Source organism: Pholis gunnellus (genome assembly GCF_910591455.1).
Source record: "Pholis gunnellus genome assembly, chromosome: 8".
NCBI lineage: Eukaryota > Metazoa > Chordata > Actinopteri > Perciformes > Pholidae > Pholis > Pholis gunnellus.
This window is the reverse complement of record NC_136534.1, coordinates 10,800,628-10,915,426: the sequence shown is the minus strand read 5'-3', so window position 1 is coordinate 10,915,426 and position 114,799 is coordinate 10,800,628. Positions and strand designations below refer to the sequence as shown.

At 40.7% G+C, this 114,799-nt stretch overlaps 6 protein-coding genes across 7 annotated transcripts; 4 read left to right on the top strand and 2 right to left on the bottom strand.

Annotated features, from left to right (window-relative positions):
- Positions 1–2,330: 2,330 nt before the first annotated feature.
- Positions 2,331–5,197, top strand: LOC306699521 (tumor necrosis factor receptor superfamily member 5-like). The gene is made up of 5 exons (XM_079164155.1): positions 2,331–2,352; positions 3,304–3,673; positions 4,018–4,197; positions 4,310–4,391; positions 4,502–5,197. The coding sequence occupies exons 1-5, from the start codon at positions 2,335–2,337 to the stop codon at positions 4,722–4,724; spliced, it is 873 nt and encodes a 290-aa protein (XP_079020281.1). The 5' UTR covers positions 2,331–2,334; the 3' UTR covers positions 4,725–5,197.
- Positions 5,198–6,282: 1,085 nt separating this feature from the next.
- LOC306700329 (F-actin-uncapping protein LRRC16A-like) lies at positions 6,283–67,224 on the top strand (the record flags this gene model as incomplete). The annotated part of the gene is made up of 40 exons (XM_079165321.1): positions 6,283–6,322; positions 10,678–10,775; positions 29,963–30,013; positions 36,406–36,465; positions 37,673–37,794; positions 38,539–38,636; positions 38,884–38,954; positions 39,340–39,413; positions 39,670–39,745; positions 43,152–43,240; positions 44,052–44,146; positions 44,711–44,797; positions 46,272–46,375; positions 47,169–47,246; positions 47,795–47,871; positions 48,963–49,067; positions 49,492–49,561; positions 50,676–50,687; positions 51,296–51,377; positions 51,520–51,619; positions 52,267–52,321; positions 55,771–55,943; positions 56,740–56,808; positions 58,439–58,532; positions 58,668–58,766; positions 59,278–59,406; positions 59,578–59,709; positions 60,187–60,362; positions 60,480–60,567; positions 60,815–60,955; positions 61,713–61,730; positions 62,417–62,483; positions 62,714–62,940; positions 63,024–63,133; positions 63,293–63,589; positions 63,693–63,903; positions 65,631–65,667; positions 65,852–66,133; positions 66,267–66,416; positions 67,046–67,224. The coding sequence occupies 40 exons, from the start codon at positions 6,283–6,285 to the stop codon at positions 67,222–67,224; spliced, it is 4,323 nt and encodes a 1,440-aa protein (XP_079021447.1).
- A 15,402-nt stretch (positions 67,225–82,626) lies between these two features.
- Positions 82,627–86,180, top strand: LOC306699986 (B-cell receptor CD22-like). Of its 2 annotated transcripts, none has more exons than XM_079164838.1 (6): positions 82,627–82,732; positions 83,143–83,484; positions 84,605–84,892; positions 85,186–85,267; positions 85,380–85,413; positions 85,495–86,180. In XM_079164838.1, exons 1-6 carry the CDS (start codon positions 82,630–82,632, stop codon positions 85,531–85,533), a joined length of 888 nt encoding a protein of 295 aa, XP_079020964.1. In that variant the 5' UTR covers positions 82,627–82,629; the 3' UTR covers positions 85,534–86,180. The 2 variants fall into 2 exon arrangements, with proteins under 2 accessions (XP_079020964.1, XP_079020965.1); XM_079164839.1 differs by having other exon boundaries at positions 85,476–86,180.
- Positions 86,181–87,302: 1,122 nt separating this feature from the next.
- Positions 87,303–93,145, bottom strand: LOC306700550 (igLON family member 5-like). The gene is made up of 8 exons (XM_079165589.1): positions 92,962–93,145; positions 92,215–92,357; positions 91,911–91,993; positions 91,610–91,815; positions 90,013–90,276; positions 89,585–89,887; positions 88,723–88,816; positions 87,303–88,365 (listed from the first exon to the last, which is right to left on the bottom strand). The coding sequence occupies exons 1-8, from the start codon at positions 93,020–93,022 to the stop codon at positions 88,302–88,304; spliced, it is 1,218 nt and encodes a 405-aa protein (XP_079021715.1). The 5' UTR covers positions 93,023–93,145; the 3' UTR covers positions 87,303–88,301.
- A 2,072-nt stretch (positions 93,146–95,217) lies between these two features.
- hpn (hepsin) lies at positions 95,218–105,083 on the top strand (the record flags this gene model as incomplete). Its single annotated transcript, XM_079164139.1, has 12 exons — positions 95,218–95,254; positions 100,670–100,777; positions 100,919–100,960; positions 101,405–101,534; positions 101,618–101,737; positions 101,842–101,882; positions 102,155–102,320; positions 102,417–102,607; positions 103,777–103,872; positions 104,161–104,303; positions 104,462–104,626; positions 105,039–105,083. The coding sequence occupies 12 exons, from the start codon at positions 95,218–95,220 to the stop codon at positions 105,081–105,083; spliced, it is 1,284 nt and encodes a 427-aa protein (XP_079020265.1).
- Positions 105,084–106,934: 1,851 nt separating this feature from the next.
- LOC306700320 (B-cell receptor CD22-like) lies at positions 106,935–112,207 on the bottom strand. Its single transcript, XM_079165312.1, has 9 exons — positions 112,102–112,207; positions 111,555–111,893; positions 111,238–111,462; positions 110,669–110,941; positions 109,191–109,478; positions 109,009–109,078; positions 108,403–108,433; positions 107,900–107,991; positions 106,935–107,348 (listed from the first exon to the last, which is right to left on the bottom strand). The coding sequence occupies exons 1-9, from the start codon at positions 112,139–112,141 to the stop codon at positions 107,288–107,290; spliced, it is 1,419 nt and encodes a 472-aa protein (XP_079021438.1). The 5' UTR covers positions 112,142–112,207; the 3' UTR covers positions 106,935–107,287.
- Between the last annotated feature and the right edge of the window lie 2,592 nt (positions 112,208–114,799).

Here is a 114,799-nt window from a genome sequence, read left to right as displayed (position 1 = left end):
ATCAACATTGTCTTCTGGCTCTGAAACATCTTCTTGCACAGCACATATTTTCCCAAAAGTGTCAGCCGGGAGTGTTTTGATGGGAATTTGACCTGAGTTTGACTTACCACACATGCTACACTCATCAGTAACATCTTTACTTCTAACTACCAACCAAACACTGATGAAGTCGAAGAGCTAAGCTTTTTGTTCCAGATAGGAAAAGCAGTTTTGTAAAACCTTAATGTGAGGTATTGTTTAAGCATATTTCAAACAATTCTCTACCCGTTATAGTGTTGTTTCCAAGCTAAGCATTGTTGACCATTGAAGTTCCTTATTGACCTTTGGGAGCAGATAGAACATAATCATCGAAGATCAAAGGTCCACTTACTATCTTTTCCGAGCATAAAACACATCTTGATCTGAAAGGTAGGAAGTAGATCATTGTATCCCAGTTTTACATATGAAATCTCTGGCATCATAATGGGTGCCAGGACCTTCTCCTGTGCTGCACCTGATTTTAAAACTAATTTGGGAGTATTGGGAGTATTTTGATTGCCTCCCGACAGATCTCAACATGGTGACGCCTGAGCAGGTGGTTCACTAACAGCCCTAACAGTGCAAACTATAACAAATGTGCTGACAGTGTTCACCTGAGGGGAAACCGGAGGGTTGGTCGGGGCACCGCTGTCAGCTGTAACAAGCCGTGAGCTATAGCCAGTGGAGGACACTCACATGCACTACTAAGCACTAAAGCACACACAGGCAGCCGTGTCAACAAAGCAAGGAGCAGCTCTGATTACAACACACACAGAAGGACAGAGACTTCATTCTCTGGTCAGATCGACATTATCTTTACATGGATAATAGTTGTTTGCTCCAACATGATTGCCCTGAATGCCGCGTGTTGCCCCATTAAAACTGAACTTTCAGCATTTTCACGTCATGGTTGTGTTATATTCTCATATTCTGTGGAAACCGGTGATGAGAGATAAATACTTGTTTGACTCATCACAGTATCTTAAAATGAATCTCCATTTCCTTAATCTGCACATTGTCATACTGTACTCATATTTAGTGACTCATTGATTTACTGAAATTTTTCACAGAAAAAATGTGATTTATTGGCATGTTGACATATTTGAGCAACCAACTGGGGGGAAATTCTAAAAATATATATATATATTTTAGGTTGAACTCAAATATCAAATAGAATTTCCATGGAGATTTTAGAATTATGTCTTTTTTAAAGCAGCATTTCACTAAAACTTGAACAGTTTCAAAATATCTGAGTGGGCGGCACGGTGGTGTAGAGGTTAGCACTGTATCCTGACAGTGGCCGACCCTTCAGTGCGTTGTTTGCATGCTCTCCCGGTGCCAGAGTGGGTTTTCTCCGGCCTCCTCCCACATGCAGGTTAGGTTAATTGAGGACTCTAAATCGCTGGAGGTGTGAACATGAGTGTGAATGGTTGTCTGTCTATATTGGTCAGCCCTGCAATAATCTGGCGAGCTGTCCAGGGTGTAACCTGCCTTCGCCCAATGTCAGCTGGGATCGGCTCTAGTCCCCCTGCGACCCTTGTCCTGGTCTTTGTTCTGCTCCCTCCACAGTTGCAGATACAGATGATGGATGAATGGATGGGAAACCTCTGAGTCATGAGCTCTAACTTACCACAGTAAAATTGTTGAATTATTTTTATTATTAGATAAATCATTACCTCAAATCATGCCAAGATCATGCCACAGTATTTGTGGAAACATCTTTTCTCACCTAATACCCTAAAGTTCAACCATATATTTTATTGAGATGGACCTTAAAAGAAAACGCATGAAGGGAAATGTAAACAAAATGATCACAGACCTTATACCATGGTGATGATTTCAGGTCTCATATTTGTTTTACAAATCTTTGTGGGGGCATTTTCCCTTCACTGGACAGCACTCAGTCGAGCAAGACAATAAATATCAGGAGAGAGAGAGCAAGGGGAAGACGTGTGTTGTAATCACACAGATGATTATCAGAAGCCTATAGGCCAGCAGGACATTTGGGTGTCAAATTTGATGACCTTTGAATAAATTCCAGCAAATGAGAAGTTGGTCATGATGAACGTAGATAACAATTTCTTCTCACAGACAAGAGAAAACCAGAAACAAAAACCAGAAATACCGGCATTGGATCTAAGGTCAATCATGAACTGAAAAGCTTTGGTTTAATACTTCCTAAACTGCACGTGGAGTTTGACCTTTTTAAATTACGACGCATTATCCGTAACCTCAAACGCCCACACATGGTTCCTTATATGAACACTATATAAATGACACTTAGTCTTCTGTCAAACCCTCTTCAACAGAAGTAACATGCACATCATCAGCATGGTGAGTACTCTGCGTAACGCAACACCTTTAAGATGATACAAACTACAGAGACAGACACATACATGGTGTTTAGTGATGCTTTAGATTATGTTTGATGAAAATAACTATTTTTTAAAGGTTTTATGTAAATTCTCAAACTGTAAATTGACATAGGATAAATACCTACTTTTCTCTCTTTCCTTATCGAAATGAGTGACTAGAGAAATGTTTGTGGCTTTTTTTTATTTTATAGGAAATTGCTTTCTTGATGTAATGTTATCACTCTAATCAGGGCCTTGTAGTTGTCATAGTGTATATTTTTTCTTACGACTGATGCCAGCACTCTTTATATGTTTAGGTCAGTATCTCGACAGAAACAAGACATTTCAATCTAATTGTATCTCTGGCAGTCACACTGATTGAAAACAATCTGGCAGACGTATTGTATGTTGTAAAGAGTTGTATGGCAAATGCTGCTGCTGTCAACTGTTGTCTTTTGCAAAAATCTATAGGCAGTATAAAATAATCCAATTTTTTTTTTTTATTATTCACCTTACATTGTTGCACAAAGAAGGTGGAAAAAACTAATTGAAATGTAGTTACAGTAACAATGGACAATCCATTCAGTCATAAAGTATGACCCAGATATGTAGGCCTATCAGATTACAACTGATGATGATGATGACGAGGCTATAAGAAACTCATCTGATGTGATCTAACTATAATACTATAACCTCACTCTTTGTCTCCAGTATCATTATAATATCACTGTGATAATCCTGGTTTTTATCATTGTGTTTTGTGTCCTTCAAGGAAAAAGGAATAGTGGTGGTTGCAAAGTTATTGCTTGCCAATAAGATGTGTAGTAAATGCACTCGTAGTAGTGATGGGCCCGATACAAGGCAGTATAGTTGTATTCAAACACAGAGGCTGCAGTAGCAGTAGGCTGACTAATCACGTGCCTCTCCTCAGCTTCTCTTGCCCGTGCTGCTCCTGCTCTCTGGTGTGGAATCCACTCCCACCTTTGCGCACCGAGACTCTTCCACCGGGGAAGCCCTCATCTGTGACATGTGTTCACCCGGCACGCACATGACCAAGTACTGCACCGCCACCACGCCCACCGTGTGCGCGCCGTGCAGAAGCAACCTCTACACGGAGTTGTGGAACTACCTGCCCAAGTGTCTCTACTGCAGCAACTTATGCACAGTGAACCAGGAGGTGGAGACTGAGTGCACGGCGATCAGCAACCGGGTCTGTCGGTGCAAAGACGGCTTCTTTGGCTTCTTTGACTCCTGCATGAGACACAAAGAGTGCGGACCCGGACACGGTGTTCAAACAAAAGGTATGTCACAGAGAAAAGATAGTTTATTGTGGAACTTTGTCATCGATTTGCTCTATCTGAGAGATATATTAAAATACACATGTGGGTCAATTTTGCAGTGCATGTGCATCCTGAGGCTGCATCAATGAAAACATGTCCTTGTGTACATTTCTGAATGTTTAGAAATAACGGAAAAAAAACGATCCATTAATCAACCAATGTTGTACAGGAGTAGCAGCCCCGAGACAAATGTAAGGTTAAAGTAAAAACTCTGTTGAAACACGCGCGATCACGTGGGCTCTCCGGAGCCGCAACGGTATTTTACAACATTGTAATGACCCCAAATGCATTGTTGTTTTCTTTAGGTACGTCACAAGCGAACACTGTTTGTGAAAGGTGTTCCGATGGCTACTTCTCTACCTCATCGTCTGCGCTGGAATCGTGCGTAAAACACCAGGAATGCGCAAGCGGACAGATTGCCCTTCTCCCCGGCTCAATCAACCAGGATAAAATGTGTGGCTACTGCGAGGATCTTACAAATGGCAGTGCGTACTTGTACTCTGTACAGTTGATTTTAACCGTTATGACAGCATTCTTTGGTAGGGCAAATGAAAAAGTTTGCATTTAAAACTCATGCGCTATAACTTTCTTTTTCAGGTGAGACGCTCAGAACATTCTTCTCAGGATTCTTCAGTATGCACAGGTTACGTGTAATGAAAATGAAGAGATTTGTTGCCAGGTGAGTCTATAGCCGTCTAAACCGTCGTTTTACCTCTGTACAACTAATCCCTTCACCTGTAAATTCACTTCATACATAGACGCTGATAAGCCATCATCTCCCTCCAACAGGTACATTCATAAGTCAGAGGAGGGGACTCTCCCCAAACAGAGGGGTCCTCTCATGGATCAGATCAGAGCGTGGCTGGCCCAGGCCCCCGAGGAGCAGCTGAAAGCACTGCCAAAGATGCTGAAGGCTTCACAGTTCTGCTCCTTGACAGAAAAACTTGAGACAATATTCAAAGAGATTAAGCAGCAGAGTCCAAACTGTACCTTACCACTCTTAGATGTTTAGATAACAGAGTCCATGGTACATACAGCATGGCATTACCAATATACCTCTGGCTCTTATTTCGGCATTTGTGTCCATTTGATAACAGGTATTTCAACATATTTTTCATGTTAATTAGGAGTGCATGCATTGCCTGCATGCGGATACTTAATGAAGGCTGCCAAGATGTTGAAAAATACTCAAGTGTTGCTTTATAAACTTAGGTCAGAGTATTTACTTCAGGGTTATAAGGAGTAAGACATTATTAACTGTCGAGTGTAAACTTGAGAGAAACTCCACAAGTAAAATATGCAAATATTATAGTGAACATCACATTGTTGCAAATGTTACATTAGTACATCATAGAAACTCGTATTGATATGAAAGTGAGCTATAACTGAAATTTCTTTCATGAAAATGTATGAAGTTCTGTCAAATTGTGCGATATCAAACTGAAAACGTTTACATGTCACTTGCAGCAGCTAAATAAAGTATATTGGTATGTTGAAATCTGTGCTTGACTGTAATTTAACCAAATCACCACACGGTGTCGCCATCTTCCATCTCTACCTCGTTGTATCATAAATACTAAATAATTCACTTTTACAAACCCTATAAGATACAGTAAAGTTAGTTATTTAACTATTGTTCATTCATTTATGTACCTGTTTACTTTTATTGTTATTATTATTAGTAGTAGTAGTAGTATTTTAATAATAAAAGAGCATTTTGCAGGGACAATTCTATTGGCCAACATTCCCAAAATATTCCCACGGGTTTAGAGTGTATTTAAACTCGTAGTCGTGATATCATCGTGACGTTATTATAGGCTAGTCATAGGAGGGCTGTATTTATCTCCAATTATATGTCTATATTAAGATGTATCCACTGGGAGTAGCCTCGTGTTTGTAATGTAGCCTATTTAGCTTCATCCTCTGCTGCAACACAGGCATGGGACCAGGACCCCCATCAGCCCCCGTTAGGGACCGCTAGAGGTCCCTGGTTCCCAGCTTTGGAACCACTACCTATTGTAGCCCGCTCAATGATATCGGGCTGATACCACCACCACCACCACCGCCCCCCCCCCCCCCCCCCCCCCCCCCCCCCGTGCCACGCCACGGCGCTCCGGCATCGCATCGGTTCCCTGACTGTCGCATCACCGAACGGGGAGGGGCCCCGGTTTCCACTATTGGCTGATGGGCTACTGTATCACCGACAGCTTTACGGTAGGGCCACGGCACGGAGGATGTGTGTGAGCGGTGGTCTTTTCATCTCCCCGAGGCGCAGAATCGGCTGCTTTTCAACATGATTTTGAGAGGACTTTAGCGGGTGCTTTTTCCTTACTCTTTCTTCGGCATACAACACTGCACACAGATTCACGCGGGCACATTGTCCGGACACCGCGAGCGGAGGAGAGGAGCATGTAACCGGGACAAACCCACCGGCGGCGGCGGCGGCAGCACCACCTGACACTTCTGTCTCTCTCTTTCTCTCTCTCGCTCCCTGTTTCCTCGTAAACCGAGGCTTCCCGATGTGTTGACTGAACTCGTTTCGTCGTTTTTTGGATATTACCTTCAGCAAAATGAGCGAAGAAGTGTCAGAGGTCCCCAAAGAGCTTCTGGGTAAGCGCAGATCATTTGTAGCCATGTGTCCAGCCTGGAACAATTACTGATACCGCCTCTATCATACCCCTGACTCACCGCGTGCATGTGCTCCTTAGTGTCTGTCTGAGTGTCTTCTATACGTATGGTGGCTGAGACACAATAGTAATGCTATTATCTCCCACAGTGTTGATACAACCCCCCCCCCCCCCCCCCCCCCCCACACACACACACACACACTTTAATTGTAATATTCTTATTGTGATGATTACTATATCTCTCTTCAAAATATACAGTGGGATTACTAAAACGCACTTCCAAAGGGTGAACCATGCCACATCCAGACGTTACTTTGCACAGTATTAACAGGCTGTTCATAACATAACAACCCTAGCCTGTAAATGCTTCAGCTGCAGTAAAGCTTGAAGCTGTGTATACATGGAGCACTGCTGTTGTTGATCACGGCGCTTGTACTGTTGATGTAAGGTGGACTGCAGCCTATATTTGGAAGAAAAGATAGATAGTTCAGATGTCACCTCACATAACTTTGCAGGGTAATTTATCCCGCAGTAACCTTGGTCCGCTCTCACATAACTAACCTGGAGGTCTGCCCTCTTGGCTTCAGCCTGCCATGTTTCTTTTGCTTTATTTGTACTGACTTGAGTGTGGACGTACCTAAGAGTCCTGCAGCCTGTTTGGCTCAAGCTCTGAGTTTTCTTTGTTTTTGCAAAGTAGCTCAGTTTTTAACAGCTCAGTGCAATGTTGAACAAGCACAAGCTCTCTCACTCACACACACTCGAGCCCACAATGCTCTTTTGGCTGCATTTATTTCTGAAGGAGACAAAAATAGCAGAACGTAGATGAGGCTTAAAGGAAAATGCTTGGTCATGTAGTCACTTGGTCAGGCATGCGTTCATTCACAGAATGTTTCAGCCAGTCAGTCGATTATTCTACTCAGTCATCCGGATCCTCACACAACTATCATACATTTTGTTTCTGTGTTATCGGGCCTGTTGTTTGAGCTCTTGCAATATAAGAATTAGCAGACACTAGAAGACAAAAGTGTGTACAGTGTACATGACATAGTGTCTCCTATTCTCTTAACCTGTTAAACATCAAGTTAAAACCTTCAGTTCCCCCTTAAGTAACCTTAAGGTTGTTAAAATCGCCTCTGTCTGACGGTATCACAGGCTGTATGTTCTGCATCAGCTTGTTCCAGCTCTTCTCTGAAGCCACACAATTTTTACAATGAGGAAAATATTCAAACTCAAGACTAATTTCTTGTACATCAATTAAAAAAATCTGTGTCACACATTTGTTGGACACTTTGGGATCTAAGCTAGAATTTAAAATGACCAGGCAGTGGGTCAATGCGGTTAATCTGAGTCCTCTGATCTCTGTAAAGTATTTTGGATGTGCACATTTAGTCTTTTTTCTAGCTGTCCAGGTAATCACGAGGTCCACCTCATTAACAATGCCTCCGGAGTCTTTCATTTACAGTCAGCAGGTTCTCTATCTTCACCCCCTCTCTCAAAGAATTGCCCTGATTCTGACTGACTACTTTTCCCAACACGGCACACTTAACGGCAGGAATTTGGTTTGTCATGATGCTACTGCCATGGGGTGTGTTGACTGGAGGAGTATATAACCAGTCATTGTTTGCTGGCGATTCAGCGTCATACAACTTCACTCTTGGCATCCGGCACGTACGAGGAATGTCAGCATGATGCTGCAGATGGAAACACCACAAAAACTGAGTTAAAAGAACCAACACGGAGCAGTGAGGTGTTTGTGTGCCAACTAAGAAGACATTTCACTGACATGCACTCAAACACTTCATGGCAGGAGAAACAGACTCACACAAATATTTTTGAATGAAATAAGATATTTTTTCTTTTAAGTGACATAAGGCAAAGAAATGACTCATGTTACCAATCAGAGCTCAACAGGCAGCTGAAGCTGTAATCTCAGAGCAGCTAGTGGCGGCATGCTGCGTCACAACAGAGACTGTGTGTTGGACTGTCTGAACACTGAAGAGTTCTCGGTATGCTAAGGATGCTTACAGGCCTTTCACCTGAGGCGCTGTGTGCGTTTGCTACTGCTCGTAAACTGGTTTCTGTTTGTTGCAGAGCAAAGCTCAGCTGATACTAGTGAACAGTTTGGGCTTCGTCTCTCTCGGCGGTCCTGTCGGTGCTCGTCATTGAACTTGGTCAGAACAACAAGCAGATAGTGGCTGGCGTTAAATGCAATAATCTAGACTGTTTTTTTCTGTCAACGTTTCCTAATTCTTTCTCGGTTTCTTTGCATACACAGAGAGGAAGGTTGATAGATAATGACCAAATTAATTCTTTGGGCTCATAGTCACCTCTATTCCAAAGTGTTTGCCATGAGCCACTCTCTGGAGTGAAAGATATAAACCACAGATCTCATCTGTGACACAATCAACACACAAGTTTGGATTGTCCGAGGATCGATAAATGGGCGACCGACTTAATGGGCTTGTGAATTGTTTGTTGGAGCCCTTTTACGAGGCCAAAGGTCCCCCGTTTCGCCACCTTTCACACGAGTCTCTCTTGAAATGCATTCGAGCGTGACCAAGTGCACATGCCTTAACTGACAAATTTGAACCACAGGGCAGCTGGCTAGTAAAACGTCCACTCCTGTCACAGTTTTAATAAATGAGCAGAACAATTGAATTAGGAGCAAAATGATATACGAGAGTCTGTCGGGGGCTTTTCTTTCTTTTTTTTGTCTGGGACCAAACACTGCCCAGTCTCATTAAAACAGACGAACTAGATTTCATGTTGTGAAGAGGAATCTCTGTGGATGCTGGCTGTCTGCGGCTGTAGTTTTGCAGAAATGCTGCAGTAGGAAATGGTGCACATTTTCCATAGAGTTTATTGAGAAAAGGCTGGCAGATGAACCTAATTATTAGTTTCACTTTGATCTGATGATGGTTTGTGGAAGCCTGTAGGCAAAGAGGATGCACACATGCCAGCTCCGATGCACACACACACACACACACACACACATAACCCATCTCTGTCTCAGACACGTGTGCGCAGACTATATCAGCCGCTGTGTGGTGGGTGAGTGACCCAGATCTGCTCTCTACACCAGTTCCCTGACAGTGGAGGCTTCCACTGGGTGTGAACAATCAAACCAAACAGCAGAACACACACTCAGCATATTGCTCTGTGTGTCGGTATTGATATGTTCATAGATGGTCCAAATATTATTTTGATCCAATTACTAAGTTTGTTAAGAAATACCTGCAAAACTAATGACATCAGCCTCAGTTGCACTTTTTTTGTGTGTTTTGTGCTAATTTGGCACATTTTAACATGCTAAGCAACACACTAAACGTAGACTTAAAACATTATCATGTTAGCATTGTTGTTTTGAGCATGTTAGCATGCTAGCATTTAGCTCAAAGCACTCTCTAGAGACTTTAAAATGCTGTCAGATTTCACCAGGCGAAATTGACTTCTTGTAGTGTGGCTACAGCAATATGTTGTTGTATTTGTATTATTTTGCTGTGCTATTTCTACAGACAAAGATAATAAATAAATCTTCTACGTGAATGAGAGGTCCGTCCTACCCCGTCCCTCAAACTTGCTGGACATCGGAGAGCCCTAATACTTTGAAACCATTGTTCAATCTGACCAAATCGAAGAAGGCGGGTCAATGTGAAGATAAATGGGAAGCCGATGCGGTCTGACTGCACAATTAGTCTGGTTGCTTGATAAATGTCCTGGCGTGATGAAGTGATCATCAAAATTGTTGTTTCATTCATTTTCTGTTCGCCTTCCTCATTTGTTCAGTACTATTATCATAATAGTATGGTAGTTCTAATTATTAAAGATAAGTATGTATGTGAGGAGATGCACACAGTTTGTTCAGCTCACTAGATTGTATGTGTGTGTATTTGATGTCAGAATTACTGGTGGCTGTTTCACATCTCACCACAGATGTGTTGACATCTGACACAAAGGAATCGGTCTTCAGAAGAGGGATTCATGATGCGCAAATTAAATGACAACTAGAAGAAAGATCATTCCTCTGGCGGTGTGTTAAAATTGGAACACTAATCAGTGGATATGGAGAATCATCCCCTGTGGCAGAAATACACGGATCTGTGCTCTGCCGTAGAGGTCAAAGTGTTGAAACTCTGACTCAACGTGAGGTCATGATTCAGATCGGGCCTGTGTTAAGACTGTGGAAAGAGCCTACAAAGTAACGAGATTGCAATGCATGATTAACCACTTGGCAGCTATTCTCTTCTTCCAATTCAATGCACATCAGTGCGAAACTTTCCAAGTGTCGAGACTGAATCTCACCTTATTTGTATCTCCTCTCTCATTTCCTCTGTGTAGAGAGCGTGAGGGATGCAGTGGGGAGGAAGGTGAAGCTGTCACTGAGGAGGAGAGTCAAACTGGAGATCAAAGGAGACAAGACGGAGAACAGAGTCTTGGTGAGTCAACTCCTTCTGCTTTCATGCTACTTCTGCATTAAGGGGAGTTAAATCTTCGCCTGTCTTCTTCTTCTCCCACGTATCTCTGCTCTTAAAATGTACAGATTTCATCTCGGAACATCAAAAGCTCTCCGTTTTCATCTCTCTCTCTCTTCAGCACTTGAAAGAGATTCGTCTTTTCAACCACTTAATCACTTCACTGCATTGTCACTTATTTTCAAGTTCAGTTTCACTTTGATTTTGGGGTAATCTCGTGCATATCAAAGTTGGAGAGATTGTGGGGAAACAATGCTGACATCACCCTGCAGGTCTTGTTTGGTTTGAGGACTGGTCATCGTGTTGTAATGGGAGAATTCCAAAACAGTTTGCCAAAAGCAGTAATATCTTTCAAGCCCGCTGGTCACATTCACTTCAAGTGGAACCAGCGTCATTAGATGCAGAGAGGTTTCTTCCAACACAGAAGGGTTTGTAGCTGATTGCCAGTATGCTTCCCAGTATCTGGGTTGTGGGATTTTCTCTGTGGGCTTTATGTGTGCCAAAGTTTAAGAGTCCTTTGCAAATTGAACAAGAAAGTGTTGCACGAGATCTGAATAACTAATGATCTATCGCAGTTTGATGAATCAGACTCAAATGTGGAAAAGATTCATGGCTTCAGTAAGTTAAACAAGGCAACACCTTTAGCCACATATTTCCTTTCACTATATTGTTTTACATTCTGCAAATTAGCAACATTAAAAGTGTGCCCAATAAGCATGCTGTTCTTGTTTGCAGTGTACGCATTGGTGTGCAGACAACTGCGACTGGATTAGTTTGATACTCAAGAAAACATGAAAATGTGGTGTTTCCCAGGCAAGTTCTAGAGTTATAAAGTGCGTCTTTTTTCTGTTCTGTCTTTATTGATTCTGGGGTTTTTTTTTCCAACCGACATCAGAGGTAATGATATCCTTGGAAAGTGTAAGCCACTGCTGCTGCTACGGCTGATTGTGTTAGACAGTGGGCCAAACTACATTAAACTAACTTCCTGTTTTCTTTCAGAACTGTCTCTTTTACTTCACACTGTATCTGTCTGAAGTCTCTCCCTGCACGCCTCCCCTTGAAGTCTCTCTTTATTCTTAATGAAAAGTCATGCTGAAACAATAAAAGCAGCAGCTAAAGTTAAACACACTGGCCCAATACCGAGGTAACTCTTTCATCCCACCTCTGACTATGTGTCCATGTTGGCCCGGACTATGTGTCTATTGGCCAGGGTAAGATAGCAGCTCGGGCCATTAACTACGGAGCAGTTCATACACTGAATGCTAAATAATTAATACCTGGTAGATCATTAAAAATGCATATTGGCTCTTTCTGGGCTTGAAGCGGATTAAAAGCGGAAGACAGCTCAGACGGAAAATTTCCCTCAGTAAATCAGTATGCGAGCAGGGTCCATAAAGTTTGATGGTTCAATCAGAAAGCTTTCCTTTGCTGTGAATGAATCTGCACAATGTTTAATATGTGCGGCTCTGGGTGGAAATGGCAGGAGCCTTTTAGCTATACGACTCTCAGTGGAATGAGAAGCTTTTAGTTATACAGCTCTGTGTGGAAAAGACAAAGAAATGAGTTTGAAGAGAAACGTTTTAAAGCGCTGTGAACAGGCCTGCACAGCCAGGTTGTCTGCTTTAGGATTTGATGCCGTACGACACTAACAGAACTACAGAACTACCCGTAGGCCTGATAACCTCTAACTTAAATATCCAGGCATTTGTAGTTACTGCAGCGAATTAAATATGTCATCAAGGGACATTAGCAGAGAGAGAGAGAGGTGAGAGACAGAAATGATGAACTTCACATTCACCTCTCTTGTACTCGCTCAATGATCTGGGAGCACGCTGAGGTGGGAAGCAGCAGGAGAGAGCGAGTTCCTATGCAAGAACATTGCACTTGTCAATTCATTCAAGCTAATCATTGTGGAGACACACTATTAATGCTGGAATCTGGAGCCATCGCAGTGATAGCAGCACATGAGAGATTCATATAAAGCGCTGTGTGAGGATATTTTCAGAGTGAAATATCAACTTCACCATGTTCTAATTTACATTACTAGTAAATAGGACTGTCACAAAATTGTTACTTATTCTTAATAACCTTTTAAACCCTAGGCCTATTTTGAGACCTCTGCTCGAAAATGTCATACCCACACTCTAAGGGGCTTATCTCACTAACTACAAGGTCTATTTGAATAATTTCAATGGAATTATAACACTAACACTTGTGATAGTTTTTTTTATATATGTACATATCAGTGTAGATGTTACTAATTAATGCTGAATGAATATAACACACAGCTCAAATAAAAGAATTTCAGGTTCACCTGAAAGAAAAATCACTTTTATTGATTTGAAATGATGCTGTCCTAGGCTTAAACTCTCTCAAATCATATCACAACATGTCATTAGTCATTTTAAAAAAACAATTGGCTTTGATAGAGTGAAGTATGCCTGAGAAATCAATGCCGGTGTACAGGTCAGCTGAGTCAATTCTGATTTTGGAAGCAGCCGATATCGCTCTTGTATTGTACTTTTAAATACTATATAACTATTTTTTTCACTTCTTTTATCACTAATAGTGTTCAATCTATCTATTACAGCAGTTTGGCATCATTTTGAGAGCCTGTGCTATATAAAAACCTCTGTTTAAGACATCGGGGAAACGCGGCAAAACAACCTATATCAGTGGAAGCAGCATGAGCCTCCTAAAGCCTTCTAAATAAACTTGAATTTTACACAAATCTTTTCAAACTCTTGTTTCAAAATCTAATCTAAAGTCAACAGAAAGTAGCCCCAGGATTAGCTATTGTAGTGAACTGCATAGGGATGCACCTCTAGGCAACTCGTCAGTATGTATGCCTTGCATGTATACCCATCACGAGAACGACCACAGTTATGCAAATAAGTTAAGCTTCCCTCTAAGGACTCTGAGAGTTGCTCATACTGATTTGTGGTGTTCTTGATCATACACTAATGCTTAAGAAATGCACAAGAATTTATGCCTTTTTTGGTTGTTTGTTGAACAATGTTTTTAACTTTTCAGCATGTGTTTCTGGCCGTCTGCTAACGCGAGACAACACAACAAAACTGCATATTCTTTATAATCTAGTCCAGTCAAGTGCTTGGTTTCGGGCTAACTCTCTTGACGTGGTTATGACAACAATGTCATCATGTGGGAGTTGGAAACAGAGGCTATAGTGGTACACACACACACACACACACACACACAGACACAAAACAATGCAAAGAAGTGGGAGTCAGTACTGAGAAGTGAGGAATTCCAGTGGAGTGGTTCTGGTATTTCATCCAGACGCAGAGCATGAGAATGACTCGGAGAGTTTGCATCAACGCACTGCTTGACCGGACTGAACAAATAAACCAGTGTTTGTTGGTCTGCAGAAAAACACAGTTTGAGAGGCCAATTATACAGGAAGTGGCTCAGAGTGAAAACAAACATGTGATGGACTTTTAGCCTGTGAGTGTTATCGTATCTAATGTCAGACATGATCATGAAAGAACAATATATTGACAGATTAATTTGGGATCAGATGTTGTAATGTTGGCTGTAAAGTGAAACACAGTCTCAAGTGTTTATAAGAAGTGTACAAGCACGACGCAGCAACATTTGGTGTTTTTTAAGACCACTTTACTCGTCACATGGGTCACTCCTCAGCCTGTGAAAACTACAATCTTGTCTCTCACAAGTCCATCAACTTCATGGAAGTGCATTTGTAAAACACAGGAGTTCTCCTTTAAGAGTTTAGATTTACTTTCTGACTTGATAACTTCAGAAATGCAGTTTCAGCTCCACTTTATTTTATCTTACTCTATTTTCTACTGTGATCACAGATGTAATAAAATCAGAGAAATATTAAGTAACAGGACCCCAAAAACCTATTTAATTGTTTTTTGGATTATTTAGTAGTGACGGTGCCCATTAATCACCATTAATGTAAATGTGCCAAAGGCTGTTTTTATTAATCCGTAGTCACTGAACGGATCATACTGATAGCACCGCTGTCTATTGGAGAGTAATCACGTAATCTGTGTGACTAATAGAGAAAAAAAAGTGAGTCATTTCATTGACTAATTCTACTGCCTGCTTCCTGTGGCTGAGAGTGGAACACACGCCTATCGTTGTGACATTTAATCTGCTAACCTCAGACAATATTACTGTATTAACACAACAGAGTTGTCTGTTTAAACCACTTTGACATGATGTTAAACTCCATGTAATGCATTTTAGAGATTTTAAATCTAGCTGCCTGATACATAAATTGTACCCATTGTGATTATTGAACTTCCTTTGTCCGCATACAGTAGAGAGTTTGATTTACTTCAGACAATGCAGGGCATCTATTTACAGTATAAACTACACCCATAATGAAGGGATGAATATGGTTATTTTCTCTATCAATTTGTAAAATACACACAAGGCTCTCCCCCCTTTTCCCGCGGAGCTTTGCTCAGACTGGGAGTGGAGCACTACAGTGCCCAGGGCGTCTCTTAAGCACACTAAAGCTTGATAGATACAGTCATCTCCCTCCTTTGAAGACGGAGGGATGAAGGAGGTACAGATAATAACATCAGTCCATCAAACACACCCCCGGGGAAGAGGCGAGGGGAGAGGAGGGAGGATGGGAGACGGAGGGAGAGGAAAACGGGCAATGAGACGTACTGTAAAGGGCAGAGGGGATGCGGAATCATAAAGCTGTGTACTGTAAAACTCTTGCAGTGTGACAGACAGAAATCATCAGTGACAGAGTGTAAAGCTGGAAGAAATAGAGACGACTCAGCACAAAGTCATGTCATTTAAAAGATTGGAACACAACGTAGTGTCACAAGGCAATTAAAGTTCATACAGAGGTATAGGATTGCTAAACAGCTTGACTCCAAACATTTGGTCAGACCTAGAGATCATAATGCTTTGTGTTGTCCTGCCATTACTCACGTAGCAGTGTTACTCATTCACAGATCCCTGGCTCCCATTTAGAACTACAACACTGGAGGGTTGGTGTGGTGTCAAAACTTCCTCTTGATCTCCTGGTGTGAATAAAGGAAAGTGTGTGTGTGTGTGTGTGTGTGTGTGTGTCCTAGCCAGAGACTGTCACCAATAGTTAACTGCTTTATTGCATCTCATTGTTTGCTTTGTATGTGGGAGGGGCACTAACACAGCACAAACCTGCTACACATCAGCACAATTAGATCTGGAGTAGCTCTGATTTTAATCTTATTTTTACTTTACTTTGGAGACGATGAAGAGCGGGTAGAGCCGATGTCTGAAACTAGGATGTTTTGTTTCAGAATGGGTCCCTCTGTTATATTACACTGCAGAGAATAATCCGTCGTGCAACCGTCCTGTGTCACACAAAATTAGGGCTCTAGGTTGTTGTTTTTGTGTCACTGATACAACATGATAAAACATGGTCCCAGTTCTAATCCTGTTAAGTGGCCTGTTAACACAAAAACAGGGTGTAGCTATCTAACCAGAGAAATGGTGCATCACAGCATCACAACAGCGCTCTATATTTATATGTTTCTTTGTGCTGAAGTGTGGTTTCCACTTTTAAACCGCAGGAAGTTAGTCTTTTTTTTAGTCCCTCTGACTTTCCTGCACTCTTCTGGACTTGATTGTGACCTTGATCGTCCTGACCACATATTTTCACACACACATTTGTCTCTGTGAAAACTAATGTGTGCACACTGTAGCGGACCTTCTGTATTTTTCCCTGTTAGATTCCTCAAACGTGCAGCTTCTCCTCACATGACTCTGCTGTAGGATAATTCAATAGAAGGCCAACAGAAAGTTTGGCCATTTTCCAGTCTAACAAAGTCATGGGAACCACACTGTTAGCAAAGAGCAATTGATCCTTAATAATTGTATTTCATTGCAAATATTGTGCGTATGTTAAGAACACTAATATGTCTGAGACAGTCTAAGAGTGCTGTAATGTAGTCCGAAGGTGGAAAATGTTTAAGTTGCCATGCTTACATCTGAGAACCCACCAAATCCTAACATCTCGTCCAACTCGTCTTTCCTGCCGTCCCTCGCTCCTTGTCATTAACCTCGAGGTCTATCATTAGGGGCAGTGTCCCAGTTCTGTACTCCCTGATGATCACCTGTAATGTCCTCTCATGGGAGCCTGCACTGGTTTCTTTTGTTGTGGTGCTAAAACTCCTTCCTTAAAGGCTGCAGAGCAAGTATCCTCCACATTTTGAATTCCCTTTGATAACAGACTTTGGTATTAAGTCTTTGCTGTAGGCTGTTGAAGTTATATATAGTGTGGCTACTTTCTTTACAGAAAAAGTTTTAGCCGTGACTTTATTGCAACTTTGTGTTTTAAGTACTGTTAGCTGTGGCTGGTTGCTCGCTCTCTATCATTTCCTGTGATCACAGAATGATGATCTAAGAGTGAAGACCTGGAAAATAATTATTAAAGAGGGAGATGTATTTGTATTTTTATTCATATGATGGTTAATGGTGGAACATATTGTAATGTCTATGTTGTGTATATATAGAATATAATAGGTTTTGATATACTGCTAATTGGCATTGTGTTCTGTCACAGATGACATCTTTAAACATGCAACATGTATGTTGTTTGTCTACGCTGTGAGAGTCCATCACTCTCCAGTGGAGGGTTTGAACACCCTAAAGTTTACAATTCTGTGGAGAGCATTTCTTTTCTCTGTTCTGTGCCTTTAAAGTGTCTTCATGGTTAATCTTTCTTTCCCTCTTTTCTTTTTATCCTCAAAGTCATTCAGTGGGTTTTTGTATTTTGGGGTTTGTGGTTGGAGCAGAGTGACAACAACCATATATACAGTGTGCATTTAAAGCTTTGCTTGGTTGAGAGGACACAACATCTTTGTCCTTTAATCGAGGTTCGGCCCGAGTTCAAACTGTTATAACGCTGTTTGGCACATAATCATTGTTTCTATTAAACAGTTAACTCTGCTTGAAGGTTCTCTGTGTGTCTGACCATATATGCTGTGGAGCTGACTATTGTCATAATTTGGGGGCATTCAGAGCTAACCAGGCAGAACAAAAGTGTCAAACAGGTCACCATTTCCTGTGTACCTCGGTGACTGTATAGCCCGCTATAGTGTGGTCTTTGATGATTTGTGTTTTGTTAAATGGACCATATTAGACTCTGGCAATTACATTTACTATTGCAATTTTAATGTGAGGTTTAATTTAAAATATTGAAGAGGATTCAGTTTAAACAGAAAATGAATTAATGTGTTATTTGACTTTTAAATGTAACAATTCAAGTTTGCACAATACTGTTATGTCTACTAAATAACAGAAGACAAAATATACTCAAAAAGAAGGATACGTGTGACGGTGACGGTGGCATCATGAGAACATTATTCAGCTGGTTTTCTCTTAACATCTAAATGATTTAAAAAAGGTGTTCGTTTCTGTTTGTCAGAAAAATGTATTATGATAGAAAACAGAGAATAACCGCACATCTTCAGAAGCTGGAATCAGCAAATGTTTGAGAAATATATATTTAAATATTTAGTGTCCTCAGTCTGAAATAATCTCGTTAGGTGCACTTCTTTAATCAAACAGTGCAATGTGTTGTGTGATTGCATTCAAATAGGATGAAAGATCCTAAAAAACACCTCACAGTGATTCTTCTCAACTTGAGGCTCATTTGCTGTGTCATTCTGTGACCAGTTCAACTAGAGCTGTCTTTCAGAGGTTGAATGCAGATGCTAGTTTAGGTTAGTCGGGGAGTCTAATCTTAGCGCACCGAGCATCCACAACATGCTATCAGACAGCTATTTTCAGCCTCCTTCTGAGTGGTTTGGTTTCTGAAAATGTTTGGGACGGACTTAGCTGATTGAGCCGGTTAAGGACCACAGTTCCCAGTCTTTCAGCTAGGAGTGGGCGATATTACAAAAATGTTACAATGCTTTTTTTGTTGTTTGTTGGTTTTGTTTCATTTAGCAAGTTACTGAATAGTAAAACCACACTCATTTCCTTATTTAAAAAAATACAGCCCTACAAGGTAAGAAAACAAAACACCACACCAAATTCCTTTCTCAAATTCAACACGTTAAAGTTTCTTTAAATATTTATCTGTTACTTTTTTAAATCCACATGAACCACTCTTCATATTTGTGTAAATTAGATTCACAGCACTTATTTATATGATACGTCAGTTTTAAAGCTGGTCCGCCTGCAACTCCCGTCATTTCTTTCCAAAATACAGAGTTTTATTTAAAACAAAATGATGACTGCTGTGTTAACTGCATTCCACATTAATCAAAGCGTCCTAAGTTATCATATGATTGGTTGCTGACAAACAATGTCGAATTTTAAGCTCACACCACTTAGAACGCTCATCACTTCCAGCAAACTTCACGGAGGACAAGGTGGGCAAAGAAGCATCACTGATCTGTTTTAACATATATATTCTCTGGTCTAACACAGATAAAAACACGTTAATCAGCACGTTGGCATGTCGTTCACTATTGAGCCTGTTTGTAACCAGTACCGACATCGTCATCTTCACTTCACCTGTCGCTCCTCCGCTCCGCGTGTGCAGAGCCTAAACGGTGGAAATGTCTTGGAGTGTTCGACCTATAATCCTAGCTCGTCCCTGACATATGGCTGCTTAAGAGATGGTGAGTTCTTTGCTTTTGGGGAGAATTTAATTTAGCAGCGGCGCCAATCATTTAGCAGTGGCGCTGCACCACTGTTTAGAGGGAAAACACTGAAGCCACTGCAACTGAATGTGCACTGTAGCACGATGCTAACGATATCTCTGTAAAGGCAGATTATCATTGACCACTACTAAGCACTTTATTGCACAGCAGCAGACATGGCAGCAGCACGACCTCCCTGCAGTTGTAGAGCAACAAACCATTTACAGTGTGTCTCTTTCATTAGTGCTCTCTTTGCCTTCCTGGAGAAAGTGAAGAACCAAAAGAGAGCACAAAGCACAGCCATGCATAAAAAGCTCCACACCGGTGAACATGGTCTCCACAGTGCTCTCCATTGCTACTAGCTACATGGAAGGCTAGTCACACACATGCCTCAAATAAACCTCTATTATAATTAGATTTATGCATGAAATTTATATTAATATAAATGAATCAATATCAATACATTCACTAAACGCTAAACAAACCTTCCCAGTGAAAGTCCAGAATGAAAAGATTATTTCCACAACAATATTTTAACAACGCTTGAAGAAACGCCTCTGTTGTATACATTTACTTGAAATGACCACAGCTTACAGCGGTGTGTGTGTGCATCATGTAACTTCTTGTCAATAATGTGTGTGAGAGGAAGAACACTCCCAGTGTGGCCCTCCTCCTCAGAAGAAGGTTGAACATGCTCATTATGTCCTATAGTCTGCTCACGCACTGTCACATTTTAGAGGCTGAGTATCTATCAGTCTCACTCTGTGTTGTATTGCTCTCCGCCAAGCTAGATGGGGATTTTTTTTTTATAGCAAGGCTTAGCATGTTTCCAGTCCACAACGCCCTACAAAAGCCTCCCTGGAGAGATATTAACCAGCCGCATAGCCTGGCTCCATGCAAGCACCGCCCACAGTCATTCATCTTCATTACCTCATAGGTCAGGGTCATTGTCACTCAGACAGTCTTAGTGATATAATTGACCCTGCCTCAGGTCGTTGGCTTGATAGGTTTGGTTTTATAATATAGTACTGGCTTCCAATATGTTTGGATTCAACTGCTGGATGAAATGTGTAAAATAAGGTCTCTTGTTACTTCATGGCGCTCTTTTTGAACAATGGATGTCTTAGTTTGAGGTTTGCTCTAAATCTGCACGTTTTCTACATGTGACCATGCTGAACTGGTCTGACTGGTCCTGTCCCTGGTGAGCACCGTTTGGTCATACTGTGGGAAAGGTTGCTGCTGGGTGTTATAGTGCAATGCCCTGGTTGGTACAGTGTCAGTCTGCTCTTGTCGGATGTAATTGAATGAGGTTTGTAGGTCACAGACAACAGTCAGCATTGATTGGATGATAATAACATTTGTGCACTATGTCATAGCAAACAGCGACAAGCACAATCGGGCCTAATCAATGCGATGTTTTCTGTCAAGACACTCAAGCCAGAGTGATAGAAAATGAATCTCCTACAGAGGAGCTTGTTTGTCATTTTGGTTGCCTGTATGAGACTTTAAACCCATGTTTTCAAGACCGTGAGTTTCAAACCTGATCGATACAGATCAGAGGATTGTGGCGTTATGTGTATGATAATGGACAGTTTGTCTCTGCCTTCAAGGACTCTGTGGCAGACATTTTTCAGCAGAACTGCACTGACTTCTCAACCTGCGCTCTCATATGTTTTTTGCCGCACGGTTGGTTTTTATGGCATCCTTGCAGTTGATGTTGCATTACTGTTTTTGTCGTTGCCTTCCGCAAACTGCTAACCTTCTACCCTTTTCCTCCATTCATTTTATTGCATATGATTGTTTTATATTATTTTTGTCCTCACAGTATAGTGGGTTCAAATCCCATATAACAGAGTACATTGTAAAGGATATGCCCTCCCTGTAGTGTTCATTGTGTTCTGGGTCTTTGTGCTCATCGTGAGTGTGGATTTTGACGGATCAGCAATATGTTGAACTGGCTATTGATGTTTTATGACCCTGGCTCCATGAAATATAACACATTTCCTCAACACTGTTTTGCTGAAATGGGGGAAAACGGTGCCTTCCTCTTCATATTTCTTCCTCAAAACCTTTAAATGTATTATTCTACCTAGTGCTTCTACTAAAGCAAGATCCACTCAATTTCAGGTACTTTACCCATTCTCAGGTTTTCTGTTTTTCTGATTCCTCTAAAATGCATAGCGTCCTTTTGAGTTCTGACAGGAAACACAGTGTTAGTTTTACATAATACGTCTCCTTTTGGTCATTTTTACTTTGATTATATAACTCTAATCATGCGAGGATATTTGTCTCACTCATGGGGGGGATTATCGTTCATGATCTAAACCACACTAATTGTCTTTTTATCATTAAAATCAGTGTCCAGCATTGAGTGTGTTTGTGTGTGCGTTATTAGTGCTGACTGATGTTATCTACCCGCTCCAGAGGGAAGCCATGGGTAATGCCAACACAAGCCCAAAACGAAATCCCCCTCCCTCCCCCTCCCTCCTCCTCTCTCCCTGCTCTGCCTTTGTCTCAGCCATTGCGTTCTTCTTCTTCGTCTCTCTCTCTTTTACTTTCCACTTTGGTTTTCTTTGTTGTTGGACTTGTAAAAATAATAACCTGTCCACCCCTGCTCTGTTTTTAGTTTTTTTCTGTCTCACTTTTTCATCCCTGTGGTCTACAGCGATCCTATTTACCCAGAAACCTTGGCTCACCATCACATAGCTACACACACACACACACACACACACACACACACACACACACACACACACACACACACACACACACACACACACACACACCTTCTCCCCATTGTGTCTGGCTGCCGTGCTGATGAATGAATGGACCCTTGTGAATATCTCTTATCTCTGGAAGCTAAACACACACACAGGGCTCTTAGAGGACGCCCTGCAGGCTGACACTGTTAAAGGAGGTACCACGCCCTATCACTCCCACCAGAGTCTAGTTTCTAAAAACCCAGATATCTATCCAGTGTTGGAGGGCATACTGCCAACCTGGACTATAATCCTAATCTGAAAGCACAATCGGTTAATCCCTCTGCCCGGCCCTTTGAACACTTGGTCAGCCTCAGCTGTGTTGTGTGAAGCGTGTTAGTGAGGCACTGATTTACAGGCAGCATTTAGAGATTATGCATATAAGGTAAAACATATTGAATTACTGTGATTGATTGTACCCAAATCTGTGAAAAAGAAGGATTTTATTTTCACTCAGAAGACAAATTATCAGCAGCTGAATGCGAATTTTATAGCATCCAAAGTGTTACCATATATTTTAATCATCAAACGTACATTATATATGTCATTCATTATTCAACACATTGTGCATATCCGGACACTTTGTGTTCTGACCGAAAACAAAACAAACAAGAGGCAATACAAATAAAAAAAAAAGGAAGTAAAACATGAAATTTAACATAATCAGACACCACATTTATTCACGCCTCAGCTCGCTGCAGCTGTGGTCTGATGAGACCAGCCAATCAAATCAGTTCAGGAAGTACCACTGTCAGCCGCCTTTGTTCCCCGCCACGCTCATCCCCTGAGCAGTAGAACACATAACGATGAGCAGGGCAGTGATAAAAGAAGATTGATGCCCCTCTTAATTCTCTCCATGGCTGCTGGTGCACTGTGGTGCAATATTTGTACTACTGAGAATGGTTTGCTCCAAAATGGGAGATCCATAATTTGAAGGAAAAAAAAAGGTGGAACGTAAAAATGATTAGCAGCTTATCTATCTGACTCCCTAAGCAGTGAGTGCTATTTACTTTCTTGTTTCTGCAGGGTTTGGTAACGATTATACTTTATACTTGCCGTCTAAGGATTTTGTCTTGTCTGAGACTGCAGAAAGAGGACCAGACTGTACACCGTGTTAGCTGTTCTATCCCTGAGCCGTGCTGTACTATGAAAAAGTACAACATACTCACATTGCGCTGTGGTTTTGGCACAGCGCGAGTTTACAGGACTAGACCTCAGCTGCACTGTCAGCAGCTTGTCTTGCCCGGGAGAATCAATGTATTGTAAAACAAATGAATTCTCTGCCTGAGTTTAGAGAGGTGAGGAGGCTTTTTTTCTGGACCAGATTAAGTTCAAGCTGGCCTCAGAGCTGTTCTCACCGTCGTGATCTTTCCTGTCTCAGCCCGATTGAGGTTTTATCTCAGCTTTCTCTCGTTATCATCTCAGAAAAGCCAATCTGGCTTCGGAGCCAATTCCCACTGCAGGCGTATGGCAGGAAAACAGAAGAGTGGGCTCCCTCTGCAGCTGAGGGGATTAACAGTTTAAATTGTGCTCAGGGTCATTCTCGGGATGTTTGGACAGATTTGATGGCCATGTGTATGGTACAGTCTTGAGACTGGCAGAGGTTAGTTAAAAGTTAATACAAGATGCTGCTGATGTTCAACTTACCTGTGTCGGCAGTTCTGACTAACTTACACACAGTACTGTACTGTATACATAAACTGTGATAGCTAAATACATGGCATCTGAAGAACTGGCCCTAGTTTTATCCTTGCCTTGCAGTAGAGGTCATCATGAAATGGACCCGGGCAAAAAGTAGAGAAAGGTGATCCGAAGGAGACGTGAGGATAGTTAGACCTGATCCAAAATGTGGCAAACCCAAACAGAGCTTAATGGAGAGAGAACAGCAACACCTGCAGCAGCATGGTGTGCTAACAATTACCAAGCAGCCCAGGTCGAAAAGTACTGCAATTTAATTAATAATATAAAGAGCAAATGCCGTGCGCTGCTCTTTAACGAGGTGGGCCGGTTAACCAGACGTACATTTGTCAAAACCAACCAGTTAATCCTCCTTAAAGTTACTGTGGCAAAACCAAGAAATACAGTTCGAAAACATGTCTGATCAGCATAAATCTCACCTCAACTGCATTTTTGCTGCTGTATGTTAGCCTGTTGAGCAGCAACATCGAGATCCTTTGTCTTCTGTTACACTGAGTTACACCATCCCTGATTACTCAAAGATAAAAGCGGGACTGTATGTGTGTGTGTGTGTGTGTTTGTTTCTTCTGCTCCATTGGCTCCAGATATACACAAGCCTCATCTTTTGAATACATTCACCCACACACCACACATACAAGCCCATGCAACATATGCATACATCCATACAGTATGTACTGTATATACTAGAAGAGAACAGAAAGACGGTACGGAAGGAAACACTACAAGAATGAAATTATAGAAAGAAATATTTCAGGTTAGACTTTACAATCTGTTAGTACGTTGTGTGATGACTGTACCTCATGTACAGAATGCATTTCTTCATGGTGCAGTCCACCTGGCATCCAATCTGAGATAAGGAAGACGGAGAGAGCAAGAATGGAGGGGAAGAAAAACAACAACCACTGAGCATTTGTCTTCTTTCACAGAATGGATTTTTCTGTGCACTGATGGTTCGATTATCCTATATTGGTCATACAATCTTCAACATACTGTCACATACAGACATTAAAATAGAGCATCATGGTCCTTTTTTAGCATTTGGAACCTTCTGTCAACATGTAGTGTAAGTATGCTTTTAGGCAATTGTTAAAAATACAGCATTAGAGCACGGGCCAAGAAGGATGAGGACATTAAGAGATTAAGCAGTGGGGGGGGGGGGGAAGCAGAGATATGCAGGGTAAGAGGAGGAGAGAAATGCCCTGCATTGGACAAATGTTGCGCTAATTGATTTCAGTGCATTAAAAGCTAAGATGGGGTCATCCGAGCAGCATTAGTTTTATCAGAGATGAACCAGCTTTTAAACACTTCCCTTCATTAAACATCTTCCCCTCTGATTTGATTCAAATATTGGCTCCTTATCAGCAAAACAGCACTTACAATCTATTTAGTCATTTCACTTTGCCCTTCAACCGCCTCTCCTTCTCCCACCGACTCATGCTCCGTCTCTCTGGTGTCCACTTGTCTTGTCTCAATGGCTGATCTCTCTCTCTCTCTCTCTCTCTCTCTCTCTCTCTCTCTCTCTCTCTCTCTCTCTCTCTCTTTCTATCTGTCTCTTTTTCTGCATATCCCTAAAACTACACTCACACTACAATGCTGCGTTGACATTTTCAGTTTGCAGCCAGCATATCATGACTCATTAATGTTGCACACACACACACACACACACACACATGCAGGACATACTGGGATTAGTTATGCAATAAATAGTCTGTGTCAGCAGCGGTGTGGGGATGAATGTAATTGTGGCTGGGTTGCTTTTTCCACTTTGCTATTTGTGTTCATGAGTCAACAGATGATTAAGTTCCGAAACAATAAATCTATTATTCATTTTTGGGTTTTGAAATGTCCACCAAGATCCAAGTGATTAATCAATAACTCACCAATTGTATAATTAACTAATCTTATCATTTTTGTACTTATTCAAGCTGCAACCTTTTTGATTTTAAAGGAATAGGTGGTCATTTTGGGAACACTGCTTATCAGCTCTCTTGCCAATAATTAGACGAGAAGATGTATCTCACTCCCATGTCTGTCTTTTCCGTCAGCTCCATAAAAGTGCAATTTGTCATGCACAGTTTAGTTGTTGTACTGGTTAAACAGATGATGTGTTAATCAGTGAGCTTTAGAGGTGCTCATTGGTGGATTGGTTTACCTGTGGACAGAGCCAGGCTAGCTGTTTCTCTCTGTTTACATTCTTTAGCTGCTGCTGCTTCACATTTGACTGACAGATATGAGGGTGATGTTATTCTTCCTGTCTATCTATCAGTTAGAACATTTTATTTTTCATAATGTCAAACCAACCACAGAGGTTGCAAGTACACAAGAAGAATGAAGGCGAATACCTGATTCATCTTGTTTAAGATGAAACAAGCGTACCTCAGGGATGGTCAAACATTTGAATCATTTGTATCTCGCATTTCTGATGATGTTTGTTGGAGTTTTTAAAGACATTGCTCGCTCTCACCCAAACAAATACATGTGAGACAGTGTCATGGATAGACATAATGAAGTGCGAATGCACCCCAAGACATGATGGATGAATAACAGCAGCTTTGGTGGGGGTAGGCTTCCTGTGGCTGAGTGCTGCCACAGCTGAATGACTGCAGATGAAACACTTCTCTGTGTTCCTCCGGTTCCTACAGAGATTCAGCAGAACTGTAAACCAGCGTGAATGTTGTTTAGGGCAGTGAAAACTCATTGACATTCTCAAGCAAGGCTTGGCACTGTAGCGCGCTTCTTTCATGTGTGAGTGAGTGTCGATCAGTGTGTGTGTGTGTGTGTGTGTGTGTGTGCGTGCAGTACGGGCTAGCTGTTGCCATAGTAACGCAATGTGTGAGTGCGCACATGTGAGTTGGGTCAATTGGAGGGAGGCAGGTGGGGTTTACAGTTTGACAGGAAAAAAGATAATCTGCGAATGGTACTATAATACCATGAATGAACTGCACAGTGGTGTGTGTGTGTGTGTGTGAGAAGAAGATTACATTAGTGTGTGTTGTATATTCTGTTAAATAGATGATATTATTTACTAATATAAAATAATGAAAATGTAGCAGAGAAGTATGAGTCAAATTCTCATGATTAAATGATTTTAGGTCTGAAATAACAGAGCTGTGTGTGTGTGTGTGTGTGTGTGTGTGTGTGTGTGTGTGTGTGTGTGTGTGTGTGTGTGTGTGTGTGTGTGTGTGTGTGTGTGTGTGTGTGTGTGTGTGTGTGTGTGTGTGTGTGTGTGTGTGTGTGATACAGAGAGAGAGAGAGAGTATAGCAGATGCTCTCTCTGGTCTTGTAGACATGCTCCAATGCTGCTGCCATCTGGTTGGCTGAGTGGAGCTGAAGCGGGTTGGTGGTCGCTGTGAAATCATTGGCTAATGGGATGGCTCAAGGCTTTAAGTTCACTTAAGACACAGAGAGAGAGAGAGAGAGAGAGAGAGAGAGAGAGAGAGAGAGAGAGAGAGAGAGAGAGAGAGAGAGAGAGAGAGAGAGAGAGAGAGAGAGAGAGAGAGAGAGAGAGAGAGAGAGAGAGAGAGAGAGAGAGAGAGAGAGAGAGAGAGAGAGAGAGAGAGAGAGAGAGAGAGGGCAGTGACAGAGAGGAGGGGGGTCATGACACAGGGGGGTGTTTTAGGCTTTGTCCACTCACAGAGTGCAGAGGGGGGGGGGGGCAGTCATGCATTGACAGCAGGAGGATGGGAGGATGAAAAACTGCTTGAACAAATGCAACAAATTAGTTTAGCCAGTGATACAAGTGTCCTTTAATGCATTGGTTGATTATCTAAGTATTACTTGATTTACTTCCCTCTCTAGGCCGTACAGAAACGATGAAGCTCAGTTGCTCAGTTGGTACCTCCCCCTCCCCTCAGAGTCAGCAGGTTCTTGGCCATTACTGGTTTGGACTGCAGCTGAAGCTATTCAGCTACTTGAAACCAACTAATGTGGTGTTTTTTACCAAACATATTGTTAAGAACTAACACCATGACTTTATGCTGTCAGACACACACACACACAGGCAAGGCTTCCCTCAATGGCAAATAAAAAGGAGAAAGGTTTATCGGGTCACACAGCCGAAGACCTTTTTATGTCACCCAACTTCAAAGTTATGCAGCCAAACTCTTATTCCCACAACTTCTGAGGTCATTCAGACTGCAGAACTCCATCCTACATGCGTACTGACCACTGTTCTCGATACAATACTAGAGTATAAACTATGAGTGCTGGATGATTCTTGTTTATTACACCTTTGAACTTACTTTCAAAGGTTTGACAATAGTTTCTATGATAACGTTGTTTTCACCAAAGTGATTGTTGAGGGCTGGTAACAGAGCAACATTGCTAAAAAGACATCTGACAAATTAGTGGGGAGTCGGATTATAATACTGCTTTAAAGGGCCACTCCAGCGATGTGTTATTGCACCTACATTAAGACAACTCAAATGGTCAAAATCTGTGCACCAGGGGTCGAGATATCCTGACTTTTAAGTCTCTAGCATAGGTCCAAAATAACTGATGTCCAATCCTATCAGAATTAGACCTTCGTCGTGTAGTTATCTTTGAAACTAGGCGATTCCATCACCAGCATATCTGCACGCACATAGTACGTAAACGGTACAGAATAGGGAGTTGATTGTAGCGGTGGTGACTGGTGCTCTTTAGGAGAGGTTATCTTTGGTCACACCGTCCTGCCTGTCCGCCTCCATCACATCAAACCGCACAGACTCTGCCTGTGGAGCTGAGCCGCAGAGGGCTAGGACACACTGTCATCCTTTTTCATTTTTCACGTTGTTTCAAAAAGATTGTGGCAGTTTAAAGACTTTCCTTCATCTTGTTTTCTCTCTTCACCTCTTTTTCTTCTTTTATACCAGTCATTGTTTATCAAGGACTTGTTTGTAATGCCCGGCTCCCCTCTGCACTTCTTATATTTTCTCTCCTGCTTTTTAAACCTTCGCTCGCTCGTGTCTCTCTGCTGCCGTTTCTCGTTTCCTTTCTTGCCCTTTCAAGCTTCTTTTTGCATTTTTCATCTACTCTAAACCAGCATTTTTTCTTTCTCCATTATATCCTTGGGTATTTTATCTTCCTTTGAGGCCGTTACCCTTAATTGTTAAGTTGTAGCATTGAAAACCAAAAGGCCTAAGTTTCTTATCTTCAGAGCCGTACGGTGATGGTCAGTTTGTGTCATTGCAGTTTTATTCCAGCATGCATGTTAGTGCAGAGTTAAAAGGAAAGCGAAGGAGATGACTTGCTTCGAGAGTCGAGAGGTTTCAGCTATGATGATGAAGGCACATGGTATTTACTTACCAACTAGGTTTTATTTTTATTTTTTAATAGACATGGCACATAAAGGTAAAGGCAGCCTTCTGTAGAGCTGCTATCATTACAACTAAAATAAAAAAAAGCCTTGGCTAACAGTCCTGCACATGAATTAGTTTTAAAGGGCCAATGTGTAGCTTTTCAGGGGATCTACTTGCAGACATAAAATATATTATTCATATCTATGTTTTCACAAGTGTATAATCACCTGAAACTAAGAGTCGTTATGTTTTCATGAGCTTAGAGTGAGCCCTTCATGTCTACATAGGGATCACAGTCAATGGCATAATCTCATTAAACCAGAATAATGAGACTGCTTGTCTGGATAGGAATGTCAAGTTCATGCATTCCAGTTATGCCTCTTCAAGCCTTGACTTTTCCTTCACAGAGCAGCAACATGTGCTCTGGTTAAGAGTAGCAAGTTGGTGTCCAGGCTGCTCAGCAGGCAGAAAGGACACAAATAAGAAAAACACACCGACCTACAATGGTCTCACTCAGCAGTCTGTAAATGTCGTTATATGTTTATGTGTTTGTTTTCGAGTAGAGAGGAATCTTTCTCCTCATTGTCAGGTTTTTTTCTTTCTTTCCACACTGACTGAGATGTTTTAGAGTCACGAGCCTTTTCATCTGAATGAGTCAACAGGCGAGCTCTCTGTGCTCTTCGTCATTTCCTTGTTCTTGTTGGTCAAAGTGTATATTTACAGCTACATACTCATTATTCTCTCTCTGTTCTTTCTCTCTCTTTCAGGCCCTAGCGGCTCACCGAGTTTACCTCTTGACGGCACGCATTCCCACCAAGGTAAGAGCAGCAACTCTATGGAACGCTTTTTTCAGGAACGACAAAGAAAACCAGTGTACCTCACCAAACAATTGTACATTGTATTAGCAAATACTGTAAAATATTTATTTTCTTTTAATTAAGTCAACTGCCTGAGTATAAATTCATCCCAAATTACAACGTTGGAAAATAACCATCAAATAACTCTTTGATTGAAACCACAGTTGTTTTGAAGACGTGTCATCTCCTCATTCCGTCAGTTTCAATTGAAAGTAGTTAAATTGAAAAATGTATGTGATTGACATATTACTGGCTTAGTTTAGTGGTTAAATTCTCCTCTGGAGTCTGGTTTTATTCTTTTACCGTAATTCTTTAAAACTCCATTAGATTCACCCAATAAGGTGTAGTTCACACACTAAAAACATGGAAGAATGTGTTGCATCCTCATATTGTTGAGGACATTTTGGACATTTCCCCAACTCAGCACTTTTTTTATCCAAGTTAGTTTGTGTGTGCTGTAGAGTGGATTAGGTGGATTGGTTATAGTGCAGTTGTACTGCTGATTGACACCCCTGTTTTTTTATTTGACTTAACTTGGAACTACTGTGCCATAATGCATCACAGATGCAGCGCCATCACCAGCAATGAAATTGATCTGTCATCATCTTTACCAGCATCATTGTCACCTCTGCCACATGGAAACCAGCAGTGCAGTAATACAATGCAGATGTTTGCTAAAACTTCCAGCAGCATCTCAACTGCCAATATTAAACATCTCACCAGACTTCAGACCCACTGAGTCTGGCCTGCTAGCTTTTGTAAACAGGCCCATGGTGCTGGAAGCACCCTGCAACCCTGAGCTTGGATAAGTGGAATTAGAAATGGGCTTGTCGTGTCCAGTTGTTATGGTAATGCAGATGTTCAAATTACATTTTTCTGAACATTTTAAGGACTTAAAAGTTGAGTTTCAAAGTTTTGACCTTGGAAACCAAAGTAGGCAAAACAATCTCACCTCAAGGTGATTTCAAGCCAAATTCACACCACACAACTTTAAAAGTCTTCAGATTGACATTTGACTTGCTGTCTTGTAATCGGGGTTTTTAAACCGGTGACACTACAGGATCTTTAACCAGAAGGAATCCCTGTAGTATATCTGGTCTCCAAACTATGTTATGTCATGATTTTTTGTTCAAAGAATCTGCGGAACCTTGTGGTCATGCTTGTTAAAGTTGTCATGTGCACAAGAGTTCACAAAATAGCCCGTTTCCTCATATATGTACTATTCATAGCCTGTTTCCTCTAAGTGCATCAACAATTTTGGACCGTGTTACAAATAAAACACAAACAATATAGTTGCTATTGTTAGAGACAACCCCTCCCCCAGGTTTTCCCTCAACCCATGTCTTGCTCTCTCATCGGCTGTGTAGCTCCCCAACATAATCCCGACAGGTCCAGATATTTAGCCTGTTAGATATCAGGGGTGCGTCTGCGGAGAAGAGTTCACACATAGCGCTCCAGTGCTGATTTGGGAGCGCTGAGCCAATGCAGATCTGCCTCAGATCTGAGGATTTTGTTCCACCGACTCAACAGTTTGTGAGTGGAAAATCAGGGGCAAAGTTGTGTATTGGTTAACCGCTAATTAATTGTGTCTTCAGTATTAGTTATAATGTCACAAAACATCCCATCGTCAGACTACACACACAAAGCAAAGCACAGATTCACAAAACCAAACAGGGCTGTGATTGTACATAGAAACGGACTGCGAACCGCAGTATCTGGACTGACGATCCTTCTGGTAGGAAAGAGTAGCACTTCACAGATCAGTCACAAGATAACATAACATCATCTCTTGTACCAGGTCCAGGAAATACAGTTGCCCTACAAAAAGCTGTATGCTTTCCAGTCAATAAGATGCCTCCGGGGACAGTTTAGGTGATTGATTGGTTGCTTGAGAAGTGATTCATTGGTTTAGTGGGGGTACAGGAGGCCATAAAGAACAATCAAGCTGACCCTGTTTCACGTGGCGTCATATGTTTCCAGTGTTGTGAGCTGCAGGTTCAAGATCTGCTTATTTAGCTGGCTCTCCATCTGTTTTCTATTGGTCTCTTCTCATCTGGAGGGATTTCGTAGACACCTGCTTTCTGAAGCACTAACCCCCCTCATCTCTTCTACAGTATGTTTCAGTCTGTCAGCCTCTTTGTTTGTCTCTTTCTTGTTCTCCTTTTTTAAACCTCTTTACATCTCTTTAATGCACTTTGTTTCCCTACTTTGGATGTTACTCTTGTTGTTAAACTTCACTTGTTTTTATGAAGAAACAACATCTAGAGGAAACTTTCCAGAGAAGTTATGGAACTTTCTGAAGGTGCATCTTGTGAATTTAATTTTGTGGAAGCAAAACATTAGGTGATGCAGCATGAACACACGCGAAGCAGAATCCCTCCTGCTGGCTTTCAGAAAAACCTCTATCCCCTTCTCCGTTGGCTCTGCTCAGCCAGATTACAGCCACAGATCACCTCTACTCTCCTCTCCTTTTCTTCCTTTAAGCCATTCGTTCAGCTTTCTCACACTCATCGTCTCTTTCTTTTCCAACAATCCAGATTACCTCCTTCTCTCTTCATCCCTGTCTCGCTCCGTGCCTTTCCCATCTGGTTTTCTAACCCCCCACTCACCACTGTGCCAAAGGTCAGCAGGGATAACCTACAATGTCTTCAACACAATTGAATCTAATTTAATCTGTAAAGTACTCATTGTTTGGTTTTATGGAACCCTCTGCAACTACTGCATAACAACTAATAATTAGCATTTCATCTTTTAGTATTTTTAGTAGTGAAAGGTTCCCATCACCAAAGTGATGATTTAAATAGCATGTTTTCTGCATCCAAAAATCCCCAAACTTAAAGATATATAGTTTACAAAGGTATATTAAAAAACACAAAAACATTAAATCCTTTCATAAGAGAAGCTGAAACCAGATATTTCTTCCTTGATTAATGTTTAAAGGGATTAATCGGTTGTTACAATTGTTGTCAATAATCATCAACACATCATTTTGCCACTAAACCTCTTACTATTTTTTAAATCATGCAAAATAATTGCTGATCAGTCCAATCCTAGTTTAATATTGTCTTTTCCACATTTTCAAAAATGGGTGACAGCCCAATATATTGAAAACAAATTACTTAAGGATTTATTTTTTTGTTCAGTTCAAAGTCCGGTTTGTTCTTACTGCACACTGTCTTTTTTGAAAGATGAAGCATGCGAACATCCATAAAAAGCTGACTTTAACAGTATCTGTCCTTGTATTGATTTTTTAAATGTGAAATCTATATTACAGGGGAGAGGAGTCAAATGCAAATGGAGATTAGCCTCTGCTCACTGTTCCAGCACATGAGCTATTGACTGTATAAGTCGGCCGTAGATTCAGTTTCTAGTTTACGTTTTGGGTTGAATCAAAGCTGAGACAGTGTTGGGTGTTGGTTTGTGCTTCTGGCCATCTGAACGTATTGTAGACGCTGCGTTTGATCCATCATATGTTAGACGCATCTCGTCTCGAATCCCAAAGATGCATCGAAAACACACAAGACAACGATCAGTAAGAGGGGATTTTCGCAGCAATGCTCTTCTGGGCCCACAGCTTTGATATTAAAGTAAATATATTGCAGTAGTTAAACACATTACTGTGTATCTCTCGTCTCTCACTAGTAGTTGAAATCCCCCTGTAGCCCTCTCATGCACTTCTCAGCGGGGTTTTTTGTGTCTGTGCCTCCAACTGGCTCCTTTTGAGGAGCTTCAGGGTCTTACAGTCTGTCAGTATCTCATCCCAAACATGCACACACGCTCTCTCACACACATAAACACACGTTCATTCATTGTTTCTTCCCTTTTGCCTCTTTGCTTTTTCTGTAGCCTCTTGTTGCTGTTCATTTGACATACCTGTACACTCTGTCTTTATCTCTCTCTACTTTCTGCTTTATATTATAATTATGGTTTATGAAAGAAAAGATCACAGCGAGCATTTACGGCGTCTCACTTACAGACACGTTTGTAAATCCCAACATCTACAGTTTACTGTTGTTGCTCAATGCAACAGCATCCTAATGTCCACCATCTCTAATCCTAAACCCACTCTCTGCACACCAAACTAACCTCTGCATGAACACATTCAAAGTTGAGTTCTCCATGAAAATACAACAACAAAAAAAAAGTGGAGGAGGTTAAAGTGACAGACGGACACTGAACGATTGAGTGAACGCTATTTGGCATTTGGTTCCTCCCTACACCTCCCAGCATGAGGTCTTGCCTTTGGCTAGTACTCATACTTATCCACGCGCTCACTTATCATTGGCTGGCCCTCAATTTGGTTTGCTATTTTGCCATTTACTAGCTGAATAAAATGAACTGATTTGGACGCTGTTTATTGCATATTGTAACATCCAACAAATAGTTTGCAGTACACATATCAAAACAATATATACTGCTACTTGTACTTGTCTACTGTAGTACTGTACCAGTCTTTATGCTCGACCTAGGTGTTTACACATTAAATAAATGTGTGTGTGTAATAAGACACAAGTAATAAACTGTAATATAGTATGGAGCCTCCTATACTTGGTCATAAACAGCCTTTGTAGCTTTTGCTGAACAGCAGCCTCTGAGATAAAGGGGAATGCTAAAATATAGTGTAGCCCAAGTACAGAAGAGTCAAGTCAGCAAAATGATTTAGTAATGTCAGTTAAACAGTTGCATCTACCTAAGGTTTGCTTACATTAGCCACCATACTGTAAGCTATGGTCCAACCAGATAAAGTAAGGCTGTAACAGCTAATGCCTTTTGAATAATCAGTCCACATAATTGAATTATGGGATGGAAATGATGATATGTGTGCTTGTTTACATTGTACCAACAATTGTGGTACTTGTGGAATTCTTTCAGCTCGTAGACCGAACATGAGTGCTCAACCACAAGAAATAAACACACACGCACACACACACACACACACACACACACTGTCTGTCAGAAGACAGACAGTCTGCTTATCCTCTCCCTCCTTTCATCTGTGAGCCAAGCCTCAGGAACACTGAGTCCACCTGGAATAGTCTGGCCTTGCTCCCTGGCCTGCCTTCAGGCACTGTACTATATGTCTGTGTTTGACAAAAAGAAAGAGGAAAACTGTGAGCTCCGTGAGAGGTTCCACCCTCTCACATTAAAGCAGATCTTTCCCTTTCCTTTTTTGGTATGGAAAGGCAGGCTGCTGCTTTTCTCTGTCTTGAAATTCTCTCTTGAAAAAGAATTAGAAAGTACGGATGGCGGTCTGTAGCCCGTCTTGTCTTGAAAGGTACAGGTGTTTCTGGAGGTGAATAGAAAAAGGAAGCGGCGGCCTTTTTCTTACTCTCAATTCAGACAATTCAGGAAGAAAAATGTTCTATTGTGTCTTCTCCTTGTAAAACTACAAGCGATTCAGAACAAATGCTTTCTTGCAAATGAGCAAGGAAATGAGCAGTGCATCCCATAGTGGTTGCATCTTAAATGAATTCAGCCGGCAGAGATGAAATACTCATTAAAGAGCTGATTTAGCTCAACACTTAATTAAGGGACAGGATCTCATCCCCAAATCTCAGTTTTCATTTGAACCCACAAATGTGTCCAATGTTGCCCAGAAAAAACACACAAATGTGTTAGTCAGTGATAAAGAAGTCTGCGCAGGAGCAAAGAGAAATAAGAAAAAGGAAATGACTGCATCCCTACCTATTCATTATGGTACAGACATATTTTTACACAACATTCCTCAGACAGACAGTCACTGTACTAGACTGCTGTTATTATACACACAATTACTCTCACAGATACGGTATACATACTGCATCCTCTCACACAAGCACACGTAAACTGTTTATAAGAAGTGGACGTAGTCACCGTGACATCACTCGTTTGTTTGTGGACTGCCATTGTGAAGCCTCAAGTTTGGCATTTTGGCCGTCGCCATCTTGGTTTGGTTTGCAAACAGAAGTAACACGAGAGGGTGGAGCTAATTACAACCGAATGCTCAATAAGACATTTTTAGGCTACCAAAAAGATTACAACTAACTTTCATTAACTGAAAACACATTGTGAAAGAGCTAAAGTTGTACGACAAAAACACGAGCAAAGCCACAGACCGGATGTTGCCCGGGTAATGACCTGTCAATCACAAGGTAGCCTTCCCTCAAGCATTACCCAGCATTATGGTCTATTTTACTCTAAATGGGATCATAATTTACTAAATGAACATCATGCTGTAATGAAGAAGAATTGAAACTAGTGAACTTGAATATCTCTTTCATTGTCTCTCGTCTGACCTTTAGGATGTTAAGAGGCCATAACTATGCCTGACACAGTAAAAGTATTTTAATGGTGATTTCTGTGCTCTGTTTTAGGTGGAACACTCCTTTAATTATCTGGAGATCCAGGGGATTGCTTGTAACAAGCCTACACAGGTAAAGAACCCATCACTAAAACGGTGTCCAGCACACTCTGACAGCATTACACTCATTTGCTTTCTTGGCGAGAGTTGGATGAAAAGATTGATACCACTTTTGTGTTAAGTATGGAGCTAGAGCCAGGAGGGAACTTAGCTTAGCATAAATACTGGAAGCAGAGGGAAATTGCTAGCCTTGCATCCCTCTCTGCATGCAACTCTGCTTTAAAAAACTAATTACCATCTTTACATTAATGCACATTTTATTCATCCCTCTTCTCTGGTTGGGTCAATGGTCAGAGTCCTCTTCAGTGAAGGGCTGCTGCAGAAGCTTAGCCTTAAACGTCTTGCTCAGGGACACTTGAGCAGGATGACTGTTTGCTGATACGAGTACTTGAACCCAACTTATCCAGTTTAATTAAGGACGGCGCCTGTAATCACAACAGATATATACCACAGTGGTAGACAGTGAGTCCACTGAGTGGATGGAAAGAAAAATATGCAAGTATAATCTTTAAAACATGATTAATGTACGAGACACAACAAAAAAACAGATCTGGGTTCATAAATGATTCCATTTGGCTTTTTGACCGGAGCTGGCCAGCTGTCAGTCAGCAGGATCTACCGAGAAAATATAATAATCCGTCACTAGCCACACCATTCCTGCAGCTGAACCTCCCTCACACTCATCTCAAGAGATGTCAGTCCTCTTAATATCTTGACTGATGGTCTCCCATGTTTTGTAAGCAGCAAGGATTATGTTAATTTTGGCCCATAGATGACGCATGTATCGCCTAACATCAGCATTTGCATAATTGCAGTGAGCACTGAGGTGGTCAGCCAGTCTTAAATAAATGTTGTTAAATCTTCACTTTTACTTTAGACAAAGATGTGGCATGTAGATGTGTTTGAGTTGACAGATGGATGTGTTGGTTTTATTCTTGTGAATCATATTATTGCTGGGAAGATTCAGTGGAGTAGACAGGCAGAAAAGTGGAATATGAAAGTCACTTTAATATAGACGCATAATGAATTAATGTTAAGTCCTTTCACTGCCAACAAACTATTCCTACTTGGTAGATTTTATTTAGACACAGAAAGAAAGAAAGAAAGAAAGAAAGATGGATGATTAACTAGTCTGGAGAAGTAGAGCTGTGGTTGAAGCGGGTTTAGGTGAAACCATGCATGCTGGTGTGCATCACTAATTAATGATGTGTCCTTTTTAGCTGTTCATCGAGTACGAGCGTGCCTCCTTCTCCCTGAAGCTGCTCTCTACAGAGGAGGTCAATGAGGTGGTCGCTCACATAGGAAACTGTCTGCTCAGGATATGTCCCGGTCTACAACCAAGGTGAGTTACACCGACATGCGTGTTTGATTGTGTGCAACAAAACCATTCACGTGGTCATGTTTCAGTGATGTTAAGAACATTTGAATCGTTCCTAATAAAGATGTATTTAATTAATCCGACAGTATTTCCGTTATAAATCTCTGCGTGGGTGCTCTAAAAAATAACAGTAAATGTTTCTAACACCGAGAGTTTAACCAGCTGCAACAGTCAGATCTCTAGAAGGCGCTACGGTTGAGTCACAGCTACAGTATACTGTATTTTATGTCCAAAAAAACATGCATCTAACATGTTATCTCATAATGAGGATGTGGATCTCATTTAATATGTTTTGTTGAGAACAGGAAGCATGAATATGAATGCAGAAATGATCGCAGATGTAAAACCATAAACTTTTATAACCTCGTCTTGCAAACAGGACACAGACTGACTGGACAGAGAGGCTGGTGTTTTTATGTTTGAGCTGCAGTCGATTAACGCTGCATTGAATTCTACATGTTTGTTTTTTACATTAGAATTTAAATGTGTAGTTTATTTAAATGTAGTTCATATTGGAGCACTCAGCGACTTCCTGCTTTTAAAAATGACCACTAACAAGTAAGGCAGTATGGAAATAGCCTGGAGCTGCTTGTTTTAGAAGCTTTTAAAAAGATGATAGGCTTTTGAACATTTTCACCAGCGACAATATTTGGGAAATTGTAGAAATGGGATGACTAAATTATGTTTTAATCTGTATTCTCTTCTCAGTAAAGTGATGAAGAAGCTCTGCATGGAGCCTCCAGACAGGCTGATCTCTCTGCAGACTCTGTGGGAGAACAACAAGCCTGCTGAGCCTGGACCTTGTGGTAAGAATCTGTGACTCTACAGTGTGTGTGTGTGTGTTTTGGGGGGGCTACCGTCATTTATACAGTGAGTTTAGATCAACGATATAGTAGTTTTACATGGTGGATCAAAGCAATTGTCATTTGTGATCAAATTATTTGAAATTACATGCATGTTTGCCCAATCCACATCCCACAGTTCTTTGTTAAGCTGCCAACATTTTCTGTTATTTATATTTTTTCGTTGTGTTCTCTCTCTCTTTCTGCACAGGGGGGTTTTCTCAGATGTACAGATGTGTCTGTGACTGGTTGGGGCTGCCTTACAAGGAAGAGGTGCAGTGGGTCAGTATTGTTTGCATTCCTTTGTGCAGAGGCACAGCTTTGACAGATCCTGGTTCAACTGTGCGTCAGTGCTGTTGGCTGGCTGACATGAAACTGAATAAAGCCCTTTGATGAATAGGATAGCCACAACAGTATGAATACAGTGCCAGTCTCCTTCATATCTTTAGATCTTTAGATATTTTTGATGGTCTTGCTCCCAAATAAAAATGACTCTGTCCCAAATAAAATGACTCTTTCCGTACTGTATATGTTTCATCTGCTCTGTGCACTTGCTTGTTTCGATGTGTTTCTATACGTCTCATCAAGTAATTGCTAGGAGATGTGTTTTTTTTTGCTAACAGCCATGTTTGTTACCACTCGCTCTGTTTAATTGTTTCCCTTGCAGGATGTGGACACCATCTATTTGACACAAGACACCAGAGAACTCAACCTGCAGGACTTCAGCCATCTGGAGAACAGGTGAGTGTTGGCACAGAAAAATATAAAAACATATATATCAAATACAAGAATATAGCACATAATATGAAAAGCATTGCACACAGATGAGACCATGTCTTGGGATAAGAGAAACACTAAACTAAAAGATGAGAGAGCTATTGCAGGTCTGACATGATTTATTTTCAAGTAAAAATGTGCTGAAGTCAACACTAAATTAAGGTGGCATTGATGAAAAGCAATATATAGTTGCAGCTGTGGCCTTTTCTTTCCTCCTCAGGGATCTGGTGGCAATAATAGCAGTGCTGGAGTTTAACCAGTGGTTCACCAAGCTCTCCACCAAGGACTACAAACTGGTAAGTACCCCCTTTTCTGAAAATCCTCCTCTCGTCTGTTCACTAATCATGTCGGCTCAGTTTGTACATCACCGTACATTATGTTGAGTAAACATTATCACCGTGTTAGTCTGCTGCCACAATACGGCAAAATAATCCAGACATAATCCCATCTCAGAGTTGAATAGTGAGGAGCATCACCACTTAAGATAAACGGATAGATGTGTCTCTCCCTGGCTACCTGCTTGTCAGTTTGTTCTCTATTCCTCTAACGTTTGTAAAAGTCCTGCTTCTCACTTCCTTACTGCACTTATGTTTCCCATACAGTAAAACATGGGGTTAGAACTGAGGACGGGCCTGCGTCTCTTGGGCGTATCATTACTTTTGCTGGTATTTATTAAACCAAAGTGCAGGACAGATTCAAGTTTTGAGCCTGGACTAAAGTGGGGGACTGGGCTGGGCTGACAGACCGACCGACCAACCAACAGGCTGGCATTGAGACCCATAGAGCCACGCTGCAAGCATGGCTGACAATGAGTTTCGATAGTTAAATGAGAGGGTTACTGTTTAACACGAGAATTGGCATACTATACTCCCAATTCAGATGAAAAGCAGAAGTTTGAATTTTATTAGTGTTATGGTCGTTAAAAACTGGCCTGTAGTTAAAGGTCAGAGCTTCTAAATAAAGTACCACTTTACACGTCTCTCACTCGACCTTTGTCTAACTATTTACCTGTATGTATCTCCCTGTACAGAATATTTTCTCTTTGTTTCCTCCATCTTCCCCTCCTGTCTGTTGACTGAGGATCAGTCCAATGTTCTCGTGTGATAAGACTCTTAATCCTAACAAGACAACGGGGCTCAATGTCTCAGGCTGCTGCCCCCCTGCAGCACTCCATTACTAACTCCCCGTCTCAAGGCTTCGCTCAGTCTTACCAATTACCACACGCAGCTTCCTCAGTCCAAACAATTATCTCATGCCTCCGTCACAGACTATTGCTTTTGTATTGAATTTTTAAATCCTGCCCCTCGCCGTGCCATGTGCATATTTAGGCTCAAATACTCACACGGGCACATGTGCACCAACGTGTGTCTTTTCTGTCCCAGATTAGTGTGTATTATAATGGACCCTCAGGCTTCTGTGCTGGGAAGGTTTCAGCACATGTTTATTCGCAGTGTTTTATTCGGGTGGTTTCGGTGCTGTTAGCCAAACATGCCACTTGTGTTTCATGGTTGCTGTTTAATGCAACAGAAACTCTTTTGGGTGTTTTTAAGGAAACTTCAGTCTTATTTTCCTATTATTTTATGTGTGTGCATGTTTATATGGTGATAATAGAAAGTCAAGGGTTGCATGGATGTGCTCTGGAGCGTGATTTTGAGTTGTTTTGATCCTGTGCCAATGGAAACAGTTACAACTTAGAAAGAAGAATAAAAAGGAAACAGAGTGAAAGAGAGTAAGTGCTGACAGAACCATGAGGCCAGCGGAGAGGTCAGTGGACAGAATGAATGGGTGAGATGCCAGATGAATAAGGAAATGAGTCAGAAGGTATCAAGAAAGAGATCAGATCTGAATGAAGCCAAAGCAGGAGATGAACTGAGGAGGAACTAGACATTTCCAGCGGGGGAAACTAGTTTCCAAATTTTTTGGCATGTAAAAGTTCAACTCAAGGGCAACAATGAGCCTGAACAAGTGTATCTGTATAACTGTGTACAGTTGCATAGAGAAGAATCTAAAAGACAAATGTCATAAAGCAGCAAGAAAAAGAAAAGAAGAAGTGAGTGTGAGGGAGATGTGAAACATGAAATGCACAAGTCTCAGGCTTAAATTACAAGTCTAACCATCTCAGTGAAACAGATAAGGAATCTCTCAGTGCAGTGGACTGAATAATATAACACACACATGTCAGCACAAACACTCTCTCACACACACAAACCCAGCCGGCCATCACAGCGAGGGATTATGCTGCTCATCCTCAGTTCAATCAGGCTGTTTGTCTTGTGGTCTAATCAAGATGCTGAGCCGAAAATGAGAAAGGAGGAGAGGAAGAGGAAGGGACAGCAGTGATGAAAGAGCACTTGCCTCCTGATTACCTCATGATCGCACCGTATGTGTTGTCTTTCAGCAGGCTGAGGGTCAGAACAGCACAGCATGACAAGGCTCTTGTTAAATGGGTGTTAAATGTGCTGTACGCAACATTTGTATTGTGAAAATACAGGCTCCTTTGTATGTTCCCTCTCTATCTGCTACTCCACGACTGACTCCTCTCTCCTTTCTCTTTCTCCATTTCATCCCTCACTACCCTCATATCTGCTTTTTTCTGTATTATGTGTCATCCCTCATTTGCCCTCCATCATTTTTATTCCTTTTCTGTAATACTCACAGTTTCAGAGAGTAAACATGTGAACAACAGTCCTTTTCTTCTATCTCTCCTTCTCTTGTCCCTCCATTGCCCCTCTCTCCTTTTTCTCCTTTCTCTCCCCCTCACTGTAGATAACAGTGTGGGACAATGTCGGCAGTGTTTTGGCCAAACTGAGGCTGCTTGCTGGGAGAGACAGGCCCTTGTAGCATTAATGCCAATTACCAAGAATAACAACCAAACAATGGTCCAGTAAAGTGTGTATGACTAAAAATGTTTGTGTTATGAATCAGTGCATGTAATTAGCGTTACTGCAGCTGCTGAAGGATGTGTGTTTGTCTACATGTCTGAGTATGACGCAGCAAACAGTGAAGTGGGTCAGTGAACATCTAGGTAGGGCACGGACGTCCAACTGTTGAATTTTTAATTTTGTCTAAATATAAGTGCCTTTGCTCCCCCGACTGTCTATCCTGTAGTGTTGAGACCACAGAAGTGAGAGAACTTTTCTCCCTCTAAAGTGACTAAAGTCTGCTATCCCCAGTCTCTCCTTGTCACGCATGAATGGTCTTTAAAGAAAGAGACGGTATTCACTTGCATGCTGGGGATTTTCTAACGTTCTGCAGGGCTGCTTTAATTAGCGTACATGAACAACTTCCAAGAGCAGTTTAACAGAGTTTTTCACACGAACACTTGAGGGAATCATGTTCCCCAAAAGTGAATTTCTTTGTTATTTCTATGACCTTGAATGTTTCAATCCAAGCTTTGCTGTTCTAGATAAAAGTGCATTTTAATAAGCCTCGAAGCTGGTTCAGTTAATTAGTATATTTTTATGCTTTTGATTAAAAGCTGAGAGACTGCTGTGAGCGTGAGACTCATAATATGTAACATTATATCTCCATCTTTGCATACCACCCTTACTGTTTTATCAAGCACTAGCAAAAACCCTAAAGTCAATTTAGAGGTGTTTTTTGTCTAAATTATACCAGCTGCAAAATGATGTATAACAAATGTATTTCTGTTTTCTTCTGACATCTGTGTTGTGTTGTGTACATGTACGTGTGTGTCTTCAGTCTGCAGATGTGTGTGAGCAGATCCTTCGCGTAGTGTCTCGCTCCAGCCGACTGGAAGAGTTGGTTCTGGACAACGCAGGACTCAAAACGTGAGATAATGCAAACTATTAAACAATTTTCTAAGTTACATGTCAAGCTCAATTAACTCATAATGAAGAGTCCTGCTGGCAGAGCTTTGAGTGATTAAATTATTCCAGTGCAATCACTTGGAGACAACACGTTTTTAGCAGATAGCCCGTTCTACCAACTGCTGCTGTGGAGAAGTGTTGGCGTTTCCCCGACAGAAAGGGTCTAATCAAAGACGCTGCCTTGCATTATGGGAAATATAGGATCCATAGAAATAGAAAAAGGAGTTGAAGGGACAATCTCATTCAAATCAACAGCAGGATGGTAAGAGGAGTGGCCGTTTTACGACTTAAACGAGCAGCGGAGTAGGAACGTTACAAAGCAGCAGAGTAAGTTAGTAAAATGTAAGGCTTGATCCACACACTCTAGTCACAGCGTAGAAAAGCACATTGCATTAGAATACCAAAATTCTGACTTTGTGAATGTGAAATTGATTGACTTATCATCATAGTTTAAACACAGGTATTACTAACAACACTGCCGATGGCTGTGTTTTAAGTCTTCCAGTAAGCCATGGCAGTGTGGGCCAACATGCACAATACCAGCACACTCTAGCAGCTAAATGCAGCCACTGTTCATTTTATTATTTACAACTGTGCTTTTCCTACTGTGACATGTCAAAATGTGTTCTGTGAAAAAGGCCGATTCGCTTCTATTCTGCTCTGCTGTTCTGCTGTGGCCAAATTATATTATATATATGCTAAACCTTTTTGATAGGTTGTACTGTACATTGGTCATACACACATAACGGCTACACTCTTTCCCACACTTTAGTGATTTTGCCCAGAAGCTAGCTGCTGTCCTGGCCCACAACCCCAGCTCAGGACTCACCACCATTAATCTTGCCAACAACCCACTGGAGGACAGAGGTGAGATGTCTGCTCTAATGTCTGCGGTCTGTTATACTCTCAACTGTACTTTGTTCTAAACGGCTCTGTTCTACATCTGGTAAGAAAGGTAAATCTCCTACCAAAGCGAAATATTGAAGACATTGAACATTCAGATTTTGCTTGCCAACTCTTAAATGTGCATCATTCATGTATACTATTTACACCACAGCCTGTCACATGTGTAGAGTATATTGATGTTTCTATTCACTGGTTACAGTGCAGTGAGAGCAACAAGTTTAATATTTCATCAACTCTATTCTAATGAATTAAAGACACATTCCACCAAATATACGACAGATTTCTGGGGTTTACATCTCTGGCTTATTTTTTGTCATGTGAAAGTTACCACAATGATCTTTTGAATGTGCTCTTGTTTAAACAACATGATGCCATATTCTTTTAGACATTTCGGCACGGGGTAATTTTGCTTTGATAGACATTTAAACGTTTCTGTTTCTGTGTATAGAATTAATATTTTGCCTGTTCATGAGTCACTATGAGGAGAATCATCGTCCCTTTTCTGTTTCCTCTCCGTTGCTGCAGGTATCTCCTCCCTGGGTGCTCAGTTTGTCAAACTTCGTAAGGGGCTCAAGCATTTAAACTTCTCCAAAACCTCACTATCACCCAAAGGTATGTGCTGTATGTATGCAGTTCCTAATACATGATAAATTAAAACATATGCAGTTTTGAAATGGAGTTGGTTGAAATGATTCAATTACAAAAAATAGTACTAATATTGTGTTGTGATCAGCCTGCTCTCCTGTTTGAGTTTTAATTTACGTGAGCTCCTGTCATCAGGCACAATCCACATCTTCCACAAATCTAATATCAGCTACCGCTGGGATGCTAATGACACCTAATTATTGCACTATTAACAGAGAGAGTGAGAGAAAGAAACATGTGTTGTAGTGTTTGTAACGTGTGAGTGTGCAGAAGAGACAATCTGTAAACAGTATTCATGTTTTTCATTTCCATAAATACTGCTTACTAGACCACTTTCCTTCAATCTGTAGAGCTGTAACTTCTTAGCATGATGGAAAAATCCTTCTGCAGTAATGGCCTGAAATTCTATGAAAGGGCTGATTGCTTTTCTGCAACAAAAAAAATGCTGGGGATTTGTTGTCATTCTTGTTATAATTTCTAGATTAAATGTAGCAGCTGTCAACAACCACTTGGTACAATTTCTTCTTGGTTCTCACCCAAACTAAACGCATTGGGCACCGTCTTTAGGGACCCTCTGTAAACATGCTCTGCTCTCAGGCAATCAATGAAGAGCGATCATATTTCACAGTGCAGGGTTAGCGAGAGGGCTGCTCGTCTAGCTAAAGGCCCGGTCTATAATCCAAACCCCAAAAGCCCCCAATGCTTAGAGCAAAAGTAAAGCACGGAGGATATTTTCCTCTTTTTTTAGCACTGATTTTGATAAAGCTGAAGTAGATCCATCATTTGATCTTGTGAATTCCAGTTCAATGTAACTTGAAAATGTTGAAACGTTTGCATCCATTGCAGAAATCGTGTCTCTCTTGTTATCTCATCTTTATAATTTCTGTGTATTCTTTCAGTTTTTCCTTTTTTACTCCCCCTTTTTCCATCTGTTCTCAGCTTTCTATCTCTGTCGAGTCCGTCATTTGACAGTCACACCTTGATTCAGTGCTAGTTCAGTGTGTCAGCCATGTGATAGACTTGACACGGGTCAGAGGTTGTACACAGAGAATAACGACATCACACGCACTCACCATGCAATAGAAATCCATGCATGCAAAGACGTGCGTACAATCTCTGTCTCTCACGTCGTGAACATTTGAACGACAGCAGCACTTCATGAGGTTGTTGAGAGCTTGATGTTGGAGTTATTTTGATATAAAATTAAAAACGCCTCATCCTTAACATAGACTTACAGTGACAAAGGTGTAGCATTACATTTACACCACCATGAGAAGGCTTGCTCTTTTCCCTTTCCATGCAGTCACTCTACATTCTGATCCCGTTCTTTCCTGTTTTCACCCACTGATATTTCCTTCGTGCGCTGTCAAAACAGGAGGCTTGAGGGTTGGGATAATGCTGACATTGCATGTGTGTGTGTGTGTGCGTGTGTGTGTTGCAGGGGTGAACAGCCTTTGTCAGTCACTGAGTGCCAACCCGTCCATCCCCAGCAGCCTGGTCCATCTGGACCTCTCAGGGAATGTCCTCCGAGGAGACGACATGCAGGTACAAACACACAGTTTCTAATCCATTTTAGCACTAGTAGCAATAACACTCAATCGATTGAAACAGTTCAGTGCTGCGGATGTGTGGAGGCGTTTGCAGACCGTTATAAATCAGTTAGCCTGTCACTCTGTAGGAGAGCATCGACTTGGGAAATTCAACATCTGTCCAGAGCACAGATGCGAGGATAAGGAGAGAAACTTTCTATTGTGGGGTTACAAATCAGAATCTAGTCTAACTGACACAGTCGTACCAATGCCAGTGACATATTGTATTTATATCTATACAACAAATCGCGATACGTACACACACAGATGTTAGTGTCATCTGCTGCCTAAAATACTGCAGTGACTGAAGCTAAAATTGTTTTAGAGGAATAGGGAACAACACGTATTCCCTTTTTTGTCAAAGAGTTTCATGAGAAGACTGATGCCACTCTCATGTCTGTACACTAAATATGAAGCTAGCACCAGCAGCCGGTTAGCTTAGCTTAGCACATGGACTGGAAACAGCTAGCCTCTAAAGTATACAAATCAACAGGAGTAGAGGAAGTTCCCCAAACGCGGCCAAGAAATAGGGTTTGAAATCGGAAATTATGTAAAATTATGAAGGAGAGCAGGAAAGGGATATAGACAGTCAAAAGTAGCAGAATAAAAGAGAAAACATAAAAGAAAAACAACACATCAATCTGCTAACATATGTACTGTATTATCCAGAAGAGCGGTCACATTCCTTGTTGACAAGGCATCGTCTTCTCCTTTGTGACAATGTGTGTCGTGTTTTGCTTTACATTTAGCATTTCTACCACTTCCTGGGTCAACCCAACAGCCTGTCAACCCTTGACCTCTCCAACACTGACTGCTCATTGGACCAGGTGAGTTAGGAGGCAAACTGAAGTGATATCCTGCCTATTAAAAGAGAATCGGGTAAAAAGATATACGATAATGGATAACACATTTCTATCAAAACAATCCCAGCAGAAGAATGAGACAATTACTTTCTGTGAGCAAACAACGTGCAGTTCTAGTTGTCCCTCATTATGCCGTATTGTAAAATGAAGTACACGCCATTAATGTCTAAGTGTATACGCCCACTCAGACTGTGTTGCCATATACTGCTTGTGAAGTGATCTGAATACCGTATGTGATGTATTGATGTGGGTCTGAGAACCAAATACAGCTTATTGATTAGTCTGAGATGTAGCCAGCTGTCAGCCTGTCACTGAACATATTGACTAGCTCTTAAATCATATTCTGTTTCTCTCACGTACACAAACAGCCGGACATAAATACATTCACACACTTCTTAACACGTAACACAAGCGAACGCTTTCTTCACTTTTCTAAATAAAGCATAAGAACTCAAACGACACTTGTTTATACAGCTGGTGTGTTCTGTTAATACATTCAGTGTGCGTTCCAGGTTTGCTCGGCTCTGCTGCGTGGCTCCGTCGAACACCTCTCTGTTCTCAATGTGTCAAAGAGCGTCTTCCCTCACAGGTAAAAACCCATCCGTGTTGTCCTAAATTCATCTGTATCTTAAAACGGGTGATGGTCAAGAGTGCATTTGCAAGATTTCCAGAATACCATCACAGCTAAGATGGCTTCCATAGTTATCCACAACTACCACTTGCATCTTTTTTTAAATCAGGGCTTAAATGTAAAGTTGATATTGAGTTGTATCTCCTGTAAGTTGTCATCCACTATGCTCACTAGATAATGCATTTTAGCCCATTACACCACTGAAACGTCTCTGTAGAGACAGTACATGTACATGTAGTATGTGTCTACATCAAAGTGTCTTTTTGCCCTAAAAGGTTGAATATTCCTGAAATGAGAGACTTGTTACAGCAGTTCCTTTTAGCCAAAGTCTGTATGTTGGTGTGTGACACCTGCTGGTGACAAAGAGCCATTACAGACTAGATGAAACCGGTTGACACATCCTGTGTTTTGCTGGGTTTGTAAATGTGCAGTGCAGTGCTGTGTGTGTGTGCTGTGTGTGGCTGTGTGTGTGTGTGTGTGTGTGTGTGTGTGTGTGTGTGTGTTTTTGTGTGTGTGTGTGTGTGTGTGTAACAGATGGGTGGTGGGCGGAGTTTTCTTCCGATTATTATCTCTCTTTCCAGTGGGCCTCTAGGGAGTTGAGGACTTCATCAAGGGGAGAGAGGAGCAGAGGATGGGGGGGGGGGGGGGGGGGGGGGTTATTAGGTGAGAGAGGTGGAGGCATGGAGAGAGGAGTAGAGAACACGAGTATGGTAGAGGTGGAAGGAAAGAAGGGGAATTGAATGTGCGGACTCAGTGGCAGAAGTGGGTACGGGTTATCCAGTAAATGGGGCTTGAGTGATTATTCTTTGTGAGGACTTTGTTTTGTGGAGCTAAAACAGTTTCTTAAACAGCAGATACAAACTAAAATGGGTCACAGGCTTTTAGGACATGGGAAGAGTAATAAAAACGTATTGTTTGCCTGAATCTCCGGCCATCATCGAGCCTTTTCTGGTGTTGGATCAAAAGGGCTTAAATAGTTTGAAAAGTTGTTGACATGTTTTTTCGTTGGTCATTATTTTTATTTCCTGCTCTCTTTTTGTTTTCTGTAGGAAAGGCAAAGAGGTGCCTCCATCATTTAAGCACTTCTTCAGCAGCGCCATGTCTCTGAGCTCCATCAACGTGTCAGGAACCAAGCTGCCACCGGAGGCCCTCAAGTGAGAGAACGATTCATTCACATTTAATGCGTCTGTGGAGCTTCTGCCCCACATTCTCTGCGCCTGTACATTCTGTTCCTCACCTTCTTTTATCACCTGTATCCTCTTTGCATTTTTAGACTTTCAGGTACAGTAAGAATAAACTTGTCTTGTCAGCCTATTTCACAGTGAGGAGCTGCATTGGAGGACAGCAGCTGCAGCTTTATCTGAACTAACTGGGAGACTCCAGTTTAATGTTTATTTTACTACAAATGGTATAATCATTAGTATCTGGAGATATTGACAGTGGCAAAAAAAATGTATGCTCACGAATGGAAACAAATTGAACGTAATGGAACAAAAATATAAGCAATTAGGGAAACCTGGATTCACGTTTTTCAAATCTCTTAAAGTATTTTAACTGCTTACATTGATATTGTTGTAGAGCTCTCCTGCTTGGCCTGGCCAGTAACGTCAATCTGAAGGACGTGTCTCTAGATCTCAGCTGCTGTGAGGTAAGACCGACAGAGATGCGCTGAGCAGTCATTTTCCCTCATAAATCATTTCATTTGAAGTCAAGATATCATTGAGATCTTTCTGTGCATTTGTACCCGGCCCGTGAGTGATCATTCCCTCGTGGCTGCACTGAAATCAAATCTCAGTGTGACAGCTGAAGCCCCAAACGTTCAGTAGAGATGAAAGTGTTTTCAATTTATCACCAAATGCAGTGACAACAGTTTCCAGAGCAGTTGCAGAGAAGAAGAAGAGTAGACCCAGATCCCTCAGCTGCAGTAACATTAAACGATGATGCATCCGCTGACACAGTTAAAGCACAATGCTACAAAACACAGTGAAAGCCTTGAGTAATCAAAAGACGGCAACCAGTGGATCTTCCTGGGGCACTGCTTGTGTTTTCTGGATTGTATTCCTTTATTCTTTCTGTGTCTAGTATTAGCGGTATTTGTGTAAGTGCCTTTGTCAGCTAAAGTTTGGAGAGGGTGGTTTTTAATAGTTTGGAGGTGACACTCATCCAACGCAATCAGCCTTTTAGGATCCACTCCAAAACCGTTCCGACAGGCCAGTGACGCTGTTAAGAGGCTGTATAATGGAATACTTGGCCGACAGCAGGCGGGGGGGGTGGAGGGGGAAAGATGAGCAGAGGGGTGGGGGGGTGAAAGGGAGCTTAGTTTCCATCCCTAATTGTTTCATCACATCTCTCACCCACACACTCCAGCTCCTCGCCTTCATCTCCTCCCCTGCTCGAACAGAAAAAGACAGCTTGCTGCAGATTCAATGGGAATGCTAAAGATAACACATGAATACAAATTACACAGGAAATCCAATTCCAGATTCCCATAGAAATCTTCCCAAACTGAAGCTGCGGGGGAAATGATGCGTTCGGTTTCGAGGTCTTAATGAGCCGCTTGGTGAAAATGGCCCAAAACTGTGCTTTGAGTGGGCTGACAGCATGCGAGAGAAGCACTGTGTATATGATTTCTGTTACGTGTCTTCGTGCAAATGTGTGCGTCACTGGTGAGAACAGAAGTATTAAGCATCTGTGTGTTTTGTTGCTGGTAATTGTTGGCATGGCTCTGACGTGCCGTTCTCTCCCCCTAATGCTTCTGTAAGCTTGGCCATTGTGTAAGTACAAATGTGCTCAATCTTAATAATTAACATCTCATTCCTCCTCTTTTATTTTTTTGCATGTCTGTTTTAGCAGATGCTTTATTTTCTGCTGATCCTATTGTTCTCGGGGTCCATATTTTTATTCTGGATGATCTGTGTTGTTTTATGATAAAACCACAAGTTCCACTACATAAGTTATATCCTGCATGTCTCCATTATTAGTTGTCTGTTAGAAACCAAATGCACGTTTCACCTAAAAATCTTACACGCATGATTTTGTCATTTACACCACTTGCTTTGTTGTTTTCACAGCGGAACACAGGTTCATAATGTATATACAGTAGTTGAATCTCGTATTGTCGATTGCGTACAAACGTCTGCACAATATTGGTGCAGGATTCTCTAAAAGCTGTCTCATTCTAGTAGTCGTGCAGCAGGCAGTTAGGGAGTCGCATATTCAAAGTGTTTGGAGCTCTGGCTAGCTGTACCGTTATTAGGTGAACATGCCATACGTTACATTGTGCCACACGTACTATGTGTGTGTGTGTGTGTGTGTGTGTGTGTGTGTGTGTGTGTGTGTGTGTGTATGTGTGTGTTTAAAATTCACCCTCCTGTCTTCCCAGTTGCGGTCAGGAGGCTCTCAGATCCTTGAAGGTTGTATTGCCGAGATCCCGAACATCTCCAGCCTAGACATCTCTGACAACGGTGAGATGGCAGCTTTCATGCATGTTGTATCATATGTTTACTTTCAATTCCAGCATCATGCTCATAATAAGTCCTCAGCGTGCAGCTACCAAAATCAAAGACCAGTCAACCTTATCATCTCAACCTATTCCTCCACCTCCAGGCCTGGACTTGGACCTCTCCACCCTGCTGGTGTGGTTGGCCAAGAACCGATCCATCAGACACCTTTCTCTGGGGAAGAACTTCAACAACATCAAGTCCAAGTAAGAACAGATGAGGTGTACAGTACGGGGCTGTGAGAGAAACCTCAGTGGTTAGGCCTGGGTTGGGTTTGGTTATGGCTGTTGTGGATGACCAAAGACTGCTCTGTCAGATGCCGTCTACAAACCAACATCAAATAGTCAGCCGTGTTTGATCTTATAAATGCCACATGGCAAGGAAGTCTGAGGACTGTACATACTTAGAAGATGTACTGTACATAGTGAGGGGTCAAGATGACCAGAGATCTACAAAGTAGGGCTGTCCATGACCAAAGAATTTCTTAATGGACTAACACTCTTTGTCGACTAATCCAGTGTTGATTTAATTGACAGATCTGTATAAACAGAGTTTCTCGACAAAGAATCGCACAAAAGCACCTCTTTAAATCGGGTTTTTACCAGAAATGTGCACGTAAGGTTCTTGGAAGTAAGTCATTCAGCATGATAAAAGCATAAAAAACGACTCTCTACTACAAAATGTTGCATTCCTGATGGACTCGCACAGATTAATCTAGAAACAGTGTATTCTGTGGATTTTTCTATACTTGCAGTGTGCAGTTCTCAAAAGATTGTTCTCTCAGTGCGCTTATCATGTTCACGCTTCCTTTTTGCCTCATTTTTTCTTCCTGTCTTTCTTCTGCCTGACATAGAAACATTGCTCCAGTGTTGGACAGTCTGGTCCATATGATTCAGGAAGAAGAGTCGGTGAGTTTTTTTAATTTCCTTCTCTATCTGCCGTTTGTGAGGGACAGTAGATAAATGGTGACGGAGAACGTCCTCCAAACAGACGGCTCAGTTTCAAATCCAGCTGAAGCAAATTACTGAATCTCCACCAGCTGCTCGACAAATGACCCCTGACCTCTCTGTCGGAGGGTGGTGTGAATATAATCACCCTAGTGATGAATAAAGTATCACATTAAACTGAAACCATGTTGTTTATGAGAGCTGTACTCAAATATTCAAGTGCAGGAAGTTGGGAACACAACAGCACTACAAAGGCAAACCACCAAAATACAGAACATTAAATAAAGGGATCTTCTCCAGTTTTAGCTATCTCCCTTCATTTCTGTCCCTCAATCCATCTCTCTAGTTTTATCTCTGCCACCATCATGGGAGCTGTCACAGATTGTGTGTGTGTGTGTGTGTGTGTGTGTGTGTGTGTGTGTGTGTGTGTGTGTGTGTGTGTGTGTGTGTGTGTGTGTGTGTGTGTGTGTGTGTGTGTGTGTGTGTGTGTGTGTGTGTGTCTGTGTCATTATGCATGAGAAGATAGTGTTTCTGAAGGAGCTGGCTGTGCAGGAAGGATACAAAGAGAGGACAGGAGGGAAAAAGTGATATGCAGAGGTTAAAGGTGGAGGGTCAATGAATGTTCATTAGGTGGGATAGGATAGTAAGGAATAAAAGTAATAGTGGTAGGAAGTGTGACAGAGAGGGTCATTTTTTGTATTTTATCAGAACAGCCGATTGGTCTGGGGGTTGTTCTGAATGGGTGACGGAATAAGACCTTCGATGAAAGGAGGGTAACCACTGCCAAAACGGAAAAAAGAGAGCATTCAAAAACTAAAACAGAGACAAAAAATCACAAAATATTTGCCCCCCCTTTCAGGAAACTTTATTTACTCCTACCTCTCTCTTTTTTTCACACTTGCATACATACTCACAGAAACCCTACACAACTGACTGCCCTGCACAGTCGCTCATGCACAATACAATTAACACATACACACTTGCTTGACTTAGTTCCAGGCAGCACTTTTAACCCTGTTGTGTTTCTGAATCCAGACCTGAGATACGTTATGGCTGCCAGAATCTGAACAGATACACAAACCGTATTCTGTTTCAGAGAGTATTGATCTCACTTATGTGCAGAAAAAAATAAAGCTTCCGCTAGCAGCTGATTACAGTAACTTAGCTTAGCATAATGACTGGAAAACAGCTCTCTTGTTTCTGTCCAATGGTACCTTAATCTACAGCACCTGGACTATTTCTTGGCCGGCAGCAATGATTTCCTGAAGTCTGAGCTGGTTGCCTAGAAAGGAGAAGAGGAGACTCAAGGAATTTCCGTTGGCCAAGAAATAGTCTCCTAGAGAAAAAAAAACTGTGTATCTGCAAAATACAACATCTCCTTTATTGCTCTTTTTGCTTGTGTAATATATCTGTGGTAAGCAAACAACATATATTAGACACTAACTTAATCTGCATAACTGCCATCGCTAACCAGAAAATGTAATTCTTATATATATATTTATTCATCCCTTATACAAACTACAACACATGCAAAACCACAGACCAGACCTAGTAATTATAGTTTGTTATGGCAGCAAGAAATCAGTAAAAACCTAAATTTCACCAGCATGAAGTTAGAGAAGACGATACAGAGAAGATATGTGAAAGGGGAAAGTAGAATAACTGTACAACCCCAATTTCTCTAACATAATAATAATAATAACAATAATGTAATGGTTGAGAAAGAGTAACCAGTAAGACTGCAGACACACGGCAGGATAAATGAGTTTCATTAGAATAAACGCAGCTCATCAGTAAACGCACATTCATTAAATAGATTCATTTGTCTCTGGTATAAGGTCCCTTTTATTTGCGTGTCTTGGGCAACAATTTCTAATTTTCTTGGTTTTATTAAACAAGAAATGTATACATGCCCAGAGTAATGATCTCCCTATTTTTTACCCATTTGCTTCAGCGATAGAAAGGGACAGGACATGTACGTTTTGCAGGCAGCACAACATGCAGATGTTGCCATTGTATACTTCCCTACTTCCACATTTCCTGCTATGATCAGATGGTATTGGTGCACTGATTTTCTGTGCCACAGCAGGACATTTAGATTTTTGTTTAGCTGTTATAAACCCAGTGATTTCTACTTTGCATCACTGGAGTGAGGATTACCTCGGCTACAGGTCCATAAACATGTACATATTTAAATATGCATGTTCAATGTTTGCTCTGTGCCCCACAGAAGCACATGCAAACAGTAAATCATTCTCTCTGCATCCTCAAACATGTTGATACTCTTCCGCCACACATACATTCCGATCCAATCAGTTTATCACTCTCCTTCATAGACGGAAGCTTCAATAGAGAGTAACTCACACATCATTCAGACCTTTACTGGCAGGGCTTCTTGCAGCGCTGTGCGCTTTTGCATCTGTCATATTTACGAGATCAAACACTAAAATTAGGACTGACACAGCCCTTATTTTTAGGAGTTCCTTCTAACTCGGCCAGTTCGGACCTACTGATTTGCATTTGGTATGAATGCAGCCTAGCCTCAGCGCGTTTTGTGAAGATGGCCCTCAGGAGTCTCCAGCTGTGTAAATGACATGCATCATAGAGCAGCTCAGAGCTGGTGAACAGACGGGCGCTGTTGGACATTTGTAAGCCCTCATATCACTCTCACATCACAAAGAAATCCACTTGATCCAGTGCTGAATCTTTCATTTTGCCCTGTGGAGTGCCCTGTTTTGAATGATAATACCTCTGACATTTTAGAAAAGTCTCTTGCAGGTCCTCTTGATCCTCTGATAAATGTTTAACTAGGGTTTGCCCTTTTGAGTATACCACCCTCTGCAGGAACAGAGCTTTATAACTACTGTTACATTTGCACAAGATGAAGTTGCTTTTTAATGTTTTTTAATTGATTTTAAAAAGCTTCAGACACTTGTAATGATGAAAAAGTGGCTTTGAGCTCTGACGGCCGTGCTCAACTGCATGCTCATACTTTCTCATAGGAAGTGTGAGAATAAAGCCAAATGAAAAGAAGACACAGGGATATCAAGCACCCATTGACAGTGAATACATTTAAGGACGCTTTGGCAGGAAAACGTGCTGGCACTGCTTAAAGGAATAATAATGCTCTCAACGTTCTACATTATAATAACGTTTGTTAAAGTTGGCGGTAATGTACAACAAGGGCCAAGAAAGCTCTTTTTATATGTTCGCCTAATGCAAAAGGTAAATAAGAATTGGAAAACTGTCCTGCGTCCTTTTAACCGTCACAAACACATCATACATAACAGTCATAAGGTAGTATTAAATGCCTCGTTCTCGTAATATTAACCCTCTCTCAAAACCTTTTCTTTTCTCTTCCTCCCACCCCACATATACACTTCCTTCTCCCTTATGTCTTCCCTCCCCAGCCCCTCACATCTCTGTCTCTAGCAGACTCCAGACTGAAGAGTGATCTGACCATCGTTCTGAACGCTCTCGGCAGCAACTCCTCGCTCACCAGGTTAGACATCAGCGGGAACGCCATGGGGGACATGGGAGCCAAGATGTTGGCCAAAGCGCTACAGATCAACTCCAAACTCAGGTCAGTATACATTCAGGGCTCTAAGGCTGTGTCACATGACTGCCAGTCATACATAACAATAAGTAACTAGAGAACATGTTGGGATGGGATCACACCAGCCGCTACATCTTTTAAGGACAGGGGCACTTCTTGCGCCTCTACTTCCGGGCACCCTTGCTCGGACCACACCTATCTTTAGAATTCGGCTTTCATTTTGATCTCAGCTACAGACATATTAAGGTTTGTTACTGCATCTTGCACAGTTGTGCTACTGTCATGGTGGCAAAATCTGTCCACACGCAGAAAGAAATATCAAAACCTGGCAAAGAACTCAAGACCGTTTCTGTGGTCGTGATTAATGTACAATCATAACTTGTCCCATGAAGACAGATTTTATATTATTACAACTGCATTTTACTGTGTTGTCATTATGTGTTTATACACTGGCCCCCACTTACGGTTGCCCACCAAGTTATTGACTTTGTTGCACTCACAAATGCTCTACTTAAAACATCCGTAGTGATAAACCATTTATTAAATGATCTATATATTGTCTATAAATGCAAAATAAGAGGGGTTAAAGTAAGGTGTTGACTGATGAAATGATATTAAAGACAAATAGACAAAAACAATAAAAGACCACATAAATTCCCTTATATTTGACCCTGTATGCACTCAAACACATTCAAATATTTATTCCAATATTGGAAGTAAAAAAACATTTACAAGTAGATATTACTTGTCATTTGATGGCAGTTAAGATGTTGTAGATGGTCTCTCTGTGTGACCCTGTGTCACAGTGTGTTTGTCTGTGCAGGACTGTGATCTGGGACAAGAACAACACCAGCCCTCAGGGTCTTCAGGATGTAGCAGCCGCTCTGGAGAAGTAAGTAGCTCTGTCTGTATCTGTGTATACTGAGTCCATGTGCATGTACATGACTGTGTGCTGATGACTGTCTGCTTGTGTGTTACAGTTATTAAGGCCATGTTGACAACCTATGAATGTTACACAGCACTGTTACACCTTCATTCTAACAGTTTACATACACCGGTGCCCTGCAGTCCGTCACATCTGTGCTGAGCAGGGGGACACCTTGAGATGTGTTAAGACAGGAAGAGTAGGAGAGAGGATGAGAGGAAGGAAACCGGAAAATGAATAAAACAACAAAGAAGCAATGACTGATTAAATCAGATTTGTGTCTACTGTCTGAATGTTCAATATTCTCTATGTGTGAAATGACACTAAATTTGCTTCTGGGACACATCAGTACATCTATCCCTCTCTCTCCCTCTCTCTGTTTATCATATTCTCCCAGCAGCACATCCACCTACTTCCCCATTGTGTCTCTTTATTGCATTATTGAAATAACAATTTCCTTTCTTTCTTGCCCCTGTTCTATATTCTGCTCAGCAGTGCAGTGGTTTGTGCATGTGTGCATTTTGCCACCTTTAGTCAATTTCCTTACGTCTCTTGTTCTTTTTTGTCAGATTTTCTTTCACAATGCTCAACGTTAAATTCCTCTGAGGTTTCCCCAGACTTTCAATGCTGCTTAATAAGACGGGCGTATTTTGTGGGAATTTAAAAGTGACCATAGAAAGCATGCAACGTTTCCTATATTCACTGATATTAAAAGTTACTGTATGAATACTTTTCAACCATTATATCCATAAAAACGGCATTTTTGTTATTGTTGTAAAATTAAAGAAATGCTATTTAAGGCCGGTTGATGGAGGCAGTATGTAGGCCATGTTAATAATCATTATTCAGTTCAAATCTTCAGTAGTTTGCGGACCACGTTGCCTGGCGTGGTGCTTCGCTGTGTGTGTGTGTGTGTGTGTGTGTGTGTGTGTGTGTGTGTGTGTGTGTGTGTGTGTGTGTGTGTGTGTGTGTGTGTGTGTGTGTGTGTGTGTGTGTGTGTGTGTGTGTGTGTGTGTGTGTGTGTGTGTGTGTGTGTTTATTGTGAAGCAGGCATATCTGATCAAAGATGAATCCGTTCACCTTCGAAGTTAAAAACAATCAACATCTGACTCAGCCTTTACCTCCAAACACCCTCATTTTAATCTCTCTGTGCCTTCTGCTTTCCATTTGACTGTGTCTTCATTTCTTCCTCCTGCCATTCATTCATCTCCTCCATCATAATATGAATATTATTACTGTGTGGTGAGCTGGTGACCTCTATTTCCAGATCAGTAACCTCTCTAATAACTTCATTGCTTGGTAATAGACCAATGTGGGAGGAGCCGAGTGGCTGTGCCACATGTAACGCTGTCTCCACCATATGCACACTCAACATGCTGATTGAACCATGGCATATAGTCACTGTATAAGTCATGGTTAAAAAAACTGTAGGTTAACCTGAATGAAAATGTGCAGATTGTCTTTCCTTCATGTTTATTTAAATACCATGTTAAACCTTCTGTCTGAACATCCCTAGTCACGCCTCTGCCTCTTTCCCTTCATCTACAATGTGAACCATCTGTGGAATAATCATGTCCTCTGGCTGTGTGTACATCAGGAACTTCACCATTCGTTTCATGCCCATCCCCATCATCGATGCCTCCCAGGCTCTGAAGGCCGGCCCTGAGAAAACAGAGGACGCCTTGCTAAGGGTATGTTAAGAATTCTCTCTGGTTCCCTCAGCTGTCCTGTCATAGTGTGAGAGGATTTGTATAGTGTAGAAAAAAAAAAATGTCATTATCACTTTGGTTTATTATCATGACAGTGGCTTTGTGTTTTCCCCCCAGATCGAGAATTATCTGTACAGGAACCATGAAACGAGGAAATACCTACAGGAACAGGCCTATCGGCTGCAGCAGGGCATCGTAACCACAACCACACAACAGGTGTGTAACAAAACTGATAAAACACACACACACAGTAATTATTGAATTAATATGCACTGTAATCTGTATGTTTTTGATAATTGTTTATAAAGTAGATAGGACTGTACCAAATACAATAAGTAGGACATTTAATACAGAATTGTACTAACTTAACTTTCTTGAGTCTTGAGAAAAGTAGAACATTTTTTCACTGGCAAAAGAGATTTAGTTTTTTCGGGACTAAGAATTTTGTCCTGATTTCACTTCTCCTTGTTGGTATATCACATTTATATCCTGTGAAGACAAAGCTGTGTTTCATTGACCGGTGTGTCTAGCCACTGTAGATATTACTGTTTAGGGTAATCAGCATCACACAGATAGAGGTGAATTGCCACATAACTCAAGGAAATATCCATTTTATATTTATATTAGGTACTGAAATAATATAACATTTAACCCTAGAGTAGGTATTTATCCATTAACCTAATGACATTTCAAACACAAACATTCATGTCTCGTTTGTGTCTTCCAGATGATTGACAGGATTTGTGTGAAGGTGCAGGACCACCTGAACTCTCTGAAGAACTCTGAGACAGACGCCATCTTGGAGGACGTCAGGTCAGCAGAGAACCTCATCAAAGATGCCAGAAACTCTAAAACGGTGAGGAGACGCACATTATACACACGGGCCTCACTGCTGTGTGTGTGTGTGTGTGCGTGTGTGTGTGTGAATTAAGAGGTTCTATCTATAGGCTAATTGGGAGATCAGTTTCCTGCATCCTTTCTTTGATTCCTTTGTTCATCCTATGTCCTCCTCTCTGTGTCTCCCCAGCTGCTCCCGAACCTCTACCACCTTGGGTCAGCCGCCAGAGAGGAGGTGAACAGTTCGTCAGTGGGACCCATCCAGGAGAAACTGGAGTCTATGGCTGGGGAGGTGACTACTGTCATGGACCAACAGCTACAGGTGGGGTTAAAAACTATGAATTATAGCCACCAAAACAAAGTTCACTTTCAAATAATTGTTAAGTAATATTTTATTTTATACTTAAATCGAATTCTGGCAAGGGTTCAAAGTATATTGTGTACAGCATTTGTGGTTTTTAAGGTCTGAATACAGTGAAAACTAGAAAATAGGCGCCACCTACAGGTAGAGAACAGAACACTTTAAATCAAAGGATATTATTTCATTTGATTTATTATAATTATTTTTATTTATAGAGCACAAGTTGTAATATGCTTCACTCAAGGCACCAAAATATAACATTTTTATATACATTTTACAGTTCAACAGGTAATGCCAATTTCAGATCAAATAAAAATAAAAAATGACTTATAAGTTCAAGTTTCTCTCAGCAAGTAGTTGCTGTAATCAAATCCCTCATCATAAACACACACACACACACGTTCATATCCATCCATTCGTTGTCTTCACTCCTTCCAGACTCTGTTGGAGTCGATGGTGGACGCAGCAGAGTCTCTGTGTCCCCATGTGATGAAGAGGAGTACTCTTCGTCCAGAGCTAATGAAGGCCAGCTCAGCCAAGATGGTCGTACCCAAAAGCTTTGTCACTAAAACCCTCCTGGAGCAGTCTGGGGTGGATATCATCAACAAGATCAGGTGAGAGTGTGTTGAATAGTATCATTTATATTTACACGTAACGATGGATTACGCGGGCGAATCACTGAGATCTTTCTGTGGTTGTTTGCTTCTGCTGTCTTTCTCCCTCTGTGTCAGTGAGGTGAAGCTGAGTCTAGCGTCTTTCCTGTCTGATCGCATTGTTGATGAGATTCTGGAGGCTCTTTCCACTTCGCAACATACTCTGGTAAGATTAAAGTCAACAAAGCTCTCAACTGGCTCATTGATTCATTAACAATGGCTGTTAATTTTCCCTCTAAATTGCTGTAACATGTGTAAATCTCTCTGAAACTCATTTATATCTGTTTTTTTATCCTCCATTTCTGTCAATTCCTCACATTCCATCTTATCTCTCCTCTTCTCTCCGTCACCATTCTTTTGCCCTTTGCTCCCATATCTTCACCTCTGCTCCCGGTTCCCTCTCCTCCTCACAGGCAGACCACCTGGTGCGGCGAGGTCGCCCCTTGGTGCAGCAGGAGTCTGTGGATCTGGACGTCCCGGAGGAAAAGATTCCTAAAAGAGCATCGACCGAGATACTGGAGGCTGAGAGGCTGGAGGATCTAGAGACATGCATGGTAGGTGTGGGTGGAACCGTGTGTTTTAACTGTCCGTGATTTATTTCATGTATTATAATCTAGGCACCTCGTGTTTTTCATGCGACTCAAATCACATTTATTAATTCAAATGCAACCTGTTCGATTTAGTTGTATGACACAAACTACAACCTAATACCACCCTCTACTGGAAAAAATAGACCTTGGCTACTCTACATTTGCCAAAGACAATTGAGGATTGAATGTAGTATTAATTTAAAGAATTGTCTCGATGTTCAGTAAATATCAGAACAGAACTTTTTGCAAAATGCTAAAACCTGTTTTGCTTTTATAGTTGGCTTTTCAGGTTGGTTCATTTGTACTCTATGAGGGCAGATATGTGTGTGGAGACGTACCTGAGTCTTATTGTTTCCTCATCACCTACCACTGTTTCAAAATGTAGTCAACCCTTGGAATGGTTGCTTTTTACCACGTTTCTTTTGTTGATTTTTATGTAGAAAAAGAGTGTTGATGTAATAATGTGTGTGAGTTGAGATGTACAGTAAATGCAGGCTGCAATCAACAGGAAGCTGCATGTTCTTCGGTCTCTGGTCCTGTCTGTTTCTCTGGTGTCTTGCCCCTCTTTTCATCTTATATCCCTCTCTGTCCTATTCACCTCTACTTTTACAAGAACACCAGCTGTCTTTCTTTTGTCTTCACCAGACTATGTGTTGTCTTTCTTCCTCTTCAATCTCCTTTTCTCTGTTCTTCCTTCTCTTTCCACCTTTGCTCCATGGAGATTTTGTGCTGCACCAGTGTAAGTAATTCTCGACTGTCCCTCTATACTCTCTTTTCTATTCACTTTCTTTTCGTGCTGCTCTTTTCTTTTTCTGTCTGTCGTTGCTGCGCCGGCTTGCTTCACAGTTCTCTGTGCTACAACACAACGAGCCTCACGTTTTTAAATATTTTATCCCGACGATGTATTTTAAAGATGGTGTAGAAAAGCTACACTACGAGTATCGCAGGACGCATTTATCTATTACTTCCTCACTCACTCTCCGAATTATTTAACATAGTTGAATACTGATATTTGAAAATGTACTTTTTTGTTATGCATCCAGCCACATTTCACTGCTTCTCTCCACTCAATGCACTATGTGCGTCATCACCACCTTGTAAATGTGGATCACAGCACAATATAATATGCAACATGTGTTTCATCATAATAAGTACCGTCTAAAAAGCATAATAAGTACCTCTACAATTTGTTAATAATTACATTTAGACGGTTTTGATTAAATAGGATGATGTCTGGTCTTAGTACAAACTATGAAATCTAGTGTAATTAAAATAAGATGTGGACAGAATCCCACAGAGTTAGCTGATCAATTTCATGATTTTTGACGGTACTAATAGCTCTACTGGTCTTGAGTGATAGAAATGACTTGGATATTTTGTTAACAATTACCAGAAATTGTATTTGATTGTGTGCGCCTCTTTCAGATGACTCCTAAATCCAAGAGGAAGAGCATCCACAGCAGAATGCTTCGGCCAGTGTCTCGTGCCTTCGGTGAGCAGTATATTCAATATTTGTTGTTTATATTTCGTGACATTGAGCTGTATTAGAATCAAGTAGTACATTATCTTTCTGATTGATAGTATAAAAAGCTGATGTATCATTCTGTATTTGGTCTTTCAAATAATTCCTCAATCTTGATGCCACCTGATGACACGTGGAAGTACTCTTGAACATTCAATGTGTATCTACAATGAACCTTCTAATGGCCGTCTAATGCACAGAGATGGAGTTTGACCTGGACAAGGCCCTGGAAGACGTCCCTATCCATGTGGAGGACGCATCAACTTCGTCTCAAACTCCACCTACTCCATCTCAGGTCCTGCCAAAACTGGAGCACCGACCGCCAGGAGGGATGGTGGAGCTGCCGTCCGAGGAGGAAAAAAAGCTGCAGCACTTCACCAAACTGCGACCACGACGGAACAAGAAAAAGCATTCCAGCAAAATACCTGTGAGTAAAGCTCAGCAGCTTTGTATGGATTTTGAAAGTTCATTTCCAGACATGGTACCAGATCCTTCAACTTCCTCTTTCAGCAAATCAACAGTGCGCCATCTCAGGATGGGGAGCAGAACGGCCTAATGGGAAGGGTGGACGAGGGTGTGGACGAGTTCTTCTCTACAAAAGTCACCAGGATGGACTCCAAGTGAGGATAATGCTTCATTTTGAGTTTTGTCATGAAGGACTGTCTGAATATGTATTCCAGCATAGATGTATTGAACTATACTTGCTTCTAATATCTATATTTTAATATTATGTATTCATTATTTAATTCTTTTTTGTCTCTCGTTCTGTCTCCTCTCAGACGTTCCAAGAGTTCAGAATCTCACGATGGCGAGAAGAAGAAGAGTAAAGGAGGATTCCTCAACCTCATCAAACGTTCCACCAAATCCGAAAAAGCAGATAAATCGGACAAATCAGATAAGTCCGAAAAAAATCAGGCGACCCCCCCAGTGTCTGGTAAGTCAGAGAAAAACCAGGCGACCAATCCAGCTTCAGGTCCATCCTCAGCCACTGTAGCCTCGACGGGGGCTTCCATCCCCGAGGAGCCCTCTTCACCAAAGGTGGCAGTAAAGAGCCCAGCACCTGAGCCAAAGTCCAGGTACAGATGAATATTTTCTTGTTCTAGAACAACAGATTTCACAGTACCTCTGAATGTACCAGGTCGGCCCCTGATTCCCTAATAATTCCTGTCCCTCCTGCAGAGACGCCTCCAGCCGCTCCCAGCACACAGACTACAGCAGCAGCTCGGACCGCTCAGAGGAGCTGAGGACGCCAGACTCCATGGACGAGCCCTGGGAGTTTTCGGACGGCAGGGGCAGCCCTCAGGGAGGCCGGCGGTACCAAGGGTTGGCAATGATGGGCAGCGGCCTCCTCGCAGAGATGAAGGCCAAGCAGGAGAGGAGAGCACACAAGGTGAGGCGGTGTGATAACAAAAAGCAAAAGATACAAGAATAAGGGAAAAGTAAGGTACTGATGGGAGACGCCACCATGTGGCAAATGTCTTGTGCCTGATTTTAATTCCATAGGACAAGATGAATATGCCCCCCATAATCAAACACAGAATATCCTTCTCCTGCAACATCTGTTTGGGGTCGTAACTTGCAAGGCAGTTACAAAGTGAGGTTGTAGTTGCAAAATGTAGTTGATAAAAAAACAACTCAAGGTCGAGTGACCTGCTTCTTTTGGAGCTTTTTACCATATCACGACAATCCTTTACATCAACTTTCAGGTCAACATGGATGAGGTGATAGCGGTGCTCAGAATCAGTTTCAACGTCTAAACTTCCATAGAAATAAGCAAACTCAATCTGTGGACGTGGACCATGTGATTTGGTTGGAAGCTTGAGTTTAGATTTCTTCCTTTCACTTTTGCAAACCATCGCAAAAACATACACGGCACAAAAGAAAGTCAACAAGAAAGAGAGTGACACTAACAAACTGCAATAAACAGGAGAAACCCTACTGTAATATGATCACATTAAGTTAATGAAAGAATTCAAGCTCAGTTTTGCAAGAGATTCAAAAGTGATTATCTCTCAAGTCAAGCCTTCCACCTGAAGAAAAAAGTGGTGTTTTAGTAATGCTCCATTATTCAAACTGCATTCAAGTCATTTATTTATTTAATAATAAATTTTTTTTTTCTATTTTAAGCCAATTCTGTAAAATTAATGTCAAAATAACATGACAGTAAAAGATAAACTTCGAAAGTAAAGTGGTATGGCAGAGAGATATAGAGGGATGCTTCTTTAAATGTTTTACTTTTGGGGACAAAGTGCTCTAAGTGTTCAGTACTGAAGACAAGCGAGAAGGCTGACATGCAAATGATCTGTCATGACTCACGGCAGGACATAAATGTCAAGAGAATATTTCACCTATTTAAAAATCCCACATTCACTAAGACGCCTTAAACTACCAAGTGCTCTCTTTTCTACTGTCACTTGTTCATTTCCTAAAAAGCATTCAAATCTAAATATTGGAAATAAATCGAAGGGGAGCAGAGTGACAAATATGTTTTGTGTTATTATTTGTGTGTCTGTCTTTGAAATAGGAGTTGGTGTTCGCACCTGTAAGTGTGTTCACAAGATGTATAATAGCTCCTTATCTAGTTACGTGTGTGTGTGTGTGTGTGTGTGTGTGTGTGTGTGTGTGTGTACAGGTGTAATGGAGAGAGCTATTCAGGAGACTACTTAATACAAAGCTTGGGTGTGTGGGCATTTTCTAACACAAAGGCGCCACCTCCTGTTTGAATGTTGCTTTGCTTTACATGTACAGTCAACAATAAAAGCTTGAAACTCCAAATATACTGGATATAAAACTGACTGCAAAGTGTAAAATATACCAGACTCAAAAAGATGGTCACTACTGGGACTGAAATTCAGCCCGGGACTTTGAGAAGGAGAGGGCTTTTTTGTAATAATGCAAGGGATTTTTTGGGGGTAATCATTTTAAAACCAGTACAGTTTTTGCAGAGTAAAGATAATCTGATGATACAAAAGACCTACAAGACACTTTAAGATGTCTTGCTGACACTTGCCTGTTCAGTTTGTCTAATCACTTCACCACTGCACTGAATCAAAACGAGAAAACGTTCTACACTCATGAATGTCGTAATACAATATTCTGTCCTTGTGTCTCCTCTAGTCTTCCAGCCCCGACAGACCTGACAGCAATGCAACAGGTGAGAGTTTTTTCTGTTGAGATAAAGATAGGAAGAAAAAAAACCTTTTAACTCAACAGTTAATGACTCAAGCAGACCTGCAGCTGGTTTTCATGGATCATTAGTGGATCACGTTCCCATATGGTACATGAAAATCATTGTGTGCATGATTTTAATTTATTTTTAATTGTTATGCATGTGCCAGCAGCCAAGCCCCAGCCCATCATCTCAGAAAGCCGGTCTCCCAGTGGCTCAATTAATAAACCAGATCCTCCGACTGGTTCTCCAGAGAAGGCTCCTCCTCGAGGCGAGACGAAGCCTGACAAGACCCCTCGTCTCAGGGCTACGTCCTCCTCGAGTTCTCCTGGGGGGCCAGTAAGTCCCAAACCACCGGTGCCACAGGGAGCGAAGCCTGCCCTGGCTGCCCGACCCTCCATCCCACATAAGCCAAGGACCAGCAGCACCAGCAGCACCAGCAGGAGCATAGGTACACGCATTGGATCTGATTACCACACTGAGAGGATTGTTGCTGCAGTGGTTCAGTTGTTAATCTTCCTGTGAGATTGTTTGACGGATGAGACCATATTTGTTAAAAGCTGATGATATGTTTTTCCTGACAGATGAGAGCTCAGATTCCCCAAACAGTGGTGGCGTTTCTCCTAAAGCCACAGTTCTTCCTCTGACCCTGAAGAGGACGGTGTCAGAGAAAGACAAAGAGGGCCAGACCAGTCTGCAGTCAGGAGGCTCTACGAACAAAACCACTCAGGATGGTGGGTCACAAAATCTGTCTGTCAAAATCTTTGAGTATCTTTTCTTTTTCCTCCTTCACCTGAAACCTGTCCTTTGGCCAGAGCAGATTTCCCTTTGAATCTAGGGGAATTATCTCGGGCCCTAGACAGACTGTCAGGTTGTAACAGCAGTATTATGTAACAGGCAGCCCGGCAACTTGGTGATTTATAACTGTCTATGCTTCTTTCCCTCTGATGTTTTTATACATTATGTCCTCTCCTTTGGTCTCCCTTTCTTCTCTCTGCTCTTCCTCCCTTCATTTCTTTTACTGAACGCTATCAGTGACGCCCTCTGGGCCCTGTCAGAGGCACACACAGCTGATTCATGTTCATGAGCTTAATTCCTGCTCTTAAGCAAAGGACAACTTCTTTTGAAACCGCTGGCTGCTTAGTTTGTTTGTTTGTTTTGTTGTACCATTAATAGAAGTTTAATAAAATCAGTGTTTTTAACCATATGCATATTGAATGATTCCAGAGACTTAAACAAAATGTATAATTTCAACAATTTCCCTCTCTTCCTCACCTTTCTTTTCTCTCCCCCTATGTTCCCCTTATTCTAAGCATTGTCAACACTTGCTGTCATTTTCATCTTCTCCCTCTCTTGTTTTTAGTGAGGGCGGGGATTGTGTCGGACTCTGTTCAGCGACCCAGCCGTCTCCGTGCCAACTCTGAGGATCATGGCTCCTTCAAGACCAAGGACCAATCTCCAAACCCAGACAAGGACAAGGCAGCGGCCAAAAAGTCCTCAGACTCTGGGGAGGAGGCAGACAAAGACTTTATTTTAATATGAGTAAGAGAAATTCACAGCAAAGACCTGTTGACAAGTCTCTCATGTTTTCCTTTAGAAAAGCAACTAAAGTGGGACTATAATCAATAATCATTAATTGATGTGTTTTCATTTATATTAGCGGTTGTACCTGTAGGTTCTGTCTGACCGCTAAGTACAAATCCTCTTTGGTTTGCAGGAAGACCTGCTGTAGGGTCATGCAATACACCGTTTCAAATTAAAGTTTGGTTGTCTATGACAAGATAAAACTAATGATATTAACGCTTGGGGTAATATCCTCCGTAATCTTTTTTTAGTCACAACTTGTCACCTAGTAAACCAAACTGTGCTAAGTCTCCTAAGAGCTTCCGTCTCACAGACAGCCTTTTCTCCTTTTTTCATTCCTACTCTCTGCCGTCAGGTGAAAATGTCATGTCTCTCAAAAAATAACCTTTTCAGGGTTTGAGGAAACGGTTCCTGAAGTTTTCAAGCGTCTTCAGCCAATGACTACTGAATCTTGAATGAAGTTTGTAAACTACAAAAAAAAAAAAAAGATGCTTTCAGAGACCAGTAGACTTTTTTTGTGCAAAAGAGAGAGACTGAAAATATGAGTGGACATTAAAAAAAAGTATCTTTCTTTGTCTAATAGCTCTTCTCCCAGGGACCAAACACGTGTAACAATAATATCAGGATCACTGTACTGTACTTGATCTCAAACATACAACCAGACCAGGACCCAATGGCATTCGTTTTCCTTCTATATATTTGTATAGATTTTTCTATATGCTGTTTTCAGTATGTGCAAGTTACTTTTCTCCGGACTTCAGAGGTGACTGAATCCATTATGCAATTCATCTTTTTTTTTTCAGGAAAATACAGGTTCAGCTGAGAATCTCAGCCCACCATAAATCAGAAATACACATTTGATGTAGCTTATCTAACAGCAAAACCACAAGTCCCTTAGAGGAGACTGACTGGACTGAAGGATAGCGAGACTACATCAAACATCCCGTCTGCACTCTTGTTTGTCTCTGTGTGGGAGAGTTGGAGTAACCATATGAAGTGATGCTTTGAGAGGACTGTGGTACACTATAACATCCACTGATCACCAATCAATACGGCTTCAGCACTGTTAACTAACACTGTTCTCTGTGTTTAGACACTGTGAAAAAAAACCACATTTACTGTATCTATGATACCTTTAAACTGCGGATGTCTTTGTTCTGCTGTTTGTGGGGGAAAGGAGTATGTGTCTGTCATTAAAGAGCAATACAGAGGCCTGTCATAAACATGTCTGTGGTGTTTTATGAAAAGAAAAAGAAAGCAGAATTATGTCTGGCTGGAACTTGTCAAAACAAATGAGAATATTGATCATTGCTAAACTCTGTCACACATACTCTGAATTGCTCTTAAAGACAGATTTATTCCTCACTTCTGGTAACACTACCTGGTGTGCCGATGGTCCAATGAAAGCGTACTCAAAAGAGGGATGTTGTTATGTAATGTATGAAATGTTATGTATAATAATCTGCTTGAAGGTAACATGGAAACCACCGACATTTGCTTTCAATTTCAGAAGCTATTTTGTCTTATCTTTGTGTGAAAGCGGGACACTGAGGGAACTCCAGCCTTCAAACACTTCAGACTTGACCTTCAGGGATTTCAAACTCCGTTCACTTTCAATTTATTCTGTCCAAAGACACGTTTTGAACTTTAAAAGATAAGGAGTTGGCATTTGTTAGAAAACGATTGAGAAAACAGTGCCTGAAGTAAAAGTGCACAGAGGGTAGCTGGATTTTGACCGCAGGGACCTGTAGGCTAGTCTGTATGTAGCGTTTTCAGGACCTGAACGCTACACAACAACAACAACAACGACGACGACACACATTGGTCTCAGGTCGATTCTTCTCATCTTTGTCTTTTAACAGCGAGAAATGCCCTTTTCACACTGCTACACGCATACAGATTCGAAAATCATGTTCAAAATCATTCATCTCATTAATTGGTTACGGTTAAAAAAAAATTCATATTTTGTGTCAACTGATACCTCTACAGATTGTACCCTTAGCGTTGGATTGTTTGCTTTGAATTATAAACATGCAGTTTCACTAATATTAGAAAAAGCGGTTGGAACAGACATTTAGCCTTTGCATTAAATTATGCTGCATTCATCTCATATCGGTATCCAAGTTGTAATAATAACTGTGTAAAATTGTTAAAAAACAAACATGGACGCCTCACGTCAGTCCATCATTCAAGGGAAATAACCCAAATTGAATGGATAGAATGCTATATTGTCAAAGCCCATTGTTGAGACCCTTATCCAATCAACTTTGCAGTCATACACAGGGGTGACAGAAACACTTCTGTCTCATTTCTGTTCATCTGTGAACGCAGCATTAAACCCCATAAATACCTGAATGTGAGATCCAACTAATGCTTCATTATATCTAGTTGTGTGCCAAACTGTGCTGCAACATTAAACATTAAATGTACACCAGACCTCACTCTTTATGCCCAGTGTGAAAAGGGCACAACTTGTATTTTGTTGTACCGTGCAAAAGTTATTTCAGTCGGAGCCAAAAGTCTTACTGGTGCACCTTTTCCTGTGACGTCTGTGGATGTCTCTTTGAAGGATTATGATGAGATTTTGTTTCTTTGTTACTAATCATGGCTCGGAATAACACTGTTCATTCTGTATGTAGTTAATCTAGTGTCTGATGTCAACATCTGCTTTGATTTACAGTCAAAGTCCCAAAACTGAAACATCACTTTTAGTTTGAAATGTGCCATATCCTGATGGAAGGAAATCATATGGACACCTCCTCTCTCTGTTTTTGTTTTCTGTGTCGGATTTCAGAAGCAGCTGGCTGTGTTTCTTTCACGTTGTGTGAAAGACTGACGAAAAATTAGAATCCACTTTAATTCTGTTGGTGCACGGAGTGGAGAAAGTGAAGATAACCAGTAACACTGAGTCTTGACTCCCGAGTCTACATGTGTGTGACTGCATGATGTGGCTGTGAGTTGTACTGTATGTATATATGTGCTTTCATACATGTAGGAGTGTGCGTGTGTAGATCTGAATGTGTAATATACACACTGACACATTCACACGCCTATGTGAACACAGCAAAACCTCCGTTGTTTTGGTACTAAGTACACTACTATACTAGGGGTTTGTTTGTAACTTATTTGGAATAAAAAACAGTGGCCGGTGATGTCTTGATCCTTTGTTGTTTTTCTTCTTGTACATTGTGTTCATAAATGTAGAAATTAATTATTTGTATGTATTAATTTGTCATTACATGTAATCAATTCAATGCTACTTTCATCATGATTCAGAAGAAGAGAATAATGAAATGAACAATGACCATTTTCCCTGAGCTGGAAAAATTAAATGCACAAACAAATGACATGTTTGCTCATTGTCAGTCTTGACGGGTTATTTGTTCCATTTTGTCATGGATCAATAAGATCCACTAAGTCATTCTGCTGGTGTTGAACATTTCTTTGTGCAAATATTAATATTGATTAAAATAATTTGACAGGCTTTAAAATCTTTGTATTGTCTTTCTTTGCAACTTTTGACTTGCACTGTAACAATACAGCCACCAGATGGCAAATACAATGCTACAGTACACTGTCTCTCTTCCTCTCTCACACACACACACACACACACACACAAACACGTATACACACACACAACCAGAGGAGGAGTGGTTTTTACTAAGTCAGAAAGAGCAACTAAGTCAACTAAGCTGAATCAACAGCCCAACGTTTCCATATGTGTCTTCTTCAGGGGCCGAGTAAGAAGTCTAAGTTACAAACAACTTTTTATACATTTCCAAAAACATGTTGCCACATAACAAGGCATCCTGTAATAGAATCACATCACTGCTGATCAAACCGTAACATGTATCACCTGCATTAACGTGTCACCTGTGTGCGCTTTAAATGTCATGGCACCATCTTGTGGTTGAAATAATTAATACAACAAGTTGTATCCAGACTAAATAGTAACAGTTGAACTTAACATATGAAGATTCATCTCAAGTCTCAAATCTTTGTGGACTCACACATGAAGAAACTTCACTGAAGCCAGCCAGAAAAAAAAGGTGACAAGTTAATGCAGGTGATACATGTGATGCCTTGATTACCAGTGATGAGATTATCCTATAGGACGCCTTGTTATAAGGCGTTATAGATACATTACAACGTGTTATGATTGTGCTTATAAAGCATTAAAGACATGAATTCCATATATGAAAGATGTGATGATGATGAAAGACATGATGATTTATTATTTTACAGTGATAAACATACGTAAACATTTTTAACCAATAAATAATTCATATCAACTCATTTATCAGAAAGTAAAAAGTAAGTAAATATATCTGCGTAAGTAAAAAGCCAAAAAAAATGACTATGATCTCTAATATGAACGTGTCTGTTTTATGTTAACTCTTGTGGACACAAACAACTGATCTGATGACTGCAGAGAATGATGGACATTTATTGAGCAACAGTGAAAAGGTTTACATGTACACAGTAACAGAGCGCGCTAACTGACCGTCTCTGCATCCTTCAGACTTCCACTAATCTGGCGGTGGTGGAACTGAGACAGGGAGGGGAGCTCTCAGTTTGGGAGAGGAGCTGCAGGAGTCGGTGGCGAATGTGCAGGATGTGGAGGAGGAAGGAGCATCTCTGGTACACAGCTCTGGAAGAAGGGATCGTCCTCATCGGCTCTCGATCAGCTCCCGGTGGATCTGGATGTGAAGTCCAACAGGGTCTGGAGGAAACCACAAAGAACATGTGTTGTATTGAAATAACACGCATCACCAACCCTCCATTAAAAAAATCAGATGAGCTGAAGAAGCTACACACTGAGGCACTACCAAATATCTCACACATCCGGCTGATCAACTCTACCTTGAGTTGAGTGGGAGGAAGACGAGCTCTCTCTGGTCCATGAAGTTCAGCATCACAGTCAGTCAATGTGTGGAAATAGCTGTGAGGAGAACGAGATGGTGTAAACAGAATGTAAACACAAAGGCAGCTTTACTTCATCAGCCCAGACATGTTATTATGACACAGCTATGTTTCTGTTTCCTATGTGAGAGGTGATATTTACGAGTGTGTCTCTGATCCTTGCTGTTCCTCTATGGTCTTCACATGACGATAGGAGATGAGGCAGCGGTGCAGGTTGATGGAGGAGGCTTCAGGTTGAGCTAGAGTCATCTGGCAGCGTCTTCAGGTGGAGGCCGAGGTTGATGGCTGCAGGTGAAGGTTCAGGCGGCAGGTGTCTGGAAGGATCTGCAGTATGGGTGGAGTCAACGATGTCATGAACACATATACATCAGTCATTGTATGGAAATATTGACAAAAATGTTTTCACAGCACTTTAAACATTTCAGAAATTAGCAATTTGAAGGTGCAATTTCAGTTCACAGTTTGTACTTCATAAAATATCTTAATTGGTACAGTTAACATGTTTGATTTTTGTTTGGATGTGGTCAGAAATGTCCTGAACACAAACATATCAGTAAGTCAGATATTATTAATTTCATTATCTTTCCAGCAACCCTCAAATCAAAGAATAAAGACAAAATGTATGAATAAACCAACGTTAAAACAAATGCCAACGACTTCGGCTTCTGCTAACGGGTAGCTGAGCGGGCTAGCCAACTTCATCATTAGTAAGACAGAAGTAGTGGACCAGAAGCGATCACAGTCCTGTGACCAATCCTGCTTTAGACAGAGGTTAGGACCTCCCACCTCATTAGCATACAGACACATAAATATTCATTTATTTCAGCATTTAATTATTCTTTTATTCATTTATTTATGTATTCAAACATTTATTTAAGCATTTATTTTTGTATCCCTGTATTTATTTATATATTTATTAATGCATTTATTTATTTACACTACCGTTCAAAAGTTTGGGGTCACTTAAAAATGTCCTTATTTCTCAAAGAAAAGCACTGTTTCTTTCAATGAAGATAACATTAAATTAATCAGAAATACACTCTATACATTGTTAATGTGGTTATTGACTATTCTAGGTGGAAACGTCTGGTTTTTAATGAAATATCAACATAGGAGTATCTGGAGCATCACATTTGTGGGTTCGATTATACTCTCAACATGGCCAGAAAAAGAGAACTTTCATGTGAAACTCGCCAGGCTATTCCATGCGAGAAATTGCGACAAAACTGAAAATTGACACGAAATTGTCTGGGTGACCCCAAACTTTTGAACGGTAGTGTATACTTAAGTCATTTTCTGTCCTCCATACTTGGAACGCATGCGAATGGAAAAAGATCCAGACCTGGAAAAATCCATTAACATGGCAAGGCAATCAGAAGAGATCAAAAAGCAGCAACACACACTGAGTGATGCAAGTGGTATAAAACAGATTAATTGATTTTTTGATTAATTTTATTCTCTTTCTGTTGGACAAGTAACAATTTGGGCACTCTGGTTTCTACCTACTGGCCAATCCTGTCATTTGATTTTTGAGCATATTGTGCTTGTATGATGTGATGATTATGTATTTACTTTGTAGAGTGATGCAGGTGTGTCTACATACAGTGTATGTGTGTGTTTATGTACATATATGATGTCTGGCACGGTGAAATGAGGTCACCTTTTTTATTTATTTATTTTTCTGTTCTTCGAGGTGGGTGTACCAGTGGGTGGGACAGGTTTGTTGTTTGTTTGTATATGTTAACAAAAAGCTGAAAAACAATGGAAATATTAGTCAAAGTACATGCTTACTGTACTGTATTCTGTGTCTGCCAATATTTCCAAATTTTAAAAGAATTTTAAAAAACACAGATGGATATTCAATTCAATTATTTTTTTTTTTTTAAATCACAAATTACAAATTTGCCTCAGAGGACTTTACAATATGTACACATTTGACACAGCGTCGGAAATACACGAGGGCAAAGGGCAAAACTGCACCTAAGAAATATAATGTTGCCACTGATATCACTAGGAGAGGGGCAAAAAATGCCCCCATAATTTCCTCTAATAATAATGATAATTTAATGAACTTGTCAAAAACATCGGAGCGCTTCTTAATCAGACCTGTGACTGCGAGACTGCGGTCAAGTCAGCAGACACTCAGATCTCCGTGGTCAACTCAGCAGACACTTACATTTTAGTGCACCTATACGCTGAAATTCACGGGAAACGCATTCAAAGATTAACGTGACAACTTTCGGTTTCTTTAGACGAACATCCGGTTTTCAGAATAAGATGCCAACAAAGTATACATATTGCATAATGAAAATATGATTAAATGAATTGTATTCACATTAAGTACAAAACATGCTACCTGCATCTCGTGAGTTAAAGGGAAAATACACCTAAATTGTGCGTAAAGTGTCTTTATTTTTTGATTTGAGGGTTGCTGGAAATTAATAATACCTGACTGACAGTCGATTAAGATATTTTACTAAAACTCTGAACTGAATTTGTACCTTCAAATGGCACATTTTTTAAATGATTAAGGTGCTATAAAAATGTTTTTCTCAAAAATTCCACACAATGACTAATGCATATATTTGTTCAGGACAAAATGGGTAGTATCACAATATTTGAGGTGCTACAAAAATATTTTTCTCAATAATTCCATACAATGACTGATGTATGTGTAATCAAGGCATCGTTGACTTAATAATTGTTAATAGTGTTTTAAAAAATGTCATAATAACAATAAATAACCACAAAGAAATAAGAATACAATTGAATATGATTGTCTGATTTATGTTGTTTTTTGTTCAAAAAATCTAAGAAAAAACTTTGAATCTGTAGACTACTGCCTAATAGTCTTATTATTGCCATTTGATGACAGTTGCTCATATACTGTAAGCCTAAATAAGTATATTTATTAATTTGACTCTCTTTCTGTTGGACAAGTAATAATTTGGGCACTCTGGTTTCTACCTATTGTCATTTGATTTTTGAGCATATTGTGCTTGTATGATGTGATGATTATGTATTTACTTTGTAGAGTGATGCAGGCGTGTCTACATACAGATTTACAGTGTATGTGTGTGTTTATGTACATATATGATGTCTGGCCGGGTGAAATGAGGTGACCTTTTTAGGGCCCGAGCACCGACAACCTCAGGTCCGCGAGGTCCCTATTGTATCTGTAGGAATTATTATTATATCCTATGATGAAAAACCGTTTAAGGGTATCTGACATGTCCCCAACCTCCCCATATTTGGCGAGCATATCAGGACTGCGGGAAATTTTGATATTTTATGGGTCCAATGCTCGAGCATACAAAATTACTCGCTAGCGCCACCTAGATAATGGAAAGGCAAGCCCCGACAGCCCGTATGTCCAAATTACTTAAGATTTTACAGACATGAGCAACTGAATGAGTTCTACAAAAAATCCTCTTGGGACCCTAAGCTCCGCCTACCAACATTTTCCACCATTTTGAATTTTGTAAAAAAAAAATAAAAATCACTTCTCCTAGACCCTGGGTCTGATTGGTACCACATTTGCTGTGAATCATTATTGGATATATATCATCAAAAGATATGAAAACTTTCTTGATATCTTATTGCATTAAGAATATATGGACCAATGAATTTCATGAGGAGTTGGCCTTCTACAGCAATATATATAACTTCAAAACCATGTGGCTTATCATCACGAAATCTGTAGCATATGTTCACATTGTGTCCTGTAACATACCCTCACATTTTTATTCCATACAACCACTAGGGGCCGATGCAGTAATACTCTCATTTCTTTGCATTTTTAGGCATTTTTCATTGTTTTCAGGCATTGTACTTTAACAAACTCCTCCCACAGAATTTATACAATCAACTTCAAATTTGGTCAAGATGATCTAAAGACATTAATGATGAAAAGTTACAGAAATGGTGTACTGACATTGAACGACCTTCCTTTTATGTGGCGCCCATGTCAGGCACATTTCGTGCCGTTCGCCATGAAAGAGGAAGTTGTTGTAACTACAAGGTACTTTATTCAATCTGCCCCAAATGTGTTATGCATGATGCTGGTCCAGGCCTGAACACATTTCCATGCCAACATTTTCACAAAGTCATAGCGCCACCTACTGGCAAAAGGAAATGACAAGTTTGATACTTTGATGTATTCCGACGAGGAAGTTTCCCAGATCAGTCTAAAATTTGGCAAGGTAAGCCGCAAGACATGATGATGCTGCTTCATCGTGAATATTGTGAGTTGTCGTTAAACGCTGTTGCCGTGGCAACGCGTCATTCGCCATGAAAAATGAAGCTTATTTTTCTGTAACTTAGGATGCTCAACAAGCCTTGGAACTTTGCACAGGTGTCATAGGTGATGGAAATAAATATTTCATATGGCTTTTTGGCTTGACCATTTCAAATTGCCTCGATAGCGCCCCCTACAAATATTCAAAAACGCAGCCCCAGCGCTACGTTTAACCTACATGTATGAAATTTAGGAGGCACATGTATCACATGAAGACTTAAAAAAAAGTGTCTTGGGACCATGCTCTAAATTTAACGGGAAGTCGGCCAGTTTGATTTTTGTGTGAATTTCACCATGATTTCTAGTCGCTATACTTTAACGAACTCCTCCTAGGGACTTTGTCAGATCCACTTCAAATTTGGTCAGTACAATCTAAAGAACTTTGCAATTACAAGTTACTCAAAGCTTTACGTTTGATGGAATGGCGAAGCCGTGGCATGGCGGCCATTTTAAGTGATTCGCCGTTAAACAACAAGCTGATGTAACTCCACTGGACTTGCTCAAATCTGTTCCAAACTTGCCACACTTGATAATAGTCATGGCCTGAGGATGTCTATGAGCCAATTTCCACTTAAAATCATAGTGCCACCTACTGGCAACAGGAAGACAGCGTTATGTGACACACTGAATTGGATTTACACAATGTGGTCTATACTTGATATAGAGCAACATAATGCATGTTTGCGCGTGTTCTCTAGCGCCACATAGTGGATACAGGAACGTGAAATATTTGCACTACATAATTTCCAGTGTCACACAGTCCAAGCATTAAAAATACGTCTACCTTGTGGGCTCGCTGTCTGATGGTCGCAGATATTTATGGCCGCTTCTGCCGGCATCCCGCCAGTACCCCCGACGTGCGGGAGGATGCGAGGGCCCGTACATCGCTGCTTGCAGCTTTAATTATTTATTTATTTTTCTGTTCTTCGAGGTGGGTAGCGCAGACGGACGCCAATTCCATACAGCACTAAACAACGAACATAAACATTATTTTCGGTACAGTACACGCACATTAAATGTTCTCGAACATGAAGGATAACAAAATCTATAACTGTAGGATTTTCTGAAAATGCTAAACGTTATTAGCCTTGCAGTTCTCTCCTGAAGAGAGAGACAGACAGAAATAGAAAGACAGAGAGAGAGACAGAGAAAGATAGACAGAGATAGAAAGACAGAGATAGAAAGAGACAGACAAATATAGAAAGAGACAAACAGAGAGAGCAACAGACAGAGATACATAACACACATGTGACAACACATTTGTGGGCGTCACACTCACAGCATGTTATCTTTGTGCTAATCACCATACGACCTCTTGCGGGTTGCATACTCCAGTCTCACACATTAATATTTCGTTTTTTCAGTCCAGCGACAGCGATGCCAACAATCAATCCTGCTGTCAGTAGACGTTTGGCACAGCGACACCACCAACTTCTGGTCTGAGTCTCAGCAGCTGGAGCTGGCAGGAGGCTCTCATCAGGACAGATCTCAGATATTTCATCTACAGGTGTATTCTCCAGGAGGCCCTCATCAGGACAGACCTCAGATATCTCAACATCAAATGTATTGTCCAGGAGGCTCTCATCAGGACAGACCTCAGATATCTCAACATCAAATGTATTGTCCAGGAGGCTCTCATCAGGACAGACCTCAGATATTTCATCTACAGGTGTATTCTCCAGGAGGCCCTCATCAGAACAGATCTCAGATATTTCATCTACAGGTGTATTCTCCAGAAGGCTCTCATCAGAACAGATCCCAGATATTTCATCTACAGGTGTATTCTCCAGGAGGCCCTTATCAGAACAGATCTCAGATATTTCATCTACAGGTGTATTCTCCAGGAGGCCCTTATCAGAACAGATCTCAGATATTTCATCTACAGGTGTATTCTCCAGGAGGCCCTTATCAGAACAGATCTCAGATATTTCATCTACAGGTGTATTCTCCAGGAGGCTCTCATCAGAACTAGATGTAAATTCCAGGTTCTCAGATATATCATTCTTATGCTGCGCCTCCTTTAGGTGATGCTCAAGGATATAAATTTGGATCGCCTGGTCTTTATTGTCACACTCAGCCGTTTTTATACGCTGCGTAATGTCATTGATTTTGAGCAACTTGACATCACTGTCATCCTTTATAGACTTTATAGACTGCCCAAGTTCATTAATTTTGTCCGACTTTACTTTAATGTCAAGCTTAACCCTCTTTAGAGACTGCTCAAGGTATCTAATTTGGAACAACTTGACTCCATTGTCACGCTGAATCACTTTAAGACGCTCGCGAAGGTCATTAACTTGATCCATATTTAGTAGTTAGTAGTAGTAGAAGTAGTCTCGGGTATAACGTTTCTTATACGGTATCCCCAGAGACAATCAAAGGCAATTTTTGCCTTTGGTTGTCGTCATGCGTCATTGTCGTCATGCGTTTCTATAGTCTGTTTCTTAACTGACGTCATTTGTGACGCCTTGCCTTTGATCTTTGATCTGCGTTTGGAAACCGAAAGCGTCACAGCGGCTGCGACGCGTTTGGAGACCTAATGCGTCACAACGTGGCGACTAGGCTGTCCTAATTTGCATATCCCAAGATGCATTGCGTGCCGTTGAAGATTTTATTTGAACAAACATGGCGGCGAGTGATGCGAGAGCTGGAGAAGCGGCAGTATTCACTTTTAAACGTAAGTATTGGGTTTCAACTCACTCGAATGTCACCGATACTATTGTTGAAGCAAAATAATAGATCGTATAACATCACATGTGTGTTAAAATGTTCCGTTAAGTTACGTGACGTTGGTAACTGACAAGCTAACTGACGTTAGCCGCTGTGCTATTACCGGTTGCCTGCATCCGACCATAGTTAGCCTTAAAGTAACTTTTAATAACTTCACTTTCAAACCTCAGAGGTTGAATAATATCTTACTGAGATTGTGATGATTTTACAGATGATTTATACTTCATATCATGTACATAAACGGACCAACGTGAGCTCAGGTAGACAGGTTGTGAACCTGAAATATCACTTTAAGTCCGGTAACGTTAAGATTAATTACACGAATACACTGAATTTGAGTATTTTGCTAATTCTGTTCTTGTTTTGTTACAGGGAGCCAGGAGTGGAGGGGAGAACGATGGACAAACATTCAGCAACCATAGCTTTGTATTAAGACATTAGTCTATTTATAATGTCTCCATTTGATCATCTGTACTTAAGGTTACAGTTACATTAGCTCTCATCATTATAAAGCCTTCACTAATAAGACAGACCAGTTAATCCTTTTGATGTGTTAATGTTGCTGTCGTAGTTTTTAAATTGAAATAAGACATCCATGTGAAGGATTTCTGTGTGAATTTGTGTATATTCTGCTGTGTAAATTATAAAAAACTATGTTACTGCAAGTTAATAAACACGTTTGCTGATATTTGTTTTGCTGCTGTTAATGTTAACTGTCTTGATTTCCTCTGCCTTAGGAGATGTATATATATATATATATGTATGTGTGTGTGTATATATATATATGTATGTGTGTATATATATATATATATATATGTATGTGTGTATATATATATATGTATGTGTATATATATATATATATATATATATATATATATATATATATATATAATCCCGTTAATGCAAACAGGAAGTCCTCTGTAGCGTAGGCCATCTCATTTTGTAGACCGCACGGTCTACGCAGTCCTCAAAGGACGCGGCCCACGTAGACCACGAAGGCTGGGTGCTCCAAAGGATGCAGCCCCTGTATTGAGACACAGCTTACTAGCTGTGACTTAGTCATGTGAAACAAAGAAGTTTAGTAAACAAGAATGTGATTCAACACTGGTTTCAGAACTATGCTTAATCAGAGCATTTATGTAACTTTCACCTGCATCATAGAGCTTGTGACGCAGGCATCTACTGGAGCGTTTCCATCAGGGTCTGGTAGACTTTCAAATTCCTGGTCGCAGCTGAACTTCAGGGACCACAACACCAGGCCGACGATGACCACACGGTCCAGTCCAGTCAACTCCAAACTCCATGTCAACCTGCAGTTAAAAGAGTTGAGGTTAAAGGGTCTGTTCAGCCAAAAGTAATGTTTAAGCTATTATGGTCAACATGTCTACAGAACTGTGAGTCATTTTCAGTCAGTTCATTTTTTAGAACCTTCTTTGAAATATCACTTGTTTTATCATTTCCTTTGATTCTGGATGAACATGCCATGAAGAGCTATGGCATCAGAAAGAGATGGATTGCTATAGGGAGCAGAGAGCTATGACGTATAACTATCTCTCTAAAACACTGCTTGTTTGATCACAACATTTTAGCAACACCTTATTGGAGTTTTGAAAGTGCCCATGATATGCAGAACAAAAAGAATCCACATTTACAGGCCTCTCTATTAGTTACATTATGCTTCTGATACATGCACTTTGGAATGAACCGTCCCTACATTATTTATAATATAAAAACTGTGTAATGTTAGATAAAGTGGGGTTCATGTCGACATTGTCCCATGTAGGAAAGTAAGGTCATAGTAAAAATATTCAAACCTGTATTGGGTCCTGCTGTGCCTCATGTTCATGGAGAGTCCACAGTTGCAGCGGGGACTGGTTTCCCTCAGTGCGTAGTCGGTGGCAGTTCCAGCCATGCTGGAAAAACTGAAGGTGCTTCTGTACGTGGGGTACGAAGCACCAGTGCAGAGCAGAGAGATGCATTTCCTTGTCGGGATTGAGAAGGCCTTCTCTCTCAAGGTTGGTAAAGATGGTGTAGAAGAGATCAAGTATGCCGCCATAAACGTCTCTCCAGAGCCTTTCTATTCTGACGGGGAAACAAATATTTAGTCTGCCTACAATGACAGTTTATTACAAATATTTGTGTTCATCTCTTAAAAGGATAAGTTGACTGCCTGACACTTTACATTAACTTTAGCAAAGCTCTTCTTCAGACTTCACAATATAAATAGAAGGTTAGTCTAGGGTTAGCACTGTTGGAATATCAGCTGAACTAATCACAGTTTAAACCTCTTCAATCCATATTTACAGTTCAATAATCAAACTAATTCAACATCACGTTAAACAGGATTCTTCTGTAATGTGACACTGTGGGACATCCACTACATGGAAGTCTGAATCATTTCATTCTTTTTTGGGGGACAAAACTATTTCAAATGTAAAACATTTGGTGTCCTAATTATACCTTTGTTAATATAGCAGGGCATGTTTAGATAATATAATGTGACACTGGTGCTTTATTACTCAAACTATAACAAATGCTTTGCCTGTTTACATTCATTTGTATATTGAATATGGGTTTTGTTTTCTGTGTTTCTATCTAAATTTTCTTTTACCTAAACTCAACTAAACTACACGACGCTACACTAAGTGACTTAGTGAACAAACTACTATGGTGAACCTACCAAAATAAAAGGAGGAAAAAGAAAAGTTGTTTGGTCATTGAGTGAAATCCAGTTAGAAATCCTTCGGGTAGACTCATCGATCCTTCTCAAGTGGGGAAAGTGCACATGTTAACAACATAACTTGACACTGAGACAGAGTCTGACTTTGCTCAAATACTAAATAACTGAAGGAAACTACCTGACTGAGATGTCACATAGTGATACACATCCTAGTGTTGATGTTGAAGTTTGGGTGGGACGTTCTTCCTCTTGATGCAAGGCAAGGGAAGGGAAGGCAAGGCAAGATATATTTGTATAGCACATTTGAACAACAAGGCAATTCAAAGTGCTCCACATAAAAACATTAAAAGCATCAAAACATAAGGCAAAGCCTTACTGCCTGAAGCAGTAGGCTTACTTATGAAAGTTTGTCTTGTGAAAAACACTTGAAAAGGAAAGAAACAAATCAGCATAAACAAAGTGTCAACCACAAGTTCCCCATTTAAATTATTACTATTTTCGTCTCTTTCTGTGCATCTACTTTTCTCACATTCTTGTCCTTCCTGCTGCATCTTTTGGAGTTTTGCAAGAATTGTATGACTCATCCAACCCTCACTCTTGCTTCTCCAGAAATGTAAATGTGTGACGTGGCAGTCGCTAACAGGACGTCGTGCTCAACTATCAGATATTTGTTTGGATATCACCAGTCTACAACTTTCCTCTTGATCTATGCTGCTCACTGTCACGCCAACTTATGAGACATCAAATCCCCAAATCTCACATCTATCTCCAAACTTTGTGTTTTGCTTTGATGGAGAAGATGCTGGCAATGCTGGTGCTTCTGATCCTGAAGCCAGGTAAGGAGTGATTCTTTTTCAAATTTCGTTTCAAGACAAAGTACTAGGCTTGAATTTCTTTCCATACTGTTTTTATTCATTGAATTGTTTTAATTCATTTTTATATATTTGATATATTCCCTCTATTTTGTTCATATTGCATTGTTATAAACACTTCTAGCAAGGGCATAGTTTCATTTTCACAGGGGATGGGCGGGTGACACGGTCCTCACTTCCCCAAATTAAAATGTTTGGAACCTGACCAACCCTTTATTAAAACCACAGTCTAGACTTTTACAATACATTCATTCCCTTTCATGCTCTCAAGTCTCATCTTAAAGTTAGGGAAATATTAGTGCAGCGCAGCATGTTTCCATTCCTTCTTTTAACTCTGCCTAACTAATCAAACACATTACATGATCTGTCTGCAGGAACTGTAAGTGCTGGTTGGTCAGTGACTTTTGAAAAGACAGATCCCTGTGCTTTAAAGGGATCGTCGGTGGAGCTCAGCTGCTCATACTACACGGATGAAGGAACTGTTAAAAACACTGCATGGTACAAAGGGGAATTAGAAAATGGCACCTGGAGACGTGTTGCACTCTCAGACCTTCCTTCATATCAAAATCATTTTGAATATCTTGGTGACCAGCTTGGTGACTGTGGCCTGGCAATTCATGACCTGCAGGTTAATGACACCGGACATTACTACTTCAGGTTCGATACAGAGGCGTATGGAAGGCGGAGTAAAGAGTCGGTGTATCTGACTGTCACAGGTAAAATTATTCTACAGTGAGTGTGACTCTTTAATGATTTCAGTTTTTCCTAAAATAGTGGCGAAGACCCGCCCTTTCCGGTGTTCTTCATGGGACCTTATTTCCGAAAAAATGTGTGCGATATTCAACGGTGAGAGACAAATCATATTTTGATCCCTTTTGAATTGCGGCATACAAACATCTGATATTTTTCAATTTAAAAGATAATTTTGCAAGCCAAGAAAGTCGCAGTTTGACGTAGTATAATTTGGTTTTGTGTGAAACCATCAACAGTCAACAGTTTTACAGCAAAATGCAATTCACTTGATGTGCATGAATATCTTTCAAACTGACAAACATGATATCCGTACTTCATGGCACAATTCAAACAAGATCAAAATAATTACTTGTCACCCAGCATTGAGTTCCGTACCTATTTTTTCCAAAGTAACTACTATGGTGGTCCATCGCAATGGAAGGGGCTTCGGCTCTCTATATCATGGTCTCTGTTTCTTTAATCAACCAATGCAGAGCTGAGTGCCGAAGTTTACCCTGACAGTGTGAGAGCTGGAGACCACGTGACTCTTGAATGTATAACAACCTGCCAGGTTAGCGGCACAGTTTGGTTTAAAGATGGACTTCCTGTAGCCAAATCACAGTTCCAGGCTCAAGCAGAGGATGCTGGGAATTATTTTTGCGCTGTCAAAGGACAGGAGTCAGTGCTATCTGACCCTGTGGCTCTGCATGTTCAGTGTAAGTATGTTTATTATGACATTGTTGGTTGAGAAACTCATAATTCAGTAATGAATGAACTTAGAGGAATACATCAACATATTTGGTAAAATACTTAGCACTGCTTGTTATTGCGTATTGAGATAGAAAAGCAGATTAATGCCACTTTCATGTCTCCCTATTTATAAGAAGCTACTGCCAGCAGCAAAATGATGAACTATGTCTTAACATTTGACATTTAGTCGTGTCATTTATCCATTTTTTTAGGACTCATTCCTTCAGCATTCTGCTTTTGCTTTGGCTACAAATGATCGGGATTATCTATAAATGTTTTCTTTTAAACTTGTAAAAAAAAATCCTACCTCTAATTTAATGTATAAACAGCACAGTGGTTGTGTTTTTGATGCAGATCCCCCGTTGAATGTGTCTGTTGAGATGAGTTATTCGGGCCACCTGACAATGGGCAGCAGTGTGAACCTGACCTGCAGCAGTGCCGCTAACCCTGCAGCAGACAACTACACCTGGTACAGCAGTGCTGGTTCCAGTTTCAGCTCCCTGCTGCAGGTGGGGTCAGGACAGGTGCTGTCCCTCCCCTCTGTGGAGGCGTCCCACACTGGACTCTACCTCTGCCAGGCCAGGAACCGACTGGGGGAAAACAACTCAACCGAGGTGCTGCTAACAGTGGACGAAACAGACAGTGAGTATGGGAAGATAAGCAATTACAACCTGTTAAAAAATGTTATTGATATGTGATCAAGAAGCTCATCTAATGAGGAATGATAGTCATTGGTGTAAACTAGCGTGATTGGAAGTGTTTTTAGGGGATCGGGGAAACAATCAAATTGTATTAATTTATATGCAACCATAAATCTAGAGTTGGACTTAAACGTTCTTGTTAAAAAGATTGTAGAAAATACGGTAAAGTGCAATATAATCAATATTTATGAATTAGTTTGATTTCTCACAGTTTGTTTCTATTTCTACTATCAGCAAACCGTGTCATCCTCCTTGTTGGTATTGGAGTCAAAGTCTTTATAGGCCTGTTGCTTCCAATAGTTATTATTTGGGCATGGTAAGTTAAGTTATACACAACACTCTTGACTCTGTACCTGACGTTTCATACTGTGACTGCATGAAAAGAAGAAGAGTTCAATGTACACACTTTTCTCATTCCATTGTTAAAGGAGGCTGAGACGTAAATCTGCTGTTGATAAAGAGGTAAGAGGGACGTTGTTCTGTTTCAGTAAAATGAACGACAGTTCAACACAAAATGTTTAAAGTTGTCCTGTTGTGTTTCAGGAGAGAAGTCGTGATTATGAAAACATCAGCACTGCTTAAATGGGCCAAAAGAACATGGTTACACAGAATGAAATGTATGAAACCTGCCTCTGCCTGAGCCTCATTACACTTGATACATGACTTGGTATGCGAATGTCTAAGGTTGTATGCTGCCCGGAGCTGGAGTTACGAGTAGAGCAGCAAGTTTGCCGACATGAAATGTGCAGCTGCACCTTTCATTCGTTTACAACTCCTGTCACTGTAAACGTTCAGTCCTTCGAGGGTTAGGAAAGAGGACAAGTGCATATGTGGTTAGAGTATTTACTTTAGATATTCCAGTAGACAAAGGTTATCATCTGACTGGATAGTCTGTGTGTACTTCAGCAGGGCAAAACCATTGAAGAAATACATACACACAATGTTTTTGCTTTCTTTTTTATGATGTTTCTTCAGGACTGTTTGCAGACGTTTATTAAGTTGTGACCAACAATAGTGTGACACCTATTATATATATACTGTATTTTTCTCTGATAGTCTAAAAGCTGTTTTTTACCCAATTATGGTTGAAAAATTGTTAAACCGCTGTATTTACTCATTTAAAAATCTTTCAGCCGAATACAAATATCAAACTTTTGTTTGATAATTCATTTCTGTTCTCCTGTATTCTACCATTTTTTGTATTGTTTTGCTCTCATCTGCAACAGATTACCAGAACTTAAAATAAATCCATAAAAAGCACAACACGTCTGTGTGGAGTCACACTCCACACAGACGTTTCTCAATCATTTCTTAAGAATATCTTTGTGGTGGAACAACGCCACCATTTCCCAACACCCCACAATTTACACACCCAAAATGAGATTACTTTTCAACAGGTGCTAATGCCTTAAATTGCTCTAAATCCCCAGTTTTTTAAAAGTTCACTAAAGACTAGTTTACAGTTTGTCTTTACATGTTTGGCTGTGAGCGATGACTCGGCTAGAAAACTGTACCTGACCTTTGACATTGTTAAACAGGTTATTACCTCAGAGTGTACATTATTTATGTGCAGTCAGTGGTCAGTTTCAGTTCTACTTCTCATAAATAGCACAAAGTGTCAGAAAAGAGTTGCGTAAAGGAAGTGGTTCACTTAAAGAGACGGTGCCAGAACATCAACACTTGTTATTCAAGTATTGAAGTAACATGCAAAGTACAAATATTCTTAGTTTTATGTTTGTTTCTTGAAAAATGACCAACTGGGCAGTTAGTGTCAGGAGGACAGGCAGTGAGACAGTGTGCTAGTGAGACACAAAGATGAACAAAAACAACTCCTGTCGCTGTAAACGTTCAGTCCTTCTCATGACACACTGGAGACATCACCAGGAAAACATTACTTCATTTTTTATTCATGAAATACTAAATTAATACTATTTCATCATGAAGGTGTTGTTGCTGAACATGTTTTAGTCGTTTGAGTGATTCACTACTTGTGCAGCAGACTGTATCAAGAATCATTGTGGTCAAATCAGGATCTGCTGCCACCTTGAGTTTAACATACTCATGTACATTATGTTCTGGTAACCTTCAATACCCTAAATACATCCCATTTAGAACACATCTCAGGTGAGATACACTGTAGCTGAAATCTTTTAAATTAGAAACTCAGTATATAATATTATGAATTAGTGGCATTACAATATGTAGACCCTCTCTTTCTCGTTAAATCGTCAGATAAATGTAAACATTGTCCAGTAAATGCACCTGATAATCAGCTCTCGAACTAACATGTACATACATTATGTGAAACTGTCTCTTTAAATATTTGAAAACTCAAACACTTCCTTGTTTACTTTATTAGCATGTGTGCACCACTTTACTCAACTCAATTTAATATGATAAATCAGACATAAGAAACAAAAAATCTAAAAATAGACTAATGAGATGAGGAGTTGATGTCCAAGTATGTTTTGTAAATGGATGTCAGAGTCACTGTCCTCCTGGTTTTCATCCTCAGGCTCTGGTCATTATCGTTTAGAGCCTTATCACACTGAAGAGTTTACTCAAAACCACACAGACGAGGCCCCGTCCTAACTGTAAAATTCTCCTAATTGGATGATTATGACTGTGTTTTCCGTCATCATCTTCATTCTCATCATCATCACCAACAGGCTTCCAGAAACAGCTGTTTCTTGACATTGCTTATACATAGCTGGGTGCTCTCTGTGGCGTGAATTTAAAATCTATTCCTGCAACAGTTCAAACCGACTAGAAAACAAAGTAGGAGGACCTTTAATGGGAACAGGAGATTTTCTATTATCTCTGATATAATACATTTTTTCTTTTCTTGAAGATTGCTTGGTTAAATCCTGACAGCAGTGTTTAGTTTATCCCAAAGCACAATCACACAAACAAATGGAACAAGTGGAAGATATTCAGACTATTTGCTTCAGTTCTGTCGGTTTTGAAATGAACCATTTAGTCTCTTAAAGCGTTGATCCTCGTTGAGCTCAGTTCATTGAAATCCAGGAATTAAGGGTTTCAGGATTGTGTCCTGTATCCTGATCTTCAGGTTGTCACACTGTGTGAGTCGGCACCACTGCAAACGGTCTTGTAAGTTGTTTTTCTTCCGTGTGCATGATTTCAAGGAGCCCAAAAGTGCAACAGCATGTGATGCAATACTAGTTTGAAGGTGTCTGGTTGTATCATCAGGGTTTACTTGGCAACATGAGGTGTGAGATAAAAATGCAGAAGTGTCTGAGGGTTTTGAGAAAACATTCTAGCTATGCTGAGTTACTTGATTAAATAAAACATGTCTCTTCTGGTGTTTGTACTTTGTGCTGAATGAGTCCTTAAGGGGCTGAAGCAGTTGTCTCAGTGAGGACATACGACTGGTGTCTGGATGACTTCTGTCTCCTGAAAGGACAAAGAATTGATCAAAAAACATTGACATTTACATTATCAAGTTATTTTGATCTTGATACATTTGTCTTAAGAAACCAAATTAATTAAAACTGAAGATCTTTGGCTAATATTCAGACGATATTGTGGGCATCACCTCAACCTTTTAGTGACACATTATAGTCACATCTTATTATTGAAATAGTTGCTACACTGGATCTTTTCAACCACACACTTGAAATAAAAACAAACGTACTTTCTAGGAGTACTGAAGTATTCCAACGGTACGGTGCCTCTAAAGATTCCTGATGCCAAAATGCTGATAGAAATATAACTAAATGAAGTCAGCTGTAAGAGAAGCAAAGAACTCACCTTGTGAAGAAAAAGGCCACAAGGGCTATAATAGCCAGCAGAACAGCGATGGTCACTCCGATGATCACCAGTCTGCCTCCTGAAGAGTCAGACTCTGTAGTGAACAGAAAAGGGATTAGAGCCTGAACAAACACATCTTAGACAGTAGTCTTTAATACAATGTGCATGTGAATGGATGGACGTTGGACCAAGAGTATGTAAAATGTTGTGGTATTTCACAATGCTGGGCTTCATGACAGCAGAGTGGTGTTTGTTCTTAAGGGATTAAATGTAAAATATTTAAACTAAACACTGACTGGACAGAGTCATATTTCTTTCTGTTGCATCTCAAAGATAGAGAAGAGATAAGTAGGTTGGCAAATGTAAAAAATAAAGTTGTCTTCACAGAACCTTAAAAAGAGTCAGATAGTGGCAGAATGGGTCAGCCATTAATTACAGGATTGGTGGCTCGATCTCCTCTGGACACATAAAAAAATGGTTTTGAGCAAGACAACGAATCACAAATATCTCCCCATTTATACGTGGGCAAAATATCTTAGTGGCCAAATGGATAAATCCTTTTACTTTCTTATGGGTAAGGGTCAGATTTACTGTCATTGTCAAAGGTGAGAGTATACAAAAATGCCCACTACAGTATTTGTGAATCCATCTGTCACCTCTGTCATGTAAGCACTGCCTGTTTTTTTCCAAAAATGTCCAAAAACACCTGCTCGACCCTGCAAACACTGAATATTTAGTTTAGGTTTGGCCAGGTGTTACTGTGGGACAATTTTCTGCAGGATTGAGGGGCAAACAAACATGCTTGCCACTGAAAACTGAAAAACTCTTGATTGTTTGAATGACAGGCTCGCCATGGACCTACCTTTGGTACCTGTGAGTGTTGTGCTGTCGGTCTGTGATCCGTGCCTGTTGCGTGCTACACAGCAGTGCTGCCCATGCTGCTCAGCGGTGATGTTGGCACTGCTGAGGGTCGGGCCTCGTCCTGTGGGTTGAGCCCTGGATTGCCTTGCTTGATGAACGCTTTTGTCTGCTGTAGGGAGACACGCTGCACCCTGGTACCAGGTGTAAGTGTGGACAGGCGGGTTAGCGTCACTGCTGCAGGTCAGAGTCACAGGAAGCCCGGCCTGTGTCTGAGCGACAGAGACAGCTGTGTTTCGAGGAGAATCTAGACAGGAAGGAGATGAAAGGTCAGTTGCTTAAATATTCTAGTCAGAAGCCCCTTGCTTAACTGATGTTCATGTTACGCACAGCAACAGACAGAATGACTAAATCAGGATTAACTTTACTTACACTCTACGTCAATGTGCAGCTTTGTTGAGTTCTGCACTTTATCTCCAGTGTGTATTTCACAGTAGTAGCTGCCAGAGTCATCAGATGTAACCTCACTGATGTTCCACACCTGTCCAGCATATCTCGGGCCGGTGCTTGTGCTCTTGTACCATCCGAAACGGGCCAGTGGACTGGCCGCAGGGCTGCAGCAGGCCAGACGTAAGGCCCCGCCTTCCGTGATATCACTGGAGGGACTTGCGGACACTGTGACGGCGCTGGCGGAGTCTGGAGAAAACGAGGGTTAGGAAAGAGGACAAGTGCATATGTGGTTAGAGTATTTACTTTAGATATTCCAGTAGACAAAGGTTATCATTTGACTGGATAGTCTGCGTGTACTTCAGCAGGGCAAAACCATTGAAGAAATACATACACACAATGTTTTGGCTTTCTTTTTTATGATGTTTCTTCAGGACTGTTTGCAGACGTTTATTAATTTGTGACCAACAATAGTATGACACCAATTATATAGATGTTTCTCTGATAGTCTAAAAGCTGTTTAAGTTGTTAAACTGCTGTATTTACTCAGTTGAAAATCTTTCAGCCGAATACAAATATCAAACTTTTGTTTGATAATTCATTTCTGTTCTCCTGTATTCGATCTTTTTTTTTATTGTTTTGCTCTAATCTGCAACAAATTACCAGAACACAGGCACAGATACAGTATGGCCACAGAGAGAGAAAAACAAGAAAACAACAAGAGTTCAGACAAGACTCCACACAGACGTTTCTCAACCATTTCTTAAGACTATCTTTGTGGTGGAACAACGCCACCATTTCCCAACACCCCACGATTTACACACCCAAAATGAGATTACTTTTCAACAGGTGCTAATGCCTTAAATTGCTCTAAATCCCCAGTTTTTGAAAAGTTCACTAAAGACTAGTTTACAGTTTGTCTTTACATGTTTGGCTGTGAGCGAAGACTCGGCTAGAAAACTGTACCTGGCCTTTGACATTGTTAAACAGTTTATTACCTCAGAGTGTACATTATTTATGTACAGTCAGTGGTCAGTTTCAGTTCTACTTCTCATAAATAGCACAAAGTGTCAGACAGAGTTGCATAAAAGAAGTGGTTCACTTAAAGAGACGGTGCCAGAACATCAACACTTGTTATTCAAGTATTGAAGTAACATGCAAAGTACAAATATTCTTAGTTTTATGTTTGTTTCTTGAAAAATGACCAACTGGGCAGTTAGTGTCAGGAGGACAGGCAGTGAGACAGTGTGCTAGTGAGACACAAAGATGGACAAAAACAGTCACAACATTGAGGAACGACAAATAAAAAGACTGTAAAACTGCCAGTTTTTTCTTTATGATTTTAAATGTGAGCTATAGGTAAAAAGTTAAGTCATAAAAACACCCTGTTGGCAAAAAAATACGGACACATGTGATGTTGTCACCATTTTGAATCTTGCTTTATGTTTTTATTGTCTTAAATACTTTGCAACTTGTGAGCTATTGATTGTGATGATACTTCTTTTTTGAAGAGGATAATGATGAGGATTGTGATGGTGATCATCATGTTGAGTATGGTCAGTTGTAAACGAAATATTCCCACCTGCCACCAGGAGCTGTACACCGCTCTGCTCTGGCATCTTCTGTGAAGGGTGGCTGGTGATGAGGTAAAACACGTATGCTCCACTGTCCGACTCTCTCACATCAGAGATTCTCAAAGAGCAGTTTTTTGTCCCTGGTTGTCCCAGGTACTCCACCCTGTTCTGGTAGGATGGATCTGGGGAGATACCGGCACTGTGGAAGACGTATCTAAGACGGACAGATAGACTTAGATACTTACTATACGTACTATGAGTGCTTTGCCTGAATGAATCGCAGGTCTTTCAGTGCGCCTCCAACAATACCTTGATGTTATACAGCGACTGTCTTCGAGACACCACATCTCAGACAAAACTTTGTACTGTTGTCCTTCTTCTCCTCCCCCACCCTAATAGAGACACATTGACACATTTGATAAAACAAGAAAATTAAGACTAAAGTACTGCAAATTATCAGATGCTTATGCCTATGTTATTCTGGTTTCAGATGTTCAAACCACTTACTGCAAGCTTATTTATTTATTTGAAACCTTGCAGAGAACGTCTTCTGGTTAAAGACACACTGCGGGATGTATTGCAACGGCTAACAATGCCTTCTTTATTGAATTACCTGAGTAGAGAGCCGTCCCTCTTCCTTGGTTTCATTAGAATGTTGGGGGTAGTCATAGGAACAAGGGATAACCACAGAGGAACCAATCACAGCACAGATAGGACTGGAGGGGAGACGAACTGACCAATCACCTGCAAGAATACCTGATGGACAGAGGATATGTGTTAAAATAACCACCAAGTTACATTGCATTGGTGTAAAATGAACTAAATTAGTTTATTTTACAGGTTAAAGATAAGGGAACATATTTGACGTATAACGGATTTTCAGTATTAAATTACATTATCCAGCGACAGATAACTGACAAATCTGAGTTGCTACAATGTCCAACACTGTATTTCTGAACATTTGAAAATCATTAAACCGAAATAAGTTTGTGTCTGCTCAGAAGGACTTGGTCTCTACCCATAGGATTTCTTTTTTTGGTGCAATGTAAGAATGCAACAAGAACATATACATTCATGTAGTTCTGGTTGTAGCCTACTTGTTGCCCCAGAATTGAAAAAGATTTTTTAACATAACAATTGGAGAAGGTGTTACACAAATGCCACTGAAGTAAGCCTCCAATCCGTTGTGACCACACACCAGCTTCAAATGCCACATCGATGTCAGTCTTAGAATGAGCTGTCCAGCTCAACACTTTCAGTTAATTCTCTTCAATCAGTGTTGAAACTCCAGACATATGCAGGGTCATGTGAACTTCCCAGTGCTAAATGGTGTCACCATAGATGTTGCTGGTAGTCTTACCTGTCAGAGAGAGTGTGAAGAGCAGCCAACAGCTGCAGCACTGTGCCTCTTGTCCAGCCATCTTCTTCTCTTCCTGCTGTGGCTGATACTTGTTTTGTTGTGATCTTCTGACCTTCCTACCTCAGTCACCTGCTCTCTTCCTTTCTCCTTCTCGCCTCCTTCTGTGACTCTGCCAACCAATCTACCCTCCTCTCCTCTGTAGTTAAACTCACTGATGTGCCTGCTTCTCTTCCTCCAGAGCGGATTCTTTTTTTGGTCAGACTTCCCTTTTATTTTCTCTGTCAACAAGGAACTGTGACGATGACTTTGCTTTCATGTCAGCAAAGGGAACTCAGTGTAAATACATGTGTGTGTAGATGGTGGATGGGGGACACTGTGTTTACTGGCCAAGCTGTACCAACAGAGACATGAAGCTTCATTCACATTAGCTCAGAGTAATCTCTATACAAAAACAGCTGACATCCTTAAATGAGTTTACAATTCCTTTTTAGGACAGCGTGTTCACCTGCAGCAGGTCTGCAGCTCGTGAGGTCTCTCGTGCCCTGTTCGTCCACTCAGAAACGGTCAGTTGACGTCACTCGCGCCCCCCTCGTCTGCGCAGCAGAGCGCTCACAGGGTGACCACTCACAACGGCAAAGTTGGGATACACTTTCACTAACTTTGTCTCAGTTACTCCATTAGTCTTCCAAATGTTTCTCTCTTTTCTGCTAGAAGCGGGCGTCGGTGGTTTTGGTTGATAGAAACGGTCGCTAAAACGTTGCTACTTGTTTGTTCTTCTTCTTTCTTTCTTTGTTTGAGGTCAGTAACCTGTGAAGAAAGCAAAACGGATTTACTGAAAACTGGGATTTATCTGTGCTGGCGTCTAAACAGTTATGGTCGCCTGTTTTTGAGGCAGAATAGTCTTTTGTTTTTTCTATATTTCAAAGATAATTTGTCACTAACGAAGGCCAGTACTACACCTGCTGCAAGAAAACACAGGTGAGTCACTTTTTGTTTCAGCCCTGTAGTTAATATAAGCTAACTCTGAAAAGAAGCTATTAGCTAACCATTTAACGTTTAACAACGTTACATGCCTTTATATAACCTGGCTGTAGACTATATCCTACTACTAGCAACCAGCAGTTAATAGCTATTCCAAATTAAACACATTTTCAGTCAAATATAGTCGCCATTTTTTATAATTTTAAACCTTTTTAATGTCTTTTGGTCTGTTGAACCAGTTGAACCATGTCTAAAGACCTCTGCAGCCTAAAGTGATACAAATATCATATTAAACAGTTTTACCTGTAAGGTTTAGTAATTGTCGAAAACACTTTTCCATAACTTTCTATTGTTACATTTTAACTCCATGTAAGAATGCCTTGTAATAATTAGCTCCCTGTGGTCTCATATCATATCTTTATTAACCAAAGCTTCTTATTATAAAAGACTGTCGTCTTTAGTTAATAAAGACGACAGTCTTTTATAATAAGAAGCTTGTTCACGTGGAATGAAGATACAGATGTTTAGTAAAAGCAGCTCAGTTAGTATAAAAGTAATGTCTTCCATGGACTTCATACATTTGTGTTTTCATTGTCAGTTTTCCATCTTAAAAATAATAAGTTACAGTAAGAGAACTTGTTAGTTGTGTGTGTGTGAGTTTGTGTGTGTGTGTGTGTGTGTGTGTGTGTGTGTGTGTGTGTGTGTGTGTGTGTGTGTGTGTGTGTGTGTGTGTGTGTGTGTGTGTGTGTGTGTGTGTGTGAGAGAGAGAGAGAGAGCAACAATTAATAACTGAAAACATCTGCTCTGAAACAAACTTGTGATGTAACCTGCCTGTACTTTGGAGCATATCGATTAAGGATTGAAGTAATATAAAAGTGTAGTGCGTAGTAGTATTATGAACTAGTGTTCTAGTTTGTGGCTGAACTAGTTTGTCCTCTCACTTTATATAACATAGGTTTCTCTCACTTTATATAACATAGGTTTCTCTCACTTTATATAACATAGGTTTTTCAAATCTCATTTAACTTGGTCTCACTGACTATCTTTATGATACATGTTTATTCATAGAAAATATAAGTGTTACCTACAATAGTGTGGTGTTTGTTTGTCACTTAACACCCTCAATATTATATTACCAGGCAAAAGTGACTGGCAAGGCCAAAGACCACCTGCCCTCAGGAGTCTAGGAGAGAAGGAAGGAAGGAAAAAAGGAGAGAAGGAAGGACGGAGACAGATCGTTGTCTATTGTCAACCTCTGCTTCCTATTGTGTACAGATGTATGCTGAGAAAGTTGGGACAGAGGGGAAGATGGGTGAGTGCACATAATACATACACTGTTGGCCATGCCGTCATTCTCACACACACACACACACACACATAAACATGCATAGATCAAAATGCTGTGCTGGTCATGCTGAAGCGCATGCTGCCTGTTTTCTGTGTTTGGCACCAGACATCAGTCCACTCAACAGTTAACCATTAACTGGTTTGTTCAAAGCCGACAGGCTGTCTCTCTGATGTTCACTGGGTTTATTTTTGAAGTTTCTCCTCCAGCTTGAAAAACATAAACTTAGATTGGTTATGCTATTTTTCATATCTGATACGATTTCTATAAATCATAACTCAAATAGAAATGTGATGTGTTGATAACTGGGGCCAGAAGTAACCACTGTCCTTTACTCCAAATTATACTTATTTCTAGCACATTATATTTATAGTAATGACAAATCTCTCTCGGCAGCCATAAACAAACAACTCACTGTAGCTCTCAATGAAGCTCTCCTACCCGATCCCATCAAACACACTCCCATCACCATCAGTGACTCACACATTTTAAAGGAAAGCCTTCACATCTGTCCTGTTAACGTGGCAGCTGTAGTGCAGTGTGTTGGTCAGATATGCAGCTTTATGGCTCCTAATGAGTTTACTGCTAATTAAATGATGCTGTTATGACAGTAAAGATAAGATTACTTGCTAAAGTTTACTGCTGCTAGAAAGCACTTTTGTCATTGTGATCTGTGAAACTCAAATATATGTAGAGACAATATATTAACTTTATATATGTTTATACCCCACAGCCCTGCTAAACAAAAGTACACCTACCTTACATTGCTGGGACAAATCGAGTGACAGTACGATGAAGCCAGTAGTCTCCCATTAAGTGATGTCTTTAGATGAAAACGGACAACACATCTTCTGCTGTTCTCGTCACCAGGTCTTCTTGTTGGGCTGTGACTTACGTTCTGTGTCTATACATGGTCAGCATTGGGTTTGTAGTTTCTGTTTCCCGACTGAAGGGAGCCCACCCAGATGCAGTGATTCAGGCTGTGTCTTTGGTGTGTATAATTACAAGAGAAACAAAGTCTAGCCAAGGAGTGGCACACATGGTGTGGCTTATTTTGTGTGACTCTGCGCTCGGATTAGTTGGGACTTGATCTATTTTCAGAAACAAGCTCTGTTTACCTTCAACATGACATGCGTACAGTTCACATGTCTGAACATGTACAGAAACACAAATATGCACATTCACACACATTCGTACTGGGCAGCGTATAGTAATCAGACTAGTATTTACTGCGCACTATGATTGTGTTTATCTTAACTTTTCTGTCATGACAACCACTACAACTATGAGTCACAGCTTCTGCTGTGTGTGTGAGAGAGGTTTTATTCTGCTTCTGTATTGTTATATTTGCTTCAGACCGCTGTAACCACACCGAGGTTAACTTAAGTCTATTCAGGAAGGAAATATATTTAAATTTTTTATTTTGCAAACCCTTTAAACCCCTGTCCTCATTGAAATTGGAGTGAATGTATGTTGAATTTTGATGGACCAAATCCGCAACAATCTGTTCCTCCTGGTTCGACACTATTGGAATGTGTTTCCTTAAGTCTACATGTCAGTGGAAGAAGGATATCGCAGCAGAGGCTGACTGTACAGTGAGGTGTGGAGTGGATCAAGAGACATGGTGCACATCAACCACATATGTAAACAACTGGTACATGGACCTTGAGTTTGGATTATTTTGTAAAACAACTCCTTTCAATGTGAACAATGACTTTTCATACCTAACTTTAACCCAACACGAATGAGAAGTTGTAAAAGAGATTCTGATGAATTTATAACAGCCACTGAACTTGCATGTCAGATCCATCTCCTATGAAAACGGAGCAAACTTTGTGACACAGTAGGAAGCTCTGGAAAAACATGAAGAAGATCTCCAGAGAGGAGTCGGACTTCTACCTTGTAGCCATGACTTCTGTTGCCTTGCACGGCAGCTTTGTTTTGTGCGATCACATATCACACGAAAAATCCATCATTACAGGCTTCAAGTAATGCGTTAAGCCAGATCACGGACCAATCAGCGTCCTCTGAGGAGCTGCTGGCAGCTATGGGCGGGGCTTAGGCGTGTGAGAAACGACACAGAAAAGCGGCTCCTGAAGAGGTTAGCGTAGATGCTGCAATAGCATCAGGATATTCATTCTCTACTCGGGTAGACGCTACTCCACTATATTTTTACAAAGCAAATAGTTGTTTGCTACATAATTGCTCTGAATGTTGAAAATACCGTATGTTGTGTAATCTTTAATTTCAGATTAACTACATCATAGCAGAAAACTTGAACGTGACCTTTCATATTTTTCTCTTGATTTTGGTTGTGCAGCCACACATCTGGTACACAGCTGCTTCTTTTCACCCAACAGTGTGGTGCTACAGCGGGAGGGTGTCATGCGTGCAGAATGAAGTGTGTCACTCCCAGCATGCCTGTGAATGAGTAAAAACACAGTGAACCTTTTCCATCCTGCTGCTTCTGGCTGGTCACATGACTCGTGGATGAGGATAGAAATAATAACCCAAATAAAGATGTATGTATGTATGGTGTGTTTGTGTGTGGATGGGTCACAAACACTAAGTGATGATTCATTCTTACCTCTCGTGCCAGCTTTATTTACCACAGTGGCAACAAACCATGGCAACAAACTACCAGTCACGCTGTGGGGAAGCCCTAAATGTTCACTGCTTTATGGAATATGTGCCACTTTTAGCTGTTGATCTTCTTGTTGTGCATACATTTAGCTTTGGTACATTTGTTGTTTACAAGCTTGAACAGAGTTTGAGATATATTCAACAGTATCATCACACGGTGTCTTCAAGAAACTTTGGTTAGTTTCTTCCTTTGATCAAGTTTTCAAGTTGCTGTTTATTTTCTTGTATTCGCATTATTACAATAAAATAATAAAAGATATGCAACATACCTACCGTTTTTACTACTGCAGTGGGCTCGCCATCACATACTGCCACAGTGATTTCAGGTAAATCCCTGACTCATCGCACACACATACACTCAGGAGAAGGTGGTCTCAGGTAGAAGTGGACACAATAGAGTGTTTGTTCTGCCCTGCAGTTTGATTGGGAGGTGCGCTGTGCTGGGGGAGAAGAGATCAGGAAGGAGAGAAGAAAAAAGGAAGTTTGGAAACAAGGGGGGTGGGCAGCTCCAGTGCAGTTGGAGTTGAGGTGTGTGGAGGAAAATGTTGGGGTACTTCCTGGAAAACACAATCTGAACAAATGAACAGGAGCCTGGAATGTCCCTCTGCTTTTTGTTTCTAATTTTTACATTTTTCTACCTCGGTTATCCTCATCTCTCTCTGACCTTTGGGTCCCCCATTGTTAATCAGAATTGAACAACCCAAGGAACAATAACACCATTATTATGCTGACTGGACGTTTGGAGGGGGACGAGAGGACAGGTACAGAGGGAGAGGAGGAGCAGACAGGAGGCACACAGAGGGGAGGGGAGGAAGGAGAGGGATGGGTACAGAGGGAGGCAAGGAAAGTAGGGACATTTAAGGGAAATGCAGTCAAGGAGTAGATGGGGTTGTAGAGGGAGGGAGCAGATGTGAGGAGATAGCTTAGAAGGATGATAAGGTCACTGGATGAGTAGGTCTACACCGCTATCGTGTTTCTTGATAACAACGTAGAAATTCTGCAACTGTGGGACCAAACAGTGTAGGTGGTTCTGTACAACACTGGTTCCTTGTCATTCCTTGAGTTGTTCACTGGCCCTCTAATGTCTAAAGAAGAACATTAAAAATGCCTCCTCTCTAACTGATGTGGGGAGAGAAATGTTGGAAGGAGACAGTGGCAGGAAGGAAACCTGGCATGTAGAATGTTTTCTTTGATTCGATAGGAAACATTCATGTTCTTACAGTATCTCCAGTTGTTTCCTGACACATTGATGGAAAGTATCACTGTTACAGTCCTGAGTGTCCAATGCAGCGTAATGAACAGAAAACACTTAGTTACAGACACAGGCTCTAATATTATATTAAAGCACTTGACGGAGGGTTACATTTGCCCCCTTAGCACGGACACCTTATCTTTTTCCTTCAGCTATTACTGAAGACAAACAGACGAAAGTATTTATAAATCTAATAGCTCTCTACACAGGTGTGAATAACACAAGTAATTATGACTGATCTCCATTGAGCTGCATTGTGCATGCTAGCTCACTGTCACACTGTCATGGCTTACCACCAGGATACTTGGATATAATTAATGTCATTAGTAACACCTGTGCTTTTCCTACTGTGACAAGTCAAAATGTCTGCTGTGAAAAAGTTACAGTGTCCTGTTAGTTTTGTTGCTCCTGTCGTTAAAGTGAAATATTCCTCAATATAATCAGTCGGGTTGGGCTGGTGTTGATGTGTCTGTGTCAAGAGGTGTCACCTGGCCTCCAGCTTTTGTCTGCACTGTTGCTCTAACTTTGATGATGATGATGATGATGATGATGATGATGATGATGATGATGATGATGATGGCCGTGGTCTTATGTAAATAGTTGTTACTAGGAAGGGAAATGAGCTGAGCTGTTTTTAATGATAAGGGATGTGCATGGTAGGGTGACAGTTCATACAAAGAGAGGATTTTTCAAGACTATTTGCTCTTTTTTTTGTCATTGTAAGACATTCTGCCTTACAATGACAGGTACAGGACAGGTGGAACTAATGAGATTAGTTCTGGCTCTGTACCATCTAAAGTGTCCTAGTGAGCCACGACAGTTAGCCAGCATGCTCAGTCCCAGGACCCTGGAGCTGACACACCAGAATGGATTTATTCATGTAAATAATCAAACTTTTGTTGTCTAATCTATTACAAGTCTGCAATAAAAAAATAGGTATTAACTCTAAGTTGTGTGTGAAGCTGACAAACTTGAGAAGAGGATAAAAGGAGCAGAAATGGAGACACACACATACTGTACATGCACACGGGACAAACATGGCACTATATCCTAGTTTAAAAGTTTGTTCTTGCTTTGTGGAGAAATGCTAGACTTTAGACTATTGATCTAATCCGTGTCGTTTGTACTCTTCATTCTTTGCCAGGAAATGTGCAGCATGCCTCTGATACCGGTCATTTTACTGATGTTTGTTGTATGGCTAAAAAAAAAAGCCCAAATTAAATACAAGAACCTAGCCTCAACCTTTGCCATGTATTAATTTGGTATACGTATATTTGTCAACAACAACACAGATAACGTGAGTTCACTGTTGTATTAGTTATTCTTTTGATTTCATCACCCAAGTGTTGTTCTTTTCACCATTTTATGACATTTTATACCAAACAACTCGATTAATCAAGAAAATAATCAATGAAAACACTCGTTAGTTGCAGCTCTAAATAAGTGTATGTGCACTCATTTCTATGTGTGTGTGTGTGTGTCTGCAGGGAACAGGGGAATCTCTCTGACCTGTGTGTTGACCCCCTGCCGTGTGATTGGGGTGTGTGTGACACTGATGACCTTGGGAGCCATTGGAGCAGCCGTCTGGGCCGTAGGTCAGACCGCATGCTTTCACGCATACACATAGTCACACACATATGATGACCATAATAATCTGTTGTTTCAAATTCTGGTGATTACTGGTCAGTATTTGACATCATGTAACGGACGGTTTTTTTTTTATTACCCTTCTGTAGTCACGTATTGCACATACGATGAGGACACAGGGCTGTATGATGGTGAGTAAGAGAGGACAGGATTTCTGATAGGAAGCTGTCTGTCTGTCTGTCTGTCTGTCTGTCTGTCTGTCAAAACACAAACTTAACTGCAGTTAAAACACATATCATGATTTCTACAGTTTATGTATTTTGATACAGATCCAGTTTCAAACTAATTTATTTTTAAAATGTGTATCATCAAATGAAACTTTTTATAAACTATGAGAGCAGACTCAACAAGAGGTTTAATGGACAAACAAGCAAGAGAAAGTTCAGATTGTGGTCTCTTCTATGTCACATGTTGCTCAATAGGAGCAGAACTTAAGCAGACAACTATCTCTGGTCTCATATAAATTACACATATGATCATCACAGTGAGAAAAGGAAAATAAATATAAAGTAATCAGGAGTGTGGGCAATTGTACCAAGTGTGTTTAAACAGTAACCTCGTGTCATTCCCTGCAGTCCAGGTAAATTCTGCTGACCAACGTCTCAGAGTCTTTGACTCTGCCCAGAAGAGGTGGCGTCAGGTGTGCTCCTCCTCAGCCAATGAGCTGCTGGCTAGCATCAGCTGTGAAGAAGTGGGCTTCATCAGGTGAGATGTTATTAACCGGCATAGCTCCGTGTTTTCATGCAGCATAGTGAGACACAGGACTGAAGTGTGTGTGTCTGTTTCAGCGTGGTGAATTACTCCGTCTCGTCAGTGCCAGAGGCCAGTGGAGACGGCGGGGACTTCTTCTGTGTCCGACCGCAAGAGCTCAGCTATGGCAAGAAAATCAAAGACTCGTTGTTCCCATGGTAACAAACACCTGTCTCACAGCAGGCTAACCTTCTACCACGCTGTTTGGATGTTTCCTTTTTCTCTGTCAGGCTGTTGCTGACTCTGTCTGTCTTGGTTTCAGTGACTGTGAGAGCAGGGAGGTGCTCACACTGTTGTGTCAAGGTAAGATGTGAGCTCAGATCTGCACTCAGACATCCAGCGCTCATCTTTCACAATATGCTGGGATTATCATCCTGCAATACACCTTTGATAGAAGTGCTTCTTACTGTCTGATATTTTATTCAGCCTCTCTGTCGTTGTTCTCTCCTTCTTTCTGCCTAGCACACGCTCACTTACTTTGCTTTTTTTTTTGTCCCGTCTTTGATATTAAATGTTTAATTCTCTCACCTGCAGTTTACCCAGACAGTAAAGGCTCTCCTCTCTCTCCTCGGCAGACTGTGGCAGGCGTAGTTTTGCAGCAGACCGTATAGTCGGCGGTGTGGATGCCAGGCAGGGTAGTTGGCCTTGGCAGGTCAGATTGGAGTACGACGGAGTTCATCAGTGTGGAGGAACCATCATCTCAAACCGCTGGATCGTCTCAGCAGCTCACTGCTTCAGAGAGTCAGTAATCCAGCCTGATTTCATACAGGAATCATATTTCATTTTAAAGCACATTGTGGACAAATTCAATATATATATTGTTGTATTTCATTCTAGACGATATCGCTCTGTGAATCGCTGGCGTGTGCAGCTGGGCTCCATCTATAGTAAACCAATGAACGCCAACGTGGTGGAGGTGAACACCATTGTTTACCACAGCAGCTACCTGCCCTTTGTAGATGCTAGCATTGATGACAACAGCAGGGACATCGCTGTGCTGGCCCTCACCCAGCCCCTCACTTTCAACGGTAGGCCACACTGAGGCCTACACACCTGTTCATGAGCCACACTCATCGACACACACCTGAACATTTGATTGCATGACGACAACGATTAGAGATGAGCAAGAATGACAAAGACCCGGAGAGAACCAGATCGACACAGAGAGTCAGTCATTACAGTCATTTGCCTGCTTTATGTCTCCTGTTTCCCAGATTGGAGTCAGCAGAACAAAAGTTCTTTTATCCAACATAGTTATAGCAGCACTGAGCAGTAACCACTGGTTCCTCTCTTGTCTGAAGCTCTCTTTGTAATTAAATATCACTTTGATAGGGAGAAACGTACAGTACACGCATACAAGACTCACCTTTCCGTGTGTGTGTGTGTGAGACTTGCAGTGGCATTATAGGTCTGAGAGAGACAGAGGCTAGCTTTGTGTTACAGTGCATGTCACAGCTCTGCACATTTTAAACAGTCCAGTAAGTTAAGCTTAAGTCAACATACTTAATGGGTTTTGAGGAAATGACAAATAACTAAATGCAAATATACTATATTAACATTATCTGTGCTAACGAATAACATGGAGAAAATGATGAAGACCCATGCTGAGATATGGACGTACAGTAGAGGAACAAGTCAGTGGCTCAAGTTTATGAAATGTAAATGATTTACAGCCCAATTGGAAAACCCGTTTTTAGATAATTGTCATTGATGTTGATTAATAACACGACCTACCTTGAAGAAGAAGAAACTTGAAGTAGAAACGGTTGAAGCAATGTTTAACTAGGTCACCTCTGACATCTAGTGTTAGGCTTTCATAATTACAACCACAACATGACAAGTAAAGGATACTCTTAAGTTAAATGGCTCTCTGTACAGTGCACTGTTTCAGTGCTGTTGATACACTAATAGAAAAAACATGTGGTGCTTTATAAAGCAAAGATGTCTCATATTATATTATATATTAAGACAGAAGCTGACAAAAAAAATTCAAAAATCAACATAACTGAGATCAACATTTTCAGATCATTAATACGGTATATGGTAAGAACGATGGTTCTTGCCCATTAATTTAAAATATTTCACCACTTCTTGTCTCCTGACACATGTTGCAGTGGTTTGGATTATTGTGCGTGTGTGTTTGATGGTGTTATTACATGTGTTTCACTTACATCTTAATACATATGTTTGTGCGTAGAATACATCCAGCCTAGTTGCCTGCCAGCCTACGGTCAGAGACTGATAGACGGACAGATGGGAACAGTAACCGGTTGGGGAAATGTAGGTTACTACGGTGAGTCGTCTGCGTTTCACTACAGCTGTACTGTAATACACTGCAGAACATCTGACGTTGGATGACATTATTTGCAATGCTTGTATCAACATGCTCAACATGTGCTATCATAGCAAACAGCACCAGTGTACGCTTTAATCTACATAAATACGATAAGGTGAGAGTAGAGTAATAAAGTCTTGATGACTTTAATTTTTACAAGGACCCATAGCAATTCATACTTCTTTTTAGATACCCCCCCTCCAAAGTATTGTTGTTTTTCATTTTCTTTTGCTTTCTCACATGCAGGTATTCTAGCAGATATTCTCCAGGAAGTGAACGTCCCCATCATCAGTGACGCTGTCTGCAACGCTCCTGACTACTATGACAATCAGATCACCACCAGTATGTTCTGTGCTGGTTATGAGAAAGGAGGCACTGACGCCTGTCAGGTCAGAGTGTGACTGTGTTTTTGCATGCTGGTGCATAAAGGCTTTGGGGTGTCTAATTAAGGGGGCTACATGCTTCAATATGTCCTCATATGCGAATACCTGGTTGTTCAATTATCTTACTTGTGTGTGTGAGGTGCTAAAATCCTCTGTGGTTTCAGGGAGACAGCGGCGGGCCTTTTGTGGCAGAGGACTGCCTGTCTAAGACCAGGCGGTATCGTCTGCTGGGCGTGGTGAGCTGGGGAATAGGCTGTGCCATGGCCAAGAAACCTGGCGTCTACACCAGAATATCCCGATTTCTGCCCTGGATATCTACGGCCATGAGGGTGAGAACCTGGACTTTATTGTATGTCTTTATTATGACACTGTTTGTATTCAATTGTGTTGTCACAACGCTTCAATGCACAACCAAGGAAGTAGGGATAGCTGAGCCTCCACCACCAAGTGAATCGACTGCCACCAACTACAGAAACACAACAGTAACTGCCATTCAAGTTATCTATAAATCACTGAACAAGGACGTTTTTTTTCACACACACAAAACATGTAATCCTTAATCCAAATGAAGGAAACAAAATGTCTTAATGAAGTGGTGTGCCACCACCAAATACACACACGTTTACGTTACATGCATGCTTCAAGATTGGTGTTGAAGTTTTAGTCATCTACATCTTTAAATGTCTTCTCGTGACATTACAGATGTGCGTAACAATTCCTGCTCTCATCTCTCCCCTCCAGAACTATCACAACTCACCGGGCCTTCACAAAATGGCGCGGACATGAGATTCCTGCTCCCATGTTTCCACTTTTCCTACTCTTGGATGACAACATTAAAAGACCTGGAAGACGTCAACAGGGGGCAGTTGGACGGAGGGATGAAAGTCTGTCACGTTTCCAGATTCTCCTTCTTACCTAAAGCTTTTTTTATATTTAGGATTAACTTCTTCCTGAACTTTCCCACATTGTTAAATGCCCACCAAGACCATGCTCCTTAATAGATACCCGGTATCTAAAACACACAGACAGAGCTCTTAAAGAAACATGACGTTTTGAACAGATCAGCAAAGAGTTATTGAAGTTGACTAACATTGTTCTCATGAAGTAAAATATTGATAAAGTGCAAAAGAGAGATAATATAAAATTCCCTATACTGGATTTAAGATGCCAGTTTTGTAAAATATAATGAGATGAAGTCAAGTTAGAAATAACCACTATAACTTGTGAGCTAAACAGCAATATGTTGAATTGAGACTTACAAAGTCTCAGGTTCATCTTGAGAATTGTTGATGAAATTACAGGAATTCATACAATAAGACACTTAATTCCTTTAGAAGTTTTATCTTGTTCCACATGAGTCACTTTCTCCAGTGCTAGACGTCCTGCCGCCAGCGTGCACAGCAAGCTACAATGAGTGCAGACAGCACTGTTGATTTGTAATGAAGATCAGTCAAGATCTTGTACTTTTACATTGTGCAACACTCAGATGCAGACACACACACACATGCACACACGCACACACACACACAGTAGATCTAAAATGTCAGTAATTTATGAGTAATGCTAATGAGTAGCTAAAACACTTCCTGATGAGCTTTATTTTGTAAAATCACAGCACACAAACTTTTCACGTCGTAAGAATCTAATTTTATAAGTAACTTTTACTCGTGGGATCTTTTTATATACTTTTGTATGAAAAATAATTATTCATTCAAGGTCCGTCTTTATCAAATCCCCACATGAACTGGTGAAGATGATGCTTGTATTGAAATCAGTATTTTTGTTATCGCCTTGTAAATATTAGTCAATGTCTTGTTTGTGTAGATGTTTATTTGAGACATCTGACAGATGTCTTCATGATCCACAGATCTTAAAGCCAAGAGTGCAATAACAATCTAAATCATGTTCTCAGAAAACATTTCTTTTACCCCACCACTTATTGATTACCAGATTTTAAATGCTGATGATGTCCCATCATATTAACTGTGTATACTCATGATCTTCCATGACCAATGTATAGTATTATATACTAAAACTCCCTCTCTGCTCCTAGAGTCATATTCAGCATAAACCACAACAAAGCTTGTTTTAGATTAGATAGATTTGATTACTTGTATTGTTCAGATTCCAGTGGCATCTGGACACAAATTCTTGCTAGAGTTTATTTTAATAGACATCAAAAGAAGAGACAGACCACTAGACTGTAAATAGGAAGTGTTTTGACCCAATCTGTGGTCAACATGACAGACGTTAAGGTAAGCCTAGGCACCAAAATAGTAGCACAAACACAAAATATACAACCGTATACAAAATACAACCGTCAAGATACATTATCAAAAATATAATGCATCATTTCACTACTGTAGTCACTAAATCTGTATCCTGCATCTGGCCATAAGAAAGGATCGGATGGGAACACAAGTATAAAATCCTTTCTGCCACTGATTTTTAGCTCTCGACTAAATTTGTTTTGCATCCATAAAATTGCAAACTATTCACCACCAGTTCGCCCTCTGAAATAAAGTTAATGCATGTACATTCATGACATTTATGATGTGTGCAAGATAAATAAATGTGCTCAACGTAAATTGTTGCATTGGCTATTGTATTGAAATGATAACAACTTACCCACAGACATTGTGTAATGATATCACAGTTTATTTATAAATCTTTAATAGTAACTGTAAAGACTGCAGTAAAAAAGAATCATACTGGAATAAACAGTATCCTACACACAACAGGAAGAAGAAAGAAAGAAAAGAAATTTGAGCATTGGTGCTCAGTATGACTGTACAAAGTAGAAAAAACAAAAACCCTTGCTGAGACATTCATACAAACACAAAGTACAACAAAAAAGATGCTCGAAGGTCTCTATTCAACCCTCCTGAGAGACTGAGCTTTGAACCACATGGCAGACAGCATAGGATTCATAATGATGATGATGATGATGATGAAACTTCCCTCAAAGGAGTGAAAGGTTTCCGTCAAACTCAGCTGGATTCAGCCAGCGAAATGTAGATCACAGAGTCGTCATTCTCTCCAGCTTTGGCGCTGAGGAGGAAATTTAGCTGTTAGTGACTTTTTTACTAAAGTGCAGCCTGTGAATGCCCTGATGGTGACATACTGATAGCAGCAAATGCTTCTGCTAAGCATTATTATTTATCCATAAACTCTTTTTATTAATGCACAGAATATCAGTTGGGCTGTAGCTTCTACAGAGGTCATATGCTCTGTAATATGTCCTCTGGGAATTAGTGGGTTTTAATGACCTGATGGCAAGTTTAGATTATACACATGTTACACATGTCGGTTCTTTAATGTGGATTGTGATATTTCTAGATGAGATATTTGCATATAAAGTCAATGCAAAAAAGTGAGGGATATGAATTTGTGCTCATCTGGGATGCTAATTGGGACAAATCATTAAAACTTTGAGAAGAAAATGTGCGCTAATCCCAAATGATTTTACTTGTTTTACATTTCTTTGGGCAGTTAGGTTGTAGGTCCCAGTTTTCAACAATGGGAATTTTCCATTTTTCTCTGTGAAGTTCAAAGGGTCTGTGAGTAATGTGATCAGGTCAATGTTTGGACAGTTAACCTACCAGGAGTTGTCTACGTGATGTTTAGGACTTGGCTTTCTGGGTTTAATGGACACTGTCGAGTAGGAAACCTCATCTTCATAGGATGCGGGAGCCTGAGTGGAGAGCAGACGAGTCACAACAAAACTCAGATCAAGTTTTCTGCTAAATGATCCCATTACTTCTCTTTATTTTTGGGAAGTTCAGTTAATAAGTTTCAGTTCGAAATACATTTTCAGATTATTGAAACACCACAAAAAAACAGATATCTCAATTCTTTAAATATTTGTCGGGACTCTTGCTAAAGCACAGAACATTTTTAATACCCCCCCTTGAAAGGTCTCCTTTGTCTGTGCTACTAGTTGTGAGTTTAAGAGGGAACTTAAAATCCAGTTTAACAGATTCATTTAATGGCTTATATTACATTTTTTTTTGTTCAACCTTTATTAAACCAGGCGAGTCATTAAGAAAAATTCGGATTTACATATTTATAATAGCGGCCTGGTAAATATATTAGATGTACTCACTTTTTTCTTTGCATGGCTCTTCTGTTTTAGCCTACCAAGAAAAAAATAAAAATAAAAATCATTGATATTACTCCACATCCTTAATTGTTTCTCAATCTTTAATGTGACATTTTAGGGAAGTTGTTCTGAAAGGATGCGAATTCCAGCAGCTTGCTACTTCTATAAACTGCTGCTCAGTACAAACAGATTGACCATCCCATGTTTTTCACTGCGTTAGATATAAACTGTAGAAAATTACAAGTGTATTGAAAACAAATAGCTTTTAAGTATTTTTTTAATCTGAGACAGTAGCTCATGATCATATGTCTTTTTGCATATACAGTCACAAATTATATCAAATTCTGCATCTCATGTATGTCTTGAATAGACATTGAAAGATTTAACCCCTTACTAAAGATCATTAATATTCAGTATGTTAAAACATAAAGCACAAATGTAATAGATTAATATACCTGAGCCAACAAACTGAGTATGTGACTAAAAGCAGCAACAGACATGCAGCCATGACAACATTACATGTAGGTGAAACACATTAAAAAAAAAAAGAAGACTAACAATAAAAATGAAATGAGTCATTCAGTCACACTTAAACATTCAGTGACTCACCAGAGCCAAAGAAGAGATATCACAAAAACAGAGACTCCTATTCCAGCTAAGATTTTGAGGGACGGGCGACCTGTGGAGAAACACACTCTATGGTTAGATTACTGTTGGTGGTTTGGAAAACGAAGCACGAATGCAAAATTTCGATGAACAAAGCAGCCGTAGAAGATAAATATGATACTAACCACGGCCCTTTTTCTTCATGGTGAGCAGCACCTCGGTTGAGTTGTTTTCCCCCAGTCGGTTCCTGGCCTGGCAGAGGTAGAGTCCAGTGTGGGACGCCTCCACAGAGGGGAGAGACAGCACCTGTCCTGACCCCACCTGCAGCAGGGAGCTGAAACAGGAACCAGCACTGCTGTACCAGGTGTAGTTTTCTGCTGCAGGGTTAGCGGCACTGCTGCAGGTCAGATTCACACTGCTGCCCTCAACAACATGTGGCGGCTCCATTGAAATAGAAATGTTTTCTGGAGGGTCTGAAAAAAGCATAAAAAAACACTGTGCATTCTTAACAGTTTTATTCTAAAATGAGAGAGGAATCAAAATTGCTCTCACAATGCCAGAAACGAATATAATCTACGAGAGCAGTGGTTTTCCACCCTGGGGGATAAATGTGAGGGGTCACACAATGATTAAAGGAATTCAAATTATAACTCAAGGATTAAAAACAGAAAAATATACACAAATTATTTTTGTGATTTTCTTTGGAAATACTGGATATGTCCACCTCTAAAAGTCATTCAAATGAAACGATCTAATATGGAAACAAATCCCTGAACGTCACACCAAGGCCATAACCTGGGGGGAGTGGTCACACATGCTTCATTTTAAGGGGTCACAGGCCTGGAAGATCAGCAACCAATGAAATAGAGTGCACTCATTAGACTGTAATAATCATTAGATTATACTGTATGCACTTGTCATATATATCTCAGTCTTATAGACTAAATTGTAGCTGTCCCTCCTCTCCAGACACATTTCTAGTTCTCTAAATTAAACCATTTCCAGAGGTTCATCGTACTTTCCCTCCTTTCTCCATCACGTGACTGCCACACCCATACACACACCTGTTCCCACTTTCCCTAATCAGCTCTGCCTGGCCGTTCCGGCTCACCTGCATCTCATTCCCTCGTCAGCCACACTGCACACATATCCTTTGAACTGTTGTCAGTTCATCAGAGCGCTGTGCCTGTTGTGTGCCCTGTTGTGTGCCCTGTTGTGTGCCCTGTTGTGTGCCGTGACAAAAAGTCAAGAATGTTTTTGGGAGATTATCTCCAACTTGATATGAGTATTTCATGAAATATATGTATTTTAAATCTGGTACATCTCTTTAAATTCTTTCCCCTTATAAGGTGATAGTCAGATCGATGGAGTATGTTCTACTGTATAAAGATAAATCAGTATGAATATCTCATCCGCACTCCTCTCTCCCTGAGCCTTTCACACACCCTGACAACAGACAGACAGACCAGAGCTTTCATTTGATTTAACTGACTGTTGTATTGTACTTCTCCTGTCAAAGGTGATTTTCTTTTTTTACACCTCTGGAACGCAGCATGAGAACTAACTTGTGTGTTTAAATGGCAAGCGTCTATCCACAACAACACGGGTTTCTGTAACAAATTCAAACGCGTACATTTGAAACCAGACACCTCAAAACACTTACACTGGACGTCAAGATGAACCTCAGTCGAGTTAATCAGGTCGATGCCCCTCCGGCTGATATTATTCCAGGCCTGACAGTAGTACAGTCCACTGTGGGCGGGCTGGAGGTCAGAGATGGTGTGATTCTGCCCTGAACTGATAAAGTGTCCATCTTTATACAGGCTGTATCCACTTTGTGTCACAGGTGGGTTGGCATCGCTGCTACAGGTGAGAGCCACCCAACTTCCTTTGGCGGCTGATGGACTCATTGACAACGTGATATTACTTGGAGCATCTGATAGACAGGACATTAACAGAGTTAATAAATAAACCAGTGAATCACAATGAAAAATGGGGATGTGAGTATGTCGCTGCATGGAGCAAAGATATTTCTAGTCATTTCTTCTTTCTAGTTGGAGGTTAGTTGTTAGGAGGTGCCAAAAGCACATTTGTTTTTCCTGTCATCTTTCATCTACACCAGACAGCCAAATCATCAAAGCATTTAGCCTGATTTTTAGACTTCGACACAGGATCATTGCATAACAACGTGAGCTTTGAAATGTTTGGTTCAAGTGTTATTCATGTACTTACATTGAACATTCAGAGCCACGGAGGCAGATCTGGCCGTCTCTTGTCCCAGGGCGGCACAGTAGTACCTCCCAGCATGCTCTCTCTCTGCCTGGAAGACTGGATTTGGTACAGTTTGTCCATCTCTGAACCAGACAATGTTTATAGGTGCAAGGCAACCTGACACGCAGGTCAGGCTGACATTGCCTCCCTCTGTCACAGTGCTCGGCTGTACAGCGGAGGTCAACTCTGAATCGGAAACAGAAGCAGAAATTGATTAATTTCACTAAAAGAAACATAATTCTCGAGGAGGTCTCCTCTTTCCGTTATTGAGTTATTACCTCTTACGGACAAATGAGCAGATGTTTGACTTCTCCATTTGTTGAGTGTTGTCACAAAACTGAAAAAGTAGTCTCCTTCATCAGTGTGTTGAACGTCATTTACCGTCAGACTACAGTCACCTCGGTAGTTGCCCACATACGTAAAGTGGTTTGGAGGTGAAGCGAGTTCTGAAAGGAGAAACTTCTTCCACTCGCCAGCTACATACTGGGCTTTAGACCAGCTGACTGCAGTGACAATATGACCCCACGGATAGTCATACTCGCATTTAATAACTACTGATGTCCCTTTCAAAGCACACTGATCTTCGTTGGTCACCCTCCAGTCTCCACTCAAGACTCCTTTAAACAAAAATTTAAAAAAAGACAGTCAGTTAAATTTAGCCGTAGCTATATTTCCCCACAGGATTTGGTAATCCATAAAATACTTAAATTAGCTGATATGAAGCGTATTCATTTGTTTTAAAAGTTCAAAGCAGCAGTTGCATTATCATTTCATTGCAGTTACCACCTTTCCAATACATTCATTTAAAAATAAATGTTTCCTTACCTGGTACTGTCACCAGAATAATCAGAATCAAACGCTCCATTGTTAACCTGCAACATCAGGACATACAGTCTGTACAGCAGAGAACTTAAGAACACATCTTTGCATATTAAAGTTAATAGTGAAAAGCAGAAGTAGGAGGGTGTCCCCTCCCTGGTTCCTCTCATACAGTCAGCACATTCTGATTGCTCATTATATAAAGTTAGAAAGCCTCACATAGTATGATCAGAGTCTGAACACAAAAACAGACACACAGGATGGGTGGAAACAAGACTGTGACAATAGATGCATTGGTTATACACCACGCCATTGAGAGACAACCAGTAACACGGTACAGTATTTGCTGAGTATCGAGCAGAGCACATGCAGCACCTGCATCTGCAGTCTCTGTCACCATGCGTCTCCAAATGTGCCTTAGTTTCTTTCAAATCTAGCAAACAGGAAACAGAGGTCATTGCAGTACAACAGAGCTTTCTCTGTGTGGCCGACATGTCAAAAACAGCTGGCCTCACATCGCCAACATGATCTATCCTTCTTGTCCACATGGTGGTGTTACTGGACCGTGCACCGACGTCGGCGATGCAATCCGCCGTAAACACATCTTTTAAACAGATGTAGTCTTCTTGATTTCATATCTTTACATGAGATGTTTTGATGTGGTGATCTATGATGACCTTCAGGTTATTATTATTTAATCATGCCTGACTAAGATATCTGTTTGATCAAAAACAGTAAATAAAAAATAGTTGGGAGCTGTCAGTGAAATGTGCAGATTTTATGCCATTGTTGTGAAATGTCCCCAAATATCCCCACTGCATCTCGACACCAGGAGAGGAAATGTCACAAAAAGAACGTGATAGTGACACATTTATTGCACAAGACATTTCCTCTGCACCAGTAGAGAGCAAGATTTCAGGAGGGAGAAAGTGAAAGCTTTAGTAACCGATAGGGATGTTGAGTGATTTTTCAGGAAGTTTGAAGTATTTTGTGTTTTTTCTTATTGTCAGGTTTAACCAGCAGGTTTGAAGCCCTGACGCCAGTATATCATTTCAAAATGGCCAAAATGTAGCGGAGAGCAGCAACTCCAGCTTAAGCTGATCAGTGTTTTTAGTGCAAACTGCCCCACATTTACAATTAGTGATGAAAGAGTTAACCACACAACAAATATGTAGAATGAATCTCATTGACTGAATTTACTCCAAAAGTGACACACTTTGTCTCTCTGCCCCTCCTCTGCAGACACTCTTCTAGTTCCACAAATCAAACCATTATCCTGTCCCGTCCGTCCACCAGATGTCCTGTATTTTCCCAACTGTTTCCTGTCACGTGACTGCCACACCCATCCGCACACCTGTTCCCACTTCCCTAATCAGCTCTGCCTGGCCTTCCCCGCTCACCTGTGTCTCATTCCCTCGTCAGCCACACTGCGCAAAACACATTTCACTCTCACTAGCAAAACAAACAGCAAAAGAAAGACAAAAGATAGAGATTTGTATTTTATTTTATTTTATTTTATTTGATACACAACTTAGCAACGTGCTGTGGCTTGACCACAGGATAAAAAGAGTGTGCATGCAGTTTTTGGTTGTTGTTAGCAATGCTTTTTTGGTCATTGCTCATTTTACATCTTCAAACCAAAACAGCTCAGATACAGATCACTGTAAGTCACTTTTACTGAAACGAAAGAAGCTATTGAGTTAACCTAAGTGTGGATGATTTAAAAGTCCGTGCGGCGCTTTCCACAAAGACTGACACATTCTTTACTTCTGTGAGAAAAAAAAAATAATTTTTAATGAAATTAAATGTAATCTTATTGCTGACTACACTCTCCTCATTCTAACCCTTTTCTTATTCAGTCGCTGTTCATTGATTGTGAGCTGCAGAGATTGCAACATACATTAAAGCTACAAGATTTGGTGGTTATATTTTTATTCAGTGTAACCAACCACAACATGTAATTTTGCATTGTTGCTGGCTCTGCTTACTCTACATAAGAATGGAGAGACTGATTTAATGGAAGCAAGTTATGTCAACTGAATAAATGTTGCAGCATCAGCATTAAAAATAAGCTTTTTAAAAACAATTTAGCACATTGTTGTGTGTCAAATATTGCATACTCTTTATAGATAGCATCATTCGTATCCGAGACAATCGTGTTTTATTAAAACGGTTATCACTTTTGCAAGATGAGAGGATGCAAAATATGCTGTTGCAACCACTCACACTGTAATCTACATTTATTTGTATTTCAGTGTCGGCTATCAACTAAAGAGCAGCAGTAGATTCAGCCTGTACTGTGGATATGGATGCAAGCAAAATGGCCAACAGGGTGTTATTTCAGGCAGCACACAGTTGTAAGATGCATAGAATAAAAAAAGGGAAAGACATGCAACACAGTTTAGGTGCTGGACTTGCAGTCGGCACCACACGTTGTCCTCGTAGTCTGGTGGAGAATCCATCACGACATGTCCGACCCAGAGCGGCTTAAGGCATCGTCAGAGTTCACGAGGAGTCGTTTCCTGTCCTACGATGTGAATGGAAGTAAAGCGATTGGTTCACATGAGGAAGACTGATTTGTTGTTCAGCTGAGGGAGAAGATGGGAAAGGACAGTTATTCGTGCATGCATGGTTTTGGTTGTTGTCTCTTTATATTTGGTACATTGTCAAGTTAAACAAGTAAACTCTGAATGTTAAACTTGTT

What these genes read in the sequence shown, in the direction of transcription:
- LOC306699521 (XM_079164155.1), top strand. An exon ending in ACACGGTGTTCAAACAAAAG is followed by an intron (nt 3,674 to 4,017) that starts GTATGTCACAGA and finishes TGTTTTCTTTAG; the next exon opens with GTACGTCACAAGCGAACACT. An exon ending in ATGAAGAGATTTGTTGCCAG is followed by an intron (nt 4,392 to 4,501) that starts GTGAGTCTATAG and finishes TCCCTCCAACAG; the next exon opens with GTACATTCATAAGTCAGAGG.
- LOC306700550 (XM_079165589.1), bottom strand. Translation starts at nt 93,022, where the DNA reads ATGGCTGGACAAGAGGCACAGTGCTGCAGCTGTTGGCTGCTCTTCACA. An exon ending in TGTACAGCTCCTGGTGGCAG is followed by an intron (nt 90,277 to 91,609) that starts GTGGGAATATTT and finishes CGTTTTCTCCAG; the next exon opens with ACTCCGCCAGCGCCGTCACA. An exon ending in GTGGCCTTTTTCTTCACAAG is followed by an intron (nt 88,366 to 88,722) that starts GTGAGTTCTTTG and finishes TTGTCCTTTCAG; the next exon opens with GAGACAGAAGTCATCCAGAC.
- LOC306700320 (XM_079165312.1), bottom strand. Translation starts at nt 112,141, where the DNA reads ATGGAGCGTTTGATTCTGATTATTCTGGTGACAGTACCAG. An exon ending in CGTGGCTCTGAATGTTCAAT is followed by an intron (nt 110,942 to 111,237) that starts GTAAGTACATGA and finishes CCTGTCTATCAG; the next exon opens with ATGCTCCAAGTAATATCACG. An exon ending in CATGAAGAAAAAGGGCCGTG is followed by an intron (nt 109,079 to 109,190) that starts GTTAGTATCATA and finishes GTTTCTCCACAG; the next exon opens with GTCGCCCGTCCCTCAAAATC.
- LOC306699986 (XM_079164838.1), top strand. Translation starts at nt 82,630, where the DNA reads ATGAGACATCAAATCCCCAAATCTCACATCTATCTCCAAACTTTGTGT. An exon ending in AACAGTGGACGAAACAGACA is followed by an intron (nt 84,893 to 85,185) that starts GTGAGTATGGGA and finishes TTCTACTATCAG; the next exon opens with CAAACCGTGTCATCCTCCTT. An exon ending in ATAGTTATTATTTGGGCATG is followed by an intron (nt 85,268 to 85,379) that starts GTAAGTTAAGTT and finishes CCATTGTTAAAG; the next exon opens with GAGGCTGAGACGTAAATCTG.